Below are 144,179 nucleotides of genomic sequence, written 5' to 3'. Positions count from 1 at the left end.
AAGTCACCTGTGACACTTCAAAGGGAATGGTAAGTTCATGTTTCATGTTGGCGTTATGATTAATTGGGGATTTGAAATGGTTACAAAGTGCAATTGCATGATGACGACATTTCTCTACATTAAAATACCTGTTGTATTGTTCTCAGAGTGTTATGTTTAAAATAAGGGCTGGATAATTATAGTTATGAATCAAATAATAAAAATAAAAAAACTGTCTATCACCTCTATTGATCTATTTCTACATATAGTGAATGAATTAAAGGATGAAATTTGATTGCATCGACAAAATAATACGCAGACACTTTTGACCCTCAAATATCATGTTCCCACAGACAGTAACTGTGAAGGAGATTGATGTTCACCCCCAGAACCCGCCAAAGTTTGATAAAATTGAGGACATGGCGATGTTCACCTTCCTGCACGAGCCCGCTGTGCTGTTTAACCTCAAAGAGCGTTACGCAGCCTGGATGATCTACGTGAGTCGAGTCTTAAAACACTCAAACATTCTCTTTATCTTGCATGAGCAAATCTAAACCTTCTGTGAATCTCTTACAGACCTACTCTGGGCTCTTCTGTGTCACTGTGAACCCCTACAAGTGGCTGCCAGTGTACAACCAGGACGTCGTTGTTGCCTATAGAGGAAAGAAGAGGAGTGAAGCTCCTCCACACATCTTCTCCATCTCTGACAACGCCTACCAGTACATGCTGTCAGGTGCGTCTACTTGACAATTCTTTAAATATTTCATGTACAACCATGCCTTTAAAAAAACAGCACAGCCTATAAGTTAATAACCAGTGGAAATTGTTCATTTACTATGCATATTACATTCATAATTATGTGTATGTATTTTTTACAGACAGAGAAAACCAGTCTATTCTTATCACATAAGATTTTCTGTGTTTTAGTTACATCCTGGGGTTTGACTTTATTTGTTAATTTTTACAAATTCTTCATACATTTCTAAGACTGCTTTGTGTTGACAGTGGAGAATCTGGAAAGACTGAACACCAAGAGTCATTCAGTACTTTGCCAGCATTGCTGCTGGTAGTGGCAAGAAGGACACCATTGATAGGTTAGAAACAGATCCATGTTATAACGATTCAACCTCAGAGACATATGCATTGATAAAGGGTATAAAGTAACAAATTACATGAATTAGTCAGTTTACGATTTAAGGGTACAATTACAACATACATTTTGCTATAGCATAACCAGCTAAAACACAAAACTCTCTGTCCTGTTTTTTTACTGTCTATATATGTCTGTTTTTCTAGGGTACTCTGGAGGATCAAATCATCCAGTGTAATCCTGCTCTGGAGGCTTTCAGGAATGCCAAGACCATCAGAAATTACAACTCATCTCACTTTGTGAGCTTTATTTGCCTCCAGTTTCAAAATATGTTTATTTTTATTTACCCAAATGAAATTACATTGATAGCTGTTGTTTTTAAACAGGGCAAGTTCATCCACATTCACTTTACTGCCAGTGGAGACTTGTAAGAAAAATCTTCGATAAATCCTTTCTAACTTTTCTCATTCTTAAAGATGAATTAACTGAATGTAAAAGCTTAACTTCTACATTCCTACAAATAGATCTGTTAGATCTACCCATGAGTCAAAGTAGGAAATGAGTGGGTCACCAAGGGACAGAGTGTCCAGCAGGTGGAGACTACTTCATGATTAACGTAGCATCAGTCGTCACATCATTCAGGTGGATGCTGCACATTGGTGGTGGTTGAGGAGATCCCCCCTTACAGGTCGCTGTATAAATGTAATGACTTATTATTATTATATTATTATTAACATCCCTTCATAACATACTGTAATAAATTGTACCGTATATGTTTATTTAAATGAGACGTGCTAATAATATTTTTGGTCCATTATTCTAGAATAGAAAGTCAGTTTTGTTCATTTTAAATTGTGTATATGTTATTTAGTCAGATTTTAGGAGTACATTGGCATTTAGATTGAATATAAATACATTTTATACATACAGATTTGTGTACATTGTGACTTCCAACATTACATAAAAAATGACTCTAAAATGTATCATTCTGTGGTTCTCTGTTTTCTACCCATGTTGACAACACTGTTAATCTGTTCTAGTTCAACACCTTTGAGCAGCTCTGCATCAACTTCACTAATGAGAAGTTGCAGCAGTTCTTCAACCACCACATGTTTGTGCTGGAGCAAGAGGAATACAAGAAGGAGGGCATTGAGTGGGTGTTTATTGACTTTGGCATGGACTTGCAGGCTTGTATTGATCTAATTGAAAAGGTGAGTTTTAAAATTTGAGCGATCTCAGCATTTAAAGCTAAGCTTTATGACAACCGTATGGGGAAATCAAACAACTTCCAGAAGCCCAGGATTGTCAAGGGTAAACAAGAGGCCCATTTCTCCCTGGTTCACTACGCTGGCACTGTGGACTACAACATCATTAACTGGCTGGTGAAGAACAAGGATCCTCTTAATGAGACTGTTGTTGGCCTCTATCAGAAGTCCACCATGAAACTTCTGTCTTACCTGTTTGCTGGATATGCTGGTGCTGACTCAGGTGTGTTTCAGACAAATTACTTGGAGGAAAAGAACCCTAGAAACAAACAAGGTAATGTTTTGTGATATTTATTTATACATACATACATATATATATATATATATATATATAAATAAATAAATATCACAAAACATATATACAAACGTATATATGTTTATATATATATATTTGTATGTGGGAAGATTGATGGATAATGTCTATCCACAGGAGAACCTGAACAAGCTGATGACCAACTTAAGGTCAACTCACCCTCACTTTGTGCGCTGCCTCATCCCCAATGAGACTAAGACTCCTGGGGCGATGGATAATCCTCTGGTCATGCACCAGCTGCGCTGTAATGGTGTGCTGGAGGGCATCACGATCTGCAGAAAGGGATTTGGCAGATGCTTTTATCCAAAGCGACTTACATTGCATTTCAAAGTATACATTTACATTCTTATCAGTTCTTGCTTTAGTAACCCTACATGGTAAAGGAAAAAAGAAGTCTTAATTAAAAATTTCTCATCAATTGACAGGGTTCTCTTGAACATGAGGAAGTCAAGATTTTAAGATGCCAACTGGAGTTCAATCAAGTCACGGCTGAGCAGACCAAGAGGAACCAGCAGAGAATGGTGGATACCCTGCAAAGCTCACTGGAATCAGAGTCTCGTAGCAGGAATGAAGCTCTCAGGCTGAAGAAGAAGATGGAGGGAGACCTCAATGAGATGGAGATTCAGCTCAGCCAGGCTAACAGACAGGCATCAGAAGCCCAGAAGCAACTCAAGGGTCTTCATGGACATCTCAAAGTATGACGAATCTTCAAATCAAGATTTTATAATGATTAGGTGAACATAGTTCTTCAGTTTTTTAATATGAAAAAGTTTTATTTTACAGGATGCCCAACTGCAACTAGATGATGCTCTTCGTGCTAATGATGATTTCAAAGAGAACATCGCCATTGTGGAGAGACGCAACAATCTGCTGCAGGCTGAACTGGATGAGCTGAGATCCATGGTGGAACAAACTGAGAGAGGAAGGAAACTGGCTGAGCAGGAACTGCTGGATGTCAGTGAGAGAGTTCAGCTCCTGCATTCTCAGGTATGACACATCTGCATTAGACAAATTAAACCTTTAAACCCATTCTTAGTACACAATATAAACTAGAGACTACATGAATGTCAACATTGTCTATGTTCAGAACACCAGCCTGCTGAATCAGAAGAAGAAGCTGGAGGGAGATAATACTCAGCTTCAGACTGAGGTTGAGGAGGCAGTGCAGGAGTGCAGGAATGCTGAGGAAAAAGCCAAGAAGGCCATCACTGATGCTGCCATGATGGCAGAGGAGCTGAAGAAGGAGCAGGACACCAGTGCTCATCTGGAGCGCATGAAGAAGAACATGGGGCAGACCATCAAGGACCTGCAGCACCGTCTGGATGAGGCTGAGCAGATCGCCATGAAGGGAGGCAAGAAGCAGATCCAGAAACTGGAATCCAGAGTAAGTTGCTCAAGTTTTTGAAAACAAGTCTATAGTTTTTTTCTGTTATTAAAATACTTTTGTTTGATTAGCTAACCCTTTTACACATCTCTTAGGTCAGAGAGCTGGAAAATGAGGTGGAGCCTGAAAAGAGAAAGGCGAGCGAGTCTGTGAAAGGAGTCCGTAAATATGAGAGACGCATCAAGGAGCTCACCTACCAGGTCACATTCTCTCACATAAAAATACATGTCTTTGTATACATTCCATTCAATTTAAGCATAGAGACAGAATGAAATCTTTGTGTACTCTGTTTGCAGACTGAGGAAGACCGTAAGAATCTGAATCGTCTGCAGGACCTGTTGACAAACTGCAGCTGAAAGTCAAGTCCTACAAGAGATCTGCTGAGGAGGCGGTATGTTTAAGATAATTATTTTAATTTTTATTCTTTGTTTTTTCCTGGAAATATTTTCAGATCTTGATATTTGAAATAGTTACATTTTGGATTACTTTGATTCTGCAAACCAGATTAGTGTGATCAGAACATCAATCTGGAGCAATTTATTACTCAAAACTAGAGACGAAAAAAAGAAAAATAATAAAGCAAGAAAGTACCTTCTACCCAAAATCTTTTTCATGTCTCTTCCTCTCACAGAAAGGGCACGATGAAGAGTGAAGCTCACACATGGATCATTTTGACAGGCATGTTCAGTGTGGCAGTAAATTATCTGTAGTTCTGTAGAATAAAATGAATGTGCAAGTAAGTCCCTGCTTCTCTGCTAGTGTTTTAATACAATGGCGTTGCATTCACTTTCAATACATTGGGTTAAATTATACCACTTTAGAGGAGCCATGATTCAAAGCACTAAATGAAAGATAGAATCAAATATTACATGGGAAAAAAATACATGGGAAAACTTACCTTTCAATTGGAAGAACACAATGTTCCTCATTTGGAATTTCTCAGGCTAGATTCCTTGCTCATAGTATGTGTGGGTGTGGTGACACACTTTTAATATGTTTTTTTTTTTTTTTTTAAGAAACTCTGATGCCCAGTAATGACCCCAGTCTAAAACAGTTTCCATGCAAAGTTGCAACCATAAATCTAACATGAAAACAAATGCTTTAGATGATTTGCAACTCATTTCTTACCTTAAAAAGAGGAGTTCTGATGTTCCTTGCACCTGAAAAACAAGAAAAAAAAAAAAAACTTTTTAAAACTTTACTAATGTAGGTGATTTAGGGCAAAAGACCTGTGTATGTGTGCTGGAAATTGTAGATGGGATCAAGGTGATGAGCATGTAAATGATGGACAGATGATTGAAGGTAGAGTCAACCCTGAACAGCTGAGAATGGAGAGGTGAAGGTGAGGAAACCAACTATGCTGTCGCTTTAAATTATACCATATAGGATTTATGTTATAAAAAGGCCTTAACGGCTGAATCTCTTGCTGACAGTTTTTACTGTGATGGTGGAAACAAGGTGAAGCAAACATGACTGTTATCTGCAAAATCTTTAACTTTGCCATTTGAGGACAAATGGTCTATAGTTCTATCTATTAATTTAAAGTGGAGACAATGTCTCTGAATATGTGGACAATTTAAACTATCCTATATTACCATAAATGCTAATTTACAGACACCCCCCCCCCCCCCCCCCGACATTTTAAAGCTATTTAATCTGTATAAAAGAAAGCTAAAAATAAAATCCACCTTCTGACCAGCACTACATTGTTCTCCCGCTGTTGGCTATGTAACTACAGTTAAGACAATGCAGCCAACAAGTGTGCCAACATCTATAACTAGATGCTCTTTTTTATGTGCATGGGGCCCTCTACAAAAACAGCACCTGCTTCACTCCAGATTTCAACATGTGGGCCGAGCTGTCCTCAATAGGGCAGGAGCACTCAGGAAGAATTTCACACCGTTATCTTTATACTCAAGGGCAAACAGAAAGAAAAATAAGTGTCACAGAAGCAGAGGTAAAGGTATGTCTTTTGTTGTTTGATTGCCACTAACAGGTTTAGTCAATTGTCCAAAGGTCAAATCCACTTCATGAATATAAACCAAATTACTTTATACTTTTTAAATGCTTTATCCTAAGAATTAGAATTTTAGATTCAATACACAACATATTTGGTAGGTAATATCCAAAAACACAATTTTTTTCAGTCTTTGCATTTACAGTAGCCTTAAAAAGTAAACAACTGTGACCATTTATAAACCCTTAAAGAATCTCACATCTTAGGAGGTGCCTTCAAGTGGGTTTCATAATTAACACCTTTCATATTAATTACACTCTATGGCAGCATGTGTGAAGTGACAAGATATTAGCACTCATCACACACTTCTTGTTCCTCCTTGTTAGCCTGAATGTCTTGACCCCAACTTATCAGCTTGCAAGGTCTTGAGGTTACAATGGTGTTAGACTGTCAAGCTGCTCTGCAATTTGATCTGTATCAGGTGTTTTCAAGATCTGATGTATAAAGATATATCGTTTATACATATATAAATATAGGAGCAGTGAGCAGAGAAGTTCATAAAGTTCACTCGCTCTCCATTAATGGATTTACTCGGGTAGATCATGCAAGCTGTTCCTCTCAATCAAGAAGAGGCACTCAATAGGAATGTCACAGGGATATCTCTATGCTCAAGTATACAGGGAAGAAGACAAATGCTCCATTACTGGTACAGGACAAACTGAAATATTCACACCAGCTAGACATTGACCTTGTCCAGGTCCATTCAATAACTGTTAATCAGGTGAGGCCTCTAGTGGAAACCACAGGATAAGTGTCCGTGATGAACCGCTATACAAGAGACAGAACCTTTTGGAAGATACATTTTATACTGAGTTCTGGCCATTAACTTATATTTTGTAATCTGATAAAGGTTTCAAAAACAGTACACAGAATATGCTTTCATTGTATGTTATGGACATTTCACAATAATTAATTATTGAGTTTTACTGCGTTACCAATTAAGTTTTAAGGTAAATACTGTTTTTCAGAATCATTGTTAAACTCAAACTCTGATGTTGTAGTGATCAGTATTTGAAACAGTAAGGTGTTTTATGTGTTATTTTCAATTCTTTAATGTGTTTTAGGCATACAGTGGGTGGGTAAAATATTTCTGATTTATGTGATATTTGAATATGTTTCTAACATCCATTTTTGATACTCAATAACCATTATTAACTCTGAGCCTGACAGGAAAGATATTCCATGCCACAATAAACTGCCCCCCACCTCTACCCAACATACCCAACCCATCCTTCCAGACCAAACTGAGCGAGCTGGAAGCTTTGTGTGATGCCAACAACCATATTTAGAGTAACAATTGCATTATAAAAGGAGACAACATGTTTTCAATTGTGTCATCGTTATCTTTCTTTTTGAGCGGTAAGTTGGAGGACACATTGATTTATACACATATTAGAAATTAACTTTGAAGTCAAAGTCAAAGAGTTCTTTACTAATTGTATTATCACTTGACTTTCTGACCGAAAGGAGACAATGTTGACATAATTTTCTTTCTTTTGTGTGAAACTACAGCTTTGAACCATCAGTCTCTGAAGAACAGAACAGCAAGAGTGAGTACATTTTAATCTTACTTAACCGGGTAATGTTCATTCACTTCAAATAATTTGAAAACAGAATGTGTACTAATCATGTCACTTTATACATTACCATTGTGTCAAATAAAGTTCATGTGAACTCCAACAGAAAGGTGAAAAATGGGGGATGCTCAGATGGCGGAGTTTGGAGCTGCTGCTTCGTATCTCAGGAAATCAGACAAGGAGCGACTGGAGGCCCAAACGCGCCCCTTCGACATGAAGAAGGAATGTTTTGTTCCTGATGCTGAAGAGGAGTATCTCAAGGCATCTATTATCAGTCGAGATGGTGATAAAGTCACCTGTGAGACTTCAAAGGGAACGGTAAGTTTTAATAAGTGTAAGCAGTGGCATTGTGATTAATCAGATGCTTCTTAACTATTGCTGTAACTTACAGTTGTTTAATTCATTTTGCTAAGTGAGAGACTAGTTTTGAACTCGCAGTGTTCAGTTTAAAATAAGGGCTGATTGCGTTTGGAATAACTTATGCAGTTGAATAATTACAAATGGAAAATGATAATAATAAATTATAACAATACATAATTTATATAAAAATAATAATGTCACATTTTCTGAAATTATGTATTTAAATATTTTGATTTAAATACACCATTGTCTGAGTTTTTTTTATTTATTTCCTCACCATCTAATGCATTTTAATGATGCAACTATTATTCTCACTTGCAAGTTACTTTGGATAAAATAATCTGCTAAATAAATATAAAGGAAAACAATCTTGATGGAGCACATACATGAATATGCATAGATTCTGACTGTGTCAAAAATCTCATGTTCCCACAGACAGTAACTGTGAAGGAGATTGATGTTCACCCCCAAAACCCGCCAAAGTTTGATAAAATTGAGGACATGGCGATGTTCACCTTCCTGCACGAGCCCGCTGTGCTGTTTAACCTCAAAGAGCGTTACGCAGCCTGGATGATCTACGTGAGTCGAGTCTTAAAACACTCACACGTTCTCTTTATCTTGGATGAGTAGATCTAAACCTTCTGTGAATCTCTTACAGACCTACTCTGGGCTCTTCTGTGTCACTGTGAACCCCTACAAGTGGCTGCCAGTGTACAACCAGGAAGTCGTGGTTGCCTATAGAGGAAAGAAGAGGAGTGAAGCTCCTCCACACATCTTCTCCATCTCTGACAATGGATATCAGTACATGCTGTCAGGTGCGTCTACTCAGCATATTCTAAATAGTTTACAGTAATTGTACAAATTGTTTCCAAATATAATGCATTTATATTACCTTGCTGGACGAATATGTAACCAATATCCATGAGATCCATTTTCTAACAAAACATTGTTTTTTATTTTGCAGACAGAGAAAACCAGTCAATTCTTATCACGTAAGAATATATGCTTTTTAATCGGCTGCAAAGTCTCAATAAGGTTGATAAGACAACGTATATATGCTCTGTCTAAGACCGTTTTGTGTTGATAGTGGAGAATCTGGTGCTGGAAAGACTGTGAACACAAAGAGAGTCATTCAGTACTTTGCCAGCATTGCTGCTAGTCCTACAAAGAAGGAAACCACTGAAAAGAAGGTAAACAGATGAGATCTGAATTCAAACAATATTTAATTAAATATTTAATAAAAATGTATTGGGGTGTCATTTTGTTTGATTTGTCATTCACAATGCACTAATTTCTAATATTGTGTTTTCTAGGGCACTCTGGAGGATCAAATCATCCAGTGTAATCCTGCTCTTGAAGCCTTTGGAAATGCCAAGACCATCAGGAATGACAACTCTTCTCGCTTTGTGAGTGGACACTGATTTTAAGTTACAAATAATAATCTTTCGTAGATTTTTTTCCACAGTATTTAAAGACAATATCCTCTTTCGAACAGGGCAAGTTCATCCGAATCCATTTTGCTGCCAGTGGCAAGCTAGCATCTGCGGACATTGAGACTTGTAAGAAAGATCTTTGATTATTTACTGGTTTGTCTTTTAAAGCACATACTTAGTGATTTGTGTGTGTATCTACTTCAGGGATTAGCATATTTTAGTGACAAATTTTTATCAAGAAGGTAGTTAAATCTGGGACATCTAGGGACGTATTTATTTGTAAAAACAATACCATTTTTTTTATTCTAAAAATGCAGCAATTGTTCCGTTAGGGTTAGCTGAAAGCCAATTAATATTTTGATCTTTCAAATTGCAAAGATGCATGGGCAACATAATCCAATCCAGATATTTAATAATAATTATTATAATTTTATTTTTAAAATAGTTTATAGCATTTATCATTAGCTGTATATCAAAACAAAATAAAGTCTATGGAATGTCCACATTTAGATACAATGCTTATTTTGTGAATTCTATGAACAGATCTTCTGGAGAAGTCTCGTGTGACTTTCCAGCTCAAGGCTGAGAGAGACTACCACATCTTCTACCAGATCCTGTCTCAGAAGAAACCAGAACTTTTAGGTGGGCGAAAATTTTTACAACCAAACATCTATCATTTTGTTTGAAAATGCATTACAACATGACGTCTAAGTGCTCTGTGTCCTTTCTCTCAGAGATGCTGCTGATCACAGCAAACCCTTATGATTACGCCTTCATCTCTCAAGGAGAGACACAAGTGGCCTCTATTGTTGATGCTGACGAGCTGATGGCTACTGACGTGTGTAATCAGCTACAAATTACCATTAATACATTTTGACATTACCTCCTAAAGATTCATTTTTACTGAAAATACAAGAAAGAAGAATATGAGGCATTTATCATGTTAAATTAATGATATTTGCTGTAGGAAGCGTTCGATGTGTTGGGCTTCACCCAAGAGGAGAAGAACAGCATCTACAAGCTGACTGGTTCCGTCATGCACTTTGGCAACATGAAGTTCAAGCAGAAGCAAAGAGAGGAACAGGCCGAGGCTGATGGGACTGAGGGTCAGTATTGGGACAAAATGCTGACATATTGCATTGGTTAATAGAAGATTCATTACCATCAACCATCTTCTTTTATTGACGACAGATGCTGATAAAGCAGCTTATCTGATGGGCCTGAACTCTGCTGATCTTATCAAGGCTCTGTGCCACCCAAGAGTCAAAGTAGGAAATGAGTGGGTCACCAAGGGACAGAGTGTCCAGCAGGTGGAGACTACTTCATGATTAACATCCCTTCATTACATACTGTTCACATAACCATAAAAACACATTATTCTGTAACATTTTAATGTCTATATGACAGGTGTACTATGCTGTTGGCGCTCTTTCCAAATCAGTGTACGAGAAGATGTTCCTTTGGATGGTTGTGAGAATCAACCAATCCCTGGACACCAAACAGCCTCGCCAGTACTTCATTGGTGTGCTGGACATTGCTGGATTTGAGATCTTTGATGTAAGTACTTGATGTTGTTCCTATAAGTCACTTTTTTGGATCTAGACACAATTCAGCTGTCACCATTGAGAAAGGTTTCCTGGTTGCTCAACATGTGCAGTGTAGTCTTCAAAGTTTAATTTCACTGGGCCCATTTGTATGGCGATAAATATTGCCTGAAATTGTACATTATCAAAATTGATACCCAAAATTTACTAAATGTATGGACATTGACATCATTGTAATGCATAGTTAAATACCCATGAAATGGTTTGGTCGAGAAATAATCTTTTTTTAAGTAGCTTATAATCTTTAGTTTACATCACTTTGCTATTTGTGACTGATGGCATTAGGGGGACGTGACGATCTCATAGAAACCATATTATTGGTCAAAGATTTGTACTGTATATGTTTGTTTAAATAAGACATGCTATTAATATTTTTGGTCCATTATTCCAGAATAGGAAGTCAGTTTTGTTCATTTTAAGTTGTGTATATGTACTAAAAGTTTAGTTAGTCAGATTTTAGATTAAACAGAAATACATTTTATACAAACAGATTTGTGTATATTGTGACTTCCAACATTACATAAAAAATTACTCTAAAATGTATCATTCTGTGGTTCTCTGTTTTCTACCCATGTTGACAACACTGTTAATCTGTTCTAGTTCAACACCTTTGAGCAGCTCTGCATCAACTTCACTAATGAGAAGTTGCAGCAGTTCTTCAACCACCACATGTTTGTGCTGGAGCAAGAGGAATACAAGAAGGAGGGCATTGAGTGGGAGTTTATTGACTTTGGCATGGATTTGCAGGCTTGTATTGATCTAATTGAAAAGGTGAGTTTTTAAATTTGAGCAATCTCAGGTATTGGATCAATACTGCTCAGCTAATTTGTAACCCTTCCAATCTTTTCTTTGCTAGCCAATGGGTATCATGTCCATCCTTGAAGAGGAGTGCATGTTCCCCAAAGCCAGTGATGCAACATTTAAAGCTAAGCTTTATGACAACCATTTGGGGAAATCAAACAACTTCCAGAAGCCCAGGATTGTCAAGGGTAAACCAGAGGCCCATTTCTCCCTGGTTCACTACGCTGGCACTGTGGACTACAACATCAATAACTGGCTGGTGAAGAACAAGGATCCTCTTAATGAGACTGTTGTTGGCCTCTATCAGAAGTCCACCATGAAAATGTTGTCTCAGCTGTTTGCTAATTATTCTGGTGCTGACTCAGGTGTGTCTAAGGGGGGGAAATCATAAGCCACTTTTCCACCGTTGGGCAGAACGGTAAGGAATGGTTCCAATTATATTTCCACTTGAACATGGTTCAACACAGCACACTTACAAACCATTCTCAACCCGGAATTATCAGCATGTTTGGCTAAGCTCCTGCTTGTAACCGTGCAGGTCCTAAACGGTTAAGCAATGAGAACGGTTTGGCCTGATGGTGGAAAGTGGCTATTGAGACAAATAAGGATTGCAAGGTTCATTTTAAGAACTTTTTTCTTTTCTTTCAATAGCCGCAGAGGGAGGTGGCGGCGGCAAAACAAAGGAGAAGAAGAAAAAGGGCTCTTCTTTTCAGACAGTGTCTGCCCTCCACAGGGTAACATATATCATAGTATCACTTTCATAGTGATTCATAATGAAAATTTTATTTAATATAGCTTGGTTTCTTAATTTCTTTAAATAGCATAACCTATAATACATATATGGTCAGAGTCATGGATAATGTCCATCCACAGGAGAACCTGAACAAGCTGATGACCAACTTAAGGTCAACTCACCCTCACTTTGTGCGCTGCATCATCCCCAATGAGACTAAGACTCCTGGGGCGATGGAGAATCCTCTGGTCATGCACCAGCTGCGCTGTAACGGTGTGCTGGAGGGCATCAGGATCTGCAGAAAGGGATTCCCCAACAGGATCCTGTATGGAGATTTCAAGCAGAGGTACATTCATTTATGAATACATCAAAAGTCAAGACATCAAAGTCACACTTGGGTCAAAAACGTCCACAAATTATGCAACCAGAGTAGATATATTTGCAAATATTCATATTGGGTATTAATTCCTATTCAGAATGTTTTTTTTTTTCCATTTGGTTTTGTGATTTACTTAGGTCTTTGAACAAATTGCTGGAAATAATGGTTCACACAAAAAGTCTTTTATGCGAATTTGAGCCATTTCTTGACCCCTTTGTTTTACAGTACATGATTTTTTTTAATGGCATATTATTATTGTCAATAACAAAATTAAAATGGTTTTCCACTTTATTCAACAACAGATACCGTATCCTTAACCCTGCTGCCATCCCAGATGGTCAGTTCATTGACAGCAGGAAAGGAGCTGAGAAATTATTAGGCTCTTTGGATATCGACCACAACCAGTACAGATTTGGACATACAAAGGTACCCTAATAAATGATCTAATTCAGGTTATAAAAGTTCAAATACAAAAACATGTGCATGCAATGATATCTTGTGCAATGTAAGGCTAAATAAGAGACCCTTTTGACTCCCTAAGGTGTTCTTCAAGGCTGGTCTACTGGGTACTCTTGAAGAGATGCGAGATGATCGTCTTGCTCTCATCATCACAAATATTCAGGCTAGAGCTCGTGGTCATCTCGCAAGAATTGAGTTCCAAAAAATTGTTGATCGCAGGTAGGTTGTTGATCGCAAGCTTTAGGCTATTAAATTCCAAAATAATTCCTCTAGTACATTTTATATGAAATATATGAATTTATTTTTGTGTCATATTACAGAGATGCCTTGCTTGTGATCCAGTGGAATGTACGTGCCTTCATGGGTGTCAAGAATTGGCCCTGGATGAAGCTCTACTTCAAAATCAAACCACTGCTGAGATCTGCTGAGGCGGAGAAAGAGATGGCCAACATGAAGGAAGAATTCCTGAAGTTGAAGGAGGCTTATGCCAAATCTGAAGCCCGCAGAAAGGAGCTTGAGGAAAAGATGGTTTCTCTTCTCCAAGAGAAGAATGACCTGCACCTCCAAGTCCAAACTGTAAGTTTACGATTTTATGAATTCATGACTAAATAGAAACTATACTTATGATTTAATTATACAAAGACATTAAAATAAATATACATAATTTTTTGCACCTGTAAACAGGAGCAAGATAATCTTTGTGATGCTGAGGAGAGATGTGAAGGTCTGATCAAGAATAAGATCCAGCTTGAGGCCAAACTCAAAGAGCTGACTGAGAGACTGGAGGATGAAGAGGAAATGAATTCTGAGCTGACTGCAAAGAAACGAAAGCTGGAGGATGAATGCTCTGAGCTCAAGAAGGACATTGATGATCTTGAGCTCACTCTGGCCAAAGTAGAGAAAGAGAAACATGCCACTGAGAACAAGGTCAGTTTTCAACACTGAGCAAGTTAATGGTACAAAAAAGGTGTGTTAAGAGCTTCTTGATTCAATGATACAATTTTACAGGTTAAAAACCTGACAGAAGAGATGGCAGCTTTGGATGAGATCATCGCTAAGCTGACCAAGGAGAAGAAAGCTCTTCAGGAGGCCCATCAGCAAACGCTGGATGACCTCCAGAGTGAGGAAGACAAAGTCAACACACTCACCAAAGCCAAAGCCAAGCTGGAGCAACAAGTGGATGATGTGAGTGGTTTGTTGACTCTTCTGTTGTAGATGAAAAAGGTGACATTTACAATGCTGAACAAAATATTGTCCTTCCAGCTTGAGGGTTCCCTGGAACAGGAAAAGAAGATTCGTATGGATCTGGAGAGGGCAAAGAGGAAGCTCGAGGGAGACTTAAAGTTGACCCAAGAGAGCGTGATGGACCTGGAAAATGACAAACAGCAAATGGAAGAGAGGATTAAAAAGTGTGTTTTCCAGAGGGTGGAATAATTATTCAAGAATACAGCTCACAATCTGAATCCTTATTAATAATGGTAATCAAATATGTTCTGCAACACAGGAAGGATTTTGAGATCAGCCAGCTCAGTAGCAAGATTGAAGATGAGCAGGCAATGGCAGGCCAACTCCAGAAGAAACTGAAGGAGCTGCAGGTAAACTTTATGATTCTTAAAAAAATTAGACAATTAGGAATTCTAGCTTTAACTTTGATTTTCCTTACATTACCAGGCCCGAATTGAAGAGCTTGAGGAAGAGCTGGAGGCTGAGAGAGCAGCTCGTGCTAAAGTTGAGAAACAGAGAGCTGATCTGTCCAGAGAACTGGAGGAGATCAGTGAGAGGTTGGAGGAGGCTGGTGGAGCCACTGCTGCCCAGATTGAGATGAACAAGAAACGTGAAGCTGAGTTCCAGAAACTGCGCAGAGACCTTGAAGAGTCCACTCTGCATCATGAGTCCACTGCGGCTACACTGAGGAAGAAACATGCAGACAGTGTGGCTGATCTGGGGGAGCAGATTGACAACCTCCAGAGAGTGAAGCAGAAGCTGGAGAAAGAGAAGAGTGAACTCAGACTGGAACTGGACGATGTGGTCTCCAACATGGAGCAGCTTGCAAAGGCAAAGGTGATGAATTCTTGTATCCATTTATAATTGCTTTTCCTCACTTCAGGTTTTCTTAAGAATAATGCTATAACTGTTTATTCATTCACTGTGTGTCTTTAACTTTTTTCTTTTACATTTAAAATCTATACAGGCAAACTTGGAGAAAATGTGCAGGACCCTTGAGGACCAGATGTCTGAATACAGAACAAAATACGAAGAAGGACAACGCAGCATCAATGACTTCACAATGCAAAAAGCTAAGCTACAAACTGAGAATGGTATGTACTCTGATAAGGAAATACTTCATCCTGTGTATTGTTAGACAAATGCCCAAGATCACACACTACTTTCTGTAATGTACTGGTTTTATATATATATATATATATATATATATTTTTTTTTTTTTTTTATATTTATCCAGGGGAGCTTTCTAGACAGCTAGAAGAAAAGGATTCCTTGGTCTCTCAGCTAACAAGAGGCAAGCAGTCCTACACCCAGCAGATTGAGGACCTCAAGAGACAATTAGAGGAGGAAATCAAGGTATAGAATATTTTTTAAAGGATTTATTACCAACTGTCCTTTGCATTCCAAGGACATGTTTCTGTTAACAGGAAATTCCTAATCCTCATAGGCTAAGAATGCCCTGGCCCATGCAGTTCAGTCTGCTCGTCATGATGCTGATCTGCTGAGGGAGCAATATGAGGAGGAGCAAGAAGCCAAGGCTGAGCTACAGCGTAGTATGTCCAAGGCAAACTCTGAAGTGGCTCAGTGGAGAACCAAGTATGAAACTGATGCCATCCAGAGGACTGAGGAGCTGGAGGAAGCAAAGTAAGAAACAGGAAAAACCTACAATCTTATAAAACAAATATGTATGTAAAAAAAACAAAAAAAACATTGTAAAGTAATGCTTCTGTGTAATATTTGTAGGAAGAAACTTGCTCAGCGTCTGCAAGATGCAGAAGAAGCCGTGGAAGCTGTTAATGCTAAATGCTCCTCTTTGGAGAAGACCAAGCACAGGCTGCAGAATGAGATTGAAGATCTCATGGTGGATGTGGAGAGATCCAATGCTGCTGCTGCTGCACTGGACAAGAAGCAAAGAAACTTTGACAAGGTGAATGCATAAAACCCTTACAGATAAATAATCTTTGTGCTCATTCAGCTCCAATGGTAGCTAATCAAAGTCTGATTCTATCAACAGGTCCTAGCTGAATGGAAGCAGAAATATGAGGAGTCTCAGAGCGAGTTGGAAAGCTCCCAGAAGGAAGCCAGATCTCTGAGTACTGAACTATTCAAACTGAAGAACTCTTATGAGGAGTCTCTGGATCATTTGGAAACTATGAAGAGAGAAAACAAGAACCTCCAAGGTGCACTTGATTTATTAGTCATCTGGGCATTCACATAAATTTCATAAACTTTAACCTGTTAAGCGTTGCCAGTGCGTCGGCGCACTGAAGCGTTATTTATTTATTTAATTCAAAATTACTATCAGATTTAATGTTATACCTTGACAAACTATACATAATTAAAAAGATATAATACTCAAGTTTCAGTATTTGACCACTATTGTATTCTGAGAAACTCATAGTGACAGTTATGTCTTAATTTGTGTCAGGAGTTATGAAATGAAAAAATGAGTTGATACGAATGATATGAATTATGCGCGTCAGCCGCTTTCATTCATAAAAAACTCCGTGCTGTCGTCATGACAGCGATACACAAAACAACGTGCCTCAGGGCTTTAGCTAAAAAATGTGCAGATTTGGAGAAATATTGATAGATTCTCATAGATTTACATCATATTTCTATAGACAGGAATAATATTTATTGAATTTATACCCAAATGCGTCGATGTAATCTTTATGAACATTTGGTACTCTGATTTACTGTGTTTTTAATTCATACCAACAGCCTGAGGGCGCTACATGCACAATAATAGTCCATATATGGAACATGAAGAAGAGCCATGATCATGTGACATTCCAGGACGTTAAAAATAAAGTCATTTGACATGGTCTTGAAAAACATTGAACTAAATCCAGAGTTTTGGACTTATTATCTTCAGATTTTAAACATAAAATGTTTAGACATGTGGCTTTAGCTATAGTGCATTTCTAGATTGCTCCAGTGCCAACTTCAATTTTATTTTCATGAGGATGTTTCATAAAAAATAATTTCTAATAACTTTACAAAACTTTGAAGCTATTTATAACAATTTTTTTCATTATGACAATAATTAATTCTACATTTACAATAAACTGCCAGGTGTCAGCTTTCAAATGAGATCATACTTGTGCTTTTAATACAAAGGGTTCATGAACTGTATGTGTTTCAGTTTGGGTATGTCATTTCTGGGGATTTTTCAAAAGTGGGGTTGCAGCTTAACAGGTTAAATAAACAAAGAAAATAATTGTTTGCACACTGAAATTACAGCTCCAAAAATGTATTAATCATCTGGCACAACACACTTTGTTAATTTTTTGTTGTCTTTTTTGTCCCACACCTGAGCACAATTTGGGTTTTGTATGTGCACATCTTTTTTATATTTTCCTTCAAATCAATATCACAAAAATCTTAACTTGTATTAACCATTACTACCTTGCCTACTAAACAGAGGAGATTGCTGATCTCACTGAACAAATTGGCGAGAGTGGAAAGAACATTCATGAACTAGAGAAAATTCGTAAGCAGTTGGAGCAGGAGAAAACTGAAATTCAAACTGCTTTGGAGGAGGCTGAGGTATACCTTAATATCTAATTGTTGATATTTTTTGTGTTATCTGTGTATTTATTCAAAAGATTAAAATAAGGGTATGTTAATAGAAGTAAACATGTTTTTAAATAACTATATTCATTGATCTGTCAGGGCTCCCTTGAGCATGAAGAGGGAAAGATTCTTAGAGCTCAGCTGGAGTTCAATCAGGTCAAAGCTGATATTGAACGTAAGCTGGCTGAGAAAGATGAAGAGATGGAGCAGGCCAAGAGGAACCAGCAGAGAGTGGTGGATACCCTGCAAAGCTCACTGGAATCAGAGACTCGCAGCAGGAATGAAGCTCTCAGACTGAAGAAGAAGATGGAGGGAGACCTCAATGAGATGGAGATTCAGCTCAGCCAGGCTAACAGACAGGCATCAGAAGCCCAGAAGCAACTCAAGGGTCTCCATGGACATCTCAAAGTATGACGAATCTTCGAATCAAGATTTTATAATGATTAGGTGAACATAGTTCTTCAGTCTTTTCATTTGTAAAACTTGTACTTTACAGGATGCCCAACTGCAACTAGATGATGCTCTTCGTGCTAATGATGATTTCAAAGAGAACATCGCCATTGTGGAGAGACGCAACAATCTGCTGCAGGCTGAACTGGATGAGCTGAGATCCATGGTGGAACAAACTGAGAGAGGAAGGAAACTGGCTGAGCAGGAACTGCTGGATGTCAGTGAGAGAGTTCAGCTCCTGCATTCTCAGGTATGACACATCTGCATTAGACAAATTAAACCTTTAAACCCATTCTTAGTATCAATAACAACTAGAGACTACATGAATGTCAATATTGTCCATGTTCAGAACACCAGCCTGCTGAATCAGAAGAAGAAGCTGGAGGGAGATAATACTCAGCTTCAGACTGAGGTAGAGGAGGCAGTGCAGGAGTGCAGGAATGCTGAGGAAAAAGCCAAGAAGGCCATCACTGATGCTGCCATGATGGCAGAGGAGCTGAAGAAGGAGCAGGACACCAGTGCTCATCTGGAGCGCATGAAGAAGAACATGGAGCAGACCATCAAGGACCTGCAGCACCGTCTGGATGAAGCTGAGCAGATCGCCATGAAGGGAGGCAAGAAGCAGATCCAGAAACTGGAATCCAGAGTAAGTTGTCTATTGTTTTTTTTCTGTTATTAAAATACTTTTGTTTGATTAGCTAACCCTTTTACACATCTCTTAGGTCAGAGAGCTGGAAAATGAGGTGGAGCTTGAACAGAGAAAGGCGAGCGAGTCTGTGAAAGGAGTCCGTAAATATGAGAGACGCGTCAAGGAGCTCACCTACCAGGTCACTTTTTTTTTGGCACAATAAATGCCTTTTTATTCATGCTAAGATTTTATAAAACAACATAACTTGTGATCAAGTCAATTTATGCTCTGACTATATACAGAGTTGGGAGGGTTACTTTAAAAATATATTCCATTACAGTTAAAAAAACTTTAAAAAACTTAATTAAAAAAAGGTTTTTAGTAACGTAATCCAAGCACCACAAAGTGAAAGCAAATAATGTAATGTAATCTGATTACTTTTGGATTCCTTCAAGGTCACATATGTAAATAACGTACAGAAAAAAGCAATATTTATGACAATGATTGCCATGCACCAGCAAGTGGCTCACATGAGTCATGACTGGCAACAGAACCAGCTGTCAATTAGAGATGCGCGGATCAGTTCTAACATCAACCGAATTTAACATTACCCACTCGAACATGATTTTCTCTGATTTAGATATATGCACCGGATCGTCACATTTCAATTATTCTAATTCTCAGTGTTAAGCGTGTGTATATTTTTAGAAAGCTATTAAGTTATTAAGCAATTTATGTTTTATATAATGACCACTAGGAGATGCTCTAGGCATATTTTTTCCTTTACTGAAAACGCATGTTCGTTGTGTTTTACTGTGAAATGAGAGTTAATAAAAAAAGAGTGAAATAAAAATCAACACATTAATTATTTATTTCTCATCGACCTGCGACCCATAAGCTATTAATTAGAATGTTATTTATTTTTTATTTGTCCAGCCTGACGGATATCTCCATGGATATAACCGGGATCCACACTGTCAATATAGCATTATAATGTCAAAATACTAATTTATTTAGTTTTAAGTGAAACCATTGTAATCCTGATAGCATTCCCGTTTTTTACAAAATGTAAAAAAAATGTAACTGTAATCTGATTACTTTGCTTTTTTGACATAACTGTAACGAATTACAGTTACCTGATTACGTAACGCCGTTACATGTCTTCCGTTACTCCCCAACCCTGACTTTATATGTAGACTGAGGAGGACCGTAAGAATCTGGCACGTCTTCAGGATCTGGTGGACAAACTCCAGCTGAAGGTCAAATCCTACAAAAGAACTGCAGAGGAGGCGGTATGTTTAAGATAATTTCAGTAAAAACGTATGCATCTAATCATGCTTTACCCTTAAGCTGTGTTGAAACACCTTTGGTGTTCCCGGTCAAAAATGGCCGGCCTTTTAAAAATTGCTTGTAAATCACCTGTTATGAAATATTATCACCAAATATTGGGTTCAATCTTTTTGTCAACTTGGTTTCTTTCAATTAGTACAGGTTTTGTATTTATTTTTTAAACTGATTGATCGCTTGCAAAGATAAAGGCCTCGGACCAACACTCAAGCTACCACACACACACACACACACACACACACACACACACACACACACACACACACACACACACACACAACACAAACACACAAACAATTTTACGTATTATAATCTTTCTTTATAGATGAACTTTATCCTCAGATCAATGAGGCCTGCACACATGACCATATGTGAACATGAAGAACATCATATTTCATATTTGACCGGGAACTACACAAGTTTGACTTTGTGCCATTTTGTACAACAAACTTCCGGGTTAAACATTAGAGCACACTAGTGTGATAAACAGTGCAATTTCATAAAAAAAAAATTATATTGACAAAATTATCCACAAATATTGCCCTTTTCACTTCAAAACTGAGGTGCATAAGGTCAGATCAATGAGGCCTACAATCAATCAGTTCCAAAAAGGATTACAAAACCTGTCCTAATTGAAAGAAAACAAGTTGACAAAAAGATTTAATCCAATATTTGGTGATAATATAGCATAACAAGAGACTTAAACGCTTTTTTTGGTAGGCCGTCATATTATAATATGATATGACCGGGAACACAAGTGTAACAATGTGGGTAAAAATTCCCAACAAAGTACAAAAATTACACAAAATAAATAAATTGGGAAGTAGTTATACCCCATGTGAGCGAATTCAGTTAGTTTTAGTCCAAGGTGATAACATTAACTACTATTTTTTATTATTTTTATTATTAAGGCAAAAGTCGTAGTTAATAGTAATAGTGAGAATTAGACCCTAATCAAAGCGTGACCAAAAATGTGGCTTATTTTCTTGGCATGGGATTGCTTGAGAAAATATCTCCATGTTTTTACAGGAGGAACAGGCTAATGCAAATCTGGGCAAGTTCCGTAAGATACAGCATGAGCTGGATGAGGCAGAGGAGAGGGCTGATATTGCTGAATCTCAGGTCAACAAGCTGAGAGCCAAGAGCCGTGATACAGGATCCAAGGTAAGTATTGGTTGTTTTCAAACAAATGTTAAATGACTTGGCAGGTGTGGTGCATACTGTCATTAACATTAACTCTAAAGCAAACTAAAATGTATTCATTTTCCTACTGTGCAATCAAATTTTGCAAGGAAATATGGAAAATAATTTTAAACAATTACATTTATGGGCAAATTGTATTATATTTTCTAATAAGATAAATGAATCTTACATCTTTGTCTTTTTTTCTCCTTTGAACAGAAAGGACATGATGAGGAATGAAGCTCTCCCATCTCTCAAAATCTTGTGTGTCGCTTTGAATCCATTAGTTCTCGAAATAGAATAAAGAAAATGTGCAAATTAAACATCTGCCACATTGTGTTATTTTAAAACTAAATTGTCATTGTCACTAGTGGTGTAAACTGTGTGTGTTTTACAAAGTCAAATTAAAGAGTAAAAAAACTTGCTAAAACCATTTTTACAGGCATTAGCAGACCACTACATAAATTGTCATTTGTTAAGATTAGGTGTGCTGGTTAATGTAGTTATGAACATTAATAGCTAAAAAAAATGTCTGCAATGAAATCCACAATTATGCAGGTCATTCTCCCAAAACTTCAACAATAACTTCTAGCAGAAATTATTAAAACAGGTCAGAACAGGCCCTTAACATACATGTAAAAAAAATAACATGATGTTGACTTACCTTTCATAATGGTTGCAAATAGAAATAAAGCTAGCAAACACGTTTCAGACAAGGGAACTGTCCATTACAGAACTACTCAAAGAGTAGGAGAGATGTGACAAGTGCCTGTTGTTTCTCAAGATGATGCAGTGGCTCCAACAGACGTGTTAAATAAAGGAGGAGTCAGGAAGGAGGGGGTTGATTAACACTGGATAAGGAAAGTGTGGCATCTTTAACATTTGTCACTTGAGCTATTTTAAGAGCTTCATAAAGCTTGGCACATACATTACTATATGTGAGAGGAGCCTCTGACGCACATAAAAAGCTTAAAAAAGCTTAGAAACTTTCCAATGACCATTTTTCTTAGACATATAGGCAATGTAAAAAAAATGGGGCTAATTTGTGCATTAACATTGTTTAATAAGAGGTAGCCATCGCTTAGGAAAGTTCAAGGTGGTTAAACAATATCATAAGCATAGCATAGAGGAGTCATTAGGTAATGTAATTTAAGTAGTAAGAGTTCATGCAAGTGATGGACATCTACAGATGAGACATGTCCTACATACTATCACTCAAAGGAATTTAACAGGTTATCTTTGTCCTCAGGGCTAAAGTAAAGGAAACAATGCAATGCAATGTAAACAAGACAACTTGAAGGGTATGGCCCCTCGGTCAGCTCTCTGAGGGACAGCAACAGACTTCAAACACTATATGATTCACTGCTTTGAAGCACACTGGGGCTATCCGTCAAGCTTTTAGCCTGGACACATGATGCAATGCATTCAGAAAACCCATACTGGTCAGAGGGCATTTTTATAGGATTATTTTTTTTTATTATTTTTTTTATACAATATTTAGAATTGTACTGTTTGAAATAATATGAAATATATTTTTAATTTGGATACATAAAATAATAAAATATTAAAATTATACATTTTAATTTATTAAAATAATAAATAAATAAAATAAAGTTATAAAATGTTATTTATATATTTCAAAATGTCAACTGCACGCTGAAGTTAAGAGCCTGGCTCATTGGATGCTCTAAGACAGGGATGGGCAACGTCGGTCCTGGAGTGCCGCTGTCCTGCAGAGTTTAGTACCAATCCAGAAAAAGAAGAACAACACAAAAAACTTGCCGGCCTGTAGCCGTAATAATCCTGAAGACATTGATTAGCTTGTTCAGGAGTGTTTGATTATGGGTGGAGCAAAACTCTGCGGGGCAGTGGCACTCCAGGACCAACGTTGCCTGTCCCTGCTCTGAGCTGTCATGATTATGTGCGGATGATCTTGACAATTGCAGTGTACAGCTACCACCACCAGAGGGTGTCACTTGGTGATCAACCATACCAAAATGTTAAGCAATATTCAATTGTTTCAAAAAGTCTGAGACCAGTAGTTAAATGCATATTTTATATTTTTTAAATAAAAGTGGTTTTAATCGACATATTTAATTCTTAGAATTTCTTTTGCAGCAGCACTTGAAGTGACAAACACAACTTGATCATTCCAAAGAGCATCATGTGCTTACACTGAAACTTTGACCATCTATGCAAAGGAGTCACATGATCAATGTCAGATTTAATTTAGTGATCTAGAAATAGTCTGACACATATACTCATTTGAACTCATTTACATTAAAATTTTCCACATTCTAAAACTTTCAGTTTTGTCCACACTTAAATTATATTTTCTTTTTTTTTGTTGTTAACTGTTTATTGAGTTTTCTTCTTTTTTTTTTTTTTAAGGACAAGAAATACAAAAATACAAAGCAAAAAGCAACTATACAAATCTGGAACCCACCCCAAACCATCCCACTCCTGGTAGACTTCAAGAAATTAAAATTATAATTTCAATCACATATTATTGAATATGGTTTCAGACTTCTGATCCAGTGTTATTTTAGTATCATTGAATTTTATTTAAAAAATTAATTAGCTTAATTTTTACATTTTACACTTTAATTTTAACAAAGAAAAAAAATGTTTTTTAATTTCAGTTTCACTGTTGCATTTAATCAATGTACCATTGTTTAATGCTTAATAATTACACCTACTCCAGCTTTTAAGTCAAATTTTTTGGAGCAAAACTAGCTGCATGGTCTGAAGCAGAAGACAGGAAGTAGAGACACAATGGATTCCTATTTAACCCAACAGATACAAGACCATTCAAGTGCACCCAGTGACAAAAGGAAGCTCCGATTACAAACGTTATTAGACATAAGGTTGCTCTCATTTCTTCCATTCTTGCTCCTGAGTGCTGATAAACCAGAGTAAAAAGACAGCTGAGAATGAGGCTCTGTAACGGATGAAGGGGCCAAGAATAGATTGCCCAAGTGATAAGACTAAGTAAGGTGCTTGTTGAGAGGGTGCAGAATAACTGAGGGACGAGAGGTCATGGCAGGCCAGAAACCTCACAAAAGGTCTGGAGTGATGGATCACACGGCTCAACAACAAATCAACAGATTTGGGGATAAGACGGTTAGTTTGACCTGTTCTTTCTGTTAAGAAGAAATAATTATAAGCACCTTCATGTTACAGAAACGGTAACACTGATGTATTTGTCATGTATTTAGAATATATTAACTTCTGTAAACATTAGGGGTGTAACTATGACAAATTGTGATAGTGAACTCAAGATACGATACTGATCGCAATTTTTATATTATATTTCTATATTTATTATTTTTATATTATCGATTATATTATTATCAGGACGCACAAATATTCCCCCATTACATTATTATACATGTTATTCAACATTAAATATAGTAGTTAATGTTATAATGTCACTGAAACTCCGTAAACTCTTTTTAAATTTAAATTCCCTCACGTAGTACTCGAGCTTTCAATGCAGGCATTTGTTGGATCTCTTACACAGACAAACCGCGCGCACACAGACACTCCCGGTGCTAGCTACAGTGGGGAGAACAAGTATTTGATACACTGCCGATTTTGCAGGCTTTCCTACTTACAAAGCATGTAGAAGTCTGTAATTTTTATCATAGGTACTCTTCAACTGTGAGTGACAGAATCTAAAACAAAAATCCAGAAAATCACATTGTATGATTTTTAAGTAATTAATTTGCATTTTATTGCATGACATAAGTATTTGATACATCAGAAAAGCATAACTTAATATTTGGTACAGAAACTTTTGTTTGCAATTACAGAGATCATATGTTTCCTGTAGTTCTTGACCAGGTTTGCACACACTGCAGGGATTCTGGCCCACTCCCTCATACAGACCTTCTCCAGATCCTTCAGGTTTCGGGGCTGTCGCTGGGCAATACGGACTTTCAGCTCCCTCCAAAGATTTTCTATTGGGTTCAGGTCTGGAGACTGGCTAGGCCACTCCAGGACCTTGAGATGTTTCTTACGGAGCCACTCCTTAGTTGCCCTGGCTGTGTGTTTTGGGTCGTGTTCGTGCTGGAAGACTCAGCCACGACCCATCTTCAATGCTCTTACTGAGGTTGTTGTCTAAGATCTCGCCTCCCCTCAATACGGTGCAGTCGTCCTGTCCCCTTTGCAGAAAAGCATCCCCAAAGAATGATGTTTCCACCTCCATGCTTCACGGTTGGGATGGTGTTCTTGGGGTTGTACTCATCCTTCTTCTTCCTCCAAACACGGCGAGTGGAGTTTAGACCAAAAAGCTCTATTTTTGTCTCATCAGACCACACGACCTTCTCCCATTCCTCCTCTGGATCATCCAGATGGTCATTGGCAAACTTCAGACGGGCCTGGACATGTGCTGGATTGAGCAGGGGGACCTTGCGTGCGCTACAGGATTTTAATCCATGACGGCGTAGTGTGTTACTAATGGTTTTCTTTGAGACTGTGGTCCCAGCTCTCTTCAGGTCATTGACCAGGTCCTGCTGTGTAGTTCTGGGCTGATCCCTCACCTTCCTCATGATCATTGATGCCCCACGAGGTGAGATCTTGCATGGTACCCCAGACCGAGGGAGATTGACCATCATCTTGAACTTCTTCCATTTGTTTGCCAGCAGCCATATCACCCTGTAGCCCAAGACTGGTTGCTCACTGAAGCTAAGCAGGGTTGAGCCTGGTTAGTACCTGGATGGGAGATCTCCTGAGAAAACCAGGTTGCTGTTGGAAGAGGTGTTAGTGAGGCCAGCAGGGGGCGCTCACCCTGTGATGTGTGTGAGTCCTAACACTCCAGTGTAGTGATGGGGACACTATACTGTCAAAGAGCACCGTCCTTCGGATGAGACGTTAAACAGAGGTCCTGACTCTCTGTGGTCATTAAAAATCCCAGGATGGCAGAATTTACATTTTTGGGTGAATTAAATCTTATAAATATAGTAAGCTGAGCACTGGATAAAACTAACTATATTGCAAATCATATCGTTTACATCAATGATACACATAGTCACATTTTTATATTGTGATATCTCATATAACAATGTATCGTTACACCCCTAGTAAACATACAAAATGCATTTTGTATCCTACAGAATACTTTTCACGCATTTGTTTTGGGAATCTTTGTAAAGCTGAAAAATCTTTTTGAAGAAAGAACGGGGTGAACATGGATGAATGAATGTAAATGAACTTGATAAACCCGTTAAACACATATGATGGATATAGCTGTGGGAAATCAAAAAAGGTCATAGCGGCAAACAAGAACAAGCAAGAGTTGCAGCTGTCTCTGCATTAGGCGAGAACAAAAGGTCGCAAGTGCAGATATTCATTGTTGCCATTACAGCTGCCTACTGACAATTTTACTGTTCCGTGACAGCCGTCTTGCTCGTGAGGCATTGTTACCTTGTCTTTATCCTTGAGCACAAAGATAAACCTGTGAAATTCCCAGTGCATGCCTGTCTATCTTTGAGGACAGAAAATGACACACAGTTCTAGAAAAGCATCCTAGCACATTATTGATAAGCTTTGTACAATTTTATTAAAAAAAAGTTTGTGTAAATGTTTAACTATGGTTAAGATACATTATATACAAGAGTCTCTACCTCTATAATGCTTTACGCACATAAAAAAAAAAATTGCCCTATGAAACTAACCACAAAATATGAAAGTGAAGGTGTAAATTTCAGTATAAAATTATATGAATATCTGATATCTTTAAAAAAGAAGATATACATATGGGACAAAAATAGCATCATTGTGATTCAAATCCTTTCTGATACTTTCGCACTACCGCCATACACCACATGCCAAACTACTGTGACTCCAAAAAGAGCTACACACACACAAGTGACCCGAACCAAATACAGATGGTCAACGTCACAGTCATTGTGCCTTTATATAAAGAGATAAATTACAGCACAACGTTGCAAGCCCACATCATTGTGCAATCTAAAGGTAAGAGCACACATAATTTAGATTAAATTGTTCATGTGGACTGAACAATAGAATAAGATGACTTCTCATTAATGATATTTCTTTTTTATTGAAAGGACTTGGACTTTCTTGGGTTTGGATTTCATCTGGTAAGGCATGCTTTTATAAAGGTTAACACGTGTATGTGTGTGTGTGTATGCATATGCAATATCAGTTTAAAGACCAATAAATACAGGGTATATACAGGAATCATGAAGTTAAATTTATGACCTTTAAGACCTTTTTTAAGACCCCTTCCATACATTTTAAGACCTCATCGCCACTTCAAGTTTTAACCGTTACATCGGTGACACCTTACATTTACTATATATTGATTGTAAGATAGCACAACTAAACAGTCTTAGTTTGAGATAACTCCTTATCAATGCAACATAATTCAGAAAGGTGGGAATGAAGCACAAGAGAATTCACTGAGTGACTAACCCAATGCAAGGTTTGTTAGAAAGAGAAACCAGAAACCAGATTAGACCAATAAACAAAACAATTGAAAAAAACTTATGGAAGTGGGAAAATAAACCTCGAGTTCAAACAGTATATTCAAAAGATGTATTTGTAAAATCAATTCTTATAACTGTCTGCAAAGCATAGCTCTTTTGTGGTAGACTTCTCATGACAGACACCTGACTGGTCAGACAGTTTACCTGTGATTACGGAGTGCTTCATTTGATGCACCAGAGCAAGTCCTTCAAACACAGAGTGTCAGTACTAGGGGTGTGCACGAATATTCAATCTGTAATTATTATTTGAAAAATTCAATAATTGAATTTTACTACTTTGCTTTGCTGGCCGTAAATGCTGTGAGCCGAGATGATAACTTATCAGATAACAAAATGATTTTGAGACATATGCTTCCTTTAAGTTTTGTTAAGGGAGACAGGTTTAAGAACAGAAAACGTAAAGTGCTGTTATCTTTGTGTCTCTGCAACGTCTGTCAGCGCAGCACGTTTTCTCACTCCTCGAGCATGTGGGTATTATTTTTTTCTTAACATGAACGTGAAACAATATAAGCACAATAACCATATGCTGACTTGAGTGTATACGTACGTTCTGTATGATAAGTGGTTTAACAACAATGTTGTTTAAAGGGATGGTTCGGAGTAAAATCAACCTAGGGTCCAGGGATGGAAAATTAGCACCAGCCACCAGCCAAATGCTGGTGATTTTGTGTTGTGGCTGGTAAACTCGCTTCACCTACCAGCCACCGTGGCAGGTAAATAAAAGTAGCATGCTGTTTCACCCGGACACTTTTAGAGGAGGCACACCTTAAAAAAAATGTGGCGTTACATCGTAGGTGTTAAGAGGTCTGCAGAGAAAACATCTCAGGAGACAGTGGACAAAGAGGCGAAGGTCAAAAAACGTTTTTTTAAAGAACAATGGAGAAAAGCAGACAATGGGGAATCCCGCAATTGGTTAGTTTTACGACGAAACAAGTCTGACAATGTTCTGTTCGGTATGTCGTCAACACGCTCCAGAAGATGCCAATAAGAGAACTAATAGTTTCATTGTTGGGACTAAAAACCTAAAAATCCTAGAAGGCCAGAGTTCATGGAGGGGAAGAACAATGCTCAGGAAAGCACCTCTGAAACTTCAGAATCTGATTCTGATGAGCAGGAGTAAATTGGACTGGGAGTGGGGAGGATGGGTGGAGGAATGTTTGTTTTTTGTTTAATCTGCCCTATTCATTTAATGAAATGTGTATCAGTTCATGGTTTGTGTGTATATAAGAGAGAAAGAGAAAATGTCATTATTTCCTTGAGACTTGAAACCCTATGAAATAAACGACTTAAGTATTGTAGATCTTGTAGTATTAATTTTCACATGCAGTTACACATTGTCGGTTAAAAACAAGAAGGTGGCTGGTAAAAACGTTGAGTGGCTGGTAGATTTAGAAATCCAACAGTTAAACAAAAAAGTTAATTTCCATCCCTGCAAACCATTGTCATTTTGCCTCCACGTCCCCCCGATTGCCAGCGAGCTTCAACTCTTGTCTATACGGTAATTTCTCTACTGTGCGACAGAGAGTCGCGTTGTTATGACGCAATCGTTAGCCTATTTTTACAAAAACTGCTTCTACGGGGCCATAACGTAAGATACAAGGTAATGGAGCCTTTTATACATTTTTGTGTTTCTTTAGAAATAAATAATGGTCTTTAAACGCCTTAGATGTAAAGTTATTAGCTGTCAAAGTAACGCCAAAATGAATGGGAGTCAATGGAATGCTAACAGCAGGTGATGGTCTGCTAATCAATGGCGGCCCCCGGGGAAGTTTCAGTTTCTGACTGATGGATTACCCCCTTGTAAATTACCCCAATTAATAATGCCCAGAATGGTACCAAACTTCTACAGTAGTACAAATAGGTTCTGTACTCATAAAACGAGGCATTGGAAAGTTTGTAAGTACATCAGGAGTTTATTTAAATAACACTTGCCTGACGGCTCATGCTACCGCTAACCCGGACGTCGACGTCACTTCAGTGGCTTGGGAAAAGAACGTATTAGTGGGGTAATTTACGAGATGCATCCTTGGATCCATTAGCGCCTGCACTAAGCCATCCGGCTGATTTCTCTAAATAAGCTCTAACTTTAATAATGTTCAACCAAGGGAAAAAAAGCTTCTGGGGGGGTGTTTGGCTCGAGGTCATGGTGAAAAGGACCCTAGGTTGATTTTACTCCGAACCATCCCTTTAACAACCGGGCGTAGAGAGACATATGCGCTATCACGCAGCAGTGCAGTCAGGCAGTGAGCGCGGTCACATCTAGCGGGATTCCATAAATAAACTACACAGAATCCCACTATTCGCCGACGCAATGATTAAATTCAGACAAACTTTAGCATACAACCTCTTTGGACAAATATACATAATGAAAAGATGATACACAATTTAATACCTTGTAAAATGGCATTTAAGACTTTTTAATACTTTTTAAGGGCCTAAATTTTCTCTAAACTGTTTTATCAACTTTTAATACTTTTAAGACCCCCGCGGACACCCTGAAATAATTAGAAATATTATTATTTTTTATAAATAATTATATTTAATTTATTATTATTTTTACAATATAGTTTTTAATTAAAAACAAGTTTTAATTGAAGAAAATTTTCTCAGACTGATTGAAAGATGGGGGATGCTGTGATGGCAGAGTTCGGGCCAGCTGCCCCGTTCTTACGAAAGTCAGACAAGGAGCGTCTGGAGGCCCAAACTCGCCCCTTCGACATGAAGAAAGAGTGCTTTGTGCCCGACCCTGAGGTTGAGTACGTCAAAGCCTCCATCACCAGTAGAGATGGTGACAAAGTCACTGTTGACACTGAATTCGGGAAGGTAAGATCTAATCTCTGCATTGTTGTAGATTGTAGACAGAAGTACAGTGTGACTGTCAAAACATTTTTGTGTGTTATCCACAGACAGTGACTGTGAAGGAGGCTGATGTTCACCCCCAGAACCCGCCGAAGTTTGATAAAATTGAGGACATGGCAATGTTCACCTTCCTGCATGAGCCCGCTGTGCTGTTTAACCTCAAAGAGCGTTACGCAGCCTGGATGATCTACGTGAGTCGAGTCTTAAAACACTCACACGTTCTCTTTATCTTGGATGAGTAGATCTAAACCTTCTATGAATCTCTTACAGACCTACTCTGGGCTCTTCTGTGTCACTGTGAACCCCTACAAGTGGCTGCCAGTGTACAACCAGGAAGTCGTTGTTGCCTATAGAGGAAAGAAACGAACTGAGGCCCCTCCACACATCTTCTCCATCTCAGACAATGCCTACCAGTACATGCTGTCAGGTGATGATCTGACTTGTAGTAATTTTTTAGACATCTAATTTCTAATGCAATTTCAAATGCTAAGTTTCTTATATTCTGTTCTCTCACAGACAGAGAAAACCAGTCTGTCCTGATCACGTACGTAATACATATGATGACAGCATAATATTCCTACTTTCACCACTATTTTTTTTTTCCATGCTGCATTTTATCAGTCTTTTAATTATCCATTTTTATTCTAAGTGGAGAATCCGGTGCTGGAAAGACTGTGAACACTAAAAGAGTAATCCAGTACTTTGCGAGCATTGCCGCAGCGCCTGGCAAGAGGGATCCATCGATGGAGAAAAAGGTGCTTAATTTCCACAAAAATGGCTCATTATGGATGAATATACCTTCCATATAGCATAGCATACAAAAAATAATTAATTAATGATGTCTTCATATATTAAATATTGGAGTAAAAAATTGCCATAATTTGATACTCCCTTACTTGTACCATATTGCAATGCATTTACATGTAAACAAACAAAAACATATTTGTTTTCTTCATTCTTTTTTACTACTGTGACTTAGGTTCTCTATGGATTATTATTATCATTACAAGACGACATAATGTCAGAAAATATGCACGGCTGTTAACTGAAAAGTAGATACATCAAATTTTTTACACACTTAGTTATTCAAATATGATTCTCAGGGTACTCTGGAGGATCAAATCATCCAGTGTAATCCTGCTCTGGAGGCTTTCGGTAACGCCAAGACCATCAGAAATGACAACTCCTCCAGATTTGTAAGCAGGGTTTTTACATTGGTGTTATTATTCTATATCGGTTTTCATGATATGTTATATGAGCATGTTATGTATTATATAATTTATTGCTTTATTTACAGGGTAAATTTATCCGTATCCATTTTGGCGTCAGTGGAAAGTTATCTTCTGCTGACATTGAGACTTGTAAGTACTGCCCAACATCATTCCAACAAATCACATATTGATGAAATGTGTAACTGTTTTGATATTCATCTATTCATCAAATCATTTAGATCTGCTGGAGAAGTCTCGTGTCACTTTTCAGCTCAAGGCTGAGAGAGACTACCACATCTTCTATCAGATTCTGTCCCAAAGAAGACCAGAACTGCTTGGTAAACTTACCTATCATATCAATTAACATTGCCATCTCTATTTAGAAGAATCTTTTCTGATCTATGTTGCCATTTCTACTTAGAGATGCTGCTCATCACCAACAACCCCTATGACTACGCCTTTATCTCCCAAGGAGAAACACAAGTGGCTTCTATTGATGACGGTGACGAGCTGATGGCCACTGATGTGGGTGTTTGTTAAAACATAGGCCGCTTACAATACAAGATACCACATTATAAAATATTATAAGTAATAGTCCACCCAGCATTTGCAATTTAGTGATCATTAGCACATTTGACAACTCCTATGACTGCGTTTCTGCTGTGGAATATGAATTGATAATGTCTTGGCTGCTTTCCGTACAATAAAAGCATATAATGATCAGGGGCTGTCAATAAGTATAAAAAAGTATCCATTAAGGTCCATTAAGCTTGTTTTTCTGAAGTCATGTGATTGTGTGAGGAAAAGAACAGCGTGAACATGATCTACTTTTGTGTTCCACAGAAGAAGTCATACAGGTTTAGAACGACTTGAAAGAGAATAATTTATTCTCTTGGCCAGTCTATTCTTTAAAAAGTATAAAGAAAGACATTTAATGTACTTGCCAAAAAGAAGAATATGAAACAATTGCCATGAAATTTAACATGCTCTGTACATTTGCTGTAGGAAGCGTTCGATGTGTTGGGCTTCACCCATGAGGAGAAGAACAGCATCTACAAGCTGATTGGCGCCGTCATGCACTACGGCAACATGAAGTTCAAACAGAAGCAAAGAGAGGAACAGGCCGAGGCTGATGGGACTGAGGGTCAGTATGAATCACAGTTTCATAAGGGGAAAAAAGTCTAAGACATCCATCCAGCCATCCATCTTCTGCCGCTTATCCGGGGCCGGGTCGCGGGGGCAGCAGTCTAAGCAGGGATGCCCAGACTTCCCTCTCCCTAGACACTTCCTCCAGCTCTTCCGGGGGGACACCGAGGCGTTCCCAGGCCAGCCGGGAGACATAGTCTCTCCAGCGTGTCCTAGGTCTTCCCCGGGGTCTCCGGTGGGACATGCCCGGAACACCTTCCCGGGAAGGCGTCCAGGAGGCATCCGGAAAAGATGCCCGAGCCACCTCAACTGACCCCTCTCGATGTGGAGGAGCAGCGGCTCTACTCTGAGCTCCTCCCGAGTGACCGAGCTTCTCACCCTATCTCTAAGGGATCGCCCAGCCACCCTGCGGAGAAAGCTCATTTCGGCCGCTTGTATCCGGGATCTTGTCCTTTCGGTCATGACCCACAGCTCATGACCATAGGTGAGAGTAGGAACGTAGATTGACTGGTAAATCGAGAGCTTCGCCTTGCGGCTCAGCTCCTTCTTCACCACGACAGACCGGTACAGGGACCGCATTACTGCAGAAGCTGCACCGATCCGCCTGTCAATCTCCCGTTCCATCCTTCCCTCACTCGTGAACAAGACCCCAAGATACTTAAACTCTCCACCAACCTGAAGCGGGCAAACCACCCTTTTCCGACTGAGAACCATGGCCTCGGATTTGGAGGTGCTGATTTTCATCCCAGCCGCTTCACACTCGGCTGCAAACCGTCCCAGTGCATGCTGGAGGTCCTGGCTTGATGAGGCCAACACGACAACATCATCCGCAAAGAGCAGAGATGAAATCGTGTGGTCCCCAAACCTGACCCCCTCCGGCCCCTGGCTGCGCCTAGAAATTCTGTCCATAAAAATTATGAACAGAACCGGCGACAAAGGGCAGCCCTGCCGGAGTCCAACACGCACCGGGAACAAGTCTGACTTACTGCTGGCAATACGAACCAAGCTCCTGCTCCGGTCGTACAGGGACCGGATAGCCCTTAGCAAAGGGCCCCGGACCCCATACTCCCGGAGCACCCTCCACAGGCCGCCGCGAGGGACACAGTCGAATGCCTTCTCCAAATCCACAAAGCACATGTGGATTGGTTGGGCAAACTCCCATGAGCCCTCCAGCACCCTGTAGAGGGTATAGAGCTGGTCCAGTGTTCCACGACCGGGACGAAAACCACACTGTTCCTCCTGAATCCGAGGTTCTACTATCGGCCGGATTCTCCTCTCCAGTACCCTGGCATAGACTTTCCCAGGGAGGCTGAGAAGTGTGATCCCCCTATAGTTGGAGCACACCCTCCGATCCCCCTTCTTGAAAAGAGGGACCACCACCCCGGTCTGCCAGTCCAAAGGTACTGTCCCCGACCGCCACGCGATGCTGCAGAGGCGTGTCAGCCAAGACAGCCCCACAACATCCAGAGACTTGAGGTACTCAGGGCGGATCTCATCCACCCCCGGTGCCTTGCCACCGAGGAGTTTCTTGACTACCTCGGTGACTTCAGCTTGAGTGATGGACGAGTCCGCCTCCGAGCCCTCAGCCTCTGCTTCCTCAATGGAAGACGTGACGGCGGGATTGAGGAGATCCTCGAAGTATTCCTTCCACCGTCCGGTGATATCCCCAGTCGAGGTCAACAGCTGCCCACCTCCACTGTAAACAGCGTTGGTAGGGCACTGCTTCCCCCTCCTGAGGCGCCGGACGGTTTGCCAGAATCTCTTCGAGGCCGACCGATAGTCCTTCTCCATGGCCTCACCGAACTCCTCCCAGGCCCGAGTTTTTGCCTCCACAACCACCCGGGCTGCAGTCCGCTTGGCCCGTCGGTACCCATCAGCTGCCTCAGGAGTCCCACAAGCCAGCCAGGCCCGATAGGACTCCTTCTTCAGCTTGACGGCATCCCTTACTTCCGGTGTCCACCACCGGGTTCGGGGATTGCCGCCTCGACAGGCACCGGAGACCTTACGGCCACAGCTCCGAGTGGCCGCGTTGACAATGGAGGTGGAGAACATGGTCCACTCGGACTCAATATCTCCAGACTCCCTCGGGATCTGGTCGAAGCTCTGCCGGAGGTGGGAGTTGAAGATCTCTCTGACAGGAGATTCGGCCAAACGTTCCCAACAGACCCTCACAGTACGTTTGGGTCTGCCGAGTCTGTCCAGCTTCCTCCCCCGCCATCGGATCCAACTCACCACCAGGTGGTGATCAGTTGACAGCTCCGCCCCTCTCTTCACCCGAGTGTCCAAGACATACGGCCGGAGGTCGGATGAAACGACCACAAAGTCGATCATCGACCTCCGGCCTAGGGTGTCCTGGTGCCATGTGCACTGATGGACACCCTTATGCTTGAACATGGTGTTCGTTATGGACAAGCTGTTACTAGCACAGAAGTCCAATAACAGAACACCACTCGGGTTCAGATCAGGGGGGCCGTTCCTCCCAATCACGCCCCTCCAGGTGTCACTGTCGCTGCCCACGTGGGCGTTGAAGTCCCCCAGTAGAACGACGGAGTCCCCAGTCGGAGCACTTTCCAGCACCCTTCCCAGAGACTCCAAGAAGGCCGGGTACTCTGCACTGCCGTTCGGCCCGTAAGCACAAACGACAGTGAGAGACCTATCCCCGACCCGAAGGCGCAGGGAAGCGACCCTCTCGTTCACCGGGGTGAACTCCAACACATGGCGGCTGAGCTGGGGGGCTATAAGCAAACCCACACCAGCCCGCCGCCTCTCACCATGGGCAACTCCAGAGTGGTGAAGAGTCCATCCTCTCTCGAGGAGTGTAGTTCCAGAGCCCAAGCCGTGCGTAGAGGTGATCCCAACTATCTCTAGTCGGAATCTCTGAACCTCACGCACAACCTCAGGCTCCTTCCCCGCCAGAGAGGTGACATTCCATGTCCCTAGAGCTAGATTCCACGTCCAGGGATCGGGTTGTCTAGGCCCCCGCCTTCGACTGCCACCTGATTCACTTAGCACCGGCCCCTTACGGTCCCTCCTGTAGGTGGTGGGTCCACGGGAGGGTGGCCCCACGTCGCTCCTTCGGGCTGAGCCCGGCCGGACCCCATGGGGGGAGGCCCGACCACCAGGCGCTCGCATACGAGCCCCAACCCCGGGCCTGGCTCCAGGGTGGGGCCCCGGCTGCGCCATACCGGGCGACGTCACGGTCCTCATTTTTTTTGTCATCATAAGGGTTTTTGAACCGCTCTTAGTCTGACCCGTCGCCTAGGACCTGTTTGCCTTGGGAGACCCTACCAGGGGCATATAGCCCCAGACAACATAGCTCCTAGGTTCATTCGGGTACTCAAACCCCTCCACCACGGTAAGGTGGCAGTTCAAGGAGGGGGTCTAAGACATGTTGTATATTCTTAGCTCTGTTTTCTTTTTTAACATGTAGATGCTGACAAAGTCTCATATCTGATGGGCCTAAATTCAGCTGACTTGATCAAGGGTTTGTGTCACCCAAGAGTCAAAGTAGGAAATGAGTGGGTCACCAAGGGACAGAATGTCCAGCAGGTAAAGAATGAAAATAATAATCTAATGGTCATTACAGTTTTCAGCATCATAGTTTGCTTTCCAAGACATACCAACAAAAACTTTAATATCTCTGAAAAATCGCTCTCTAGTTTGCAATGTGTCAAATTCTGCAAAATTCAATCTTTTCTTTATTAGGTGTACTACTCTATTGGTGCTCTGGCAAAGTCAGTGTACGAGAAGATGTTCCTCTGGATGGTTGTGAGAATCAACCAATCCCTGGCCACCAAACAGCCTCGCCAGTACTTCATTGGTGTGCTGGACATTGCTGGATTTGAGATTTTTGATGTAAGTTGAAATCAACTTATTATTGTTCTTTAAGAACAAATCCAAGAAGCAGTGCAACCTGTTTGACCATTGTGATTCCACAATATATTCCACCTGCAGTTCAACACCTTTGAGCAGCTGTGCATCAACTTCACTAATGAGAAGTTGCAGCAGTTCTTCAACCACCACATGTTTGTGCTGGAGCAAGAGGAATACAAGAAGGAGGGCATTGAGTGGGAGTTTATTGACTTTGGCATGGACTTGCAGGCTTGTATTGAGCTTATTGAGAAGGTGGGTGAATATAATGTTGCTGATTATACTGTGACGGGAAAAATAATTATTTTCAGTATTAACTCTTGTGGCAAACTAATATATTGACTTCCACGATCTACAATTCATTGTAGCCCATGGGTATCATGTCCATCCTTGAAGAGGAGTGCATGTTCCCCAAAGCCAGTGATGCAACATTTAAAGCTAAGCTTTATGACAACCATTTGGGGAAAAATCCAAACTTCCAGAAGCCTAGGATTGTGAAGGGTAGACCAGAGGCCCATTTTGCCCTTGTTCACTATGCTGGCACTGTGGACTACAACATTTCAAACTGGCTGGTAAAGAACAAGGACCCTCTCAATGAGACGGTTGTAGGGTTGTTCCAGAAGTCAACTCTTAAGCTGTTGTCTATTCTGTTTGCTAATTACGCTGGTGCTGAATCAGGTTAGTACGCACTGAAATGTGACATGAAAATATAATAAGCACTACTTTTACTGTTTAATAATAACAAAAATCATTTATTTCACAGCTGCGGATTCTGGAGGAAAGGCTGCCAAAGGTAGCAAAAAGAAGGGTTCTTCCTTCCAGACGGTGTCAGCCCTTCATAGGGTACGAAATATTGTAACACTGTTTTGTCTCGCAAGGTTTTATCACATATAAATCTAAATCCTCTATGGTTTGTCAACAGGAGAACTTGAACAAGCTGATGACCAACTTAAGGTCAACTCACCCTCACTTTGTGCGCTGCATCATCCCCAATGAGAGCAAGACTCCTGGGGCGATGGAGAATCCTCTGGTCATGCACCAGCTGCGCTGTAACGGTGTGCTGGAGGGCATCAGGATCTGCAGAAAGGGATTCCCCAACAGGATCCTGTATGGAGATTTCAAACAACGGTTAGTATGAAACCAAATTACTTTTATGTCTTACAAAATAATTATGTACGACTCCAAGTTATTGCAAGTTGCAAATTTAATCATTTGCAAGAAACAAAATAAATAATAATAATAATAATAAACTTTATTACAGACTCACAGGTCCAAATAAAAATCAAGACGGTACACACAATACAATAAAAACTTCAGAGGAGACAACTATACCAATGCTTCCATAACTTGGACTTATACCGTGTAGTGCTAAACTTGATGCTGGTCAATGCCATAATTATGTAATTCTCTGAGTTATTCAGCCGACATATACATTTGTACATAACATTTCTCAATGTGGCTTGCAGTGTATTAACACCTGCAGCCACAAACATCTCACTGGCACTACACCAGCGTGGTCTTCTCAGCAGAATTCTCAGTGCATCATTGTAAGCTACCTGGAGTTTATGCAAGCTAGCTTTGCTGAAACTAGACCACAAGTGTGCATTGTGAAGAGGAGTGCAGTATGCTCTAAACAAAGCAACTTTCACTCTATCTGTGCACCCACCAAAGTTGCGAGCCAAACTATTCGCCTGAGCATATAAAGAACGGCATTGCCTGTAAACGTCAAGGTCATCCTTCAACTTAATGAGATGCCCAAGATACTTGTATTTGCTCAAAACTCTCAAGGTATTACCTGCCAATTTAAGAGGAAACATTAGACATTTATCCTCTGTTCTGCAAATCATCACCGCACTCTTGTCTGTATTAAATTTCATGTCATGAACAGTTCCATAGTCAGAGCAAACATTAAGAAGCTGTTGAAGACCAGCACTGCTAGGACTGAAGACCACAAGGTCATCTGCATACATAATATGATTCACTAAAGTGTTGCCTATCATACACCCAGTGTTACACGAAATCAGACAGACAGAGAGCTCATCAACATACATGTTAAAAAGAATAGGGGAGAGGATTCCACCTTGTCTGACCCCGTTCCTGACCCCAAAAGGGGCAGAAACACAGTGGCCCCATTTTATAAACATAGACTGGTTGGCATACCAGTAGGACAGAATTCTCACAATACATTTAGATACACCTCTCTTACTCATTATACATATATATAATATAATTGTTAATGTGTGCTGTTTTTTTGGTAGATACCGCATCCTAAATCCTGCTGCTATCCCTGAGGGACAGTTTATTGATAACAAGAAGGGTGCAGAAAAACTTCTGGGCTCTCTGGACATCGATCACAACCAGTACAAGTTAGGACATACAAAGGTATTATTATATTAACATTAACTTCTGCCAATACCACTTTTCCATTGTCATCCTTTTTGACGCAAAATTCTTTACTATTTAGGTATTTTTTAAGGCTGGTCTTCTGGGCACTCTTGAAGAGATGCGAGATGACCGTCTTGCACTTATTATAACTGGAATTCAGTCCAGGGCTCGTGGTTTTCTATCAAGAGTTGAGTTCCAGAAAATTGTGGAAAGAAGGTTAGATTTTAGCTTTTCAATCTTTGACATATTCTCCAAGTTACATTTATAATGCAAGACTGAATATTCTTTTTTAATATCTACAGAGATGCTCTGTTGGTGATCCAGTGGAATGTACGTGCTTTCATGGGTGTCAAGAATTGGCCCTGGATGAAGCTCTACTTCAAGATCAAGCCTCTGCTGAAAAGTGCAGAGACTGAGAAAGAAATGGCCAACATGAAGGAGGAATTCCTGAAGTTGAAGGAGGCTTATGCCAAATCTGAAGCCCGCAGAAAGGAGCTTGAGGAAAAGATGGTTTCTCTTCTCCAAGAGAAGAACGACCTGCAGCTTACAGTGCAGACTGTAAGTTCACATGGGAATACAACATTGCACTTTTCACATTTTCACAGGTCAGAAAATAAAACAAGTGTTCATTTTTTTTCTCATGTTGATAGGAGCAAGATAATCTAACAGATGCTGAGGAGAGATGTGAGGGTCTGATCAAGAGCAAGATCCAGCTTGAGGCCAAACTCAAAGAGCTGACTGAGAGACTGGAGGATGAAGATGAAATGAATTCTGAGCTGACTGCAAAGAAACGAAAGCTGGAGGATGAATGCTCTGAACTCAAGAAAGACATTGATGATCTTGAGCTCACTCTGGCCAAAGTGGAGAAAGAGAAACATGCCACTGAGAACAAGGTTTGTTTTCAACACTGAACCTGTTAGTGATGTTAGAATTGTGTGTTATGAGTCCCTTGATACAATGACACCTTTCTACAGGTTAAAAACCTGACAGAAGAGATGGCAGCTTTGGATGAGATCATCGCTAAGCTGACCAAGGAAAAGAAAGCTCTTCAGGAGGCCCATCAGCAAACGCTGGATGACCTCCAGAGTGAGGAAGACAAAGTCAACACACTCACCAAAGCCAAAACCAAACTGGAGCAACAAGTGGATGATGTAAGAGCCAGAAAACACAACACTAGAATTAAAATGAGAAGCTTTATAAAGTAATTGCGTAATAATTTTTTTGGATGAAATTTAGCTTGAAGGTTCTCTGGAACAAGAAAAGAAAATTCGCATGGATCTTGAGAGAGCTAAAAGAAAACTTGAGGGGGACTTGAAGTTGACTCAAGAGAATGTGATGGATTTGGAAAATGATAAGCAGCAGATGGAGGAGCGGATAAAGAAGTAATATATATTATATACTATAAAATATAAAATCCCATTTTAATATTAAAAAAAATATTTGGTTAATACATTTCCATTTGACTTTGGTTAACTATATTATTTAACATGAAATAATATTGAAAAATACTTGCATTTATTAATCTTACTTAATGTAAATTTAAACATTTACTAACATAATAAAAATGTAATATTGTTAATACTGTTAATATTATTAAATGGGCCTGAGCTCACAAGCTAACAGTGAAAAGTTTTATTTTTACGAATTAATGTTAACAAAGTTTAAAAAAAATTGTTTATTGTTAGTTAATGTTGTTTAATACATTATCTAACGTTAACTAATGGGATCTTAGTGTAAAGTGTTACCTGATATTGTAATTTGAAATTTCATGTAATCATTCATGTGTCATCCTGTTTACTTGGCAGAAAGGACTTTGAAATAAGCCAGCTCAATAGCAAGATTGAAGATGGACAAGCTTTGGAGTCCCAACTCCAGAAGAAACTGAAGGAGCTGCAGGTAAAATTTATGATTCTTAAAAATGTAGACAATTAGGAATTCTAGCTTTAACTTTGATGTTCCTTCACATTACCAGGCCCGAATTGAAGAGCTTGAGGAAGAGCTGGAGGCTGAGAGAGCAGCTCGTGCTAAAGTTGAGAAACAGAGAGCTGATCTGTCCAGAGAACTGGAGGAGATCAGTGAGAGGTTGGAGGAGGCTGGTGGAGCCACTGCTTCCCAGATTGAGATGAACAAGAAACGTGAAGCTGAGTTCCAGAAACTGCGCAGAGACCTTGAAGAGTCCACTCTGCAACATGAGGCCACTGCTGCTTCACTGAGGAAGAAACATGCAGACAGTGTGGCTGATCTGGGGGAGCAGATTGACAACCTCCAGAGAGTGAAGCAGAAGCTGGAGAAAGAGAAGAGTGAACTCAAACTGGAACTGGACGATGTGGTCTCCAACATGGAGCAGCTTGCAAAGGCAAAGGTGAGTGAGAGAAATTATGCTTAGAGTCTATAAATGATGTGTTGTCAAAGAAAGCAATCAACTACGATATAATTTATCCTCAAGACAAACCTGGAGAAAATGTGCAGAACTCTGGAAGACCAGATGAGTGAGTACAGAACCAAGGCTGAGGAAGGTCAGCGCACTATCAATGATTTCACCATGCAAAAAGCCAAGCTGCAAACTGAAAATGGTAAGAACACAAAATATTGTCTTATGTTACCACCTGTACCATAGTGATGCTTGGAAAAAAGTAAATTTTTGTTTTTAAATATTGCATTTTAGGTGAACTTGCCAGACAGCTTGAGGAGAAAGACTCCCTGGTGTCTCAGTTAACCAGAGGCAAGCAGTCCTACACTCAGCAAATTGAAGACCTCAAGAGACAGCTTGAAGAAGAAATCAAGGTTTTCAAAATCTCCTTCTAAGTCTAAAATTGTTGCTAAAGACATAAAAATTCACTATTGTAACAATAAACAACTGGTCGCAAATATTTGTTTGTCTTTAGGCTAAGAATGCCCTGGCCCATGCAGTTCAGTCTGCTCGTCATGATGCTGATATGCTGAGGGAGCAATATGAGGAGGAGCAAGAAGCCAAGGCTGAGCTGCAGCGTAGTATGTCCAAGGCAAACTCTGAAGTGGCTCAGTGGAGAACCAAATATGAAACTGATGCCATCCAGAGGACTGAGGAGCTGGAGGAAGCAAAGTAAGAAACAAACAATATTTAAATGTTAAAAGAGTTTGGTCTTACACTTTTCTGAATTTTCTGCTATACTTTGTGGCCTTTTAAACACGTTTAAATACAGTTTAATGAATGCTACTTCTGATGTTTACTATCCTTTGTATTTTAATTATTACAGGAAGAAACTGGCTCAGCGTTTGCAAGATGCAGAAGAAGCTGTGGAAGCTGTTAATGCTAAATGCTCCTCTTTGGAGAAGACCAAGCACCGGCTGCAGAATGAGATTGAAGATCTCATGGTGGATGTTGAGAGATCCAATGCTGCTGCTGCTGCTCTGGACAAGAAGCAAAGAAACTTTGATAAAGTAAGGAGAGAAAGTACATTTTGTCATTAGCTGGAAAAATTAGCCGTATATTTACAAAACAAAATACCAGCAAACTGCACTGCTCTCTCTCATTGACCTTTTGGCCTTGTAAAATTTAACCAGGTCCTGGCTGAGTGGAAGCAGAAGTATGAGGAGACCCAAACTGAACTGGAAAGTGCCCAGAAAGAAGCTAGATCTCTGAGCACTGAACTCTTTAAATTGAAAAACTCATATGAGGAGTCATTGGACCACCTGGAGAGCATGAAGAGGGAGAACAAGAATCTCCAAGGTAAGAGTGGTTTTTACAACTCCAAATCATTACTTTAATTGCTTGTATTTGTGAGCTCACATGTTATTTCTATTGCACAGAGGAAATTTCTGACCTCACTGAGCAACTTGGTGAGAGTGGGAAGAATATTCATGAGCTGGAGAAACTACGAAAACAACTGGAGCAGGAGAAACAAGAGATACAAACTGCTCTTGAAGAGGCTGAGGTAAAAGAACAACCATTTTCCCCAAAGTTCTTATTCATTTGACAACTCTTTGATTTAAATCAAGCTGTTGTTCAAAGCAACTGATCATTCCAGATTATTTTAAGGGAGGTCACTTCCCACCCCACAACACAGGGCTAAACAAAAACTTTAAATCTCCATTATAACAAACACCCATTTTACTCTTCATAGGGTTCCCTTGAACATGAGGAAGGCAAGATACTTAGAGCTCAGCTGGAGTTCAATCAGGTCAAAGCTGATATTGAACGCAAGCTGACAGAGAAAGATGAAGAGATGGAGCAGGCCAAGAGGAACCAGCAGAGAGTGGTGGATACCCTGCAAAGCTCACTGGAATCAGAGTCTCGCAGCAGGAATGAAGCTCTCAGGCTGAAGAAGAAGATGGAGGGAGACCTCAATGAGATGGAGATTCAGCTCAGCCAGGCTAACAGACAGGCATCAGAAGCCCAGAAGCAACTCAAGGGTCTTCATGGACATCTTAAAGTATGACGAATCTTCAAATCAAGATTTTATAATGATTAGGTGAACATAGTTCTTCAGTCTTTTCATTTGTAAAAATTTACAGGATGCCCAACTGCAACTAGATGACGCTCTTCGTGGTAATGATGATCTCAAAGAGAACATCGCCATTGTGGAGAGACGCAACAATCTGCTGCAGGCTGAACTGGATGAGCTGAGATCCATGGTGGAACAAACTGAGAGAGGAAGGAAACTGGCTGAGCAGGAACTGCTGGATGTCAGTGAGAGAGTTCAGCTCCTGCATTCTCAGGTATGACACATCTGCATTAGACAAATGAAACCTTTAAACCCATTCTTAGTATCAATAACAACTAGAGACTACATGAATGTCAATATTGTCCATGTTCAGAACACCAGCCTGCTGAATCAGAAGAAGAAGCTGGAGGGAGATAATACTCAGCTTCAGACTGAGGTAGAGGAGGCAGTGCAGGAGTGCAGGAATGCTGAGGAAAAAGCCAAGAAGGCCATCACTGATGCTGCCATGATGGCAGAGGAGCTGAAGAAGGAGCAGGACACCAGTGCTCATCTGGAGCGCATGAAGAAGAACATGGAGCAGACCATCAAGGACCTGCAGCACCGTCTGGATGAGGCTGAGCAGATCGCCATGAAGGGAGGCAAGAAGCAGGTCCAGAAACTGGAATCCAGAGTAAGTTGCTCAAGTTTTTGAAGTCTATTGTTTTTTTCTGTTATTAAAATACTTTTGTTTGATTAGCTAACCCTTTTACACATCTCTTAGGTCAGAGAGCTGGAAAATGAGGTGGAGCTTGAACAGAGAAAGGCGAGCGAGTCTGTGAAAGGAGTCCGTAAATATGAGAGACGCGTCAAGGAGCTCACCTACCAGGTCACTTTTTTTGTTACAAAAAATGTCTTTTTATTCATGCAAAGATTTTATAAAACAACATAAATTGTGGTCAAGTCAATTTATGCTCTGACTATATACAGAGTTGGGAGGGTTACTTTAAAAATGTATTCCATTACAGTTAAAAAAAAAAAAAACTTCATTAAAAAAAGGTTTTTAGTAACGTAATCCAAGCACCACAAAGTGAAAGCAAATAATGTAATGTAATCTGATTACTTTTGGATTCCTTCAAGGTCACATATGTAAATAACGTACAGAAAAAAGCAATATTTATGACAATGATTGCCATGCACCAGCAGGTGGCTCACATGAGTCATGACTGGCAACAGAACCAGCTGTCAATTAGAGATGCGCGGATCAGTTCTAACATCAACCGAATGTTACAATTATTCTAATTCTCAGTGTTAAGCGTGTTGATATGGTAACATACAGTATTACACTGAAGTAGGCTGTTTTTAAATTGACATTTAGCTATTTAAAGTAAAAGTTCTTCTTTGGCAAAATTGCATTTCCTTAATAGCCTAAACACAGGTTTTACTCGCTTTAAACATAAATTGTCATTGTTTCCGTCATTGCAACTTTCCCGAACAAACACACATACACACACACACACACACACACACACACACACACACAAGAAATTAAATACATTCATCCCAAGCAAAGGCTGGATATATGCTTTATGAGTTTGTCAAATACATACAGCGCTGCACAAGCCATTACTGTACATATCACATATCACTTGATTCGTCCTGGTTAACTATTTCAGTAAAATGCTCCCACACGGTACTTTTCTTTCCTTCTTTTTTTGTTTTTAATTCTCCTTTTGGAAATTTCTTTTGGATCTGTTTTGCCTCCATTGCTGCTTAAACAAGTGGACCCCGCCACTAATGAGAGTATGCAAATTAGTGCCTGATTAAAAAGATTACACGTTAAGATTTCCATCATTATGTTGTAAGACATTCTTATCAGAATAATTTTTGTTAAGTTTTGTATATTTTTAGAAAGCTATTAAGTTATTAAGCAATTATTCCTTTTTTCCTGTGTTTTATATAATGACCACTAGGAGATGCTCAAGGCATATTTTTCCCTTTACGGAAAACGCACGTTCATTGTTTTTACTGTGAAATGAGAGTTCCGTGTCTTTATAAAAATCAACACATTAATAATTTATTTCTCATCGACCTGCGACCCATAAGCTATTAATTAGAACATTATTTTTTTATTATGTGGCCAGCCTGACGGATATCTCCACGGATATAACCGGGATCCACGCTGTCAATATAGCATTATAATGTCAAAATACTAATTTATTTAGTTTTAAGTGAAACCATTGTAATCCTGATAGCATTCCCGTTTTTTACAAAATGTAAAAAATGTAACTGTAATCTGATTACTTTGTTTTTTTTTTACATAACTGTAACGAATTACAGTTACCTGATTACGTAACGCCGTTACATGTCTTCCGTTACTCCCCAACCCTGACTTTATATGTAGACTGAGGAGGACCGTAAGAATCTGGCACGTCTTCAGGATCTGGTGGACAAACTCCAGCTGAAGGTCAAATCCTACAAAAGAACTGCTGAGGAGGCGGTATGTTTAAGATAATTTCAGTAAAAACGTATGCATCTAATCATGCTTTACCCTTAAACTGTGTTGAAACACCTTTGGTGTTCCCGGTCAAAAATGGCCGGCCTTTTAAAAATTGCTTGTAAATCACCCGTTATGAAATATTATCACCAAATATTGGGTTCAATCTTTTTGTCAACTTGTTTTCTTTCAATTAGTACAGGTTTTGTATTTATTTTTTAAACTGATTGATAACTTGCAAAGATAAAGGCCTCGGACCAACACTCAAGCTACCACACACACACACACACACACACACACACACACCCACACACCTAATTGAAAGAAAACAAGTTGACAAAAAGATTGAATCCAATATTTGGTGATAATATAGTATAAGAGATTTATACGCTTTTTTTGTAGGCCGGTCATATTTGACTGGGAACACAAGTGTAACAATGTGGGAAAAAATCCCAACAAAGTATAAAAATTATGCAAAATAAATAAATTGGAAAGTAGTTATACCCCGTGTGAGCGAATTCAGTTAGTTTTATTCGAAGGCGATAACATTAACTACTATTCTTCTAACTAATGGCTAACTAATAACAAGCAGTAATTAGGAGGTGTATTAAGGCAAAAGTCATAGTTAATAGTTAGTAATAGTGAGAATTAGACCCTAATCAGAAGCGTGACCAAATATTGTGACTTATTTTCTTGGCATGGGATTGCTTGAGAAAATATCTCCATGTTTTTACAGGAGGAACAGGCTAATGCAAATCTGGGCAAGTTCCGTAAGATACAGCATGAGCTGGATGAGGCAGAGGAGAGGGCTGATATTGCTGAATCTCAGGTCAACAAGCTGAGAGCCAAGAGCCGTGATACAGGATCCAAGGTAAGTATTGGTTGTTTTCAAACAAATGTTAAATGACTTGGCAGGTGTGGTGCATACTGTCATTAACATTAACTCCAAAGCAAGCTAAAATTTAAAGTAACTATTTGATTCTGGAAACCTACCAACATAATATTTCATAACTTTAAAGTGGAAAATAACATGATGTTGCTTCGAAAACCCTTAAAGGAGAACTCGGTAACTCTAGCGAACTCTAGTCACTTCTTCGCTGATTTTCCCTTTTGTTGTCGCATGTTTTCCCCACGAGCTCCCCCTACAGCTGTGGGGGGGGCGTATATTTCACAACACAGTCGTAAAAAACTCACTTGCGGCGGCCTCCTCCCCATCTCTACCGCTGCTCATGTGCGTTTGTTTTGATCAGAGCAAGCCAACTGTATCGTGTGGAGCTATGTCTACCGAGGTGGGTAATCTGGTAATACATCATACATGCGTGTGTGTTTATGTCGAATTGCCGTAAAGCAATTTGTGTTTCGCGCTCGTTCTCGTTCTCGCTTCTCACGAGACTTCCAATTTCTATCTTGCCGGGACGGTAGTGCCCAAGTTGCAAGGTTGGTTTTCCGCCTGGGAACGCTGGGGGGAGCGGGGAAAGTCACCAATATCACCAGAACAGGTTGTTTAACCATCCAAATGATTTCTAGACAGTTTTATTAAGTTAAAAAAGTTACCAAGTTCTCCTTTAATAAGCAGAGCTAATGGCAACTCCATCATCAAATTTTGCAATGAAATATGAAAAATAATTTTAAACAATTATATTTATGGGCAAAATGTATTATATTTTCTAATAAGATAAATGAATCTTACACCTTTGTCTTTTTTTCTCCTTTGAACAGAAAGGACATGATGAGGAATGAAGCTCTCCCATCTCTCAAAATCTTGTGTGTCGCTTTGAATCCATTAGTTTAGAATAAACTTCTCTTTTAGTTCTCGAAATAGAATAAAGAAAATGTGCAAATTAAACATCTGCCACATTGTGTTATTTTAAAACTAAATTGTCATTGTCACTAGTGGTGTAAACTGTGTGTGCTTTACAAAGTCAAATTAAAGAGTAAAAATACTTGCTAAAACCATTTTTTTCAGGCATTAGCAGACCACTACATAAATTGTCATTTGTTAAGATTAGGTGTGCTGGTTAATGTAGTTATGAACATTAATAGCTAAATAAAATGTAATGCAGGCATTCTCCCAAAACTTCAACAATAACTTCTAGCAGAAATTATTAAAACAGGTCAGAACAGGCCCTTAACATACATGTAAAAAAAAATACAATCAAATAAAATCTGTAGATAACATGATGTTGACTTACCTTTCATAATGGTTGCAAATAGAAATAAAGCTAGCAAACACGTTTCAGGCAAGGGAACTGTCCATTACAGAACTACTCAAAGAGTAGGAGAGATGTGACAAGTGCCTGTTGTTTCTCAAGATGATGCAGTGGCTCCAACAGATGTGTTAAATAAAGGAGGAGTCAGGAAGGAGGGGGTTGATTAACACTGGATAAGGAAAGTGTGGCATCTTTAACATTTGTCACTTGAGCTATTTTAAGAGCTTCATAAAGCTTGGCACATACATTACTATATGTGAGAGGAGCCTCTGACGCACATAAAAAGCTTAAAAAAGCTTATAGACAATGACCATTTTTCTTAGACATATAGGCAATGTAAAAAATGGGGCTAATTTGTGCATTAACATTGTTTAATAAGAGGTAGCCATCGCTTAGGAAAGTTCAAGGTGGTTAAACAATATCATAAGCATAGCATAGAGGAGGCATTAGGTAATGTAACTTAAGTAGTAAGAGTTCATGCAAGTGATGGACGTCTACAGATGAGACATGTCCTACATACTATCACTCAAAGGAATTTAACAGGTTATCTTTGTCCTCAGGGCTAAAGTAAAGGAAACAATGCAATGCAATGTAAACAAGACAACTTGAAGGGTATGATCTCTGAGGGACAGCAACAGACTTCAAACTCTATATGATTCACTGCTTTGAAGCACACTGGGGCTATCCGTCAAAACCTTTAGCCTGGACACATGATGCAATGCATTCAGAAAACTCATACTGGTCAGAGGGCATTTTTATAGGATTTTTTTAGAATAATAAAATTTAATATTTAGAATATGATATATAATATGAAATATATATTTTTAATTTGGATACATGTGAAATAATAAATAAATAAATAAATAAATAAAATAAAGTTATAAAATGTTCTTTATATATTTCAAAATGTCAACTGCACGCTGAAGTTAAGAGCCTGGCTCATTGGATGCTCTAAGACAGGGAAAGGCAACGTCGGTCCTGGAGTGCCGCTGTCCTGCAGAGTTTAGTACCAATCCAGAAAAAGAAGAACAACACAAAAAACTTGCCGGCCTGTAGCCGTAATAATCCTGAAGACATTGATTAGCTTGTTCAGGTGTGTTTGATTGTGGGTGGAGCAAAACTCTGCGGGGCAGTGGCACTCCAGGACCAACGTTGCCTATCCCTGCTCTTAGCTGTCATGATTATGTGCGGATGATCTTGACAATTGCAGTGTACAGCTACCACCACCAGAGGGTGTCACTTGGTGATCAACCATACCAAAATGTTAAGCAATATTCAATTGTTTCAAAAAGTCTGAGACCAGTAGTTAAATGCATATTTTATATTTTTCAAAATACATATTTTTAAATAAAACTGGTTTTAATCGACATATTTAATTTTTAGAATTTCTTTTGCAGCAGCACTTGAAGTGACAAACACAACTTGATCATTCCAAAGAGCATCATGTGCTTACACTGAAACTTTGACCATCTATGCAAAGGAGTCACATGATCAATGTCAGATTTAATTTAGTGATCTAGAAATAGTCTGACACGTATGTCATTTGAACTCATTTACATTAAAATTTTCCAAATTCTAAAACTTTCAGTTTTGTCCATACTTAAATTATATATATATATATATATATATATATATATATATATATATATATTTTGTTAACAACTGTTTATTGAGTTTTCTTTTCTTTTTTTTAAGGACAAGAAATCCAAAAATACAATTATACAAATCTGGAACCCACCCCAAACCATCCCACTCCAGGTAGACTTCAAGAAACTTAAAATTATAATTTCAATCACATATTATTGAATATGGTTTCAGACTTTTGATCCAGTGTTATTTTAGTATCATTGAATTTTATTAAAACATTTAATTAGCTTTCATTTTTACATTTTATACTTTAATTTTAACAAAGAATTTTTTTTTTTTTTTAGTTTTTTAGTTTCACTGTTGCATTTAATCAATGTACCATTGTTTAATGCTTAATAATTACACCTACTCCAGCTTTTAAGTCAAATTTTTTGGAGCAAAACTAGCTGCATGGTCTGAAGCAGAAGACAGGAAGTAGAGACACAATGGATTCCTATTTAACCCAACAGATGCAAGACCATTCTAGTGCACCCAGTGACAAAAGGAAGCTCCGATTACAAACGTTATTAGACATAAGGTTGCTCTCATTTCTTCCATTCTTGCTCCTGAGTGCTGATAAACCAGAGTAAAAAGACAGCTGAGAATGAGGCTCTGTAAAGGATGAGGGGGCTAGAATAGATTGCCCAAGTGCTAAGACTAAGTAAGGTGCTTGTTGAGAGGGTGCAGAATAACTGAGGGATGAGAGGTCAAGGCAGGCCAGAAACCTCACAAAAGGTCTTGAGTGATGGCTCACACGGCTCAACAACAAATCAATGCTGTAGAGCTGTTTAGAAACAGATCTGGGGCCGGTTTCACAAAGATAGACTTTGACTATGGCTTAGATATAGTAGATAGTCAGACTTCAGATAGACATCTAAATCAGACCGTTGCACAAAGCACTTAAGACTCTGACTATCTTAAGTAGGACCACACTGCAATGCATTCTGGGTAAAAGAAGACACTTTTCAAAACAAAAAACATGGCGGATCGAGTAAGCGCATTCAACCGCTCAGTGCAGTTTACCCCAGCGGATAATACGTGTTTGTTGGAGGAGTATAACAGTTACAAGGACATTTTACTTGCGAAATTTAGTGGAGAATGTAGTAACAAAAAGTGTTTAATTTGGAAAAAGATTGCTACGACAGTTAACAGCGTTAATTGCGTTAAAGACTGTAGACTGTAGACTTTAGTTTGCAACGATTGTATTTAATTGTACAGTACAATCATAACATAGTACAGACATTATCTTAATTCCATAATGTCCTTAAACATAACAGTATTGCTGGCCATAAACTGAGAAAATGCGAGTCCGGTGTGCGATACCTGGAGTTGTCCTAGCGGCGCTGCGCTTCTCGTCCGGTGTGCGACCCCCTTTAGACCTAAGTTAGCCTGGGGGTAAGGTGTCAAATTTTTTTGGTCTAAATTAAGTCAGTCTTTATTTTTGTGAAACAGTCTAACTTGCATTAGACTAGTCTATGAGCAAATTTTAGACTTGTCTAACACTATAGACCGGTCTAAAATAGCTTTGTGAAACCGGCCCCAGGGGCTAAGACGGTTAGTTTGACCTGTTCTTTCTGTTAAGAAGAAATAATTATAAGCACCTTCATGTTAACTGATGCACAGAAACGGTAACAATGATGTCATGTATTTAGAATATATTAACTTCTGTAAACATTAGGGGTGTAACTATGACAAATTGCGATACTGAACTCAAGATACGATACTTATCGCAATTTTTTGTATTATATTTATATATTTATTCTTTTTTATATTATCGATTATATTATATTATTATCAGGACCCACAAATATTCCCCAATTGCATTATTATACATTTTATTCAACATTAAATATAGTAGTTTAATGTAATAATGTCACTGAAACTGAAAAATTCCCTCACGCAGTACTCGAGCTTTCAATGCAGGCATTCGTTGGATCTCTTACACAGACAAACCGCGCACACACAGACGCTCCCGGTGCTAGCTATGTCCCGCCTCTCCCGCTATTAATGCACTATATATTTAAGAATAAACCATCTAAAACGCTTTGAATAATCATACTACTCAAACTTAATGTGATATGGTGATTTAAATGATGTTTGCGCTTTCACTTTGAGGAGTGCCGGCAGCGCGTACACACTTAAGATGATCAATGCAATCAATCACAGTTCTAATCACAAGAAAACGTGTCAAAATGACTTCACAAACTAAATGGTTAGTCATCCAAAAAATTCTGCATTTACTCGCTCTAATGTTGTTTTCGCACAATCATTTGAACATCTGTGTTTAATTCAGTATATGCACGTTGTAAATCTGTTTATCATAAAGCCATTGTGCATCTTCAGAAGACTTGGACTTGGATCAGACCACTTGTTTGAGTATTTTTTATGCCTTTATGACATTTTTGGGGTCTTTTAAGTTTTAGAGGAATCGACTTTAAATGGAGGGACAGAAATAATCTTCAGAAAAAAAATCAGAAAAAAAATCTTCATTTGTGTTTGGAAGTTGAAAGAAAATCTTATAGGTTTGAAACAACATGAGGGTGAGCACATGATGGCAGAATTTACATTTTTGGGTGAATTAAATCTTATAAATATAGTTTTATATTTAATTTATACTTATACATTTTTATATTGTGATATCTCAATATAACAATGTATAGTTACATCCCTAGTAAACATACAAAATGCATTTTGTATCCTACAGAATACTTTTCACGCATTTGTTTTGGGAATCTTTGTAAAGCTGAAAAATCTTTTTGAAGAAAGAATGGGGTGAACATAAAATGAAGCTGTTGTTCATTTTAATGAATTTGAACTTGAACTTGATAAACCCGTTAAACAAATATGAGGGATATAGCTTTGGGAAATCAAGAAAGGTCATAGGAACAAACAAGAACAAGCAAGAGTTGCAGTTGTCTCTGCATTAGGCGAGAACAAAAGGTCGCAAGTGCAGATATTCATTGTTGCCGTTACAGCTGTCTACTGACAATTTTACTGTTCCGTGACAGCCGTCTTGCTCGTGAGGCATTGTTACCTTGTCTTTATCCTTGAGCACAAAGATAAACCTGTGAAATTCCCAGTGCATGCCTGTCTATCTTTGAGGACAGAAAATGACACACAGGTCTAGAAAAGCATCCTAGCAATTATTGCTGGAATCTAACTGTCAAATTAAGCTTTGTACAATTTTATTTAAAAAAGTGTGTGTAAATGTTTAACTATGGTTAAGATACATTATATACAAGAGTCTCTACCTCTATAATGCTTTACGTACATAAAAAAAAAAAAACATAAAAAAAAAATTTGCCCTATGAAACTAACCACAAAATATGAAAGTGAAGGTGTAAATTTCAGTATTAAAAAATTATATGAATATCTGATATCTTTTACAAAGAAGATATACATATGGGACAAAAATAGCATCATTGTGATTCAAATCCTTTCTGATACTTTCGCACTACCGCCATACACCACATGCCAAACTACTGTGACTCCAAAAAGAGCTACACACACACAAGTGACCCGAACCAAATACAGATGGTCAACGTCACACTCATTGTGCCTTTATATAAAGAGATACTTTACAGCACAACGTTGCAAGCCCACATCATTGTGCAATCTAAAGGTAAGAGCACACATAATTTAGATTAAATTGTTCATGTGGACTGACCAATAGAATAAGATGACTTCTCATTAATGATATTTCTTTTTTATTGAAAGGACTTGGACTTTCTTGGGTTTGGATTTCTTCTGGTAAGGCATGCTTTTATAAAGGTTAACATGTGTATGTGTGTGTGTGTGTGTGTGTGTGTGTGTGTGTATGCGTATGCAATATCAGTTTAAAGACCAATAAATACAGGGTATATACAGGAATCATGAAGTTAAATTTATTACCTTTTAGGACCTTTTTTAAGACCCCTTCCATACATTTTAAGACCTCATCGCCACTTCAAGTTTTAACCATTACATCGGTGACACCTTACATTTATTATATATTGATTGTAAGATAGCACAACTAAACAGTCTTAGTTAGAGATAGGCTAACTCCTTATCAATGCAACATAATTCAGAAAGGTGGGAATGAAGCACAAGAGAATTCACTGAGTGACTAACCCAATGCAAGGTTTATTAGAAAGAGAAACCAGAAACCAGATTAGACCAATAAACAAAACAATTGAAAAAAACTTATGGAAGTGGGAAAATAAACCTCGAGTTCACACAGTATATTCAAAAAATGTATTTGTAACATCAAGTCTTATAACTGTCTGCAAAGCATAGCTCTTTTGTGGTAGACTTCTCATGACAGACACCTGACTGGTCAGACAGTTTACCTGTGATTACGGAGTGCTTCATTTGATGCACCAGAGCAAGTCCTTCAAACACAGAGTGTCAGTACTAGGGGTGTGCACGAATATTCAATCTGTAATTATTATTCGAAAAATAAAATACTATTTGAATTTTACTACTTTGCTTTGCTGGCCATAAATGCTGTGAATCCATGATAAATCCAAGCACTAGCTCAAAGTTATAATTAGATGCACTGGGTGGCGCTGTGGAGCGTGTTGATTGTATTTGATCACATAATGTCGTCGTATGCCTCGCGAAGTTTGGAATTACTTGGATGAAAATGATCTTACTAAATGATATTACAAAATTGAATTACTTTTAATCAAATTAATTAATGATACTGAGTTATCATAACATCACCATCACAATGAGAAATCACATGAAATCCAAACACCAATCGAATGAGATGACAGTTGTCCATCACTGCATTCACGACAGGTAAGAGCAGCTATAGGCTACCCCGAGTGAGCTGAGATGATAACTTATCAGATAACAAAAGGATTTTGAGACATAAGCTTCCTTTAAGTTTTGTTAAGGGAGACAGGTTTAAGAACAGAAACCATAAAGTGCTGTTAGAAACTTTGCTCAGCACATCGTTATCTTTGTGTCTCTGCAAAGTCTGTCAGCGCAGCACGTTTTCTCACTCCTCAAGCATGTGGGTATATTTTTTTTCTTAAAGGGACAATAAGTAGCTTTTTAGGTATTTTATTATCTAAAATCAATATTTTTATTCATAAATATGCCCTCAATGGTGTACAAATACCTATGCCAATGATCAGACTAATCCTCGTAAACGAAGAATTTATTATCTTTATATACATGGGACGGGTAGGTCCACGGAGGCTTCCATGTAGTTCCGCCATCTTGAAAAACTATAATAGCAGAGAGGGACAAAAAGTACAAGGCCAATGCGTTTCCACAACGCGTTTCGTTCAGAGCCAGCGTCACGTGACTGAAGCCAGCAGACGCGGAGGAGCAGAGCAGTTGAGAGGCGCTTGTCACTGCCGCGGCAAGTTTAAAAGGCTGCACTGCACGGTTATTTATCCACCGTTCATTCATACATATGCTGAGTCACAGGATGAGTCCTCGTCGTCGAAAAAGTCCAAAATAGACCGTAAAAGGAAACGTGACCGGAGATTACAAAAACAAGGGTTAATGTCGGGATAGCTAATGCAGGAGAAAGCTTTCAAAAGAGACCCTGAAGTTGCCTGCTTTCTTCTCGACAGGTAAGTCAATGTTACGGTCTTAATTACAAGCTTTTTTTTTTTCATTGCTTGGTTGTGTACTTTATTATATAGACAGTAGAACATTTATAGTTACAAGTTAAACAGGCTCTTTGATGAATAGCAGCTATTGAGTAAAGTAACGTTAGAGAAGGCACGGATGATGATGATATCTAACAATGCACGTACTTCAAAAATATAACGAATAAAGGCGGAATTACTACTAACTACCATAGTTAATGTTTTTCACAGTCAGTAATTTATACTGTAACATTCTTTTTTCGTTGATTCAAGTTTCAGTTTGTTTTAAATAACAAACCTGTTCACCCGAAGAAAAACTCGAAGTGCTATTATAAGACATCCTGTCATAGCTTTTTGGTACATAACATCTACCGTAGATGCAACGCGCATTTGAAAAAGTGAGGCGCTGGAGAGCATTATTCGTTTGAATGCAAAATACAATTTCACCACTAGATGGGGGAAATTCCTACTTAGTGTCCCTTTAACATGAACGTGAAACAATATAAACACGATAACCATATGCTGACTTGAGTGTATACGTACGTTCTGTACGATAAGGGGTTTAACAACGATGTTAACAACCAGGGGTAGAGAGACATATACGCTATCACGCAGCAGTGCAGTCAGGCGGTGAACGCTCAGGCAGATGACGTCACATCTAGCGGGATTCCATAAATAAACTACACAAAATCCCACTATTCGCCGACGCAATGATTAAATTCATACAAACTTTAGCATACAACCTCTCTGGAAAATATACATAATGAAAAGATGATACACAATTTAATACCTTGGAAAATGGCATTTAAGACTTGTTAATACTTTTTAAGGGCCTTCATTTTCTCTAAACTGATTTATCAACTTTTAATACTTTTAAGACCCCCGCGGAGACCCTGAAATAATTAGAAATATTATTATTTTTTATAAATAATTATATTTAATTTATTATTATTTTTACAATATAGTTTTTAATTATAAACAAGTTTTAATTGAAGAGAATTTTGTCATATTTTCTCAGACTGATTGAAAGATGGGGGATGCTGTGATGGCAGAGTTCGGGCCAGCTGCCCCATTCTTACGAAAGTCAGACAAGGAGCGTCTGGAGGCCCAAACTCGCCCCTTCGACATGAAGAAAGAGTGCTTTGTGCCCGACCCTGCGGTTGAGTACGTCAAAGCCTCCATCACCAGTAGAGATGGTGACAAAGTCACTGTTGACACTGAATTCGGGAAGGTAAGATCTAATCTCTGCATTGTTGTAGATTGTTGACAGAAATACAGTGTGACTGTCAAAACATTTTTGTGTGTTATCCACAGACAGTGACTGTGAAGGTGGATGATGTTCACCCCCAGAACCCGCCAAAGTTTGATAAAATTGAGGACATGGCGATGTTCACCTTCCTGCACGAGCCCGCTGTGCTGTTTAACCTCAAAGAGCGTTACGCAGCCTGGATGATCTACGTGAGTCGAGTCTTAAAACACTCACACGTTCTCTTTATCATGGATGAGTAGATCTAAACCTTCTATGAATCTCTTACAGACCTACTCTGGGCTCTTCTGTGTCACTGTGAACCCCTACAAGTGGCTGCCAGTGTACAACCAGGAAGTCGTTGTTGCCTATAGAGGAAAGAAACGAACTGAGGCCCCTCCACACATCTTCTCCATCTCAGACAATGCCTACCAGTACATGCTGTCAGGTGATGATCTGACTTGCAGTAATTTTTTAGACATCTAATTTCTAATGCAATTTCAAATGCTAAGTTTCTTATATTTTGTTCCCTCACAGACAGAGAAAACCAGTCTGTCCTGATCACGTACGTAATACATATGATGACACAGCATAATATTCTTACTTTCACCACTATTTTTTTTCATGCTGCATTTTATCAGTCTTTTAATTATACATTTTTATTCTAAGTGGAGAATCCGGTGCTGGAAAGACTGTGAACACTAAAAGAGTAATCCAGTATTTTGCGAGCATTGCAGCAGCGCCTGGCAAGAGGGATCCATCGATGGAGAAAAAGGTGCTTAATTTCCTAAAAAATGGCTCATTATGGATGAATATACCTTCCATATAGCATAGCATACAAAAAATAATTACTTAATCAATTATGTCTTTCATATATTAAATATTGGAGTCTAAAATTGTCATAATTTGATACTCCCTTACTTGTACCATATTGCAATACATTTTTTACATGAAGAAAACAAAAATGTTTTTGTTTGTTTACATTATTTTTTACTACTGTGACTTAGGTTCTCTATGGATTATTATTATCATTACAAGACAACATAAATGTCAGAAAATATGCATGGCTGTTAACTGAAAAGTAGATACATCAAATTTTGTACACACTTAGTTATTAAAATATGATTCTCAGGGTACTCTGGAGGATCAAATCATCCAGTGTAATCCTGCTCTGGAGGCTTTCGGTAATGCCAAGACCATCAGAAATGACAACTCCTCCAGATTTGTAAGCGGGGTTTTTACATTGGTGTTGTTATTCTATATTGGTTTTCATGATATGTTATGTGAGCATGTCATGTATTATATAATTTATTGCTTTATTTACAGGGTAAATTTATCCGTATCCATTTTGGCGTCAGTGGAAAGTTATCTTCTGCTGACATTGAGACTTGTAAGTACTGCCCAACAACATTCCAACAAATCACACATTGATGAAATGTGTAACTCTTTTGACATTCATCTATTCATCAAATCATTTAGATCTGCTGGAGAAGTCTCGTGTCACTTATCAGCTCAAGGCTGAGAGAGACTACCACATCTTCTATCAGATTCTGTCCCAAAGAAGACCAGAACTGCTTGGTAAACTTACCTATCATATCAATTAATATTGCCATCTCTATTTAGAAGAATCTTTTCTGATCTATGTTGCCATTTCTACTTAGAGATGCTGCTCATCACCAACAACCCCTATGACTACAGTTTCATCTCCCAAGGAGAAACACAAGTGGCTTCTATTGATGATGGTGACGAGCTGATGGCCACTGATGTGGGTGTTTGTTAAAACATAGGCCGCTTACAATAGAAGATACCACATTATAAAATATTCTAAGTAATAGTCCACCCAGCATTTGCAATTTAGTGATCATTAGCACATTTGACAACTCGTATGACTGCGTTTCTGCTGTGGAACATGAATTGATAATGTCTTGGCTGGTTTCCGTACAATAATAGCATATAATGATATCAATAAGTATAAAAAAGCATCATAAAAGGTCCATAAAACTTGTTTTTCTGAAGTCATGTGATTGTGTGAGGAAAAGAACAGCGTGAACATGCTCTACTTTTGTGTTCCACAGAAGAAGTCGTACAGATTTAAAACGACTTGAAAGAGAATAATTTATTCTCTTGGCCAGTCTATTCTTTAAAAAGTATAAAGAAAGACATTTAATGTACTTGCCAAAAAGAAGAATATGAAACAATTGCCATGAAATTTAACATGCTCTGTACATTTGTTGTAGGAAGCGTTCGATGTGTTGGGCTTCACCCATGAAGAGAAGAACAGCATCTACAAGCTGACTGGCGCCGTCATGCACTACGGCAACATGAAGTTTAAACAGAAGCAAAGAGAGGAACAGGCTGAGGCTGATGGGACTGAGGGTCAGTATAACTTGGAATCTCAGTTTCATAAGGGAAAAAAATCTAAGAGATGTTGTATATATATTCTTAGCTCTGTATTTTTTTTTAACATGTAGATGCTGACAAAGTCTCATACCTAATGGGCCTAAATTCAGCTGACTTGATCAAGGGTTTGTGTCACCCAAGAGTCAAAGTAGGAAATGAGTGGGTCACCAAGGGACAGAATGTCCAGCAGGTAACGAATGAAAATAATAATCTAATGGGCATTACAGTTTTCAACATCATAGTTTGCTTTCCAAGACATACAAACAAAATCTTTCAAGTATCTGAAAAATCGCTCTCTAGTTTGCAATGTGTCAAATTCTGCTAAATTTAATCTTTTCTTTATTAGGTGTACTACTCTATTGGTGCTCTGGCAAAGTCAGTGTACGAGAAGATGTTCCTCTGGATGGTTGTGAGAATCAACCAATCCCTGGACACCAAACAGCCTCGTCAGTACTTCATTGGTGTGCTGGACATTGCTGGATTTGAGATTTTTGATGTAAGTTGAAATCAACTTATTATTGTTATTTAAGAACAAATCCAAGAAGAAGTGCAACCTGTTTGACCATTGTGATTATACAATATATTCCACCTGCAGTTCAACACCTTTGAGCAGCTGTGCATCAACTTCACTAATGAGAAGTTGCAGCAGTTCTTCAACCACCACATGTTTGTGCTGGAGCAAGAGGAATACAAGAAGGAGGGCATTGAGTGGGAGTTTATTGACTTTGGCATGGACTTGGCAGCATGCATTGAGCTTATTGAGAAGGTGGGTGAATATCATGTTGCTGATTATACTGTGAGGGGAAAAATAATTATTTTCAGTATTAACTCTTGTGGCAAACTAATATATTGACTTCCACGATCTACAATTCATTGTAGCCCATGGGTATCATGTCCATCCTTGAAGAGGAGTGCATGTTCCCCAAAGCCAGTGATGCAACATTTAAAGCTAAGCTTTATGACAACCATATGGGGAAAAATCCAAACTTCCAGAAGCCTAGGATTGTGAAGGGTAGACCAGAGGCCCATTTTGCCCTCGTTCACTATGCTGGTACTGTGGACTACAACATTTCAAACTGGCTGGTGAAGAACAAGGACCCTCTCAATGAGACGGTTGTAGGGTTGTTCCAGAAGTCAACTCTTAAGCTGTTGTCTATTCTGTTTGCTAATTACGCTGGTGCTGAATCAGGTTAGTATGCACTGAAGTGTGACATGAAAATATAATAAGCACTACTTTTACTGTTTAATAATAACAAAAATCATTTATTTCACAGCTGCGGATTCTGGAGGAAAGGCTGCCAAAGGTAGCAAAAAGAAGGGTTCTTCCTTCCAGACGGTGTCAGCCCTTCATAGGGTATGAAATATTGTAACACTGTTTTGTCTCACAAGGTTTTATCACATATAAATCTAAATCCTCTATGGTCTACCAACAGGAGAACTTGAACAAGCTGATGACCAACTTGAGGTCAACTCACCCTCACTTTGTGCGCTGCCTCATCCCCAATGAGACTAAGACTCCTGGGGCGATGGAGAATCCTCTGGTCATGCACCAGCTGCGCTGTAACGGTGTGCTGGAGGGCATCAGGATCTGCAGAAAGGGATTCCCCAACAGGATCCTGTATGGAGATTTCAAACAACGGTTAGTATGAAACCAAATGACTTATGTCTTACAAAATAATTATGTACGACTCCAAGTTATTGCAAGTTGCAAATTTAATCATTTGCTAGAAACAACATAAATACATATAATATAACTGTTAATGTGTGTTGTTTTTTTGGTAGATACCGCATCCTAAATCCTGCTGCTATCCCTGAGGGACAGTTCATTGATAACAAGAAGGGTGCAGAAAAACTTCTGGGCTCTCTGGACATCGATCACAACCAGTACAAGTTAGGACATACAAAGGTATTATTATATTAACATTAACTTCTGCCAATACCACTTTTCCATTGTCATCCATTTTGACGCAAAATTCTTTACTATTTAGGTATTTTTTAAGGCTGGTCTTCTGGGCACTCTTGAAGAGATGCGAGATGACCGTCTTGCACTTATTATAACTGGAATTCAGTCCAGGGCTCGTGGTTTTCTATCAAGAGTTGAGTTCCAGAAAATTGTGGAAAGAAGGTTAGATTTTAGCTTTTCAATCTTTAACATATTCTCCAAGTTACATTTATAATGCAAGACTGAATATTCTTTTTTAATATCTACAGAGATTCTCTGTTGGTGATCCAGTGGAATGTACGTGCTTTCATGGGTGTCAAGAATTGGCCCTGGATGAAGCTCTACTTCAAGATCAAGCCTCTGTTGAAAAGTGCAGAGACTGAGAAAGAAATGGCCAACATGAAGGAGGAATTCACCAAGTTGAAGGAGGCTTATGCCAAATCTGAAGCCCGCAGAAAGGAGCTTGAGGAAAAGATGGTTTCTCTTCTCCAAGAGAAGAACGACCTGCAGCTTGCAGTGCAGTCTGTAAGTTCACATGGGAATACAACATTGCACTTTTCACATTTTCACAGGTCAGAAAAAATAAAACAAGTTTTCCTTTTTTTTCTCATGTTGATAGGAGCAAGATAATCTAACAGATGCTGAGGAGAGATGTGAGGGTCTGATCAAGAGCAAGATCCAGCTTGAGGCCAAACTCAAAGAGCTGACTGAGAGACTGGAGGATGAAGAGGAAATGAATTCTGAGCTGACTGCAAAGAAACGAAAGCTGGAGGATGAATGCTCTGAACTCAAGAAAGACATTGATGATCTTGAGCTCACTCTGGCCAAAGTAGAGAAAGAGAAACATGCCACTGAGAACAAGGTTAGTTTTCAACACTGAACCTGTTAGTGATGTTAGAATTGTGTGTTAAGAGTCCCTCGATACAATGACACCTTTCTACAGGTTAAAAACCTGACAGAAGAGATGGCAGCTTTGGATGAGATCATCGCTAAGCTGACCAAGGAGAAGAAAGCACTTCAGGAGGCCCATCAGCAAACGCTGGATGACCTCCAGAGTGAGGAAGACAAAGTCAACACACTCACCAAAGCCAAAACCAAACTGGAGCAACAAGTAGATGATGTAAGAGCCAGAAAACACAACACTAGAATTAAAATGAGAAGCTTTATAAAGTAATTGCATAATAATTTTTTTGGATGAAATTTAGCTTGAAGGTTCTCTGGAACAAGAAAAGAAAATTCGCATGGATCTTGAGAGAGCTAAAAGAAAACTTGAGGGGGACTTGAAGTTGACTCAAGAGAATGTGATGGATTTGGAAAATGATAAGCAGCAGATGGAGGAGCGGATAAAGAAGTAATATATATTATATACTATAAAATATAAAATCCAATTTTAATATTAAAGAAAATATTTGGTTAATACATTTCCATTTGACTTCAGTTAACTATATTATTTAACATGAAATAATATTGAAAAATAATTGCATTTATTAATCTTACTTAATGTAAATTTAAACATTTACTAACATAATAAAAATGTAATATTGTTAATACTGTTAATATTATTAAATGGGCCTGAGCTCACAAGCTAACAAGATAACAGAGAAAAGTTTTCTTTTTATGAATTAATGTTAACAAAGTTTTAAAAAAATACTGTAACAAATGTATTGTTTATTGTTAGTTAATGTTGTTTAATACATTATCTAACGTTAACTAATGGGATCTTATTGTAAAGTGTTACCTGATATTGTAATTTGAAATTTCATGTAATCATTCATGTGTCATCCTGTTTACTTGGCAGAAAGGACTTTGAAATAAGCCAGCTCAATAGCAAGATTGAAGATGGACAAGCTTTGGAGTCCCAACTCCAGAAAAAACTGAAAGAGTTGCAGGTAAACTTTGTCTTAATAAGTCTTAATAAGACATTTGGATATATAACCTAAATTTCTAATTTATGCACATTACCAGGCCAGAATTGAAGAGCTTGAGGAAGAGCTGGAGGCTGAGAGAGCTGCCCGTGCTAAAGTTGAGAAACAGAGAGCTGATCTGTCCAGAGAACTGGAGGAGATCAGTGAGAGGTTGGAGGAGGCTGGTGGAGCCACTGCTTCCCAGATTGAGATGAACAAGAAACGTGAAGCTGAGTTCCAGAAACTGCGCAGAGACCTTGAAGAGTCCACTCTGCAACATGAGGCCACTGCGGCTACACTGAGGAAGAAACATGCAGACAGTGTGGCTGATCTGGGAGAGCAGATTGACAACCTCCAGAGAGTGAAGCAGAAGCTGGAGAAAGAGAAGAGTGAACTCAAACTGGAACTGGACGATGTGGTCTCCAACATGGAGCAGCTTACAAAGGCAAAGGTGAGTGAGAGAAATTATGCTTAGAGTCTATAAATTATGTGTTGTTAAATAAAGCAATCAACTACGATATAATTTATCCTCAAGACAAACCTGGAGAAAATGTGCAGAACTCTGGAAGACCAGATGAGTGAGTACAGAACCAAGGCTGAGGAAGGTCAGCGCACTATCAATGATTTCACCATGCAAAAAGCCAAGCTGCAAACTGAAAATGGTAAGAACACAAAATATTGTCTTATGTTACCAACTGTACCATAGTGATGCTTGGAAAAAAGTAAATTTTTGTTTTTAAAAATTGCATTTTAGGTGAACTTGCCAGACAGCTTGAGGAGAAAGACTCCCTGGTGTCTCAGTTAACCAGAGGCAAGCAGTCCTACACTCAGCAAATTGAAGATCTCAAGAGACAGCTCGAAGAAGAAATCAAGGTTTTCAAAATCTCCTTCTAAGTCTAAAATTTTTGCTAAAGACATAAAAATTCACTATTGTAATAATAAACAACTGGCCGCAAATATTTGTTTGTCTTTAGGCTAAGAATGCCCTGGCCCATGCAGTTCAGTCTGCTCGTCATGATGCTGATCTGCTGAGGGAGCAATATGAGGAGGAGCAAGAAGCCAAGGCTGAGCTACAGCGTAGTATGTCCAAGGCAAACTCTGAAGTGGCTCAGTGGAGAACCAAGTATGAAACTGATGCCATCCAGAGGACTGAGGAGCTGGAGGAAGCAAAGTAAGAAACAAACAATATTTAAATGTTAAAAGAGTTTGGTCTTACACTTTTCTGAATTTTCTGCTATACTTTGTGGCCTATTAAACACGTTTAAATACAGTTTAATGAATGCTAATTCTGATGTTTACTATCCTTTGTATTTGAATTATTACAGGAAGAAACTGGCTCAGCGTTTGCAAGATGCAGAAGAAGCTGTGGAAGCTGTTAATGCTAAATGCTCCTCTTTGGAGAAGACCAAGCACAGGCTGCAGAATGAGATTGAAGATCTCATGGTGGATGTTGAGAGATCCAATGCTGCTGCTGCTGCTCTGGACAAGAAGCAAAGAAACTTTGATAAAGTAAGGAGAGAAAGTACATTTTGTCATTAGCTGGAAAAATTTGCCATTTATCTACAAAACAAAATACCAGCAAACTGCACTGTTCTCATTGACCATTTGGCCTTGTAAAATTTAACCAGGTCCTGGCTGAGTGGAAGCAGAAGTATGAGGAGTCCCAAACTGAACTGGAAAGTGCCCAGAAAGAAGCTAGATCTCTGAGCACTGAACTCTTTAAATTGAAAAACTCATATGAGGAGTCATTGGACCACCTGGAGAGCATGAAGAGGGAGAACAAGAATCTCCAAGGTAAGAGTGTTTTTCACAAATCCAAACCATTACTTTAATTGCTTGTATTTGTGAGCTCACATGTTATTTCTATTGCACAGAGGAAATTTCTGACCTCACTGAGCAACTTGGTGAGAGTGGGAAGAATATTCATGAGCTGGAGAAACTACGAAAACAACTGGAGCAGGAGAAACAAGAGATACAAACTGCTCTTGAAGAGGCTGAGGTAAAAGAACAACCATTTTCCCCAAAGTTCTTATTCATTTGACAACTCTTTGATTTAAATCAAGCTGTTGTTTAAAGCAATTGATCATTCCAGATTATTTTAAGGGAGGTCACTTCCCACCCCACAACACAGGGCTAAACAAAAACTTTAAATCTCCATTATAACAAACACCCATTTAACTCTTCATAGGGTTCCCTTGAACATGAGGAAGGCAAGATACTTAGAGCTCAGCTGGAGTTCAATCAAGTAAAGGCTGATATTGAGCGTAAGCTGACAGAGAAAGATGAAGAGATGGAGCAGACCAAGAGGAACCAGCAGAGAATGGTGGATACCCTGCAAAGCTCACTGGAATCAGAGACTCGCAGCAGGAATGAAGCTCTCAGACTGAAGAAGAAGATGGAGGGAGACCTCAATGAGATGGAGATTCAGCTCAGCCAGGCTAACAGACAGGCATCAGAAGCCCAGAAACAACTCAAGGGTCTTCATGGACATCTCAAAGTATGAAGAATCTTCAAATCAAGATTTTATAATGATTAGATTCAGTCTTTTCATTTGTAAAACTTGTACTTTACAGGATGCCCAACTGCAACTAGATGACGCTCTTCGAGGTAATGATGATCTCAAAGAGAACATCGCCATTGTGGAGAGACGCAACAATCTGCTGCAGGCTGAACTGGATGAGCTGAGATCCATGGTGGAACAAACTGAGAGAGGAAGGAAACTGGCTGAGCAGGAACTGCTGGATGTCAGTGAGAGAGTTCAGCTCCTGCATTCTCAGGTATGACACATCTGCATTAGACAAATGAAACCTTTAAACCCATTCTTAGTATCAATATAAACTAGAGACTACATGGTTGTCAACATTGTCTATGTTCAGAACACCAGCCTGCTGAATCAGAAGAAGAAGCTGGAGGGAGATAATACTCAGCTTCAGACTGAGGTTGAGGAGGCAGTGCAAGAGTGCAGGAATGCTGAGGAAAAAGCCAAGAAGGCCATCACTGATGCTGCCATGATGGCAGAGGAGCTGAAGAAGGAGCAGGACACCAGTGCTCATCTGGAGCGTATGAAGAAGAACATGGAGCAGACCATCAAAGACCTGCAGCACCGTCTGGATGAGGCTGAGCAGATCGCCATGAAGGGTGGCAAGAAGCAGGTCCAGAAACTGGAAGTCAGGGTAAGTTGCTGATGTTTTTAGGAACAAATACACAGTGTTTTCTGCTAAATGCCTTCTTTTAACTTTAAATTTTTTATACTAAAATTGTTACACATCTGTTAGGTGAGAGAGCTGGAAAGTGAGGTGGAGATGGAACAGAAAAAGGCCAGTGATTCAGTCAAGGGGATTCGTAAATATGAGAGACGCATCAAGGAGCTCACCTACCAGGTAGGAAAAATGTTGCCTACTAACAATTTTGCACCTGGTTAATTTGATCATGTTATTAATTGAAAAAACTAAAAAACATAAAGTGCTGTCTTACATTATTTAAATGTATATTGTATATACTAAAATCATTTTTGATTTGCATAGACTGAGGAAGACCGAAAAAATCTGGCTCGCCTGCAGGATCTGGTGGACAAACTCCAGCTGAAGGTCAAATCCTACAAGAGATCTGCTGAGGAGGCGGTGAGTATTTTCCCCCACTGGTGCCATCATACAGTAGTATATGACTTCTGTACTAATTGTATCTTTTAATTTTCACAAATCCTATTCTGTGTAATCTTTAGGAAGAACAAGCCAATTCCAATCTGGGCAAGTTTCGTAAGCTGCAGCATGAGCTGGATGAGGCAGAGGAGAGGGCTGATATTGCTGAATCTCAGGTCAACAAGCTGAGAGCCAAGAGCCGTGATTCAGGATCCAAGGTAAGAGTAGGCACTTAAAACAAGTGATTTTGGTCACAAAAATAAAAACCTCAGAAAATCCACAAATAAATGGTCACAGTTACATTGACTTGTATAGGTCAAGATATGAATAGCAAGTAGTTTCAAGAACTACACTCGATAAAATGCATTTTGCTATTTAAAAAATGTGGCTACTGTAAAAAAAAAAAAAAAAAAAAAAACCTTAGGGCTGTCACTAACAATTATTTTGGAAACCGAGTTATCGGTAGATTATTTTGACGATTAATCTGCTTTTTTTGTGGTAATAAAAATAGACCTAAGCAAAAGACCTACGCCTTTAAAAGTACTTAAAATACATATAATAATAATAATAATAATAATAGTAATAATAATGAGGCAAAAATATTTGGTTTAAATGTTTACTTAATATTTGGGTACTTTGATAGAAATGCTATACTGTAATTTCTTGAACACGAATATGTGGACATCAAAACATCCAAACTCAGAGCAAGGGTATAAACTTTTATTTTGAAATTGCGATGACCCGGTTGCATATTTTGAAATATTGAAAGCGCATATATATTAAGCCTGCAGGGAAAATATTTATTTAACTGAATGACAGCCTTGGTAAATTCACAAAACAACTATGCTGTAGTATAGTTTTTAAAGGGTTTTAATACATCATGCAGCCTTAGAAAACGGTCTAATTGTATTATTGTATCATGGATTCTCATCCTTGGAAAGGCACCACTTACAGTATATTTCGCTGGTTAATCGACACGGGTAAATTACACTCGAGGATTTCTTTTAAAATCGAGTACTCAAATGGAATCAAGGATTCATGACAGCCCTAAAAAAAATACCATCCATGTCGATTAGCTGTGTAGAGTTTAAGACATTTTGAACTTGATCAGGTAAACTTTAACATTCTTTTGACCTTTTCCTTTCTAACAGAAGGGGGCTGATGAGGAGTGAAAATATTAGATGGATCTCTCTAAACATGGATTGCTGTGACGATCTCTTCTGTAGTTCCGTAGAATAAAGCAGACATGAAAACGAATACCTCATCTTCTTTTGTCTTTTTTTTTTTTTTTAACAGTGTAGACATTGCAATATCCCAACATGATCCTGAACACAACAGTAAATCAGTTGCCTGAATGTACTCTATGTGCCACAGACTAGGCTGTCTAGTCTAAGTTCTAATTCAAACTCAAAATGTTCTTAAATTGTCATCTGAAGTAGGGTCAACCATACAAAGAAACAGGGTGTTTACCAGTTTTACCAAACTAATACAAACCACATAATGCAGCTTAAACTGTAAGCCACTGACAATTACACTGTGTGTTTTGACACAGCTCATCCTCAGGGAATAAAATGAAATTAAGACATTATGATTTAAAGTGCACATGAATCTATTATAATGCCTCCATCAAAGCCATTACATTTTTGACAGAGCAGTAAAATGTAGGGAAAAATTCAAGTACCATATAATAATAGTCTACACAGACTATAACATCTCTATGGTGAATGTAAATTATGATTTAAATTACAGTCAATATAAATTATTGTTGTGAACAGCCATCATCGTTAGTCTAAGAGTTTACAGTTCAGCTCTATTCAGCAGAATCTCTTTCTCATCAATTATGTAGGCAATATTTTCATTCTAAACCTAAAGTAACCTCCACAATGCTGCGAATGTGAGAGGTGCAATAGTCAGTCACCACCACTTGAGAGCAGCACCACCATTAAATCTCATATAAAGCATACTTGCTAGGTGTCCATGTAAAGCAGGATGGGGCAAGATGTCACAACATTTTATTCCTTTAATTCAGTGTGGGTTTTATTCACAATTTTCACATAAAGTCTTCAAAAATCTATTTAACATTTCCACTGGTATTGCTCAGGAAAAACATGAACTAGTTAACCTATTACAATTTGTTAATGCATTACAGTAAATACCATGAACAAAAAAGTGATCAGTTTATGTAAATGTTGATGTATGCTTTGTTTAAATACACTACTTCATTGTTAACTTGTGTAATGTTTGAAAAAAAAAAAATGTATATGCAAAAATTTACTTTAACCTATGCTGTAAAACCATTGTTCTTTGTTAGTTCATGTTACCTAATGCATAAACAAATGCATAAATGAACTAAACCTTATTGTAAAGTGTTAGTAATTACACTAACAGTAACAAATGAGAAAAGACTGTGTGAGAGAGTATAACTCTCTCAATATGTTTATGAAAAATACTCTTGAGAACACAGTACAACTTTCCATTATGCAACTGACTTTGATCTCAATGTAAGCCAGTGTCTATTATATTAACTTATTTACCCAAAAGCCATTACAAAGAATGATATTAGAAATTTAGTTTGGAGGACACAATTTACACATTGTTTTGTCTTAATTTGTATTTTGAGACCAAAATAGATAGCACTACTAACATGTGTTACCCAAAGCTACTGAGATATATCCCTTGTGACAACTTGCCCCACTCTCCCCTACTTAATTATATTATCAAAATACATTCTCAGTTATTAACCAAAATAAATGAATCAGACTCACAGATAAAAGTCATATTTAACCCCAAAAACAAAATAAAGAAAATAAAATGTACATAGAAAAATAATATTTTTAGGATACAACTATTCAGTTAGTTCATGTTAGTTCATTACATAATATAAGATATGCCTACAACTTTTGATTTTAATTATGTATTAGTGAATGTTACAATTGACATGAACTAAGATGAATAAATGTATTACAAGTGCTTTCATTGTTAAATGTTACTGTAAACTGCTATAGTTAAGTAATGTTAACTAATACAACCTCATTTTAAAGTGTTACAGAACAATAATAAAGAATCAAAACATTTTTAGTTGATATCTAGGGTATGTTGTAGTCCAGCTTAAAATGTAAGTATTTAAGTTAGGTTAGGGTTAGGAAAATTGATTCCTCTTTTGCGGTTCCTTGCCCTTAAACGGACACATAAACACAAAATGATGTCTAAATACCCGTCTTTGCAAGTATTCTCTCGGTTATGTCATAAGTGAACAGTTGAGAAAGAAACCGGATGTTTGTCAGTTTTTTTGGTCTGTGTAGTCGGTCTTAAGGTGACAGCACAGCACTGTATATACTTTACTGTATCTCGGCCAAATATTGTCCTATCCTTGTTTATTCAGTTTTCAGATGATGTATAAATCTCAATAAATAAAAAAATTAACCCATGTGACTGGTTTTGTGGTCCAGGGTCACAAATTATCTGAACCGTGAATTTTGTGATCCGTTCCACCACTACTGTCACTTTACTTGCAGTAAACATTTTGTTACCAATTATTTATTTCAAATATCTGTATCTACAACAAAATGTGTGTGTAAGCATGCTTATTGTGTATCAAGTATTATTGTTTAAGCCTTTTTTTCTGTGTGTTTTAGAGTATTTTTTGTCATGCATATTTAATGGTGTCAGTCCTACAGGTCGACATAAACGCTTGAACCCCACTAATTGCAGCTTGCAGCTATATTTAACCCTCAGACGGTCTTCGTTTCGGAGTCACATCCTGGGCCTTCCCGGTCAGAAGTGACCGGACACCTAAAAATGAAACCATCCCAGTAAAACCAATGCAATTTATTTTTGTTCTATAATATTTTTTCTTTTTAATTTTGTATTTTGAGAGAATTTAATTGAATTTATTAATATTTATGCAATATTTATGGTCTATTTTTGCCATTGAAAATAATAAAAAAAATGATACTGTATATATATATATATGTATTTTTTTTTTTTTTTTTTTTTTATGCAGTATTTTAGTTTAATATAGAGTCTAGGCCTTCAAAAAAAAATGTTTTAAGCAGATTAGCACCATCTGGTGAGAGTATGGAGAGAAAGCGTAGAACCATGGTGTAACCACTAGATGGCATGTACAGCTCTCTATGCGAGAGGCATGTGAATTCCCCAGCTGTTTATGAACACATTTACTTTTTTTTTTTTTTTTTACAGAATTTGTAACAAAAAATGCAATTCATTCAATTATAACACTTTATGTAAAATAATATTAAAATTATTAAAATTAAAAATTGGTTTTTAGATTTTTAGTCAATTTCCCATTCATTTTCTATGGGGGTCATTTTTGACCGAAGACCACAAGTGTGACTATTTTTTCTACGACGACTTAGCATGCTCGGATCACGACCTAATTTTTTGTGTGTGTTCGCATAACTAATGCCATAAAAGTCACCAAGTTTTGTAACATTCGGATGAAGCTGTGATTTTTAAAAATTCTAAACAGATTTTTTGTAATCAAAATTTATTGGTGTGTATGTGTATAAAAGTGTGTTTGTATGTGTGTGTGTGTGGGTGGGTGTGTCTTTTTTGCACTCTTGATGTTGTAGAGTGTCACCCCTTTACAGCTGTGTACTTTTTTTTAGGATTGTGGCCGATTTGTAGATTGTACACACAAAAATTCGAAGAATTTTATTTTATTTTTTCAATTTACCATTCATTTCCTATGGGTCGGTCGACCGAAGACCAAAATCGTTACTATTTTTTTTACGACCACTTAGCATGCTCGGATCATGACCTCAATTTGTTTTTTTGTATTCACATACCTAATGCCATAAAAGTCACCAAGTTTCATAACATTCCGATGAAGCTGTGATTTTTAGAAATTCAAAACAGAAAATGCTTCGGTCAGAAATGACCGAGGACCGTCTGAGGGTTAAAAGTATAATTACACTGGTGACCCTTCCCTTACCCCTTAAACCTACCCATACCACTAAATCTAACCTTACCCATATCCACCTCAATAACAGCAAAAGTGTTTTGTAATACAAAATGAACACAATAAGTACACTGTACTTATTTTTGATCTAAGTACATAGTATAAAAGGACACCTAATGTCCATTTTCTTTTTGTATACTACAGTATTGACTTTCCCTAGTAAAATTTTACCCACTGATAAAATCTGTATCTAGAAAACTCAATGTGATACACAAGAGCATTCAGCTAGACAAAACTGACATTCTTATATAGTGTAGAAAACAGATGGTGTCAACTAAAAAGTAGAAAACGCATACAATTTGTCTATAACAAATATTTTCCATGGAGAAAATACATCTAAACATTTTGACCAGTGTGGCTCACACAATGGCAAAAACACTTTTTATTTAGGTGGCATTGGCCAAATTACTGACACATTAACTGGGTTTTAAAGCATGAATTAAATGTTTTAGGTGAGTAACTACATTTTGCAGATATGTGATAGTTTATCTGATGCTCAAGCAAACAGTTGTGGAAGTTGCACTTACAGTTTAGAAAAACATTGAAAAATGTGCCTAAGCAATTGAGACAAACTGTAATGGTTCTCACAAATTATGATTATGTGATTGTTTTTAGTATATTAAACAATATAAATTCAGTATTTATTCAATATGATATTTAAAAAAAAAATCCTGTCAATCACAACACTGAGCAACTAAAAATAAAAAATAAAATCATTGCTTTGCATTACCTTCATCTGTGCTTCAGAGATGTGTTGGATGTTCTCCTGCAGGGAGCACAGTGTTTGTGTGTGGCTGAGGGGGAATTGAAAAACCAGGGAAAGAGAGTGAGGGAAAAATAAACATTTGTAGAGCAGAGGTCAAAAGTCATGCCAATTTCCCTAAAGGAAGCATAATGTATTCTAGTGCAGAACAATCAAATTCAGATAGATATATAGATAGATATAGATACAGTAGATAGACAAAGATAGGAGTACATTGTGAAAATATTAATACCTGCATTCTCTGTCTACATCATACAGCTGGCTCGAACAAGGGATAATGAAGAAATGACTAAGCAATTCAGTCAAAATCATCATGGGACCTCTAGTGGACAAATCAAACAAACAGACCCCCCATTCTCCAATAATAGCCTGCTCAATGGGTCAAGTCATTGACCTTTTGGTGAGCTGAGGCAACAAAGGGCTGAGAATGAACTGCCTCCATCTCAGGGAAGAGTGTGGATCGGAATGTTCCACCTCGTCATAGCAAGAGATGGACCTGGCATCTAAAGGAAAAGAGACAGGATGTTAATCCAGAGTGAAGGAATTAATGAGGTACTCATGATAAACACTAAAATCCTGTAAGTAACATGGCACAAAAAAAAAATCACTTTTTTTTTTTTTTACTCAAAACCTTGAAAGAACATCCGCTTGACCCAACACTCTTGAGATGCTAACCAGAAATTATCACTGACACCCTCACATACCTGGACAGACATCTCTTGAGATCCAGGCTCTGGGGTGATGGATGGCTCATTTTGCTGCTCCTAGCATGGGCTCTTCCATCGTGTCAGAGGTGGGCCAGGCAATCATGTCCACGCAGCGGGGTGGTGGTGTTGGGGTTGGGAGTGGGACTTGGTGATGTCCTCCTTGGGGCCGTTGGAGCAGGTGTAGAAGCCATGGGGGAATTCCCTTGGCAACAAGCAGACTGGGGGCCAGCCCGGTGGCGGTGGTATCACACCAGGGCAAGATGTTTGATGGCCTCCATCTGCTTTTGGACTGCCGAGAACTGCCGGGTTCTGCCTACTGTAAGTGTCGCTTAAGACGCTGCCTTGCGAGATGGGGGCATCGAGAAAGTGCACTTTGTCGGCATCCCGCATCTCTGCAAGGTTCAGCCAGAGGTGCCGTTCCTGGGCTACCAAGGTGGACATCGTCTAGCCGAGGGCCCGTGCCATTACCTTGGTTGTCCGGAGAGCGAAGTCGGTAGCTGTGTGCAGTTAATGTATCAACTCCGGCTCGGAACTACCCTTGTGCAGTTCTTTGAGTGCTAACAACTGTCTCCATGGTAAGCCCCGATCATTCCATCCCGTCAGGCATGGAGGACTTACATGGGGCGCTCGGTAGGTTACGACTTAGCGAGGGCAGTTGCCAACAGGCACGCTACAGCTTGCCAGCATCTGCATTGCCAACACTCGTAACACAGTTCAGTGGTTGTGGTGCTTTCCATAGGGACCCCTAACGTCAGTCGACATAACATTGAACGTGACTGACAGAAAGGGAACGTCTTGGTTACTATGTTATCCCTCGTTATGTCCCTCCTGCCACAACCTCGAACTACCCCGGTAAATGACCAGGACACCGTCTTGGCTCTTCAGCACAAACCTAATGAGAGGATGCATGCCACCATTTTTTATTCCCATATGTACGGGCGAGTGGCAAGGCATGCAAGTTCCACTAGCCAATTTCATTGGCCATTTTCATAAAACTCAAGAGGTGATTGGGGTAACCATATCACCCTGTAGCCCAAGACTGGTTGCCCACTGAAGCTAAGCAGGGTTGAGCATGGTTTGTACCTGGATGGGAGACCTCCTAGAAAAACTAGGTTGCTGCTGGGAGAGGTGTTAGTGAGGCAACCAGGGGGGTCCTAACGCCCCAGTATCTTCTATGTAAAGTGATTTGAGTGCAGAGAAAAGCGCTATATAAATGTAACAAATTATTATAAAGCGAGACCCCTAATGTCAGTCGACATAACATCTCCATTCTCTCCATCAGGGAATTAGACACTTGATTGCGAATTTGCAGGTCAGAGTTCACCAAACTTGAACTTCGGAATGCAGTGAAATGCAAAACTTTTCAGACGAGCTTGCGCTTGCGGTCTGACGCATTCCCATGCGTATGAATGAAAGTCAATGGAATGAAAAGTTTAGTGTGACAGTCCCTTTAGTCTGAACAAAAATGAGATGCTCTGAAAATGCAATTTTCGACATTAGCAAAAACCTAATGGAACAGCAGAAATACATTGGTATCCCCATAAACCTCTGTAAACAAAGCAGCGCTGTGCTTTTAAACACTGGTTTACTAAGTGCTATTCGTTGGAACTTTGATAAACCAATTTTCATATGGCTCAATACTGAGACAAGCATCACTGAATGTGCACTTACCTGTCACTGAGCTAGTTAAACAGCTCCATGCTTTTCAAGGGTTCATCATGCATGGTTGACTGCATGTGATCACGATCTATATGCTCACGCTGCTTTTTTTCAGGTTTTTTCCCGCTTCCTCCCCAATCAGTAGCGCTATTTTGTTCTGGGTTTGGCATCGTATAAAGGACAATTTTTGTAATAGCACCATGCTACTCTAACAAAATGTAGTTCATGTTTAAATCAAGCACTTTCAAGGACCTATGTTTGTTTTCACATACTTTCCAGTCCTGGAATCCATGTGTTTGAAATTCAAGAACTTAAAGTACATTCAAGAAGCGTAGGAAGCCTGTTAGTTAAAGTTTTAAATAAAAAAAAATATTCATTTTTATTTTAGTACATCACTTAACTAAATTAACAACTAAATTAAAATGAAACATGTTGCCTTGGCTGCCAACTAGCTGAAATAAAGTTTACATTTTTTTTCAGATAATGTTCATTTCAAGTAATGAAAATCTTTCATTAAGGTTTTAGTTATAATTAACTATATAGCTTGTGTTTAACCCCACTGTGTATCTCAATTAAACTACAACAAGAATGTCACTGTTGCGTTTAATCAGTGACATTGTTTAATGCCTGAGAATAACACCTACTCCAGCTTTTAAATAAAACATTTAGTAGCAAAACTAAATAAATGGTCTGAAGCAGAAGAGTAGAAAGTAGAGACACAATGGAATCCTATTTAGCCCAACAGATGCAAGACCATTCTAGTGCACCCAGTGACAAAAAAAAGCTCAAGGATTACAAAAGGATTACAAACTTTATTAGAAGTAAGGTTGCCCCCATTTCTTCCATTCTTGCTCCTGAGATTTGATAAACAAGGGTAAAATGACAGCTGAGAATGAGGCTCTGTAAAGGATGAGGGGGCCAAGAATAGATTGCCCAATTGCTAAGACTAAGTAAGGTGCTTTTTGAGAGGGTGCAGAATAACTGAGGGACGAGAGGTCATGACAGGTTAGAAACCTCACAAAAGGTCTTGAGTGATGGCTAACACGGCTCAAAAACGAATAAACGCTGTAGAGCTGTTTAGATCTGGGGCTAAGATGGTTAGTTTGACCTGCTTGCCATGTTCTATCTGAAGTAATAATTATAAGCACCATCCTGTTAACTGATGCACAGAAAAAGTAACACTGATGTAATGTATTCAGAATATATTAACTTCTCTAAACATAAAAATGATGTATCCTACAGAATACTTTTCACACATTTGTTTTGGGAATCTTTGTAAACCTGGAAAATCTTTTTCAAGAAAGAATGGGGTGAACATGGATGAACATGAATGAAGCTGTACATTTGATGAACATTTAATGACTGCAAATGAACTTAACACAACCTGTACAACACAGATGAAGGATATAGCATTGGGAAATCAAGAAAGGTCATAGTAACAAACAAGAACAAGCAAGAGTTGCAGCTGTCTCTGCATTAGGCGAGAACAAAAGGTCACAATTGCAGATATTCATTGTTGCCGTTACAGCTGTCTACTGACAATTTTAATCTTCCTTGCTTGTGAGGCATTGTTACCTTGTTTTCATCCTTTAACACAAAGATAAACCTGTGGAATTCCCAGTGCATGCCTGTCTCTCTTTGAGGACAGAAAATGACACAGAGGTTTAGAAAAGCTGGAATCTAACTGTCAATTCAGCAATTTTATTTAAAAAGGATTGTGTGAATGTTCAACTATGGTTCAGATACATTATATATAGAAGAGTCTCTATGATGCTTTACGTACATAAAAAACAGACATGTTGTGAATCTGGCCTATGAAACTAACTACAAAATACGAAAGTGAAGGTGTAAATTTCAGATGAAAAACTTTATCTCATATCTTTAAAAAAGAAGATATAAATATGGGACAAAAATAGCACCATTGTGATCTTAAATCCTTTCTGATCTTTTGCGCTACCGCCACACACCACATGCTTAACTATTGTAACTCATCTAATCTTTAGTGCTACCATCACACACCACATGTTAAACTACTATGACTCACACAAAAACATTTTCAGGCACCCAAAAAGAGCTACACACACACAAGTGACCCAAACACAGAGCCGGACCAAATACAGATGGTCAACGTCACAGTCATTGTGCCTCTATATAAAGAGATACTTTACAGCACAATATTGCAAGCTCACATCATTGTGCCACCTAAAGGTAAGAGAATACAACATTTAGATCAAATTGTTTATGAGGACTGAACAATAGAATAAGATGACTTCTCATTAATGACGTTTCTTTTTTTATTGAAAGGACTTGGACATTTTGGGTTTGGATTTCATCTGGTAAGACATGCTTTTATAAAGGTCAACACATTATGTGTGTGTATGCATTTATGTTTATGCAATATTTTCTTTTTGAATGCAATAATTAATGACAAATATTTTATATTTTTACATTCATAAATAATTATATTTAATTTATATTTTTTTACAAATGATTTTTTAATTGTAAACTAGTTTTAAAAGTTAAGATCATTTTGTCATCTATTTCTCAGTCTGATTGAAAGATGGTGGATGTGATGGCAGAGTTCGGGCCAGCTGCTCCGTTCTTACGAAAGTCAGACAGGGAGCGTCTGGAGGCCCAAACTCGTCCCTTCGACATGAAGAAAGAGTGCTTTGTGACCGACCCTGCGGTTGAGTTCGTCAAAGCCACCATCACCAGTAGAGACGGTGACAAAGTCACCGTTGACACTGAATTTGGGAAGGTAAGATCTAATCTCTGCATTGTTGTAGATTGTAGACAGAAGTAGAGAGTGACTGTCAAAACATTTTTGTGTGTTATCCACAGACAGTGACTGTGAAGGAGGATGATGTTCACCCCCAAAACCCGCCAAAGTTTGATAAAATTGAGGACATGGCGATGTTCACCTTCCTGCATGAGCCCGCTGTGCTGTTTAACCTCAAAGAGCGTTACGCAGCCTGGATGATCTACGTGAGTCGAGTCTTAAAACACTCACATGTTCTCTTTATCTTGGATGAGCAAATCTAAACCTTCTGTGAATCTCTTACAGACCTACTCTGGGCTCTTCTGTGTCACTGTGAACCCCTACAAGTGGCTACCAGTGTACAACCAGGAAGTCGTCAATGCCTATAGAGGAAAGAAACGAACTGAGGCCCCTCCACACATCTTCTCCATCTCAGACAATGCCTACCAGTACATGCTGTCAGGTGATGATCTGACTTGTAGTAATTTTTTAGAGATCTCATTTCTAATACAATTTCAAATGCTAAGTTTCTTATATTTTGTTCTCTCACAGACAGAGAAAACCAGTCTGTCCTGATCACGTATGTAATACATATTAAGCCATAGCATAATATCCCTTCTTTCACCAATATTTTCTTTCTATGCTGTATTTTAATAACCGTTTTTGTCCTAAGTGGAGAATCCGGTGCTGGAAAGACTGTGAACACTAAAAGAGTAATCCAGTACTTTGCGAGCATTGCAGCAGCAACAACCGGCAAGAAGGATCCATCAATGGAGAAAAAGGTGCTTAATTCCCAAAAAAGGCTCATTATGGAAGAATGAATATACCTACTATATAGCATAGCATACAAAAAATAATTACTAAATTAAAGATGTCTTCAAAATTGGAGTTAAATATTATAAAATATTGGAGTCGCAAATTATTATATATTTTTTTTATTTTATTTTTTTTTATTACAAGTAAAATAACAAGACAAGCTTCAAACCCCCCACCTACCTCCCCATGCATTCATACCACAACCCCAATCATCCACACATGACAAGAAAGCAAAATAAAAGGAAGCACAAAGCAAACAAAATTAATAACAATGAAAAATAAAATAAATCAATACTACTGGTCAAAAAATCAATAAACAAAAAACACAATATGGAGTCGCAAATTGTCATAATTTGATATTTCCTTACTTGTACCATATTGCAATGCATTTACACGTAACAAACAACATTTTTGTTTTCCCAATTGTATTTCTATATAATTTGATATAGATGACTTAGATTCTCTAAGGATTATTATTATTATTACAAGGCTACATAGTGTCCGAAAATATGCATGTCTGTTAACCGAAAAGTAGGTACATCAAATTTACACACTTATTGTTAAAATATGATTCTCAGGGTACTCTGGAGGATCAAATCATCCAGTGTAATCCTGCTCTGGAGGCTTTCGGTAATGCCAAGACCATCAGAAATGACAACTCCTCCAGATTTGTAAGTTGGGTTTTTACATTGGTGTTGTTATTCTATATTGGTTTTCACGATATGTTATATGATGTTGTATTATGTATTATACATGTTATGTATTGCTTTATTTACAGGGTAAATTTATCCGTATCCATTTTGGCCACAGTGGAAAGTTATCTTCTGCTGACATTGAGACTTGTAAGTACTGCCCAACATCATTCCAACAAATCACACATTGATGAAATGTGTAACTGTTTTGATATTTATCTATTCATCAATTCATTTAGATCTGCTGGAGAAGTCTCGTGTCACTTTTCAGCTCAAGGCTGAGAGAGACTACCACATCTTCTATCAGATTCTGTCCCAGAGAAGACCAGAACTGCTTGGTAAACTTACCCATCATATCAATTAACACTGCCATCTCTAATTAGAAGAGTCTTTGCTGAAATGTTGCCATTTCTCCTTAGAGATGCTGCTCATCACCAACAACCCCTATGACTACGCCTTTATCTCCCAAGGAGAAACAACAGTGGCTTCTATTAATGACGGTGACGAGCTGATGGCCACTGATGTGGGTGTTTGTTAAAACATAGGCCGCTAACAATACAACATACCACATTATAAAATATTATAAGAAATAGTCCACCCAGCATTTGCAATTTGGTTACCATTAGCACTTTTGACAACCTATATTAATGCATTTTTGGTGGAGAACATAAATTGATAATGATTTGGCTGATTTCCATACAATAAAAGCATATAATGATCAGGGGCTGTCAATAAGTATTAAAAAGCACCATAAAAGATCCACAAAACTTGTTTTTCGGAAGCCATCTGATTTGTGTGAGGAAAAGATCATGAACATGCTCTTCTTTTGTGTTCCAGAGAAGAAATTAAGTCATACAGGTATAGAACGACTTGAAAGATAATTGATTATCTTGGCCAGTCTAGTCTTTAAAAAGAAAGACTTTTAATGTACTTGTCAAGAAAGTAGAATATGAAACATTTGCCATGAAATTTTACATGCTCTGTGCATTTGCTGTAGGAAGCGTTCGATGTGTTGGGCTTCACCCATGAGGAGAAGAACAGCATCTACAAGCTGACTGGTTCCGTCATGCACTTTGGCAACATGAAGTTCAAACAAAAGCAAAGAGAGGAGCAGGCCGAGGCTGATGGGACTGAGGGTCAGTATAACTCGGAAAATTGGAATCAGTAGAACTTGGAAACATGTTGTATACAGAGTCATAGCTCTGTATTCTTTTTGACATGTAGATGCTGACAAAATCTCATATCTGATGGGCCTAAATTCAGCTGACTTGATCAAGGGTTTGCTCCACCCACGAGTCAAAGTAGGAAATGAGTGGGTCACCAAGGGACAGAGTGTCCAGCAGGTAATGAATGAGAATAATAATCTAATGGACATTTAGAATTTTCAGCATCATAAGTTCACTTTCCAAGACATACAAACAAAATATTTAATGTCTCTGAAAAATTGCTCTCTAGTTTGCAATGTGTCAAATTGTTTTCTTTATTAGGTGTACTACTCTATTGGTGCTCTGGGAAAGTCAGTGTACGAGAAAATGTTTCTTTGGATGGTTGTGAGAATCAACCAATCCCTGGCCACCAAACAGCCTCGTCAGTACTTCATTGGTGTGCTGGACATTGCTGGATTTGAGATCTTTGATGTAAGCTGAAATCAACTGATTTTTTTTATTCATAGAACAAATTCAACAAGAAGTGCAACCTGTTTGACCATTGTGATTATACAATATATTTCATCTGCAGTCCAACACCTTTGAGCAGCTGTGCATCAACTTCACTAATGAGAAGTTGCAGCAGTTCTTCAACCACCACATGTTTGTGCTGGAGCAAGAGGAATACAAGAAGGAGGGCATTGAGTGGGTGTTTATTGACTTCGGCATGGACTTGCAGGCTTGTATTGAGCTTATTGAGAAGGTGGGTAAATATCATGTTGATGATTATACTGTGAGGGTAAAAATCATATTTTTCAATCTTAACTCTTGTGGCAAACTGATATATTGACTGCCACGATCTACAATTCATTGTAGCCCATGGGTATCATGTCCATCCTTGAAGAGGAGTGCATGTTCCCCAAAGCCAGTGATGCAACATTTAAAGCTAAGCTTTATGACAACCATTTGGGGAAAACTCCAAACTTCCAGAAGCCTAGGATAGTCAAGGGAAAACCAGAGGCCCATTTTGCCCTCGTTCACTATGCTGGTACTGTGGACTACAACATTTCAAACTGGCTGGTGAAGAACAAGGACCCTCTCAATGAGACGGTTGTAGGGTTTTTCCAGAAGTCAACTCTTAAGCTGTTGTCCATTCTGTTTGCTAATTACGCTACTGATGACTCAGGTAAGTACATACTGAAGTGTGACATGAAAATATAATAAGCACTGCTCTTACGGTTTAATAATAACAAAAATAATTTATTTCACAGCTACAGATTCTGGAGGAAAGGCTGCCAAAGGTAGCAAAAAGAAGGGTTCTTCCTTCCAGACGGTTTCAGCCCTTCATAGGGTATGAAATATTAAAACACTACTTTATCTCATTTGGTTTTATTGAATATGAATCTGAATCCTCTGTGCTCTACCAACAGGAGAACTTGAACAAGCTGATGACCAACTTAAGGTCAACTCACCCTCATTTTGTGCGCTGCATCATCCCCAATGAGACTAAGACTCCTGGGGCGATGGAGAATCCTCTGGTCATGCACCAGCTGCGCTGTAACGGTGTGCTGGAGGGCATCAGGATCTGCAGAAAGGGATTCCCCAACAGGGTCCTATATGGAGATTTCAAACAACGGTTAGTATGAAACCAAATGGCTTTCATGTCTTACAAAAGTATTTAACGTATGACTCCAAATTTCAGTTCTTAATTCTTCAATTTCTGTTAATGTGTGTGTTTTTGGTAGATACCGCATCCTAAATCCTGCTGCTATCCCTGAGGGACAGTTCATTGATAACAAGAAGGGTTCAGAAAAACTTCTGGGCTCTCTGGACATCGATCACAACCAGTACAAATTAGGACATACTAAGGTATGATTTTATTAACATTAACTTTTTCCAAAGCCACGTTTCCATTGTCCTATCCTATTTGACACAAAATTCTTTACTATTCAGGTGTTTTTTAAGGCTGGTCTTCTGGGACTTCTTGAAGAGATGCGAGATGACCGTCTTGCACTTATTATAACTGGAATTCAGGCCATGTCTCGTGGTTTTCTATCAAGAGATGAGTTCCAGAAAATTGTGGAAAGAAGGTTAGATTTTAGCTCTTCAATCTTTAACATATTCTCCAAGTTACATTTTTTAATTTAAGACTTAAATCTCTTAATTTAATATCTACAGAGATTCTTTGTTGGTGATCCAGTGGAATGTACGTGCTTTCATGATCGTCAAGAATTGGCCCTGGATGAAGCTCTACTTCAAGATCAAGCCTCTGCTGAAAAGTGCAGAGACTGAGAAAGAAATGGCCAATATGAAGGAGGAATTTACCAAGTTGAAAGAGGCTTATGCCAAATCTGAAGCCCGCAGAAAGGAGCTTGAGGAAAAGATGGTTTCTCTTCTCCAAGAGAAGAACGACCTGCAGCTTTTAGCACAGACTGTAAGTTAACATGGGACTTCAACTCTGCACTTTTCACAAATCAGAAAACAAAAGTTTTCAATTATTACTATTTTTTTTGTTGATAGGAGCAAGATAATCTTGCAGATGCTGAGGAGAGATGTGAGGGTCTGATCAAGAGCAAGATCCAGCTTGAGGCCAAAGTCAAAGAAATGACTGAGAGACTGGAGGATGAAGATGAAATGAATGCTGAGCTGACCGCAAAGAAACGAAAGCTGGAGGATGAATGCTCTGAGCTCAAGAAGGACATTGATGATCTTGAGCTCACTCTGGCCAAAGTAGAGAAAGAGAAACATGCCACTGAGAACAAGGTCAGTTTTCAACACTAAACCTGTTATTGATGATAGACTGGTGAGTTAACAGTCCCTTGATACAATGACACATTTCTACAGGTTAAAAACATGATAGAAGAGATGGCAGCTTTGGATGAGATCATCGCTAGGCTGACCAAGGAGAAGAAAGCTCTTCAGGAGGCCCATCAGCAAACGCTGGATGACCTCCAGAGTGAGGAAGACAAAGTCAACACACTCACCAAAGCCAAAGCCAAGTTGGAGCAACAAGTGGACGATGTAAGAGTCAGAAAACACAACACTAGAATTAAAATAAGAAACATTTAAAGTAATTACGCAATTATTGTTATTTTATTTTTGCATGAAATTTAGCTTGAAGGTTCTCTGGAACAAGAAAAGAAAATTCGCATGGATCTTGAGAGAGCTAAAAGAAAGCTTGAGGGTGACTTGAAGTTGACTCAAGAGAATGTGATGGATTTGGAAAATGATAAGCAGCAGACGGAGGAGCGGCTAAAGAAGTAAGATATTTTATCAAATATAAAATCCAATTTGAATATTTCACGATATTTGGTAACACTTTACAATAAGGTTCCAGTTTACTTTAGTTAACTATATTTAACATGAACTAATAATGAAAAATATTTCTAAGCATTTATTAAAATTAGTTCATGTAAATTTAAATATTCACTAACACATTATTAAGCTTCATTGTTAGCTGACACAAGCTAACAATGAAAAGTTTTCTTTCTATCAATTAATGTCAACAAAGTTTAATAAATACTATAACAAATGATTTTTTAATTTTTAAGTTAATGTTGTTTAGTTATCTAATGTTAACTAATGGAACCTTAAAGTAAAGTGATACCAGACCAGATATTTTTTATGTGAAATTGTATGTAATCATTCATCCTGTTTACTTGGCAGAAAAGACTTTGAAATAAGCCAGCTCAATAGCAAGATTGAAGACGGACAAGTTTTGGAGTCCCAACTCCAGAAAAAACTGAAAGAGTTGCAGGTAAAATTTATATTTTAATAAGATAGACAGTTTGATCGTTAGAAATTGTAACCTTAATTTTGAATTTATGCACATTACTAGGCCAGAATTGAAGAGCTTGAGGAAGAGCTGGAGGCTGAGAGAGCAGCTCGTGCTAAAGTTGAGAAACAGAGAGCTGATCTGTCCAGAGAACTGGAGGAGATCAGTGAGAGATTGGAGGAGGCTGGTGGAGCCACTGTTTCCCAGATTGAGATGAACAAGAAACGTGAAGCTGAGTTCCAGAAACTGCGCAGAGACCTTGAAGAGTCCACTCTGCAACATGAGTCCACTGCAGCTACACTGAGGAAGAAACATGCAGACAGTGTGGCTGATCTGGGAGAGCAGATTGACAACCTCCAGAGAGTGAAGCAGAAGCTGGAGAAAGAGAAGAGTGAACTCAGACTGGAACTGGACGATGTGGTCTCCAACATGGAGCAGCTTGCAAAGGCAAAGGTGAGTAAGAGAAATGATGTTTAGAGTCTATAACTTATGTGTTGTCAATCAAAGAAAGCAATCAAATATGATATAATTTATCCTCAAGACAAACCTGGAGAAAATGTGCAGAACTCTGGAAGACCAGATGAGTGAGTACAGAACCAAGGCTGAGGAAGGTCAGCGCACTATCAATGATTTCACCATGCAAAAATCCAAGCTGCAAACCGAAAATGGTAAGAACACAAAATATTGTCTTATGTTACCAACTGTACCATAGTGATGCTTGGAAAAGAAGTCAATATTTTTTAATATTGCATGTTAGGTGAACTTGCCAGACAGCTTGAGGAGAAAAACTCCCTGGTGTCTCAGTTAACCAGAGGCAAGCAGTCCAACACTCAGCAAATTGAAGACCTCAAGAGACAGCTCGAAGAAGAAATCAAGGTTTTCAAAATCTCCTTCTATATCAAACATTTTTGCTAAAATACACTATTGTAATAAACAACTGGCCCCAAATATTTGTTTGTCTTTAGGCTAAGAATGCCCTGGCCCATGCAGTTCAGTCTGCTCGTCATGATGCTGATCTGCTGAGGGAGCAATATGAGGAGGAGCAAGAAGCCAAGGCTGAGCTACAGCGTAGTATGTCCAAGGCAAACTCTGAAGTGGCTCAGTGGAGAACCAAGTATGAAACTGATGCCATCCAGAGGACTGAGGAGCTGGAGGAAGCAAAGTAAGAAACAAACAACATTTAAAAGTTTTGTCTTTAGTAATTAGACACTTTTCTAAATTTTCTGCTATAGTTTGTGGCCTATAAACACATTTAAATACAGTTTAATGAATGATGCTTCTGATGTGTACTATATTTTGTATTTTGATTATTACAGGAAGAAACTGACTCAGCGTCTGCAAGATGCAGAAGAAGCTGTTGAAGCTGTTAATGCTAAATGCTCCTCTTTGGAGAAGACCAAGCACAGGCTGCAGAATGAGATTGAAGATCTCATGGTGGATGTGGAGAGATCTAATGCTGCTGCTGCTGCTCTGGACAAGAAGCAAAGAAACTTTGATAAAGTAAGGAGAGAAAGTACATTTTGTCATTAGCTGGAAAAATGTGCCATTTATTTACAAAACAAAATACCAGCAAACTGCACTGCTCTCATTGACCATTTTGCCTTGTTAAATTTAACCAGGTCCTGGCTGAGTGGAAGCAGAAGTATGAGGAGACCCAAACTGAACTGGAAAGTGCCCAAAAGGAAGCTAGATCTCTGAGCACTGAACTCTTTAAATTGAAAAACTCATATGAGGAGTCATTGGACCACCTGGAGAGCATGAAGAGGGAGAACAAGAATCTCCAAGGTAAGAGTGTTTTTTACAACTCCAAATCATTACTTTAATTGCTTGTATTTGTGAGCTCACATGTTATTTCTATTGCACAGAGGAAATTTCTGACCTCACTGAGCAACTTGGTGCGAGTGGGAAGAATATTCATGAGCTGGAGAAACTACGAAAACAACTGGAGCAGGAGAAACAAGAGATACAAACTGCTCTTGAAGAGGCTGAGGTAAAAGAACAACCATTTTCCCCAAAGTTCTTATTCATTTGACAACTCTTTGATTTAAATCAAGCTGTTGTTTAAAGCAATTGATCATTCCAGATTATTTTAAGGGAGGTCAAATACCAAATATCAAATAGCATCGAAAATTTTTGATGTTAAATTAATAGTAAACGTAAGTTTCTAACTTTGGATAGAGTCTTCTACTTTAGGGTCTTTTCTTTACTACTAAACCATTTGACCAAAACGGCACTGTTTCATTGGCCATTTTGGCCTTGTTAAATTTGGTCCTGGCTGAGTGGAATCAACTCTTTGATTTAAAACAAGCTATTGTTTAACTCTTCATAGGGTTCCCTTGAACATGAGGAAGGCAAGATACTTAGAGCTCAGCTGGAGTTCAATCAGGTCAAAGCTGATATTGAACGTAAGCTGACAGAGAAAGATGAAGAGATGGAGCAGACCAAGAGGAACTTGCAGAGAATGGTGGATACCCTGCAAAGCTCACTGGAATCAGAGACTCGCAGCAGGAATGAAGCTCTCAGACTGAAGAAGAAGATGGAGGGAGACCTCAATGAGATGGAGATTCAGCTCAGCCAGGCTAACAGACAGGCATCAGAAGCCCAGAAGCAACTCAGGGGTCTCCATGGACATCTCAAAGTATGACGAATCTTCGAATCAAGATTTTATGATGCTTAGGTGAAATCCAACCTAGTTCTTCACTCTTTTCATTTGTAAAACTTGTACTTTACAGGATACCCAACTGCAACTAGACGACGCTCTTCGTGGTAATGATGATCTCAAAGAGAACTTCGCCATTGTGGAAAGACGCAACAATCTGCTGCAGGCTGAACTGGATGAGCTGAGATCCATGGTGGAACAAACTGAGAGAGGAAGGAAACTGGCTGAGCAGGAACTGCTGGATGTCAGTGAGAGAGTTCAGCTCCTGCATTCTCAGGTATCACTAATTAGGACTCTGTAATTATACTATGAAAAAACTATGCCTAAATCCCCTCTTAGTACACAATATAAACTAGAGACTACATGGTTGTCAACATTGTCTATGTTCAGAACATCAGCCTGCTGAATCAGAAGAAGAAGCTGGAGGGAGATAATACTCAGCTTCAGACTGAGGTTGAGGAGGCAGTGCAGGAGTGCAGGAATGCTGAGGAAAAAGCCAAGAAGGCCATCACTGATGCTGCCATGATGGCAGAGGAGCTGAAGAAGGAGCAGGACACCAGTGCTCATCTGGAGCGCATGAAGAAGAACATGGAGCAGACCATCAAGGACCTGCAGCACCGTCTGGATGAGGCTGAGCAGATCGCCATGAAGGGAGGCAAGAAGCAGGTCCAGAAACTGGAAGCCAGAGTAAGTTTTTAGAAACAAGTATACAGTGTTTTCTGTAAAATGCTTATTCTAAAATGTAACATTTTTATACTAAAATTGTTACACATCTGTTAGGTGAGAGAGCTGGAAAGTGAGGTGGAGATAGAACAGAGAAAGGTCAGTGACTCGGTCAAGGGGATTCGTAAATATGAGAGACGCATCAAAGAGCTCACCTACCAGGTAGGAAAAATGTTGCCTACTAACAATTTTGCCCCTGGTTGATTTGATCATGTTATTAAAAAAAAAAAAAAAAACGTACAGTATTTAAATGTATATTGTATATACTAAAAACATTTTTGCTTTGCATAGACTGAGGAAGACCGAAAGAATCTGGCTCGCCTGCAGGATCTGGTGGACAAACTCCAGCTGAAGGTCAAATCCTACAAGAGATCTGTTGAGGATGCGGTGAGTATTTTCCTCCACTGGTGCCATCACATTATACGACTTCAGTTGCAATTGTATCTTTTGATTTTTACAAATGATGTTGTGTGTAATCTTTAGGAAGAACAAGCCAATTCCAATCTGGGCAAGTTTCGTAAGATACAGCATGAGCTGGATGAGGCAGAGGAGAGGGCTGATATTGCTGAATCTCAGGTCAACAAGCTGAGAGCCAAGAGCCGCGATACAGGATCCAAGGTAAGAGTAGGCACAAGTGATTTTGGTCACAAAAATAAAAATCTCAGAAAAGCCACAAATAAATAGTCACAGTTAATTCGACTTGATAGTTCAACTCTATATCTGCACTTTTTAGGTTGTGTTAACATTTGGCATGTTTGGTTTGATTAAACCGGACCCTGGTGCGATTGCTCTGTTAGTGCGGTTAATTTGAATAAGTGTGAACGCTGCCTTCCGAACCCTGGTGTGCACCAAACAAGTGGACCGAGACCGCTGAAATAAATCCAAACAAACTCTGGTAGGGTTCGAACAAATATGAATGCAACACATACCAAAGACATGTAAACAAACCAAAAACAGGAAGATGAGACCCTAAAAAGGACAGAATACTGACGCATACCTGTTTTTTCTCGTTATAGTCTGATGCTGCCATCACAGTTCGGTAAAGACATTAGAAATACATCTCCTAGCAGCAGATCTTCGTTTGTGTAGCAGATCTTCCGCTGTTTTGACTCCTTTTGACACACATTTTTTAAGCTCCTCATGAATTGTCAGCTGGTCAAAATACCATCATATGTAGGATACACATATACAACGAGCGCATTTAGCCCAGCACACATCATTGTTTTGAAAGTTCGGTACGTATCGTCACAAAATAGGCAATACGCCATAAAAGCCGACCAATCAGGTTGTGAATGTGATTTTTTTTTTTAGGTTTTTAATGGCTGGACCAAACGAACCAAGCGAACCGAACTACAAGTGTGAACACACCCTTAGTGACTTTAAGATATGAATAGCAAGTAGTTTCAAGAACTACACTTGATTAAATGAATTTTGCTATTTAACACGTGTGGCTATTAAAAAAGCAAACAAACATCAATATTGATAAGCGGTGTAGAATTTAGGCCATTTTGCACTGGATCAGCTTACCTTTAACATTTTTTTCCTTTTTCTTCCTAACAGAAGGGGGCTGATGAAGAGTGAAAATATTAGATGGATCTCTCTAAACATTGATTGCTGTGACAATCTCTTCTGTAGTTCTGTAGAATAAACCAAACATGAAAATGAATACCTCATCCTCTTTTTTTAACAATGTAGACATTGCAAAATCCCAACATGATCCTAAACAAAAGGTAAATCAGTTGACTGAATGTACTCTATGTGCCACAGACTAGGCTGTCTAGTCTAAGTTCTAATTCAAACTCAAAATGTTCTTAAATTGTCATTTGAAGTAGGGTCAACCATACAAAGATACAGGGTGTTTACTAGTTTTATCAAACTAATACAAACCACATAATGCAGTTTAAGCTGTAAGCCACTGACAATTACACTGTATGTTTTGACACAGCTCATCCCCAGGGAATAAAATAAAATGAAGGCATTATGATTTAAAGTACACATGGATCTATTATAATGCCTCCATCAAAGCCATTAAATTAGATTTATTCAGTTTTGGCAGAGCAGTAAAATGCAGGAAAAAAATTTAAATTCAAGTACCATATAATAATAGCCAACATACACTCACCTAAAGGATTATTAGGAACACCATACTAATACTGTGTTTGACCCCCTTTCGCCTTCAGAACTGCCTTAATTCTACGTGGCATTGATTCAACAAGGTGCTGAAAGCATTCTTTAGAAATGTTGGCCCATATTGATAGGATAGCATCTTGCAGTTGATGGAGATTTGTGGGATGCACATCCAGGGCACGAAGCTCCCGTTCCACCACATCCCAAAGATGCTCTATTGGGTTGAGATCTGGTGACTGTGGGGGCCATTTTAGTACAGTGAACTCATTGTCATGTTCAAGAAACCGATTTGAAATGATTCGAGCTTTGTGACATGGTGCATTATCCTGCTGGAAGTAGCCATCAGAGGATGGGTACATGGTGGTTATAAAGGGATGGACATGGTCAGAAACAATGCTCAGGTAGGCCGTGGCATTTAAATGATGCCCAATTGGCACTAAGGGGCCTAAAGTGTGCCAAGAAAACATCCCCCACACCATTACACCACCACCACCAGTCTGCACAGTGGTAACAAGGCATGATGGATCCATGTTCTCATTCTGTTTACGCCAAATTCTGACTCTACCATCTGAATGTCTCAACAGAAATCCAGACTCATCAGACCAGGCAACATTTTTCCAGTCTTCAACTGTCCAATTTTGGTGAGCTCGTGCAAATTGAAGCCTCTTTTTCCTGTTTGTAGTGGAGATGAGTGGTACCCGGTGGGGTCTTCTGCTGTTGTAGCCCATCCGCCTCAAGGTTGTGCGTGTTGTGGCTTCACAAATGCTTTGCTGCATACCTCGGTTGTAACGAGTGGTTATTTCAGTCAAAGTTGCTCTTCTATCAGCTTGAATCAGTCGGCCCATTCTCCTCTGACCTCTAGCATCAACAAGGCATTTTCGCCCACAGGACTGCCGCATACTGGATGTTTTTCCCTTTTCACACCATTCTTTGTAAACCCTAGAAATGGTTGTGCGTGAAAATCCCAGTAACTGAGCAGATTGTGAAATACTCAGACCGGCCCGTCTGGCACCAACAACCATGCCACGCTCAAAATTGCTTTCCCATTCTGACATTCAGTTTGGAGTTCAGGAGATTGTCTTGACCAGGACCACACCCCTAAATGCATTGAAGCAACTGCCATGTGATTGGTTGATTAGATAATTGCATTAATGAGAAATTGAACAGGTGTTCCTAATAATCCTTTAGGTGAGTGTAGACCATTACATCTCTATGGTGAATGTGAATTATCATTCGAATTACAGGCAATATAAATTATTGTTGTGAGCAGCAATCATTGATAGTCTAAGAATTACAGTTCAGCTCTATCAGCAGAATCTCTTTCTCATCAATTATGTTGGCAATATATTAATTCTAAACCTAAAGTAATCTCCACAATTCTGTGAATGTGAGAGCTGCAATAGTCAGTCACCACCACTTGAGAGCAGCACCACCATTAAATCTCATATGATGCATTGTTTCTAGGAGTCCATGTAAAGCAGGGTGGGGCAAGTTGTCACAACTTTTTATTCCTTTAATTTTTCAGTGTAGGTTTATTTTTGAACATCAATTCATGAATGCACACTTTACATATAAAGGCTTCAAAAATCTTTTACCATTTACACTGGTATTGCTTAGGGAAAAACGTTTTTACTACAACTTTGCAATAAGGTTCAATTTGTTGTTGTTAATGCATTATGTACCATGTACAACAATGTATCAATTTACGTAAAGGTTTATGCTATATTTAAATACACAAATTTTCATTAACTCATTAAAAGTTTGAAAAAATGTATATGCAGAAATTAATATTAACCTATATTCCTATGCTGTAAAACCATTGTTCATTGTTAGTTCATGTTACCGAATGCATAAACAAATGCATAAATGAACTAAACCTTATTGTAAAGTGTTTACACTAACAGTAACAAATGAGAAAAGACTGTGTATGTGAGAGAGTATAACATGCAATAACTCTCTCAATATCCTGATGTTTATGATAATACTCTTGAGAACACAATATTGCTTTAAAGTGTTTTGGGTAGCACTTAATTGTACAGTCCTTTTCTGCATGTACATACTATGTACTTATTGTAAGACCTTTTTAACACATTTTAAGACCATAAAGATTGAAATTTAAGACCTACAATGACGCATTGCCAAAAAAATATTCAAATCAAAGAATTCATTTTATTTCAATGAATTCAGTAATTGAAAAAGCATAAATTTAATTTACAGATAAAGCAATCACATTAGTAACCTTCCACACCCAACAACACGTGTCAGAGAAAAGAACAGAATCAGATATACATTTTTTTATAGAAAATTGTACTTTGCATATTATACTGTAAAAAACACATAATTAGTTGATTTTAGTTGATCATAGTTGATCATAACTAGAGATGAAATGGCATGAAACTTTCATTTCATGATTATAGTGACAAAAATTATCACGGTTATCACAGAATCCTGTTCAAAAAGTACTAAAACTACACAATGAAATCAATTCACCAAGTTTATGTTGAAAACCAGCAAATAACAAATAAAATTAGCATCAATATGCACTTTTTGTTTACATAAACATTAAAATAATACCATTAAAAATGACAGCCAGATTTTAAAAGTGTCTTGGAACGTTATATACTAACATGTACAAGTTCAAATAAAGTTTTGACAAAAAAGGTTTTTATAAAAAGATAAACCTCACATATTTCAGACTTTAAATCATTTTTTTTATAAAAAGAATGAGTCAAAAAAGATAAATTACTGACATTTACAATGCACTTTAGCTTATCTTTTATTATTAATAGTAAAATATGGTCCGATTTTCCCGTGGCGTCTGTCGTTGCTATGCAACCATGCACTGCGCTCTCCAAAATGACAAAGAAGTTTTAGTGGCTAATGGATTTCCACCACCGAAAAACGCTTGCTGTAGCTCTGCTACAAGATTTATTTACGGAGAAGAGAAAAACACCCGTAGTGTTTGGGTGCACCCCCATCCTTCCAGTTGACTGAGCTTTCAATGTTGTTACGGAAAGGGCGAAGCTGATTGGTTGGTTCTTGTCACATGACCTGCGGTGCGTTTGCGGTATTCTGAAGAGTTGAGGTTTTTTTATCTCGCTGCGCCTGGAAAAAAACAAGCTTCAATTATGAGCGCTTACCGCGTGCCTACATTTTAACGAACTTGAGCATGCAAAAGACACGATATGTGAACGGCCTGTTGGCGAGCTACCTCAAATCAGGCCACGAGCTACTGGTAGCTCGCGAGCGACGTGTTGGAGACCCCTGCTCTAGAGCTCCGCTTTGTAGGCTACGACTCGATACTTTTTTGCTACTTTGTAATAACTTTCTGCGGCCAGCGTTTCTGGAAATTAACGAGGGTAAAACCTTTTTTAGACCTGACTAAATGAAATTTAAGACCGCGGATGAAAATCTGGCTGTTTTTAAGACGGTTTAAGGCCTTAAATTTAAAGTTCAGAATTTTAGACTTTTTTTTTTAAGACCCCGCGGGAACCCTGCTTAACCCATGTAGTTACCATATATTACCAGCATTTTCGGACAAAGTCGGACACGTAACGGTAATTAACATGATTAGCCTTTTGATTGACTACATCAGTGGTCTTCACTATTTTTTTCATGAGAACCGCACTGATAGGACAAAGTCAGTAGGAGAGCCATTTTTACCGTAAAGTATAAAAAGTTACATCCAGTCATAAATACTATGTCTGCTTATCAATCTGTCACCCCTGAACAGTCCATATGTAATGCAATAAATACAAAAGGGTGGGGAAAAAAAACTTTCTTTATGATTTACCAGTCAAATTTGTAACTGAGACAAGATGATTTCCCTTAATGAAAAAAAAAAAAAAAAAAAAATTTCCAGAATACATTCATCCCAGAATGACCTTAAGTTATTTTTTTCTACATTAGCCCATCATGTATCCAACCATCCAAGAGCAGCATTAAGAGCTGGAAAGACCGCCATAACTGGCATCTCCGCAGACACTGGATATGTTTACATGCACAACTTTTGTTTCAATCGAACTGAATTCATTCCGATTGATGAATCTGAATGTATTGTAGTTTACATGAACGCTAAACATCGTGATTTGATACATGATCGGGTTGATGTGCGCGTTTATAAGCCAAAGGTTCAAATCGGAATAGATTTTTTGACATGCGCACACTGCACAAATATACAAAGTTTCCCGCTGTTGTAGCTTAATAACCATTCTCCTACATTGGTTCTTATTTGTTTTAAACAGCAGACTTAATATTTATCCAATTCTGGTCATAATTTGGAGACTATGAACATATGAACCGTTGTGCCGTGCTGTTTGTATTTATCACGCAGTAAAAATGCCCAAACCCAGTCGTCTGTGGATTAGAATCTGAAACAAGGACTGGTGAGCCGTTGTCCTGCTCTACTTCACAGATGTTGACTGAAAGGAGAATTATAGAATGACAGGACACTCATTTATATGACACTTTATTCATCAGGAGAACAGCTCCTTCGGCACGTCATACGTCGTCCTTTCAGTTTCGGTTTTCAATCGATGAAGTGTTTACATGTTCTCTCGATAAACCACGCCTTTCAATCCGATCGAAATTATCTGTAATAGAGCTGACACTTTGAGTTTGTAATGGGTTATGTTATAGCCCTATTTGTTTTTAATGTTTTTATGAAATATCTGTAGTGACCGCATGATCATATCACCGTACTTTTTACCGCCATGCGAGCCACAAATTAAAGCATGGCGAGCCGCATGAGGCTTGCGAGCCGTGCAATGAGTAACACTGAACTATATTATCAAACAGCTAATAATGTGTTGCTAATGTAACACAAACCATGTTCCCGTTTGCCATCTGCCTTCTAAAACTCAGCATCCTTAGAAACACTTTGAACAACTTTGAATGTCAGTAAAGAAAGGCATATAGTTCATCATAACATCGTAATATACATGATATACATAATTCACCCGCTATATTGCTAAATGTACACAATTTTTCATATCAACAGAAAAATATACGGAGATAGCATGGCTTCTCGAGACCCCCTGCTTCGCAGTTAATTATATGCTAAAGCCCACCCCGCACGTTGATCTGATTTTGAGACTGTCTTAGATGTTTTGACAGTTTTAAGAAGAAAATACTCAGCAATGGTGTTGACTCATGAATTTACACATGGCTAGTCTTAAAGCAAATTAAAAACACCAGATAAACACATAAACATTAAAAACTTGATTTTCACCACAGGGGGTCTTTAAACGTTTTGGGTGAGTAACTACATTTCGCAGACGTGATAATTGATAGACTTTGAAAAATGTGCCAAAGCAATAGAGAAAAACTGTAATGGTTCTCACATATTATGACCATGCGACCATGAGTTTAATTCAATATTTATGAAATATGGTATTTAAAACATTTTTCCTGTCAATTACAACACTGAGCAACTAAAAATCAAAAAGAAAAAGCATTGCTTTGCATTACCTTCATCTGTGCTTCAGAGATGTGTTGGATCTTCTCCTGCAGGGAGCACAGTGTTTGTGTGTGGCTGAGATAGAAAAATCAGAGACAAAAGAGTGAGGGAAAAATAAACATTTGTAGAGCAGAGGTCAAAGTCATGCTAATTTGCCTAATGGAAGCACATAATGTGTTCTTGTGGAGAACAATCAAATTCAGATAGATAGATAGAGGTACATCATGCAAATATTAATACCTGTATTCTCTGATTCTCTGTCTCCATGATCCAGCTGGCTCGAACAAGGGCAAAGAAGAAATGACAAGCAACTCAAAGGAGCAAAAGCATCATGTGACGTCCATTGGACACCCTCAGTCTCCATTAATAGCCTGCACAATGGGTCAAGTCATTGACCTTCTGGTGAAGTGAGACGACAAAGGGCCTAAACAGTTGAGAATGAACCGCCTCCGTCTCAGGGAAGAGTGTGGATGGGAATGTTCCACCTCGTCATAGCAAGAGATGGACCTGGCAGCTAAAGGAAAAAAGACAGGATGTGAAGGTTCTCCAGATCTCCTGTTAATCCAGTGTAAAGGACTTAAGGCACTCGTGCAAACCACTAAAATCATGTAAGCAACATGCCACAAATAATTTCTTCTTAATAAGAAAAACAAACAGGCAGAATTAACTTATATATCCCTAAATATAAGTATACAAATATTTATTGATTATAAGAATATCTGATAGGATGTTGTCTGATTTATACACAAAAATGTTTGCCACAGTTTATGCAGGTTAAGAACATTTACTTTTAGCTGCATGACATAAAACCGAAATCGAGATATGGCTTAGTGCAATTATCAAATTGCAAAGGCTGTGATTGAATTGTTCTCACACACAACCAGCTCGTTATGCATTTGTGTTAGTGTTGTATTATATAGTTTTAATGTAAAAAAACAAACAAATAATTATATTTTTTACATACTCAATTTTTTTTTTCACAGTGGAATATTACAATAGTAATATTTCTTTCGTTTTTATTCAGTAATTTTAAATTTTTTATTTAATAATAATATTAATTATTATTTTATAGCCGTATTGATATATAATCACAACATTTTACCTACAGCCCTACAAACAAGCACAGCAAACCTGATTATTTTTATCGCATTTTAAATCACAATTACAATTTGTGACAGAAAAATCGCAATTGGATTTTTTTCCCTACATTGTGCAGCTCTATTTTATTTGTCATCTTGATCTGTCCGTTACAGAACTACTCAATAGGTAGGAGAGATGTGACAAGTGCCTGCTGTTTCTCAAGATGCAGTGGCTTCAACAGAGATGCTAAATAAAGGAGGGTAAGGAGGGGGTTGATTAACACATGATGAAGAAAGTGTGGCATCTTTAACACTTGTCACTTGTGCTATGCTAAGAGCTTCATAAAGCTTGGCACATACAGTATTATATGTGAGAGGAGCCTCTGACACATAAAAAGCTTAAAAATGGTTATAAACTTGACAATGACCATTTTCCTTAGACATACAGGTAATGTGATACATTTGAGCCAATTTGTGCATTAACATAGTTCAATGAGAGGTAGCCATAGCTTTTAAAAGTTCAATATCTCAAGCATGGCATAGAGGAGGCATTAGGTCATGTGACTGATGGATGTCTACAGATGAGACATGGCCAACATACTATCTGATCTCTTCTATCACAGAGGCACTCAAAGGGATTTATCAGGTTATCTTTGTCCTCAGGGCTAAAGTAAAAGAAACAATGCCGCGTAAACAAGACAACTTGAAGGGTATGGCCCCTCGGTCAGCTCTCTGAAGGACAGCAACAGACTTCAAGCACTTCAACAGACTCATTCAGTGCTTTGAAGCATATTGGGGCCATACGTCAAGCTTTAAGCCTGGGCACATGATGCAGCAGATGCACAATGTATTTAGAAAACCCATACTGGTCAGAGTACATTTATATAGTTTTTTTAAATATTTTTTTAACAATGCATAGAATTGTACTGTTTGAAATATTTTATATCATTTGAATACATGCAAAATATTATATTTTTAAGTTATAAAATGTTGATAATTAAAATGTCAACTGCACACTGAACTAAAATCAAATTCAAGGGTAATTTGACTTTTAAATAATACAATGAAAGAGAGAGTGAGTTTGAATGAGAGATGCAGTTTACAGCTTTCTTATTCCTTTTAACATTTATTTCACACTGGTTTTATTTTTATTTTTGTACGAATCATTACTTAATTAAAACATTAAAACAGAGATAGTATTATAAACATATATTTTGCAATTAAATGAAAAGATATGGACAAGGTGTAATCATTTCATGGCGTGGAATGGAACTCACCCGGCAGTGGTTACACAAACAATACTTGACAAAGACACATGGCAAACATGAGGGCTTAAATACACAAGACCAATGACTGAACAAGACACACATGTGCACAATGAAACAATGACAACACAGAACACATGGCAGAACACATGAGGGCCAGGGAATCACATGACAAGACAGGAAACATGACTGACATGAAACATAAACCAAAACCCAAAACAACCTGTGACACAATGTAAAGTATTCAAAATAATTTGTTAATAACTTGTACATGGTACATTTTAAGGCTTTTAAGACCTTTTTTTAAGACCTGCACAAATAAAATGAAGTCGAAATGCTCACTGCCAGACCGTGCCCAGTATGGTACAGATAATGAGGAAACTGCTCTTTTATTGAGAATTTGGGTGAAACAGAAACAAAGTTTAAATCAAACAAAAGATTTTCCACCCGGACCTCCTCCAAGGGAAGGAGTGGTGTGATCCCTACCTCCTTGTTCAGAGCAGCTCCCTTCATCTCTGGGTCGCATGTCTCAGGGCCACTTCAATGGACGCCTGAGGGACGGGCTGTGTCACCTTCCTGTGGGGGGCTCGACGTTTAGACCGAGGTTTTGGATGTGATCATCGACGAGCCGACTGGGGAGCCCTCTGCAACCTGGTGGCGGAGGTATCCCGCCGGGGCAAGATGTGTTTGATGGCCTCCGTCTGCTTTTGGACTGCCGAGAACTGCTGGGCAAAGTCCTGGACAGTGTCGCAGAAGAGGGTGCCTTGCGAGATGGGGTGTTGAGAAAGTGCACTTTGTCTGCATCCCGCAGTTTCAAGTTTCTGCAAGTTTCAGCCAGAGATGTCATTCCTGGGCCACCAAGATGGACATCGTCTGGCCGAGGGCCCGCGCTGTGACCTTGGTCGCCTGGAGGGCAAAGTCAGTGGCCAAGTGCAGTTCCTGCACCAACTCTCGTGCAGTTCTTTGAATGCTAACGACAATCTCCATGGTAAACCCTGTCCATTCCATTCCGTCAGGTATGGAGGATTTTTTGGCTTACATGGGACGTTAAGTAGATTACAACTTAGCGAGAGCAGTTGCCAACAGGCATTCTACAGCTTGCTATCATCTGCATCGCCAACACTCGTACCACACACAGTTCAGTGGTTGTGGCGCTGTCCATAGGGAACCCTAATGTAAGTCGACATAATGTCGAACGTGACTGACAGAAAGGGAATGTCTAGGCTACTGTTGTACCCTCATTCCCTGATGGAGGGAACGGAGACGTTATGTCCCTCCTGCAACAACCTTGAACTACCCCGTTAAATGGCCAGGACAATGTCTGGGCTCCTCAGCACAAACCTTATGAGTGGATGCATGTCGCCATCTTATAAACCCGTATGTATGGGGAGTGGCTAGGCATGTGAATTCCACTAGCCAATTTCATTCGCCTTTTTTCTAAAAATCAGAGGTGTTTGGGGCTCCAAGTGAGACCCCTAATGTCAATCGACATAACGTCTCCATTCCCACCACCAGGAAATGAACTTTTTTTTTTCTTCTTTTTTTACAAAAACAAGTTTTACAAAAATATTTATAAATATTTATAAAAACCTTTCAACATTTTTTAAGAAAAGGGATAAACCAAAATTATAAGTGATTATACATATTATTTTAAAATATTATACATAATATTCTAGATGCCTTATTTTTCTAGATTTTTAAAAAGCACATTAGCTTCTTATTGATCCGCCAGTTAATATTTACAAGCTATGTAAAAATATTGGTCGATCTTCACATTAATCTACGGTTACGCTAGATTGTTAGCATGCGAAATTTCGTTGGACAAGGCAACAGTCGTGATATAATGTTAAGCTCTGCAGCATCTGCAGGTTTTCGTTATAGTTAAAGCTGCAGTAGGGAGTTTTTAGAAAACGTTGACTTAGCCTGAAAATTTGAACAAGCACAACTTACAGGTCACTCCCCCTTGCTCTCTGCTGCGCTACAGCCCTCCCTCCACAGCCCCTCCTCCACCACAACGGAGCCTGCCGTGAACGCGCAGGCTAGTAAGCAGGGTCAACGATGACGGCGGATAAACAGTTATGGCACATTCACTGGTAGGGACGAAACATCAACAATATGCTTTACATTGACTATGGCCTGCCCATACTTTGACTACAAACTTGGTCCTCAAATCATTAAGTATTTTGCAATACATGTAATGTAACTTTATAACGTTGCACTCTTTCAATAAGTTATAAATAGCTAGTAAGATAATATAACGGTAACTAACGTTACAGTATGTACGTAATTATTCTAGCGATATGTAATGCTAAATAAGGTTTGCTAGTACATTATTTCAGCAACATGACAAGCCAGTGAATTAGCAGGTTTCAATTGTTGCTTTGCACAGTGTGTGACATTTTATCTGTATGTTATGCGGCTAGAGTTTTTACACTGAGTCAATGGGCTCCGACAGGCTTGTTTATCGTCATCGGTCTTTTTCATGGTCTTTTTCCGTTTACCTGTCTTTGTTGTATGAGCAGGTGCCACTCGAGAAATTGGCAGTTTTGGTTGTTTGTCCGCCATTAGCACAGTTGCGGCACACCGGCAATCTTGATTTTGAAAGACGGTACGCGCTGTGCGAGAGAGGGGTGTGATCAGAGCGTACACGAGCTTGATTGACACTGCTAAGACATTCCTCCTGGCTCTGATTGGTTGTTTCTGACCGGGAGCGGTGTATTTCTACAAATGGCAATAGGACCACTGGGAGGAGCCAGAGGAGCTTGATTTTTTCACAGATTATCTGTCTCATATTCTACTGTCAGGACATAATGACAGTTTTAACAAATATGTAAAAAATACATTTTTACAAAAGTTACCTACTGCAGCTTTAACTATAATAAGCTTGTTTTTAACCCCACTGTTTATCTTATTTCCTTGCCACTGTTGTGTTTAATCAATGTGCCATTGTTTAATGCTTAAAAATTACACCTACTCCAGCTTTTAAATCCAATTTTTAGTAGCAAAACTAGCTGCATGGTCTGAAGAAGAAGACAGGAAGTAGAGACACAATGGATTCCTATTTAACCCAACAGATGCAAGACCATTCTAGTGCACCAGTGACAAAAGGAAGCTCCGATTACAAACTTTATTAGACATAAGGTTGACCCCATTTCTTCCATTCTTGCTCCTGAGTTTTAATAAACAAGGGTAAATAGACAGGTCAGAATGAGGCTCTGTAAAGGATGAGGGGCCAAGAATAGATTGCCTAAGTGATAAGACTAAGTAAGGTGCTTGTTGAGAGGGTGCAGAATAACTGAGGGATGAGAGGTCATGGCAGGCCAGAAACCTCACAAAAGGTCTTGAGTGATGGATCACACAGCTCAACAACAAATCAACGCTGTAGAGCTGTTTAGAAACAGATCTGGGGCTAAGACGATTAGTTTGACCTGCTTGCCATGTTCTATCTGTTAAGAAGGAATAATTATAAGCACCATCCTGTTAACTGATGCACAGAAAAAGTAACACTGCTGTAATGTATTCAGAATATATTAACTTCTGTAAACATACAAATTAGATTTTGTATCTTACAGAAAACTTTTCTGTATAAGAATATATCTTTTTGAAGAAAGATTGGGTTTGAACATGGATGAACATGAATGAAGCTGTTCTCCATTTGAATGACTGCTAATGAACTTGTAAAACACACATGATGGATATAGCTTTGGGAAATCTAGAAAGGTCATAGGAACAAACTAGAACAAGCGTTGCAGCTGTCTCGGCATTAGGCAAGAACAAAAGGTCGCAAGTGCAGATATTCATTGTTGCCATTACAGCTGTCTACTGACATTTTTTTCTGTTCTGTGACAGCCGTCTTGTTCGTGAAGCATTGTTACCTTGTCTTGATCCTTGAACACAAAGATAAACCTGTGAAATTCCCAGTGCATGCCTGTCTCTCTTTGAGGACAGAAAATGGCATAGTTTAAGAAAAGCATCATAGTGCATTATTGCTGGAATCTAACTGTCAATTAAGCAATTTTATTAAAAAAGGATTGTGTGTTCATCTATGGTTCATATACATTATATATACAAGAGTCTCTACATCTATAATGCTTTACACACACACACACACACACACACACACACACACACACACACACACACACACACACACACATTTCAGTATACAAACACTTTAGTAAAGATCTGATATCTTTAAAAAAGAAGATATACATATGGGCCAAAAATAGCATCATTGTGATTTAGATCCTTTCTGATCGTGTTGCATTACCATTTCCACATGCCAAACTACTGTGACTCACAAAGATTTTTTCAGGCACCCAAAAAGAGCTACACACACAAGTGACCATATACAGATGGTCAACGTCACACTCATTGTGCCTCTATATAAAGAGATAAGTTACAGCACAATATTGCAAGCTCACATCATTGTGCCATCTAAAGGTAAGAGCACACATAATTTAGATTAAATTGTTCATGAGGACTTCTCATTAATTATGTTTCTTTTTTATTGAAAGGACTTTCTTGGGTTTGGATTTAATCTGGTAAGGCATGCTTTTATAAAGGTCAACACAATGTGTATATAGTATATTGTATATTATAGTATATGTATGTTTTATGGAATATTTTCTTTATGAATGCAATCATTTCTGTTGAAAGACCAATAAATAATTAAAAATACAGTATATTTATAAATAATTAAATTGTATTTAATTGTAAACAAGTTTTACAAGTTCTAAGAATTTTGTCATCTATGCCTCAGTCTGATTGAAAGATGGTGGATGTGATGTCAGAGTTCGGGGCAGCTGCCCCGTTCTTACGAAAGTCAGACAAGGAGCGTCTGGAGGCCCAAACTCGCCCCTTCGACATGAAGAAAGAATGCTTTGTGACCGACCCTGCGGTTGAGTTCGTCAAAGCCACCATCACCAGTAGAGACGGTGACAAAGTCACTGCTGAAACTGAATTCGGAAAGGTAAGATCTAATCTCTGCATTGTTGTAGATTGTAGACAGAAGTAGAGAGTGACTGTCAAAACATTTTTGTTATCCACAGACAGTAACTGTGAAGGAGATTGATGTTCACCCCCAGAACCCGCCAAAGTTTGATAAAATTGAGGACATGGTGATGTTCACCTTCCTGCACGAGCCCGCTGTGCTGTTTAACCTCAAAGAGCGTTACGCAGCCTGGATGATCTACGTGAGTCGAGTCTTAAAACACTCACACGTTCTCTTTATCTTGCATGAGCAGATCGAAACCTTCTGTGAATATTTTACAGACCTACTCTGGGCTCTTCTGTGTCACTGTGAACCCCTACAAGTTTTTGCCAGTGTACAACCAGGAAGTCGTCAATGCCTATAGAGGAAAGAAACGAAATGAGGCCCCTCCACACATCTTCTCCATCTCAGACAATGCCTACCAGTACATGCTGTCAGGTGATGATCTGACTTGTCATTTTTTGGTTGAGTTCTAATGCAATTTCAAATGTTAAGTTTCTTATGTTTTATTTTCTCACAGACAGAGAAAACCAGTCTGTCCTGATCACGTATGTAATAGATATTATGACGTACCAAAATACTCCTCCTTTTACCAATATTTTCTATGCTGCATTTTATCAGCCATTTAATTCTGTTTTTATCCTAAGTGGAGAATCCGGTGCTGGAAAGACTGTGAACACTAAAAAAGTAATCCAGTACTTTGCGAGCATTGCAGCAGCATCGCCTGGCAAGAAGGATCCATCAATGGAGAAAAAGGTGCTTAATTCCCCAAAAATGGCTTATTATGGATGGATGAATGAATATACCTTCTATATAACCTTCTATATAACCGACCATATAATGAATGGTCTTCGTTTCTTAAACATTGAAGTCACAAATTGTCATAATTTGATACTCCCTTACTTACCATATTGCAATACATTAACACGTAAACAAAAAACATTTTTGTTTTCCCAATTAGTTTTCTACAGTGACTTAGGTTCTCTATGGATTATTATTATCATTACAAGACTACATAGCGTTGGAAAATATGCAAATATGCATGGCTGTTAACTGAAAAGAAGGTACATCAAACGTTTTACACACCTATTGATAAAATATGATTCTCAGGGTACTCTGGAGGATCAAATCATCCAGTGTAATCCTGCTCTCGAGGCTTTTGGTAACGCCAAGACCATCAGAAATGACAACTCCTCCAGATTTGTAAGTGGGGTTTACATTGGTGTGATTATTCTTTTTGATTATGGTTTCCATGATATATTAAATGAGCATGTTACAGTTGGTACTCAACCAGAATAATACTGTTGCCGCCCCCGTTACCGCGGCTGTAAATTTGGGGATGTGTAGTTGCTGCCTTTTACCGCTAAGAGGTGCTACAATCACAGACTTTGAAGTGTGTCAGTTTATTCTCTCTATTGTGTAATCTGACGCAGCTCTTTGAGAACTGGCCAGCAGATAAATTCAAGTGAAACATTGTAGTTAAACGAATTCATAATCCCAATACTGAAATTACACTACAAATTTAGAACTGAAACAAATGTAGGCTTCTATTATTGCATCCAATTTAAGCAAAGTAGGCTAAACGTTAACATTGTGTGCCCAGTTTTTCTATAGCTAGAAAGTCAAGGCATGTAAAGGTTATGTGTCTTATACTTCGTGTTATTTTAATTTGTTAGTAGGCCTAGATTTATGAACTGAAACAAAACAGTGAAATAAATTAAACTAAATGATCGTAAAATTAAAACATTGTCAGGACTTGCTAACTGATGTTAGTCGGCAGCATTTGTGTTTTAGGATTAACTAAGAATTAAATAGGCTTACAGTAGGTTGTTATGATTAGCATAATTTTCTTTAATAAATAATGAAAACATTTCAACAAAAACATTGCAAAAGTAAAAAAAATGTCACATCAATGAGGTTTTGCATAAAGCATAAGACGTTAAGCTCAAGCTCATAAGACAGCGTTCAGACGATAGCTCTGTGGTCAACGCTACAAGGCGGTGATAGGCATTCTGGTTGACTACCAACTGTATGTATCATATTATGTATTGCTTTATTTACAGGGTAAATTTATCCGAATCCATTTTGGCCACAGTGGAAAGTTAGCTTCTGCTGACATTGAGACTTGTAAGTATTGCCCAACATCATTCCAACAAATCACACATTGATTAAATGTGCAACTGTTTTGATATTCATCTATTCATCAATTCATTTAGATCTGCTGGAGAAGTCTCGTGTCACTTTTCAGCTCAAGGCTGAGAGAGACTACCACATCTTCTATCAGATTCTGTCCCAGAGAAGACCAGAACTGTTGGGTAAAATTACCCATCATATCTATTAACACTGCCATCTCTAATTAGAAGAGTCTTTTCTGATCTATGTTCCCATTTCTCCTTAGAAATGCTGCTCATCACCAACAACCCCTATGACTACGCTTTCATCTCCCAAGGAGAAACAACAGTGGCATCTATTGATGACGGTGACGAGCTGATAGCCACTGATGTGGGTGTTTGTTAAAACATAGGCAGTTCACAATACAAGAACAACACTTCTGACAACCCGTATGACTGCGTTTCTGCTGTGGAGCACCAATTGATAATGTCTTGACTGGTTTCCATTCAATAAAAGCATATAATGATCAGGTGCTGTCAATAAGTATGAAAAAGCACCATCAAAGATACACATAACTTGTTTTTCTGAAGCCATGTGATTGTGTGAGGAAAAGAACCTTTGATTTTCATTTTGTGTTCCACAGAAGAAATTAAGTCATACAGGTATAGAATGACTTGAAAGAGAATGACTGATTCTCTTGGCCAGTCTATTCTTTAAAAAGAAAGACTTCTAATGTACTTGCCAAAAAGAAGAATATGAAACATTTGCCATAAAATGTTACATGCTCTGTACATTTGCTGTAGGAAGCGTTCGATGTGTTGGGCTTCACCCAAGAAGAGCAGAACAGCATCTACAAGCTGACTGGTTCCGTCATGCACTTTGGCAACATGAAGTTCAAACAGAAGCAAAGAGAGGAACAGGCCGAGGCTGATGGGACTGAGGGTCAGTATAACTTGGAATTGGAGTTTCATAAAGGAAAAAAGTCATGTTGTATATAGACTCATAGCTCTGTATTCTTTTTTGACATGTAGAAGCTGACAAAATCTCATATCTGATGGGCCTAAATTCAGCTGACTTGCTCAAGGGTTTGCTCCACCCAAGAGTCAAAGTAGGAAATGAGTGGGTCACCAAGGGACAGAATGTCCAGCAGGTAATGAATGAAAATAATAATCTAATGGGCATTAGAGTTTTCAGCATCATAGGTTCACTTTCCAAGACATACAAGCAAAATCTTTCAAGTATCTGAAAAATCGCTCTCTAGTTTGCAATGTGTCAAATTCTGCAAAATTCAATCTTTTCTTTATTAGGTGTACTACTCTATTGGTGCTCTGGGAAAGTCAGTGTACGAGAAAATGTTTCTTTGGATGGTTGTGAGAATCAACCAATCCCTGGAAACCAAACAGCCTCGTCAGTACTTCATTGGTGTGCTGGACATTGCTGGATTTGAGATCTTTGAAGTAAGCTGAAATCAACTGGTTATTTTTATTCATAGAACAAATTCAACAAGAAGTGCAACCTGTTTGACCATTGTGAATATACAATATATTCCACCTGCAGTCCAACACCTTTGAGCAGCTGTGCATCAACTTCACTAATGAGAAGTTGCAGCAGTTCTTCAACCACCACATGTTTGTGCTGGAGCAAGAGGAATACAAGAAGGAGGGCATTGAGTGGGTGTTTATTGACTTCGGCATGGACTTGCAGGCTTGTATTGAGCTTATTGAGAAGGTGGGTGAATACTATGTTGATAATTATACTGTGAGGGTAAAAATAATATTTTTCATATCATCTTAACTCTTGTTAACTGTGTCACTGTCATTGTAGCCTATGGGTATCATGTCCATCCTTGAAGAGGAGTGCATGTTCCCCAAAGCCAGTGATGCAACATTTAAAGCTAAGCTTTATGACAACCATTTGGGGAAAAATCCAAACTTCCAGAAGCCTAGGATTGTGAAGGGTAAACCAGAGGCCCATTTTGCCCTCGTTCACTATGCTGGCACTGTGGACTACAACATTTCAAACTGGCTGGTGAAGAACAAAGACCCTCTCAATGAGACGGTTGTAGGGTATTTCCAGAAGTCAACTCTTAAGTTGTTGTCTGTTCTGTTTGCTAATTTCGCAACTGATGACTCAGGTAAGCACACACTGACGTGTGACATGAAAATATAATAAGCACTATTTTTACTGTTTAATAGTAACAAAAATAATTTATTTCATAGCTACAGATTCTGGAGGAAAGGCTGCCAAAGGTAGCAAAAAGAAGGGTTCTTCCTTCCAGACGGTGTCAGCCCTTCATAGGGTAAGGAATATTATAACACTATATTGTCTCACAAGGTTTTATTGCATATTAATCTAAATCCTCTGTGATCTACCAACAGGAGAACTTGAACAAGCTGATGACCAACTTGAGGTCAACTCACCCTCACTTTGTGCGCTGCATCATCCCCAATGAGAGCAAGACTCCTGGGGCAATGGAGAATCCTCTGGTCATGCACCAGCTGCGCTGTAACGGTGTGCTGGAGGGCATCAGGATCTGCAGAAAGGGATTCCCCAACAGGATCCTGTATGGAGATTTCAAACAACGGTTAGTATGAAGGCAAGGCAAGGCAAGTTTATTTATATAGGACATTTCATACACAATGGTAATTCAAAGTGCTTTACATGGAAAAGAAATTAAAAATAATCAGAAAATATCATGCCTGAATCACTAAATTCAGGGCTTCCCTGTTTAAATGGAAGAGTCAGAGATCTTCGGTTCACGAGACAAACTAATAGCAACTCCCTGCTTCCTAGCGACCCTCCTACCCATCAGTAGGGTGGAGTAGGGCTGGGCGATATGGAGCAAAAAATATATCTCGATATATTTTGCTATATCTCGATATCTTTACAGGAAAAAGAACCCCCCAAAAACTACTGCAAAAACAAATATGCCAAATACCACCAAGTATTTTTTATTGAAGTGCAAAGAGGTAGGCAGTTCATGTAGGAACAAGTGCTTCTGCGACATTTTTAAATAATATATTTTTTTATTCTTTTTTTATAATTAAAACTAACATCATAAACATCATGATATTTTTTTACTTTGAGCAATTCTGGAGCTATAATTGACTCTAGGAGCATACAAAACAAAACAGCTCCTTGGAAAAAATGAAATGTAATATTGTAGTAGTTATAAACAAAGGTTTATTTTTAGTTCAGATTAACATTTGAGGCAATTGTATTCATAATGTCAAAATTAAACCGACGTAATGTTACTTGAAGGCATTATAGCCTACTATTCCTGCCAAACTTCCATGGTTGCAGTTAGTGTTACTACAGTAAATCCATGGTGAATGTTGCTGATCTGTGGACACTGGATAGTTCATTCATGGCACAATGTTTCTTCCTGGTTTCCACGTCAGCGCTGTTTGATCCGTTAATAACGGAGTAATGTGAATGTTTCTCACTAGATCTCGCAGCGATGTTATTACTTCTGTGGCGAATTCAAATGCTTTCTTTACTGGATCATTAGCGCTGTGTAGTAACAGTGTCGCATGATCACGATCGGCTCGCGCTGCTTTGGTCCAAACTGATAAACGGTCCTTCAACCACACAATAACGAGCAGTTTCGTTCCGCTTGCATTACGTTTGCCATTTGATGTTGGGCAATGTTGTGGTCGCGCCGGCGTCTCTTACATTATGAGCGCGCTTGCCACGCGCAACGCGCCTACATTTGAAATAACACAATTTTTATAAATATAAACAATATATCGATATATATACGATATGTCAAAATATCTCGATATATTTTAAATATCGAGATATCGCCCACCCCTAGGGTGGAGTATTCTAACACCTTCTGCCTCTGATGGGTTCCAGTGTACCTCCGACCCCTTAATGGAGTGGAGTTATCACCAACCGTCTGCTTTCGGTAATACACCAGCCTGCATCCAAGAACCTGGTCTCCCACACTCACGTCTGAGTGTGTGCGTAAACTCACTATATCTCTCTTCCCAATTTTCTCAACACTTCAAACCAGACAGCCCTAACCAAAAATAAAAATATTAACCAAAAATAAAAACAAGCATAATTGAAAGTTTACAGTTATAAAAAGGAATTAAAAGAATAAAAAGATGATACATAGATAACATAAAATGCAATCAGTCGGACGGACAGTGGCACAGTGCTCATTCAGTAAATGCAGAGCTAAACAGAGTCCAGATTTGAATGTGACTACTGTTGGAACACATCTGATCTCTTCTGGAAGCTGGTATGAAACAAAATGGCTTTAATGCCTAACAAAATAACATTATGTATACATTTTATTGCATATAAGTTATTGCAAGTTTCAACACTCTGTTTGCACAAATAAGTATTTGCTAAAAATAAATACATATAAAACAATAGTTAATGTGTGTTGTTTTTTGGAAGATACCGCATCCTAAATCCTGCTGCTATCCCTGAGGGACAGTTCATTGATAACAAGAAGGGTGCAGAAAAACTTCTGGGCTCTCTGGACATCGATCACGAACAGTACAAGTTAGGACATACTAAGGTATTTTTATATTAACATTAACTTTTTCCAAGGCCACTTTTCCACTGTCATCCTTTTTGACCCAAAATTCTTTACTATTCAGGTATTTTTTAAGGCTGGTCTTCTGGGTGGTCTTGAAGAGATGCGAGATGACCGTCTTGCACTTATTATAACTGGAATTCAGTCCATGTCTCGTGGTTTTCTATCAAGACAAGAGTTCCAAAAAATTGTGGAAAGAAGGTTAGATTTTAGCTCTTCAATCTTTAACATATTCTCCAAGTTACATTTAAAATGCAAAACTGAACATTCTATTTAATATCTACAGAGATGCTCTGTTGGTGATCCAGTGGAATGTACGTGCTTTCATGGGTGTCAAGAATTGGCCCTGGATGAAACTCTACTTCAAGATCAAGCCTCTGCTGAAAAGTGCAGAGTCCGAGAAAGAAATGGCCAACATGAAGGAGGAATTCCTGAAGTTGAAGGAGGCTTATGCCAAATCTGAAGCCCGCAGAAAGGAGCTTGAGGAAAAGATGGTTTCTCTTCTCCAAGAGAAGAACGACCTGCAGCTTTTAGCACAGTCTGTAAGTTCACATGGGACTACAACTCTGCACTTTTCACATTTCAAGTAAGTCAAAAAACAAAACAAGTTTTAATTTTTTTTGTTGATAGGAGCAAGATAATCTTGCTGATGCTGAGGAGAGATGTGAGGGTCTGATCAAGAGCAAGATCCAGCTTGAGGCCAAAGTCAAAGAAATGACTGAGAGACTGGAGGATGAAGATGAAATGAATGCTGAGCTGACTGCAAAGAAACGAAAGCTGGAGGATGAATGCTCTGAGCTCAAGAAGGACATTGATGATCTTGAGCTCACTCTGGCCAAAGTAGAGAAAGAGAAACATGCCATTGAGAACAAGGTCAGTTTTCAACACTGAACCTGTTATTGATGTTAGAATGGTGAGTTAACAGTCCCTTAATACAATGACACCTTTCAACAGGTTAAAAACATGATAGAAGAGATGGCAGCTTTGGATGAGATCATCGCTAAGCTGACCAAGGAAAAGAAAGCTCTTCAGGAGGCCCATCAGCAAACGCTGGATGACCTCCAGAGTGAGGAAGACAAAGTCAACACACTCACCAAAGCCAAAGCCAAGTTGGAGCAACAAGTGGATGATGTAAGAGTCAGAAAACACAACACTATAATTAAAATGAGAAACATTTAAAGTAATTACGCAATTATTTTTATATTCTTTGGATGAAATTTAGCTTGAAGGTTCTCTGGAACAAGAAAAGAAAATTCGCATGGATCTTGAGAGAGCTAAAAGAAAGCTTGAGGGTGACTTGAAGTTGACTCAAGAGAATGTGATGGATTTGGAAAATGATAAGCAGCAGATGGATGAGCGGCTAAAGAAGTAATATATTTTATATTTAAAAAATAATATTAATATTAAAAGATATTTGGTAACACTTTACAATAAGGATCCATTTGACTTTAGTTAACTTCAAAATTTAACAAACTAATAATGATAATGTAATATTGTTAATAATGTTAATTTGATTAAATATGCCTGAGCTAATTACAAATTAACAATGAAAAGTAAATTGTTTATCAATTATTGTTAACAAAGTTTAATAAATACTGTAACAAATGTATTATTGTTCATTGTTAGTTAATGTTGTTCATTCATTATCTAACGTTAACTAATGGAATCCTATTGTAAAGTGTTACCTGATATTTTAATTCGATTATGCATGTAACCATTCATGTGTCATCCTGTTTACTTGGCAGAAAAGACTTTGAAATAAGCCAGGTCAATAGCAAGATTGAAGATGCACAAGCTTTGGAGTCCCAACTACAGAAAAAACTGAAAGAGTTGCAGGTAAACTTTACATATGTCTTAATAAAATAGATTAGTTAGGAATTTTAATCTTAATTAAATTTTTCTTAACTTTGAATTTATGCACATTACCAGGCCCGAATTGAAGAGCTTGAGGAAGAGCTGGAGGCTGAGAGAGCTGCCCGTGCTAAAGTTGAGAAACAGAGAGCTGATCTGTCCAGAGAACTGGAGGACATCAGTGAGAGGTTGGAGGAGGCTGGTGGAGCCACTGTTGCCCAGATTGAGATGAACAAGAAACGTGAAGCTGAGTTCCAGAAACTGCGCAGAGACCTTGAAGAGTCCACTCTGCAACATGAGTCCACTGCGGCTACACTGAGGAAGAAACATGCAGACAGTGTGGCTGATCTGGGAGAGCAGATTGACAACCTCCAGAGAGTGAAGCAGAAGCTGGAGAAAGAGAAGAGTGAACTCAGACTGGAACTGGACGATGTGGTCTCCAACATGGAGCAGCTTGCAAAGGCAAAGGTGAGCGAGAGAAATTATGTTGAGAGTCTATAACGTATATGTTGTCAGTCAAAGAAAGCAATCAACTACGATATAATTTATCTTCAAGACAAACCTGGAGAAAATGTGCAGAACTCTGGAAGACCAGATGAGTGAGTACAGAACCAAGGCTGAGGAAGGTCAGCGCACTATCAATGATTTCACCATGCAAAAAGCCAAGCTGCAAACTGAAAATGGTAAGAACACAAAATATTGTCTTATGTTACCAACTGTACCATAATGATAATTGGAAAAAAGTCAATATTTTTTAATATTGTATTTTAGGTGAACTGGCTAGACAGTATGAGGAGAAAGACTCCCTGGTGACTCAGTTAACCAGAGGCAAACAATCCAACACTCAGCAAATTGAAGACCTCAAGAGACAGCTCGAAGAAGAAATCAAGGTTTTCAAAATCTCCTTCTATATCAAACATTTTTGCTAAAATACACTATTGTAATAAACAACTGGCTGCAAATATTTGTTTGTCTTTAGGCTAAGAATGCCCTGGCCCATGCAGTTCAGTCTGCACGCCATGATGCTGATCTGCTGAGGGAGCAATATGAGGAGGAGCAAGAAGCCAAGGCTGAGTTACAGCGTAGTATGTCCAAGGCAAACTCTGAAGTGGCTCAGTGGAGAACCAAGTATGAAACTGATGCCATCCAGAGGACTGAGGAGCTGGAGGAAGCAAAGTAAGAAAAGAAAAAAAATCAAGTTTCGTCTTTAGTGATTAGACACTTTTCAAAATGTTCTGCTATAGTTTGTGGCCTTTTTAATACATTTAAATACAGTTTAATGAATAATGCTTCAAATTTTCAATATATTTTGTATTTTGATTATTATAGGAAGAAACTGACTCAGCGTCTGCAAGATGCAGAAGAAGCTGTGGAAGCTGTTAATGCTAAATGCTCCTCTCTGGAGAAGACCAAGCACAGGCTGCAGAATGAGATTGAAGATCTCATGGTGGATGTGGAGAGATCCAATGCTGCTGCTGCTGCTCTGGACAAGAAGCAAAGAAACTTTGATAAAGTAAGGAGAGAAAGTACATTTTGTCATTAGCTGGAAAAATCGGCCATGCAAATTTTTACTATATAAAATATCAAGTAGCATCGAAAATGTTCAATGTTAAAATGATAGTAAATGTACATTTCTAATTATGGATAGGGTCTAGTACTTTAGGGTCAATTCTTTACTACAAAAACTGCACTGCTCTCAATGGCCATTTGGTCTTATTAAATTTAACCAGGTCCTGGCTGAGTGGAAGCAGAAGTATGAGGAGTCCCAAACTGAACTGGAAAGTGCCCAAAAGGAAGCTAGATCTCTGAGCACTGAACTCTTTAAATTGAAAAACTCATATGAGGAGTCACTGGACCACCTGGAGAGCATGAAGAGGGAGAACAAGAATCTCCAAGGTAAGAGTGGTTTTTACAACTCCAAATCATTACTTTAATTGCTTGTATTTGTGAGCTTATATGTTATTTCTATTGCACAGAGGAAATTTCTGACCTCACTGAGCAACTTGGTGAGAGTGGGAAGAATATTCATGAGCTGGAGAAACTACGAAAACAACTGGAGCAGGAGAAACAAGAGATACAAACTGCTCTTGAAGAGGCTGAGGTAAAAGAAAAAACATTTTCCCCAAAGTTCTTATTCACTTGACAACTCTTTGATTTAAATCAAGCTGTTGTTCAAAGCAATTGATCATTCCAGATTATTTTAAGGGAGGTCACTTCCCACCCCACAACACAGGGCTAAACAAAAACTTTAAATCTCCATTATAACAAACACCCATTTTACTCTTCATAGGGTTCCCTTGAACATGAGGAAGGCAAGATACTTAGAGCTCAGCTGGAGTTCAATCAGGTCAAAGCTGATATTGAGCGTAAGCTGACAGAGAAAGATGAAGAGATGGAGCAGACTAAGAGGAACCAGCAGAGAATGGTGGATACCCTGCAAAGCTCACTGGAATCAGAGTCTCGCAGCAGGAATGAAGCTCTCAGGCTGAAGAAGAAGATGGAGGGAGACCTCAATGAGATGGAGATTCAGCTCAGCCAGGCTAACAGACAGGCATCAGAAGCCCAGAAGCAACTCAAGGGTCTTCATGGACATCTCAAAGTATGACAAATCTTCAAATCAAGATTCTATGATGCTTAGGTGAAATCCAACATAGTTCTTCAGTCTTTTTATTTGTAAAATTTGTACTTTACAGGATGCCCAACTGCAACTAGATGATGCTCTTCGTTGTAATGATGATCTCAAAGAGAACATCGCCATTGTGGAGAGACGCAACAATCTGCTGCAGGCTGAACTGGATGAGCTGAGATCCATGGTGGAACAAACTGAGAGAGGAAGGAAACTGGCTGAGCAGGAACTGCTGGATGTCAGTGAGAGAGTTCAGCTCCTGCATTCTCAGGTATGACACATCTGTACTAATACTATGCTAAATAAAGCCTCTTAGTAAACAATATAATCAAAAGACTATATGAATGTCAACATTGTCTATGTTCAGAACACCAGCCTGCTGAATCAGAAGAAGAAGCTGGAGGGAGATAATACTCAGCTTCAGACTGAGGTTGAGGAGGCAGTGCAGGAGTGCAGGAATGCTGAGGAAAAAGCCAAGAAGGCCATCACTGATGCTGCCATGATGGCAGAGGAGCTGAAGAAGGAGCAGGACACCAGTGCTCATCTGGAGCGCATGAAGAAGAACATGGACCAGACCATCAAGGACCTGCAGCACCGTCTGGATGAGGCTGAGCAGATCGCCATGAAGGGTGGCAAGAAGCAGATCCAAAAACTGGAAGCCAGAGTAAGTTTTTAGAAACAAGTATACAGTGTTTTCTGTAAAAATATTTGTTCTAAGATTTGAAAATTTTATACTAAAATTGTTACACATCTGTTAGGTGAGAGAGCTGGAAACTGAGGTGGAGATAGAACAGAGAAAGTCCAGTGACTCGGTCAAGGGGATTCGTAAATATGAGAGACGCATCAAGGAGCTCACCTACCAGGTAGGAAAAATGTTGCCTACTAACAATTTTGCCCCTGGTTGATTTGATCATGTTATTTTTTAATAAAGTGCTGTCTTACAGTATTTAAATGTATATTGCATATACTAAAAACATTTTTTGCTTTGCATAGACTGAGGAAGACCGAAAGAATCTGGCTCGCCTGCAGGATCTGGTGGACAAACTCCAGCTGAAGGTCAAATCCTACAAGAGAGCTTCTGAGGTTGCGGTGAGTATTTTCCCCCACTGGTGCCATCATATGATACAACTTATGTAGTAATTGCATCTTTTGATTTTCACAAATGCTGTTGTGTGTAATCTTTAGGAAGAACAATCCAATTCCAATCTGGGCAAGTTCCGTAAGATACAGCATGAGCTGGATGAGGCAGAGGAGAGGGCTGATATTGCTGAATCTCAGGTCAACAAGCTGAGAGCCAAGACTCGTGATACAGGATCCAATAAAGTAAGAGTAGGCACTTATAACAAGTGATTTTGTTCATACACACACACAAAAAAAACTCAGAGAAGCCAGTAAATAGTCACAGTTAAGTTAACTTGATAGGTCAACTCTAGATCACTTTTTAGTGACTTTACATTTACATTACATTTAGTCATTTAGCAGATGCCTTTGTCCAAAGTGACTTACAAATGAGGACTAAAGCAAGCGAGTCATAATGAAGAGGAAAAACAACGCAAGAAGTTCTCAAAATACAAAGCTCGGGCATTGCTCAGAGTAGCATAAACCAGACAAGGGAGGAGTGCTCACGGAAGAGATGAGTTTTCAGCTGTCTTTTGAATGTTGTCAGGGATTCTGCATTCCGGATGAAGGCGGGGAGATCATTCCACCAGCAAGGAACCGTAAATGAGAATGTTCTGGAGACTGGTTCAGGTTCTTTGTGATGGTACCACGAGCCGTCGCTCATTGACCAATCGTAGGCTTTTGGTAGGGATGTAGACTCGTAGGAGCTAGTGAAAGTAGGAGGGAGCTGAGCCTGTGGTAGATCTGTAAGCAAGCGTCAATGCCTTGAATTTGATGTGAGCAGCGAGTGGTAGCCAGTCCAGAGATGAAGAGATGAGTGACGTGGGCCCTTTTGTGCTCTTTGAAGACAAAATGAGCTGCAGCATTCTGAATCATTTGTAGAGGTTTAGTTGCACATGATGGAAGTCCTGCCAGAAGAGCATTGCAGCAATCAAGATTAGAAATGACTAGGGCTTGTACGAGAAGTTGTGTTGCATGCTCAGTTAGGAAAGGCTTGATCTTCCTGATGTTGTGCAGTGCAAACCTGCTTGATCGCGCTGTCTTTGTCCAAGAACTGAACCCTGAGGAACCCTTGTGGTCAGCTGATGTGCTTTGGATACCTCGCCTTTCCATGCAACCCTGAAGGACCTACCCGTAAGATAGGATTTAAACCAGTGGAGAGGAGTTCCTGTGATGCCCAGTGATGAGAGGGTGGATAGAAGGATCTGATGATTCACAGTGTCGAAACAAACAAGAGGAGAGAATTGAATGTCTTGAAAAGTGTTTGTGTGTTAGAAGCGCTGTTGATCTTGTTGTGGAAATATGAAGATTTCGCAGCATGAACATCAACAGAAAAGGAAGAGAGCAGAGATTGAATACTTAGGACCATGTGATATTTCAGTTTTTCTTTTTTAATAAATGTGCAAACATGTCAACAATTCTGTGTTTTTCTGTTAATATGGGGTGCTGTGTGTACAATAATGAGAAAAAAAAAAAACCTTGAACTGGATCAGCTTACCGTTAACATTTTTTTCCTTTTTCTTCCTAACAGAAGGGGGCTGATGAAGAGTGAAAATATTAGATGGATCTCTCTAAACACTGATTGCTGTGACAATCTCTTCTGTAGTTCTGTAGAATAAACCAAACATGAAAATGAATACCTCATCCTCCTTTTTTTAACAATCTAGACATTGCAGTATCACAACATGATCGTGAACACAACAGTAAATCAGTTGCCTGAATGTACTCTACGTGCCACAGACTAGGCTGTCTAGTCTAAGTTCTAATTCAATCTCGAAATGTTCTTAAATTGTCATTTGAAGTAGGGTCAACCATACAAAGATACAGGGAGTTTACCAGTTTTACCAAACTAATACAAACCACATAATGCAGCTTAAACTGTAAGCCACTGACAATTATACTGTGTGTTTTGACACAGCTCATCCCCAGGGAATAAAATAAAATGAAGGCATTATGATTTAAAGTGCACATGGATCTATTATAATGCCTCCATCAAAGCCATTAAATTAGATTTATTCAGTTTTTGCAGTGCAGTAAAATGCAGAAAAAAATTAAAGTACCATACAGTAATAGCCAACATAGACCATTACATCTCTATGGTGAATGTGAATTATCATTCGAATTACAGGCAATATAAATTATTGTTGTGAGCAGCAATCATCGATAGTCTAAGAAATTAGGTATACAGTTCAGCTCTATTCAGCAGAATCTCTTTATCATCAATTATGTTGGCAATATATTAATTCTAAACCTAAAGTAACCTCCACAATTCTGTGAATGTGAGAGCTGCAATAGTCAGTCACCACCACTTGAGAGCAGCACCACCATTAAATCTCATATGATGCATTGTTTCTAGGAGTCCATGTAAAGCAGGGTGGGGCAAGTTGTCACAACTTTTTATTCCTTTAATTTTTCAGTGTAGGTTTATTTTTGAACATCAATTCATGAATGCACAATTTACATATAAAGGCTTCAAAAATATTTTAACATTTCCACTTTTATTGGAAATGTTTTTACTACCTTTGTTACAACTTTGCAATAAGGTTCAATTTGTTGTAACATGCACAACAATGTATCAATTTACGTAAATGTTTATGCTATATTTAAATACACAGATTTTCATTAACTCATTAAAAGTTTGAAAAAATGTATATGCAGAAATTAACATTAGCCTATATTCCTATGCTGTAAAACCATTGTTCATTATTAGTTTGTGTTACACTGTAAAAACAGCAATTAATAAAATTTTGGAAGAGCAAAAATAGTTAAGTTGAACTAATATTCATGCTTGGGATTAGTTAAGAAGACATATTCATAGGTGTGATTGGCAAAGGACAAAAAAAGCAGGAAAATATACGGCGCACCTACCATGACCCCCCCCCCCCACCACCACCACCACCACTACCCACCACCCACACATCATATACATTTAATGAAATACAGTGCAAACGTCCTATGTATTATATTTTATTTTATTTTATAACGTCCTATAATGGTAGCCTAATGCCATGTTGGTAGATTGGCACCTGTAGAATTTCCTTTTGTTGAAAGCCCAGATAAAAGTAAAAAGCTATTATTTGTGTAGATCCATGTCCGAGGCAGTTCGACTTAACAAGCGCAATTCTTTACACACGCGCACACACACACACACGCGCGCGCGCGCGATCTGCGCCAGTGGACGCGCACCGTTATGAAAGCCTGTGCAGCAATGTGAAACAACGGCAAGCACACGCGCAACTTCTACGAAGTCTTCTACTGTATTCTCGTCCTGTTTCGACTTTATTCTCGAAATGTTTCGACTATTCTTTTTTTTTTTTTTTGGTTCAGGGCTTCCGTAGGCTATTCTGATCTTGCTGTGGCTCTAGAGGCAGTATTTTCTAACCATGTCGGGGGAGTTTTATGCGTATGCGTTTTAGAATAATGTCACTTGCCAGGTCATGTAAGGGCTAGACTACAGAATTTATTATACTTGTCAAAACGAAAATAGGAACTCCACTATGTCTCTCTTTACATTTATTTTGTCCCGTTGTCGGCTTCAGTTAAGAAAAGAAATAGTTCGCACCACACGTCAAAAATTCTTAGCACACTTTAGATAACCTTCCGCAATGAGTGCAGGCTCTAGTCTATGGTGGAGCTCTGCTTTGAATGAAGTTCCATCATGACAAATAAATGGACTACTTGCGGAGTGACATGAAGAGATGAATCAGAGGCACAAAAAACGTTGACAGCGGTGAGCGGTCATATACCCGAACCGTGCTTTACGCGCAACCCGCAAAAAAAAAAAAAAAAAACTGGATTTGCATGATTTACGAGAGCATCATTTTCAAAAAATGTCTAAAGACATCTTTTTCGTCAGCACCTGACCAATTAATAGCACTTACCTTTTCTATTCTTTACTCTTCTATTTGTTTTGTTTTTCTGATAAAAAAAAACAACCTTGCTATGTGAAGAAAATAAATGACTTGCTATGACTAAGAAAAGCACTAAAGTATGGTCAAATTGTGTTTACCACAGAGCTTATTTCACTAATAAACTGAAAATTAGAGATGCACCGATTACAATTTTCTAGGCCGATTCCGATTTCCGATTTTTCATTGAGTTTGACCTGCCGATACCGATTTTAGCCGATTCCGATTTAATTTTTTTCTAACCATTTTACAGCACACACAAATATTTATTTTCTATCTTTTTTTTAACCCTTTCACGCATAAGTTTAAAATATTCTAACTGACTTGAGTTTTTTCAAGGCGAACGTTCCCTTTAATGTTTCCATGGCAACGCGTCACTCGATACACCGCAGCCACAATAATACTGTATGACAGATGTGTCGCTTTTATTTCGCTTTTCCTTTTTTATTCAAAATATTCACAAACTTGCTTACCATGTCATCAACTAGCCTATCTGATATTCCGATGCTCAAATACGTGTAAGTGAGTGTGTTTGGTCGTTTAAAAACCTTTATAAATAATCTTGATCTATAACATGAGATGGGCGCTGCAATGTTGTCCAGTTAGTCGGATTTAGAGCACGTGAATTCATCAGTTTCTCCCGAAATAAATGCAATAAGTGGCCGGTGAACTGAGAAGAATAGAGTAAACTTTATAGTTACTTCCACTATGTTTGTCTGATATGAATAACACACGTCGGCAAATTATATTTGAATAGATTGTTATTGCTGCTTCCACAGACATCAGTGTGTATTTTACAAACTCCAAATGTATTGTTTTACTCGTGCTTATGTGTATTTAAATATCTGAAACCTAAAATAAACATTATAAGGTTGAAAACACTGCTTAGTTGTGATATATGACAGCGCTGAACGCGTCCGACTCTGGCTCAGCGCCAGCCAACGCGAGAAAGCACAGTTTGAATCTGGCAGTTATGCGACGTCACTGAACAGCACCGTACTTTCAGGGGCACAGAAATAAAAATCCCATATATGAGACCGTACCGCTCAAAAGGTTAATCATGCGGCGCCCGAGTGTATTTGACCGGCATAAAATCGGCATATGTGAGACTGACCGGCCAGTCGCCGGTCATGGCCGATCACGTGAAAATCGGCCAATTCCGGTCACCAGCCGATCAATCGGTGCATCTCTACTGAAAATCTTAGAAACCATTGTCGAATTAGACTTTCCATTATACAATGACTTTGATCTTAATGTATGTATGTCAGTGTTTATTATATTCACTTATAATTACACTATTGACCCTTCCTTTACCCCTTAAACCACCCTTAAAAATACCCATACCACCAAATCTGTCCCCAACTTTACCCGTATCCACCTCAATAACAGCAAAAGTGTTTTGGGTAGCACTTTATTTTACAGTCCTTTTCTGCATGTACACATACTATGCACTTATTATAGCAATTACAATAACTGGGTTATGCCTACGCCTTAACCTAACCTTAACCCATGTAGTTACCATATATTACCAGCATTTTCGGACAAAGTCGGACACGTAACGGTAATTAACATGATTAGCCATTTGATTAACTACATTATCAAACAGCTAATAATGTGTTGCTAATGTAACACAAACCATGTTCCCGTTTGCCATCTGCCTTCTAAAACTCAGCATCCTTAGAAACACTTTGAACAACTTAGAATGTCAGTAAAGAAAGGCATATAGTTCATCATAACATCGTAATATACATGATATACGTAATTCACCCGCTATATTGCTAAATGTACACAATTTTTCATATCAACAGAAAAATATACGGAGATAGCATGGCTTCTCTTGAGACCCCCTGCTTCGCAGTTAATTATATGCTAAAGCCCACCCCGCACGTTGATCTGATTTTGAGACTGTCTTCGATTTTTTGACAGTTTTAAGGAGAAAATACTCAGCAATGGTGTTGACTCATGAATTTACACATGGCTAGTCTTAAAGCAAATTAAAAACACCGGATAAACACATAAACATTAAAAACTTGATTTTCACCACAGGGGGTCTTTAAACGTTTTGGGTGAGTAACAACATTTCGCAGACGTGTGATGATTGATAGACAAACAGTTGTGGAAGTTGCACTTGCTACTCACATATTATGACCATGTGACCATAAGTTTAATTCAATATTTATGAAATATGTTATTTAAAAAAAAAAAAAAAAATCCTGTCAATTATAACACTGAGCAACTAAAGATCAAAAAGAAAAAGCATTGCTTTGCATTACCTTCATCTGTGCTTCAGAGATGAGTTGGATCTTCTGCTGCAGGGAGCACAGTGTTTGTGTGTGGCTGAGATAGAAAAAACAGAGACAAGAGAGTGAGGGAAAAAGAAACATTTGTAGAGCAGAGGTTATGCTAATTTGCCTAATGGAAGCACATAATGTCTTCTTATGGAGAACAATCAAATTCAGATAGATAGAAAGAGGTACATCATGCAAATATGAATACCTGTTCTCTGATTCTCTGTCTCCATGATCCAGCTGGCTCGAACAAGGGATAAAGAAGAAATGACAAGCAACTCAATCAAAGGAGCAAAAGCATCATGTGACATCCATTGGACACTTGTCCAAGTAAATCAAACATCCCCCCCCCCCCTAGTCTCCATTAATAGCCTGCTCAATGGTCATGAAGTACAATGGGTCAAGTTACTTTTTTTAACCTTCAAGACCTGTTAATAAGAAAAACAAACAGGCAGAATAAACTTATATATCCCTAAATATAAGTATACAAATATTTATTGATTATAAGAATATATGACAGGATGTTGTATGATTTATACACAAAGTTGCTTGCAACAGTTTAAGCAGGTTAAGAACATTTACTTTTAGCTGCATGGCATAAAACCGAAATTGAGATATGGCTTAGTGCAATTATCAAATTGCAAAGGCTGTGATTTCATTGTTCTTACACACAACCAGCTAGGGTGACCACCATCAAACAAACCAAATGTGGGACGATTATAAGTTTGTGTGGAACAATGTGGGACATGTTACCGACACTAAAACATAACCTGAAACTGTTATATAGCCTAATGTTTATCTAACTTAAAACATTTGTATTCTTCCTTTCAGCTGATAAAAATTCTTTGTTCTTTAGTCCCTTCCAGAAAACACCGTTACATAACAATGTAACATCACATGTCTTTATTTTACATGTCATTTAAATTCAACATCACGGAGCCCAAAGGCACCAGGCATCATGCACATAACTATTTTTTAAACAGTTCTGACCAAGTCCAACTAAAATCCAACAAAATTAATAATGAACAAATAAAATGCAAAACAACATAAAATTAGATCATTGACAGTCTTATATATTAAGAATATATTAAACCAAAAACTTTCATATTTTTATAATTAAAACAACCTCAGAAGGGAACAAGTTGATAAATTCTGTTAAATTTTAATTTTACTTGACCGAATTATCCATTTGTTTTCTGACAGGGAACACATGGAACGAATCACCGCTCCACATTTTGATTGACAGCCGTCACAACCTATAGTGATCTTGCTTACTCCTTTCCTTTCAACCATTGGATAGGATTTAAAAAACGGCTGTTGTATTTGTACTTCTCATGAAGCGCTGTTAAAATAGTAATATTTCTTCTCAGTTTTTATTCAGTCGTTTAAAAAATGTAATTAGTAATAATATTAATTATTATTTTATAGCCATGTTGATATATAAATCACAAAATTTTACCTACAGCCCTACAAACAAGCACAGCAAACCTGATTATTTTAAAGGGATGGTTCGGAGTTAAATCAACCTTTGCACCATGACCTCGAGCCAAACACCCCCCAGAAACCTTTTTTCCCTTGGTTGAACATTATTAAAGTTAGAGCTTATTTAGAAATATCAGCCGGATGTCTTAGTGCAGGCGCTAATGGATCCAAGGTTGTATCTCGTAAATTACCCCACTAATAATGCCCAGAATGATACCAAACTTCTACAGTAGTACAAATAGGTTCTGTACTCATAACATTGTTGAATTAGAGGTAGCCATAGCTTTTGAAAGTTCAAGGTGGTTAAACAATATCTCAAGCATGGCAGAGAGGAGGCATTACAGGTCATGTAATAGGTCATGTAACTTAAGTAGTAAGAGTTCATGCAAGTGATGGACGTCTACAGATGAGACATGTCCTACATACTATCTGATCTCTTCTATCACAGAGGCACTCAAAGGAATTTAACAGGTTATCTTTGTCCTCAGGGCTAAAGTAAAAGAAACAATGCCACGTAAACAAGACAACTTGAAGGGTATGGCCCCTCGGTCAGCTCTCTGAGGGACAGCAACAGACTTCAAGCACTTCAACAGACTCATTCATTGCTTTGAAGCATATTGGGGCCATACGTCAATCTTTTAGCCAGGGCACATTGCATGATGCACAATGTATTTATAAAACCCATACTGGTCAGAGTACATTTAGATATAATATAGATCTTTTATTTTATTTATTTTTTAACAATGTTTAAAATTGTAATGTTTGAAATATTTTATATCATTTTGATACATGCAAAATGTTATTTTTTTTGTTTTAAAATGTTGGTAATTAAAATGACAACTGCACACTGAACTAAAATCAGATTTAAGGAGCATTTTACTTTTTAATAATCAAGTGAGGAAAGAGGTGTACGAAGTGCATGAAGTGTACGAGTGAGAGTGAGTTTGAATGAGAGATGCAGTTTGCAGCTTTCTTATTCCTTTTAACCCTCTGGGGTCGACAAAAGCACCGACGTGTTTTGCTGGGTTTTTTTTTTACATAGCAGCAAAATAGACTTAAAATGCTGTAAACTGTAAAATGGCTAATTTTTTAAGTGTCCGCTGTAAGACTGAAATAACTGTAAGACTTGAGAAATTAGATAAATGCCAGGCAGTCTACTTGAGGCCCTGAGAGGACAAAGGACCTCTCTGGAAATTAACATTTGAACTCACCCTTGTGCACTATCGAGATGAAAGTCTCACCTCCGAAGCATCCTAATCTACATTTCATTCCCTCATCCCCCACTCCTTCTCCCCCATGCGAAGATCACCAAAAACTCGCCCAAGAATCTAAATGGTTTAATGTGAATGATTATCATCGAGTATTATACATCTTTGGTATCATTTGAAATGTCTCAGTGCGACTGGTACAAATGTCTCATTTCCAAATAAGTAAAACAAAAGGTAATAAGGTTTTTAAGAGTTTAGAGATAACTGGCACACAAAGGAAGGTGGTCTCTAGACAAATGGTCTCTTACCCTCAAAAGGTGTCAACTCTGAATGTAAATTCCCATTGTTAGCAGATGTTTCCATGTGAAAGAAGTTACTGTCTATATAATGAAATGCAACGAGAAGATTGGGGCCTTTTCTGTATTTCAGATTAGCCCGTGAGGCTCTCAGCTTTATGTATTTCTAAATCAGGGCTCCAGACTAACTCTTTGCCTTGGTTGCACTGGTGCGCCTAACTTCTTTATTTAGGTGCACCAGCACAAAATTTGGGTGCACCCAAATTTTTCCTCAGCTCGCATCACCTTTAACGCCACAATTTCAAGGTCACCTTTTTATCACGCTCTATATACATTCATATATTTTTCATTTATTTATATATTCTCTTTTCATGGTAATGCAACACGAAATGCCACAACAACAATCCAACAAACACAACAAAAATACATTCCATGACAAGAAGAACGGGAGTAGGATGAAGAAAAAAAAGAAAAATCGTATAAACTCCTAGCCCATTCTTATATTAAGAAAGTTACAAATTAGATGGCCTCACCGACATGTCAAAAAATAACAACGGCAAAAAATAACAAAATAGCCCAGACCAGATGTAATCTACTTTCAATTTTAACTATTTTATTTTATTTTTTTAATTATTAATTCTGCTTACACAACACTAAACAAACAAAAACAACAATGATGCAATGATGATAACTCTGGCAACAAAAACAATGACGAGACCATCATTGTTGTTATAGTTTTAAAGGTCCCCTATTATGCAAAATTCACTTTTGCATGCTGTTTGGACATAAATGTGTGTTGGCAGTGTGTGTACACAACCAGCCAATAGTGATAAAAATCCACTCACTCCTTTTTTATTAATCCCCATAAATCATCAGCAGTGTCTCCCAACGACCTGTTTTCAGAATGCTGTTTTAGTGACGTCACTAAGCACAGGCCCCGCCCACGAGTGTCGACAGACACTGCCGTTCTAACATAGACCCGCCCTGATCGCGTTCACAGCTGCTGCACTGACGATAATGTCTCCCAAGCGTTGAAGGTGTTGTGTGGCTGGATGTATTAATCCACAAAGCTCTCTCTATTTACTCCCGAAATCTGAGGCAGCCGCTGAAGACGAGGTGGAATTATTTTGTTTTTAAAGAAAATGCTCCCTCAACTCTACCGAAATTCGTTTATGTACTTACGCACTTCTTATAACTTACTGTGTTTACTCAGCTCTTACTGTGATTTTCTGAAGTAAAACTGACGCTTCATCTTTTGTGTGATATACAATAAACTTTATTAAACTCATCAGTATATGTTTGATCATTATTCGGACCTGGTACGAAACAACAGACTTGTAGGCTATTAATAATGGATACATACAAGCAGATGACAAATACGTTATACTTATAACCATAATTAAACTACTAAACTATACCTGTTCCATCTCTATACAGCACTCTGATTCTGTAGGCATTATTGTCCGACTCGAAATGAACACCGTTACTGAGAGTTTCTGATATTATCATTATTCCGTGAGATGAAATTGTCCTGAGAGACTGAGCGAGCTCATGAAGCTCCGCCCCCTGTGTCGTGCAGCAGCAGCTTATTTGCATTTAAAGGGCACACACTAAACAGCGCGTTTTTCTGAGCCCCAAAAAATGACAATTTAAACATGCTGATCTGTTGGGTATTTTGAGCTAAAACTTCACATACACACTCTGAGGACATCAGAGACTTATTTTACATCTTGTGAAAAGGGGCATAATACGGGACCTTTAACAATTTTCACATTCATCTTTGTACAAGTTAAGTATCTTCTGTTTATACTTATATTTAAATTGAAGAATATTTGAACAACATTTTAGATCATTTTCTAGGAAATTCTATCTTTTCACACCAGAAACTGAAACACACATTTGTTTGAGGGTATTTCCAGCAAAAGGTTGTTTAAAGTCATTATTTCTTCTGCTTGTCTCACTTATTATGTATCATATACATATATCATATATATTATGTAAATGATTTTAAACAAGAACAGGGCTTGACATTAACTTTTTGAGGCACTTGTCCTTCGGATAAGTAAATTTATGTTTCACTTGTCCATGCACAAAAGTCACTTGTCCGGGTAAAGATTTATAATTTTATAAAAAACAAAATTGTGTGTTTTGCTAATGCAGAATTCGAACAAACCATTGAAAGCATCCAAACACTATCAATATTAATAAAATTCAGTTGAAGATCCTTTGGTAATATACAGACCGTGCAGTTAATTTAATGCTCAACACTTGAACATGAGTTTCATTACTTGAAAGAGGAATTATTTACTGCGTCATCTCAATTACAGTACGTACATTATCAGGGTTTGGAAATACTGTGACTTGCTAAAGTAGGCAAATGGCTAGTAGAACATAACCTTTCATAATAATTTCAGTAAATCAAACTGCAAGGCCCTGTGAAATTTTACATACAGCTAACAAACTAACGTTAGCTTGCATTGCTAACGACATTGGCTAACTCAAATTTGGTAGGTTTCCTCAGTATTTGCAAGCTAGCTAGACTTACTGTAAACTATATCTAAAATAATTTTGTAGACATAACAATGGATTTTGCCACTTTCTACCCAGCAGAGGCTGATTTACCAAGGGATACTTTAAAACGTGTAGCTACTTTACATCTGAACATTAGCTAATATTTAACTATGTACATTTAACCAATACAGCTGTTAATGCTTGTTTACAGTACATGGCTGCCGACGCTAGCTAACGTCACTTACTTGTCAGCCAGGTCGGGTTGCCCCCGACAGACGCCACAGAACATTACTCCGTCTTCATAAATAACCTCTTCATAAATATCATCTTTCCATTTGGTTACAAATTTTCGTTCCCGTTTTAATTCGTATGGTGCTGTTGGTGTAAGGTGACTTGGTTTTGGAGCTTTTCCTGGCGCTTGGCCGTGCTGCGGAGCCTGAAGAAACATCACTCTCCACTCCAGTCTCCACCACTGTTCTTTGAGGCAGGAAAAATGTTTAAACTTGGACCGACTCCTGATTGGCCAATCAAAGCATTCTGAGTTGGACGCTGGTTCGACGGTTTGTGGGGAAAAAAATGTGTTCGTTTCAAATCGGTCAAATTAAATCTGTAAAATAGACGAAATGAGTGGCACATAACGTGAAGTAACATGCCATTTTATTTTGTTTGAAATTTAACTTGTCCAGTGGGACAACTAATTTTCTCTTCCACTTGTCCTACAAAAAAATCCACTTCTCCCGGACAAGCGGACAAGCCTTAATGTCAAGCCCTGAAGAATAAGGTGTAGGTAAATACTTTTTTTTATTTGAAGCACAATGATACTGTATGTAAAAATAAAAATCTTTAAAAAAAAAGAATTTTTTTTTTTTAAAGTGCTTCACTGAGCTGCCAAACTATTTTGAGTCTCTAGCTCAGGCGCGGTAGGCTAGTCGGATGCCATCTCCGACGAAGGACCAGGGCTTGGCATCTTACCAGGGACTGGGGAGACTGGTGGCTGAAGTAGCTCCATGTCTGGGCTGTTGTCGGAGCATTGACCGGGGAGTAGGGTTTTAACAGTATTCCTATACTCTTACCGATACTGCTTATCTGTCTGGTACTTTAACTATATTCGTATCGGTTCTTTTTGTTTTATATATATCTATATTAAAGAAAGATAAACAATAGATAAACAAAAGATAAACAATTAAACAAAGATACACATTATATAGGCCTACACAGTGCTTTAATTTCAGGAAGGTCTACTAACATTACTGTTCAGGTATGGTCTAAAAAGAAATCTAATAAAGTAATCAAATGTAAAATAACACTTTATAATTTATCATAAATAGATTAATGCTTATTAAAGCTGAAGTTATTCTTTCAAGAGTTGTGAGTGATTTTTCTCTTGTTGTTTGATTCGCAGTAATGGCGCAATCGTCAGCATGTTTATTAGACTGCGGCCCCTTTAAGACCGAGTGCAGATCTAATAGGCTACTGATGCACCATATTCTCCCAACTATTTCCATAACTACGTCCATTTAAGACAAACTGTTTTTAGTGAATCTCCAAGCCGGTCATTTTGACATACTTTTGTGTACATTTGATCGTTTAGATGCGCACATGAAACTCAAAGTATAATTTGCTTGTCTCGGTCTGTTTCGGAGCACGCGCCGCCTTGCGAACAGCATCTCTTGGGCAGATTTTTGTGCTTTTAATAGCTCTTTTAATTAATTAACGCGTCCCGCAATTTAGCAACAGTAGCTAAACTGCATTTTACAACAATCACTGATCAAGCTGATTCTGTCGTTAAGTTTGAGTTTTAGGGAGAAATGACAGCGTAATGCTGCGAAGGGAAGAAGTTGTGCTAGACAGAATGCGGCTATAGTTTTTAATGGTTTTACCTCAATATATTATTTTTTATAATCTTTGGAAGCCAAAATCTAAAATAAAATCAGACTAATATCACAGACCTTAAGTGTAACCAGGCTACGTTTGAATGTTTAATTCTGTCCTCCGTCGTCACTCATTAAGCAGGGCTGTAGTGTTGTGCGAGCTGTGGCACCACGTGAGAGAAGAGTGTGAATTCCCATGAGTGTGAGTTCCATCAAAGGAGAACAAACGCTTAGTTCGTGGAGAGGCAGCGGATGCGAGGACGTTAGGTGCACCGGTGCGACCTAGGAAAAATTTTAGTCGCACCCTTACCAAATTTGGTCGCACTCTAGAGCCCTGTAAATGTTGGGTTCACATCTCTTCTCTTTATTCCAGAGCATTTGATGTTTTGTATTATCGATTCGATTATCTTTGAATTGATTATGAAATTGGCATGATGCATTTACCTGACATAATAAATTGTTACATTTGATTATTCTAACTGACTTTGACATTATTTTCATTAAAGATTTAAAAGGAATGGTCAAACATTCGCTCACATTTAATGATGCACAGATATCATTAAAACCTTTTCATTTACTTTTCATCAATAACGAGAGAATACATATTCAAATGTATTGCATTTAATCAAAAAATACTTTGCCTCGAGAAAAAGACAGTAACACGTAAAGACCCTCCGCACTGGTCGGATGCCGGACTTTGGGCCAATCGAGTGTGAGTTTACAGGTGGTGACCTAGGCTCCATGATCTCGCAACACAGGCGAGCAACGTCCTTTCCAGCAAAGTATTGGGATTTTAAAATCAACAAGAGGTTTGAACATCTTCTCTTTCTTCCGCCGTTGTGGTAAGTCAATTCTTTTTGCCTTTTTAGAAGTGTTGAGGGAAAAATCAGACACATCCTATATAAACACATTTATAGAATGGGTCGTAATACCCAGTCAGACGGACACCGAAAAAGTCCAATAAAACTTGAGAATTAGACACAAACACACGGCAGGGACATGATAGCGGCAGGGCAGATGATGAATGAAAAACCCTTGTTATTTTTAAAGATCCCCTTGTTTGTCTACGCAACAAGAAATGAAACCTAAATTGGAATAACATCTTCCAAATTATTTTCTGGTACTCGATGAAGAGCTGTAAATTAGAGACTAAAGTTTTTAAATCAGCATGTTTTCTCCATTGTTGTATTGGCTTTGTTGCAACAAACTAGCAACAAGTGATGAGAATGAACAAAGGACAGAATGAAAATTCTAAGTTTGTAAACAATTGGAAAGAATGTGATTTTATAAACGAAAAGGCAAGTCAATGCAGTTGTTTATGAAAAGCAAGGTTGGGAAAAACAGGATGATGTGATGCACAGGTTAAAAATCACAAGGAAACCATTGCAGATCTTAAGGCTGAGCTAAATACTAAGTCCATGTCTCCCAAAACGCTTAACAGCAATGGGACTAAAAAGCATGTTTGCAATGATTCTGTTTGTATTTTCTAATTTGTAGTTGTGCTTAACACATTGTGCTCATAGAACACACTTTACAGTTGTTTGTGCTACTAAAATGTGCACATAGGCTAGTTAAGTTTATACTTTAAAACACATGATTGCTTTACTGTAAGTGTTGTATGAAACACTTAGGTTAAAGGTTGTAGATACCATGCATTCTAGGCCACGTGTCTTGTGTAAACTGGATTAAATATCACGTGTGTTTATGTTGAATTTGTTTGTCTCCTTGGTGGAAAACTCTGCTATTTTTTATATAGCTGCAGTAAAACCATAACAGGAGCATAGGATTGCCATGTGGCTACAATGTGATTCACAAGACATTTGAAATCTAAAAAGAGAAACAGCGAACGTGCATCTCATCAATCCTGAAACAAAAACCTTTTCATATTCAACGTTCCAGAGACTCTTCAGAGAACTCAGTAACTCTGAACTTTGAACAAAATTTATAAATTGTTATGTTTGAATTCATTCTGAATGACTCAACAATTATTTTTCCCAAGTAGATTATCGGATTTGTATATTTCCACAAGTTTTGCCTCAGATTAGCGACGGCTAATATCTGGCATCAACTCAAGTGTACTTGGATGTAGAGACGAGTTATTTCCGTTTAGAATCAGCGAATGCGTCTATACTTCTGTTTTTAGTTTAATGTTACTTTAGATAAGTGTACGTGAGCGATCACGGGGTTGGCAAATCCAAAGCTATTATAAGAGAAGTAAAGTTGATCGACTTACATCTATAATAGTGGCCAAAACCTCTACTGAAGTAAAACGACTGAATTAAATTCCAGAAGGTGCATTCTAAGGGGGTTATTAAAGTATCTTTGATTGTGTACGTGTGAATACGGCAAATCTCAGGTATGTAACCAATTACCTCTGTTTTGATGACTGGAACTGGTGTAATTGTGCCGTGAGAACTTGCGAGAGACTCAAGGACCTCAGAGTGATATAGTTTCCTGATCTGAGCGGGTAAATATAAGTTAAGAGTAAATAGAATAATCAAACGTTAAAATTGCCACTTTGCCTTCATATAGTCTTCAAAAAGACTAGATGAAACGAAAAGACATTTGAAATCTAAAAAGAAAAAGAGAAACAGCAAATGTGCATCTCGTCAGCCCTGAGCCAAAAAAACTTTTCATATTCAAATGTATTGACATGAGAACGAGCAGAGACTCTTCAAAGACCAGAAACAATATTATTTAATTTATATTCTTAAATATAGCATAATTGTATTATAACTCGAATTATAATATACATTATAGTATAATCGCCAAGCAGGGCATTAATTGGAGAAGTGTGACATTAATCCTTAAAATTCAATTTCATGGTGTGCTACCCAGTGCCAAAAGGGGAGTGTCACGTTTCTGTGTTTTGGTTTAGTTATGTTATTTAGTTATGTTATCTAGTTTTCCCCTGTCTTTTGTGCTTTTGGTTTAGTCCTGTTAATTAGTTTCTCCTATGTTCTAATTAGTCATGTCTTTCACCTGTGTCCTGTCAATCACCTTGTTAATTATCCTGTTAGCCCCAATGTATTTAAGCCCTGTGTTTTCCCTCAGTGTTTGTCGGTTCTCGTCTTTGTATGGTTGTGTGTTCCTGAGTTCCTGTATTTTCCTGAGTTCCTGTATTTTCCTGAGTTCCTGTATTTTCCTGAGTTCCTGTATTTTCCTGAGTTCCTGTATTTTCCTGAGTTCCTGTATTTTCCTGAGTTCCTGTATTTTCCTGAGTTCCTGTATTTTCCTGAGTTCCTGTATTTTCCTGTGTTCCTGTATTTTCCTGTGTTCCTGTATTTTCCTGTAACCTGAGTTTGTGAATAAACCAGCTGCATTGAAATTCTGTTCCCTCGTCTTCAGCAACCTGCGCAAACCTGACAGGGAGGGGGTGTGCTTTTATTTTTATTTTTTGCCTTTAAAAAACAAGACTAGGAGTGTCTAGAAGTGTGGCACAGGTAATAGCAAACCAAATCATCCTTGACTGCGGTGCACCAACTAAAACTGAATCTGATCAGAGAAGTAAATTTACAATGAGTGTGTGAAATGATAAACATCAGACAGAAGTACCACAGCCTTTTGCAGGTCACAAGAGATCTGCACTGACTGTAATGAGAACAACTTGAAGTAAAGCAATGAGCACTGACCCATTGGAACTCATAACACTACGAGTGATAAAAACTCTGATTAGTCCAGAAAATTTCCCCAGCAGAACTGGGGTCTCTAATGCTCATATGACACAGCAGACTGTGAAGGCTCAACTGCAAGAGCAGCTTCAGGTGTCACACAATGCACTGAAACAACAGCAATAATTCAGACTTGGTCAATGAAACTTGGTTTCATGTGACAACTGGAATTAAAATTGCAAAGGACATGATAATGGATCAAGTAAAAGAATTCCACATGTCTGAATTTGAAGTTGTTGAAAATATCAGAATTAACTGTGGTTCTCTCTGCATTTGTTTCTGTCTCAGGTTTACTACTGCAATTCCTCGGAGGACGGATGCCAGGACGGGCCGGACCCCACCTGGATCAAAGCCAGGACAGCAGAATTGTTAGAACATAACCTGAGACTCGGGAGATGGGTGAAAAGACACTTCAAGAGGCCGTTCACACCTCACAGTAGTACATCACTGCATAAATATTGCCTCTCAGTATAGAACTGGAACTAAATTTGCAACACAATTGTTATAGATTATATTCCACCCATCTCCTGATGAACACATGAACAATGAACACACACCTCCATCACTATACCCTCACAGCATCATCACCTGTAATAGATCAAATCTATCCAGGCTAAACACTACACATCATAAGAAGATAAAGATGACCGAGTCTAAAAGTGTCACTTCACTAAAGATCTATTGTCCATCTTCACACTTACAGATCCAGATAGCTTCACACACATAGGATGGTAAAGCTGATCCCATGATGACAGTCTAACAGAGACACACATAGCATACGCTATTCACAACACACTGCCAACTCATGGGAAAACACTGTAATATACATATGAATGGTTATAGTCACAAATCAATGATGCAAATTATAAAGCAGAGACAGACCTGCTATTAAATTTCAAAATGTTCAAACTAGAGATGCACCGATTGATCGGCTGGTGACCGGAATTGGCCGATTTTCACGTGATCGGCCATGACCGGCGACCGGCCGGTCAGTCTGACATATGCCGATGTTATGCCGGTCAAATGCACTCGGGCGCCGCATGATTAACCTTTTGAGCGGTACGGTCTCATATATGTGATTTTTATCTCTGTGCCCCTGAGAGTACGGTGCCACATTTAGAATGTTCAGTGACGTCGCATAACTGCCAGATTCAAACTGTGCTTTCGCGCGTTGGCTGGCGCTGAGCCAGAGTCGGACGCGTTCAGCGCTGTCATATATCACAACTAAGCAGTGTTTTCAACCTCATAATGTTTATTTTAGGCTTCATATATTTAAATACACATAAGCACGAGTAAAACAATACATTTGGAGTTTGTAAAATACACACTGATGTCTGTGGAAGCAGCAATAACAATCTATTCAAATATAATTTGCCGACATGTTTTATTCATATCAGACAAACATAGTGGAAGTAACTATAAAGTTTACTCTATTCTTCTCAGTTCACCGGCCACTTTCTTGCATTTATTTCGGGAGAAACTGATGAATTCATGTGCTGTATATCCGACTGACAGGACAACATTGCGGCGCCCATCTCATGTTTATAGATCAAGATTATTTATAAAGGTTTTTAAATGACCAAACACACTCACTTACACGTATTTGAGAATCGGAATATCAGATGGGCTAGTTGATGACATGGTAAGCAAGTTTGTGAATATTTTGAATAAAAAAGGAAAAGCGAAATAAAAGCGACACATCTGTCATACAGTATTATTGTGGCTGCGGTGTATCGCGTGACGCGTCGCCATGGAAACATTAAAGGGAACGTTCGCCTTGGAAAAAACTCACTCTGGGGGGTGGGGTTGTCAGTTAGAATATTTTAAACTTATGTGTGAAAGGGTTCAAGAAAAAATCGAAAATAAATATTTGTGTGTGCTGTAAAGTGGTTAGAAAAAAATTAAATCGGAATCGGCTAAAATCGGTATCGGCAGGTCAAACTCAATGAAAAATCGGAAATCGGAATCGGCCTAGAAAATTGTAATCGGTGCATCTCTAGTTCAAACTTTCTGATTGTTATGAGGGTGGTTGGAAAATCAGAGGGCTCCTAATTTGTCAACATACCACTAATAACAGAAACATAAAAACAGAAACATAATAAAAATGGATAGATCTGAAGTGAGCGCTTCAATCAATTACAAAATGTACAATCTCACACACACACACACACACACACACACACACACACAAAACTGTTGCAAGGAATGAACAATCTCCATTCTTGTGTGACTAAGCATGTTCCAATTAACCTCTTAGATCTGCATAGGTGGCATACATTGGAAGATTGAACTGAACAAACAAAGTGATTATATATTATATATATATATATACATATATGTTGATATACAGTATATACCATTGATTTGATTATTTAGATTACACCGACCTCTTGCTGCATTTCCTTTGAGTAATTCAGACCAAGATTATTTAAATTCTACTACCATTTAACATCAACACAGTGGTAGTGAAGAATTGGACATTTAAAATGGGACCACCCTACCATACATGACCTTGAGAAACACTTGAGACCAGATGTACCATTCGCACTTGCTGACATGAACATGATATTTTATATTGAACATGATGGATGGAACAACAGGATGAAAACCTGAACGCATTCATCCACCGGCTGGACTCAGGCTACATACACCTGGTGAGACCAGGTGTTCTGCAGGTGAACACAGCCCTCTGAGCTTCTACAGATGCTAACATTGCCAAGACAATTTTTGAGTAACACCTGAAGGATCACAACAAACGTCTTACTGTGACCCCGTAAGTGTTCATCCAAATATGACCCAAGGGATCAAGGAGGGACTGTAAGAGGACAAAGGACCTCTCTGGAAATTAACATTTGAACTCACCCTTGTGCACTATCGAGATGAAAGTCTCACCTCCAAAGCATCCTAATCTACATTTCATTCCCTCATCCCCCACTCCTTCTCCCCCATGCGAAGATCCCCAAAAACTCACCCAAGAATCTAAATGGTTTAATGTGAATGATTATCATCGAGTACTATACATCTTTGGTATCATTTGAAATGTCTCATTTCCAAATAAGTAAAACAAAAGGTAATAAGGTTTTTAAGAGTTTAGAGATAACTGGCACACAAAGGAGGTTGGTCTCTAAACAAATGGTCTCTTACCCCCAAAAGGTGTCAACTCTGAATGTAAATTCCCATTGTTAGCAGATGTTTCCATGTGAAAGAAGTTTCTGTCTATATAATGAAATGCAATGAGAAGATCTGGGCCTTTTCTGTATTTCAGATTAGCCCGTGTCCTCTCAGGGCCTCAAGTAGACTGCCTGGCATTTATCTAATTTCTCAAGTCTTACAGTTATTTCAGTCTTACACCACTTACAATCGAAACAAAACATTGTGCTTTTGTAAAATAAAACAGGGTGTAGCTGCTTAAACAGCCTTTTTCAGGGTGTTTGCGCCGCCACGCTTGGGTTGCTTCTCCCCATGTCTTTTAATTTTCTATTATGAAATAGCCAGTAAAATAAAGGCTTTTTAAATAATTTTGAAGAAGAGTGCCTAGGATTTTCTCTTTTCTAAATATAGTATGGGATGTTTTGTCAAAAATAAAGTAAGTATATTGAATTATCAACTAAGATGTTATCGCAGTGTTTGTTCCAATGTATATTCAAACGAATGAATCCTTAACTTTGAAATATGTATGATAAAATGTATGCTCTTTACAAAGAAAGATTACACTTGAAATATTGTTAAAATTGTAATTGTTGTTGATTTACATGTGAAAATAAATAGAATACAATATAAGAATTAACTGCATAGTTACTAGAAATGTTTACCTTGGATATTATACAATTTGCATGCATACAAAATAAGTCCTCACATTCTTTACTTGTGGTACTCTCAGTGACACCTGAATGAAAGGCTCATCATGCAGCTTATTATGCAGGTCATTGTCTTCTCAGGTGTGAATCAGAGCATTATTCATGATCATTCACGCTCCCACGCATATTGCCTTTCCAAACAAAACGTGTCTTACTAAGTTTAAATGAATGTATTGTTTTAAGAGAATGATTAGACAGGATGATTTTCAGATTTTGAAGCAAAAACGTCCCGATTACGAATGTAACCCTCTTTCCCTGAGTAGGGAACGGAGGCGTTACGTCGTGACGACGGATGGGGTTTCGCTTAGAAAGCCTCTCATCTTCGAGAAATAAAACGAGCCAATGGCAAAGAAATGCCATTGGTCTGCGGAATTAGCATTGCGTAACTCCGCCTTACCTCGTGGGTATATAAGGAAGTACGCTGGCAACATGCAGATATGTTTCTTCGCTGAGGAGCCGAGACTGAACTCCGGCGTTCCAGCATTCCAACGTAAGTAGCAGGGAGACGCAAAGCAGGGCTCCAGACTGCGACCAAATGGTCGCATTTTGCGACCAAAATTTGAGAGTGTGCGACTGAATTTTACATCCAGTCGCACATGTGCGACCAGTAAATTTCATCTCGTATAGTGTGTCATAGTGGGCGACAACCGACGTCGCGTCTGCGATGCTTTACGACATCACGACAAAAAGACTAGCATGTTTAATTTTTTAACGGTCCTCCATGACGGGTTCCGTCAAGAGTGAATGAGTGTGTGTGTGCGCGCGCGAGTGAGTGAGTGAGCGAGCGAGAGAGTGTGTGCGTGAGTGAGAGTGTGTGCGTGAGTGATGAGTGAGTGTGTGTGTGCGCGCAAGCGAGAGTAAGTGAATGAGTGAGTGTGTGAGTGAGTGAGAGCGTGGTGTGTGTGAGTGCGTGTATGTGAGTGAGTGCGTGTGTACATATATGTGCGAGTGAATGAGTGTGAGACGGCTCGCGATGACTGGTCGTAAAGCAACGTGTAGTCTGACATGTTTCTTGTCCACGACATGACAAGATTTTTAGGAGTCAAAATCGTGTAATCTGACACAGTAACTATCGTAACATACAAAAACATTGTGTAATCTGAACCAGGCATAACTATAACTATGGTATACTGTGGTTATAAAAGTAGCCTACACATCTTTTTCCAGCACTTCAAAACTATATCATATTTAAATGTTATTTTTAATGTGTTGACCAAAACATTTTTGTTCATCCTTTAAAGATTGTCTCTATTTATAAAACTGAAAGTTTCAAGAAGTAGGAAAACTCACACTTATTTAAAAAAAAAAGATTAAATTACCATTGTAAACATAGCTGCTGAGGGCGCTTATTGGCTATTTTCACTCCCTAATATCTATTTTGTCACTCATTTTGCTTTTGAATTAATATTAAGACATTATGAATGATAATAATTAAAGTTAACTTTATCTATACACCTCAAATTAACCTCAGTGCTTTGTCATCCCACAGTGCTACCAAACACTTTCTGTAGAACTTAGTGCCGCTGCCCTCAGATGTTAGTCTGGAGCCCTGTGAACTTAAAATAAAACTGCACCATAATTTCTGTACGTTAAGTCTATTTATTATCAAAGCATTTGTCTGTAATAGTTATTTAGGGGGAAAATGTGAAGGTGTGCCCCTAAATTTTCTGCTTGCGCTCCTAAAATTTTAAGTCAGGGGCTACAGCGCTCCTAATAAAAAAAGTTAGTCTGGAGCCCTGCAAAGACTTCGTTCCCTGCTCAGGGAACAAGGGTTACATACGTCACCGAGACGTTCCCTTTCGTGGTCACTACCGAGTTACGTCGTAACGACGAATGGGGTTCCCGGTCTAATCACGCCACCTCAGCTGTCTTCCAGTGCCCAGCGTAGGCCTCAGATCCCTGTCATGAGACTAGCATGAACGAAGGACTCCTACTTAACACAGGAATACCAAGGTACACTGGGAAGCATATCTCAGTGGGAATATGCAATCAGTGCCAGCCCGAAAGGGGGGGACTTACAGAATACACATATGACCTGGGAGGGAGCTGCATATGGAGAATCACTGGGGTGTCCAGTCGCAGGTGGAATATTTCAACCCCAGGGGTGGCAAGGTGGCTTGCCAAGGGAAAGACACATGTTCAGAGAGGCTTACAGTGGAAATACACATGTGGGGATCGCCCAGAGGGGGAACCATGCACATGGTGGCACATAGCCAATCGCGAAAGATGCCGGTGGCATAAACTCTGCCGTTGACGTCAACAGTGCTGGAGGAACTCAGGGCCTCTCGGAGAGGCTCACCTGAGGAGAATAATCGCACGTATCCAGTCCGCGGAGTGGAATGGCGAGCAAGCGAAGACACCTGAGCGGGTCCTAGTACCGGCTGGTTGAAGCGAGTACGTAAGAAGACACTGGCTCCACTCGGAGGTTATAGAACCTGGCGAATGTGTTAGGTGTCGCCCAGCCTGCAGCTCTGTAGATGTCTGTTAGCGAGGCGCCATGCGCTAGAGCCCAAGAGGAGGCCACACTCCGGGTGGAGTAGGCCTTCACCCCAAGGGGGCACGGTCGACCAGTGAGACAACCTTTGCTTGGAGAGAGCCTTTCCCTTCAGCTTCCCACCATAACAGATAAATAGCTAGTCTGAGGTCCTGAAACACTGCGTTCTGTCTATGTAAGCACAGAGGGCGCGTACTGGACAGAGCAGTGCCAAGGCTGGGTCTGCCTCCTCCAAGGGCAGCACTTGCAGGTTCACCACCTGGTCTCAAAAGGGAGTGGTGGGAACCTTGGGCACGTATCCAGGCCAGGGTCTCAGGACCATGTGAGAGTAGGCCGGCCCGAATTCCAGGCACACTTCGTCAACCGAAAATGCCTGCAGGTCCCCTACCCTCTTGATGGAGGCCAATGCAACCAGGAGTGCTGTCTTCATTGACAGGAACTTAAGCTCCACTGATTGCCGAGGCTAGAAGAAGAAGGCTCGGCGAGAAGAGCACCAGGTGACGAAGAGGTTCCACTTCAACGCGTAGGCATGTCTCGTGGACGATGCTCTAGCGGAAGTGATGGTAGCCACCACCGCTGGTGGTAAGGTACTCAAACCTGCCTCCTCCTATCCAGGAGCCACACGTGGAGGTTCCAAAGATCGGGACGGGGGTGCCCCATCCCTGAGAAAGGAGGTCCTTCCTCAGAGGGATTGGCCAGGGAGGTGCTGCCGCGAGGAGTACTAGTTCGGAGAACCAGGTCCGGTTGTGCCAATGAGGGGCAACCAAAATGACCTGCTCCTCATCCTCCCTGATCTAGCACAGGGTCTGTGCAAGAAGGCTCACTGGGGGAAACGCATATTTGCGAAGGCCCGGCAAGCTGTGCACCAGTGCGTCCGTTCCGAGCTTGCCCTCGGTCAGAGAGTAAAACATGTTGCAATGGGACGAGTCGTGGGAGGCAAACAGGTCTATCTGTGCGTCCCCGAACTGATCCCAAATCAGCTGAACCAACTGGGGATGGAGTCTCCATTCTCCAGGGAGAGGCTGAAGCCATGAGAGCTCATCGGCTGCACATTTCAGGTCTCCCGGGATATAAATGGCTCGAAGCGACCTCAGATGCTTCTGATTCCAAAGGAGGAGGTGGAGGGCGAGTTGCGACATTCGGCGGGAGCGCAGACCACCTTGTCGGTGGATGTTTCGCTACTGTCGCAGTATTGTCTGATCTGACTAGTACGTGCTGACCCTTGAGCAACGCATGGAAGCGGTGCAGGGCGAGACATACTGCCAGCAACTCGAGGCAATTGACATGCCAAAAGCGCTGGGGTCCTGTCCAGGAGCCCGCGGCAGCATGTCCATTGCACATGGCACCCCAGCCCGTGGTGGAGGCATCTGTTGAGACAACAACATGCCTGGAAACTTGTTCTTAGGGCATTCCGGCCCGTAGAAAGCTGAGGTTTGTCCACGGGGTGAATGTATGGAAAAACTGGTACTCGGTGTGTGCAGTGTTGCCATGCCCACCTCGGGACTCGATCACGAAGCCAGAGCTGAAGCGGTCTCATATGAAGCAGTCCGAGCGGCGTTACTGCGCGCACTGGCGACCGAGTCGATTTCTATACCGAGAAAAGAGATCCTCTGCACGGGGCAAAGTTTGCTCTTCTCCCGGTTGACCCGAAGGCCCAGACGGGCTAGGTGCCGGAGCACTAGGTCCCTGTGTTCGCAAATCTGGTCTCAAGAGTGAGCTAGGATCAGCCAGTCGTTGAGATAATTCAGGATGCGAACCCCGTGTTGCTGTAGCGGAACAAGGGCTGCCTCAAAGACCTTCGTGAAGACACGAGGAGACAGGGCTAGACCAAATGGGAGAACCACGTACTGATATGCCCGCCCCTCAAAAGCAAATCGTATGAACGGTCTGTTTCGAGGAGAAAGGAGATATGAAAGTAGGCGTCCTTCAGGTCGATTGCTACAAACCAATCCTGTGGCCGCACACATTCGAGAATGCGTTTGCCCGTGAGCATCTTGAACGGAAGCCTGTGGAGGGATCAGTTCAAGACGCGCAGGTCCAGGATTGGCCGTAACCCACCGGATTTCTTCGGTACAATGAAGCAGGGGCTGTAGAACCCAGACTTCATTTCGGCTGGAGGGACAATCTCGACCGCACCTTTCGCCAGTAAGGTAGCGACCTCCGTACGCATGACAGGGGCATTGTCATGCGTATGTGTAACCCATGATAGTGTAACGTACCCACCATAGTGTAACGGACTCCTCGGAAACGGGGAGGAGATTGTGCTAACTGAATCGCATAGCCAAGCCCTTCTCTCAACCCAGCGGGACAGGTTGGGAGCTCTAGCCAGGCTCCCAAGAACTGAACCAGCGGGGTCATGGGAACCACAGACGTACCCTCGGTGGGGCAGCAAAGCGGAATGACCGGCCCGGACGTGGGGGCACGGTCATTGCCGCGTCCTGACAGAGGAGGCCAGGGAAGGACCAACGTTCCACGGGGACTGCTCTGACAAGGGTCTGGCGACAGAGGGGGACGAGAGTGGCGAGGTTTGTGAGCAGCGCACACTGTCATCCGGGACCTCTGGGGACTCGGAGGAAAGGGCATTAGTTCTTAAAAACAAAAAATTCAAAAAAGAAGGAGTGGCCCTGCTACCAGCTCCTGAGAAAAACTGAGCCCTAATTCCAAGCTGCCCGTCTCGTCATGTTCACGCAATGGAAACATGAGTCATCCTGGAGCGCTGCCGAGCGTGATTAAGCCTAACTCACGAAACCGCGCTCGTGACCGTTAGGCAGATGGATTACGCGCCCACATCCAGAAAATACAAGGGCAAACGGTCTTGAAAAAGACGTGCCACATGCAGCTCTTTTAGAGAGAGGAAAAGCTCAGCAGAGTGCTAAAGCGCCCAGGGAGAAACACGCACACTGTCGGCAGATCACTGCACAGATCAGCAGCAGGCAATGCGATCTCGCTGGAACACACCGTCGCACCAACACACTGAAGAGCCGCTCGTCTCATAGAGTGAAGATGATTCAAAATGGCTTGTGGGAGTGAAGAGAACTCTTGGCTCCGAAGCGAAAAACATATCTGCATGTTGCCAGCGTACTTCCTTATATACCCATGAGGTAAGGCGGAGTTACGCAATGCAAATTACGCAGACCCATGGCAGTTCTTTGCCATTGGCTCATTTTATTTCTCGAAGATGAGAGGCTTTCTAAGCGAAACCCCATTCGTCGTCACGACGTAACTCGTAGTGACCACGAAAGGGAACTCTAGGCGACAAAATCCATTAGTTAAAAGTCTTGTGGACACATATTTAGTATGTGTTTTGTGACCTTATTTCAGAAACTTTAATTTTTTGTTTTTTCAATAACCATGCATAAACATTATTCTCTCAAAAATACAAACATACATGTTGCTCATATATTATTGTAGCCCTGTTTGTGCTAAATAGAGTGTAATTACACCTTTGCCATTAATATATGTCAAGCAACTGAAAAAAGCACAAATGTCAGGGCATGTCAAAACATCTCAAGGACCCTAAAAACACCTTAGACCCCAGAGGGTTAATCCACGGTCACCCTAGATTTTGAGCATGCGAAATTTTGTTGGACAAGGCAACAGTCGTGATATAATGTTACGCTCTGCATCATCGTTTTTATAAACATGAATTCAACATATAAAAAATAGTCAGACATTATACTGCAAAAATATTGTTCTTTTAATTAAGCCAAGAGGTAACGCTGTGATGTATCGATCTTCTACTGGTCACACCTCTTCACATGATTGTGAATTCGCAGATCAGAGTTCACCAAACTTGAACTTTCGAACGCAGCGGAATGCGAAGCTTTTTGCATTAGCTTGCGGTCTGACAATTTGCATGCGTATAAATGGAAGTCAAAGGAATGACCGCCCCTTTGGTCTGAACAAAAATGATAAATCAGCTGAAAATGCAATTTCACTATCTACACGCTCACGCCGCATTTTCACCTCCCCAATCAGTAGAGCTGGTTTTTTTCTGGCTTTGGCAGAGCATAAAGGACATTCTTTTTTTTTTGTAATAGCACCTTGCTACTCTAACAAAACATAGTTCATGTTTAAATCAAGCACTTTCAAGGACCTATGTTTGTTTTCACATACTTTCCAGTCCTTGAATCCAAGTTCTTTCAAGAAGCGTGGAAAACCTGTTAAAATTAAAGTTTTTATTCATTTTTATTTTATTAAATCAAGTTAAACTACATTAAAATAAGACATGTTGCCTTGACTGGCACACTAGCTGAAATAAAGTTGTTGTTTTTTTTTTACTTTTATTTCAGTTAATGTTCATTTCAAGTAATGAAAATGTTTATTGTTTTAGTTATAGTTAACTATAATAAGCTTGTTTTTAACCACACTGTTTATCTCAATGAAACTATAAAAATATATATATATCTGCTTGGTCATTCTGTCAAGAAATGTTTCCTTGCCACTGTTGCGTTTAATCAGTGACATTGTTTAATGCTTAAGAATTACACCTACTCCAGCTTTTAAGTAAAAAAAAATTGTAGCAAAACTAGCTGCATGGTCTGAAGTGGAAGACAGGAAGTAGACACAATGGATTCCTATTTAACCCAACAGATGCAAGACCATTCAAGTGCACCCAGTGACAAAAGGAAGCTCCGATTACAAACTTTATTAGACATAAGGTTGCCCCCATTTCTTCCATTCTTCCTCCTGAGTTTTAATAAACAAGGGTAAAAAGACAGCTGAGAATGAGGCTCTGTAAAGGATGAGGGGGCTAGAATAGATTGCCCAAGTGCTAAGACTAAGTAAGGTGCTTGTTGAGAGGGTGCAGAATAACTGAGGGACGAGAGGTCAAGGCAGGCCAGAAACCTCACAAAAGGTCTTGAGTGATGGATCACACAGCTCAACAACAAATCAACGCTGTAGAGCTGTTTAGAAACAGATCTGGGGCTAAGACGGTTAGTTTGACCTGCTTGCCTTGTTCTATCTGTTAAGAAGGAATAATTATAAGAATTTTCGTGTTAACTGATGCACAGAAAAAGTAACACTGCTCTAATGTATTCTAAATATATTAACTTTTGTAAACATACAAATTAGATTTTGTATCTTACAGAATCCTATTCATACATTTGTTTTGGAAATCTTTGTAAAGCTGGAAAATATTTTTGAAGAAAGAATGGGTTTGAACATGGATGAACATGAATGAAGCTGTTTTTTGAATTACTGATAATGAACTTGTAAAACACATGATGGATATAGCTTTGGGAAATCAAGAAAGGTCATAGGAACAAACAAGAACAAGCAAGAGTTGCAGCTATCTCTGCATTAGGCGAGAACAAAAGGTCGCAAGTGCAGATATTCACTGTTGCCATTACAGCTGTCTACTGACAATTTTATTGTTCCATGACAGCCGTTTTGTTCGTGAAGCATTGTTACCTTGTCTTGATCCTTGAGCACAAAGATAAACCTGTGAAATTCCCAGTGCATGCCTGTGTCTCTTTAAGGACAGAAAA

General features: G+C 38.9%; 4 protein-coding genes across 8 annotated transcripts; all 4 read left to right on the top strand.

The window, feature by feature from the left end:
• The first annotated feature begins 7,379 nt into the window (after positions 1-7,379).
• Positions 7,380-22,256, top strand: LOC311283751 (myosin-7-like). Its single transcript, XM_084398424.1, has 39 exons — positions 7,380-7,407; positions 7,561-7,598; positions 7,732-7,943; positions 8,421-8,564; positions 8,644-8,800; positions 8,950-8,977; positions 9,073-9,175; positions 9,299-9,391; positions 9,481-9,544; positions 9,962-10,060; positions 10,153-10,256; positions 10,386-10,524; positions 10,610-10,728; positions 10,826-10,975; positions 11,623-11,793; positions 11,879-12,188; positions 12,475-12,557; positions 12,697-12,902; positions 13,238-13,361; positions 13,477-13,613; positions 13,715-13,970; positions 14,079-14,321; positions 14,403-14,579; positions 14,658-14,803; positions 14,899-14,989; positions 15,066-15,455; positions 15,586-15,712; positions 15,856-15,974; positions 16,066-16,262; positions 16,362-16,545; positions 16,633-16,798; positions 18,046-18,170; positions 18,297-18,605; positions 18,694-18,897; positions 18,997-19,293; positions 19,370-19,474; positions 20,472-20,567; positions 21,652-21,786; positions 22,024-22,256. Exons 3-39 carry the CDS (start codon positions 7,743-7,745, stop codon positions 22,042-22,044), a joined length of 5,820 nt encoding a protein of 1,939 aa, XP_084254550.1. The 5' UTR covers positions 7,380-7,407; positions 7,561-7,598; positions 7,732-7,742; the 3' UTR covers positions 22,045-22,256.
• Positions 22,257-27,751: 5,495 nt separating this feature from the next.
• On the top strand, positions 27,752-48,623 carry LOC311283752 (myosin-7-like). The gene is made up of 39 exons (XM_084398425.1): positions 27,752-27,783; positions 27,879-27,911; positions 30,930-31,142; positions 31,226-31,369; positions 31,449-31,605; positions 31,695-31,722; positions 31,828-31,933; positions 32,282-32,374; positions 32,476-32,539; positions 32,629-32,727; positions 32,811-32,914; positions 33,395-33,533; positions 36,966-37,084; positions 37,241-37,390; positions 37,490-37,660; positions 37,774-38,083; positions 38,169-38,248; positions 38,328-38,533; positions 39,664-39,787; positions 39,870-40,006; positions 40,093-40,348; positions 40,441-40,683; positions 40,765-40,941; positions 41,027-41,172; positions 41,596-41,686; positions 41,763-42,152; positions 42,237-42,363; positions 42,456-42,574; positions 42,676-42,872; positions 43,027-43,210; positions 43,334-43,499; positions 43,580-43,704; positions 43,894-44,202; positions 44,285-44,488; positions 44,588-44,884; positions 44,975-45,079; positions 46,595-46,690; positions 47,424-47,558; positions 48,407-48,623. Exons 3-39 carry the CDS (start codon positions 30,942-30,944, stop codon positions 48,425-48,427), a joined length of 5,820 nt encoding a protein of 1,939 aa, XP_084254551.1. The 5' UTR covers positions 27,752-27,783; positions 27,879-27,911; positions 30,930-30,941; the 3' UTR covers positions 48,428-48,623.
• An 8,518-nt stretch (positions 48,624-57,141) lies between these two features.
• On the top strand, positions 57,142-69,586 carry LOC311283753 (myosin-7-like; the record flags this gene model as incomplete). Of its 2 annotated transcripts, none has more annotated exons than XM_084398427.1 (37): positions 57,142-57,342; positions 57,426-57,569; positions 57,649-57,805; positions 57,895-57,922; positions 58,027-58,132; positions 58,490-58,582; positions 58,684-58,747; positions 58,837-58,935; positions 59,019-59,122; positions 59,595-59,733; positions 59,829-59,947; positions 60,104-60,253; positions 60,353-60,523; positions 60,637-60,934; positions 61,032-61,111; positions 61,191-61,396; positions 61,540-61,663; positions 61,746-61,882; positions 61,969-62,224; positions 62,319-62,561; positions 62,643-62,819; positions 62,905-63,050; positions 63,498-63,588; positions 63,665-64,054; positions 64,139-64,265; positions 64,358-64,476; positions 64,578-64,774; positions 64,929-65,112; positions 65,232-65,397; positions 65,478-65,602; positions 65,792-66,100; positions 66,177-66,380; positions 66,480-66,776; positions 66,879-66,983; positions 67,128-67,223; positions 67,325-67,459; positions 68,393-69,586. In XM_084398427.1, the coding sequence occupies 37 exons, from the start codon at positions 57,142-57,144 to the stop codon at positions 68,411-68,413; spliced, it is 5,808 nt and encodes a 1,935-aa protein (XP_084254553.1). In that variant the 3' UTR covers positions 68,414-69,586. The 2 variants fall into 2 exon arrangements, with proteins under 2 accessions (XP_084254553.1, XP_084254552.1); XM_084398426.1 differs by having other exon boundaries at positions 60,637-60,946.
• A 7,705-nt stretch (positions 69,587-77,291) lies between these two features.
• On the top strand, positions 77,292-117,858 carry LOC311283750 (myosin-7-like). 4 transcript variants are annotated; one of them, XM_084398422.1, is made up of 39 exons: positions 77,292-77,559; positions 77,656-77,687; positions 77,900-78,109; positions 78,193-78,336; positions 78,416-78,572; positions 78,662-78,689; positions 78,783-78,891; positions 79,504-79,596; positions 79,704-79,767; positions 79,857-79,955; positions 80,037-80,140; positions 80,615-80,753; positions 80,842-80,960; positions 81,105-81,254; positions 81,355-81,525; positions 81,639-81,948; positions 82,034-82,113; positions 82,193-82,398; positions 82,508-82,631; positions 82,716-82,852; positions 82,941-83,196; positions 83,283-83,525; positions 83,607-83,783; positions 83,877-84,022; positions 84,429-84,519; positions 84,601-84,990; positions 85,079-85,205; positions 85,295-85,413; positions 85,503-85,699; positions 85,854-86,037; positions 86,157-86,322; positions 86,403-86,527; positions 86,867-87,175; positions 87,270-87,473; positions 87,587-87,883; positions 87,977-88,081; positions 88,211-88,306; positions 88,403-88,537; positions 89,480-94,007. In XM_084398422.1, exons 3-39 carry the CDS (start codon positions 77,912-77,914, stop codon positions 89,498-89,500), a joined length of 5,820 nt encoding a protein of 1,939 aa, XP_084254548.1. In that variant the 5' UTR covers positions 77,292-77,559; positions 77,656-77,687; positions 77,900-77,911; the 3' UTR covers positions 89,501-94,007. The 4 variants fall into 4 exon arrangements, with proteins under 4 accessions (XP_084254548.1, XP_084254549.1, XP_084254546.1 ...); XM_084398423.1 differs by lacking the exons at positions 77,292-77,559; positions 77,656-77,687; positions 77,900-78,109; ... (34 more) ...; positions 88,403-88,537; positions 89,480-94,007 and adding exons at positions 102,263-102,291; positions 102,366-102,392; positions 102,611-102,820; ... (34 more) ...; positions 115,168-115,305; positions 116,633-117,858; XM_084398420.1 differs by lacking the exons at positions 77,292-77,559; positions 77,656-77,687; positions 77,900-78,109; ... (34 more) ...; positions 88,403-88,537; positions 89,480-94,007 and adding exons at positions 102,263-102,291; positions 102,366-102,392; positions 102,611-102,820; ... (34 more) ...; positions 115,168-115,305; positions 116,633-117,858.
• The last annotated feature ends 26,321 nt before the right edge of the window (positions 117,859-144,179 follow it).

This window comes from Rutilus rutilus (genome assembly GCF_951802725.1).
Source record: "Rutilus rutilus genome assembly, chromosome: 24".
Classification (NCBI taxonomy): domain Eukaryota; kingdom Metazoa; phylum Chordata; class Actinopteri; order Cypriniformes; family Leuciscidae; genus Rutilus; species Rutilus rutilus.
Note: the sequence above shows the minus strand (reverse complement) of the source record. Positions and strands in the feature narration are given on the sequence as shown.

What these genes read in the sequence shown, in the direction of transcription:
- LOC311283752 (XM_084398425.1), top strand. Translation starts at nt 30,942, where the DNA reads ATGGGGGATGCTGTGATGGCAGAGTTCGGGCCAGCTGCCCCGTTCTTA. An exon ending in TTCTGCTGACATTGAGACTT is followed by an intron (nt 32,540 to 32,628) that starts GTAAGTACTGCC and finishes CAAATCATTTAG; the next exon opens with ATCTGCTGGAGAAGTCTCGT. An exon ending in CTGCTCTTGAAGAGGCTGAG is followed by an intron (nt 43,705 to 43,893) that starts GTAAAAGAACAA and finishes TACTCTTCATAG; the next exon opens with GGTTCCCTTGAACATGAGGA.
- LOC311283751 (XM_084398424.1), top strand. Translation starts at nt 7,743, where the DNA reads ATGGGGGATGCTCAGATGGCGGAGTTTGGAGCTGCTGCTTCGTATCTC. An exon ending in GTGAGACTTCAAAGGGAACG is followed by an intron (nt 7,944 to 8,420) that starts GTAAGTTTTAAT and finishes ATGTTCCCACAG; the next exon opens with ACAGTAACTGTGAAGGAGAT. An exon ending in GTCTCCATGGACATCTCAAA is followed by an intron (nt 18,606 to 18,693) that starts GTATGACGAATC and finishes TGTACTTTACAG; the next exon opens with GATGCCCAACTGCAACTAGA.
- LOC311283750 (XM_084398421.1), top strand. Translation starts at nt 102,623, where the DNA reads ATGGTGGATGTGATGTCAGAGTTCGGGGCAGCTGCCCCGTTCTTACGA. An exon ending in CTACCAGTACATGCTGTCAG is followed by an intron (nt 103,280 to 103,361) that starts GTGATGATCTGA and finishes ATTTTCTCACAG; the next exon opens with ACAGAGAAAACCAGTCTGTC. An exon ending in AAAAACTGAAAGAGTTGCAG is followed by an intron (nt 111,342 to 111,434) that starts GTAAACTTTACA and finishes GCACATTACCAG; the next exon opens with GCCCGAATTGAAGAGCTTGA.